General features: G+C 41.8%; 5 protein-coding genes across 9 annotated transcripts; 2 read left to right on the forward strand and 3 right to left on the reverse strand.

Moving 5' to 3' along the window:
• Positions 1-5,409: 5,409 nt before the first annotated feature.
• hspe1 (heat shock 10 protein 1) lies at positions 5,410-8,132 on the reverse strand. The gene is made up of 4 exons (XM_089003235.1): positions 7,919-8,132; positions 5,905-6,060; positions 5,721-5,810; positions 5,410-5,639 (listed from the first exon to the last, which is right to left on the reverse strand). Exons 1-4 carry the CDS (start codon positions 7,919-7,921, stop codon positions 5,589-5,591), a joined length of 300 nt encoding a protein of 99 aa, XP_088859361.1. The 5' UTR covers positions 7,922-8,132; the 3' UTR covers positions 5,410-5,588.
• A 376-nt stretch (positions 8,133-8,508) lies between these two features.
• On the forward strand, positions 8,509-14,574 carry hspd1 (heat shock 60 protein 1). Its single transcript, XM_089002144.1, has 11 exons — positions 8,509-8,634; positions 9,435-9,610; positions 9,737-10,072; positions 10,166-10,261; positions 10,447-10,540; positions 10,638-10,806; positions 10,890-10,989; positions 12,146-12,391; positions 12,453-12,627; positions 13,548-13,726; positions 13,801-14,574. Exons 2-11 carry the CDS (start codon positions 9,437-9,439, stop codon positions 13,960-13,962), a joined length of 1,731 nt encoding a protein of 576 aa, XP_088858270.1. The 5' UTR covers positions 8,509-8,634; positions 9,435-9,436; the 3' UTR covers positions 13,963-14,574.
• Positions 14,575-14,928: 354 nt separating this feature from the next.
• On the reverse strand, positions 14,929-28,797 carry coq10b (coenzyme Q10B). Of its 2 annotated transcripts, none has more exons than XM_089002145.1 (5): positions 28,638-28,797; positions 24,278-24,436; positions 22,061-22,253; positions 18,179-18,280; positions 14,929-16,932 (listed from the first exon to the last, which is right to left on the reverse strand). In XM_089002145.1, the coding sequence occupies exons 1-5, from the start codon at positions 28,733-28,735 to the stop codon at positions 16,765-16,767; spliced, it is 720 nt and encodes a 239-aa protein (XP_088858271.1). In that variant the 5' UTR covers positions 28,736-28,797; the 3' UTR covers positions 14,929-16,764. The 2 variants fall into 2 exon arrangements, with proteins under 2 accessions (XP_088858271.1, XP_088858272.1); XM_089002146.1 differs by having other exon boundaries at positions 24,278-24,433; positions 28,638-28,795.
• A 571-nt stretch (positions 28,798-29,368) lies between these two features.
• rpl8 (ribosomal protein L8) lies at positions 29,369-33,074 on the forward strand. The gene is made up of 6 exons (XM_089003247.1): positions 29,369-29,496; positions 29,927-30,070; positions 30,134-30,275; positions 32,386-32,604; positions 32,683-32,798; positions 32,884-33,074. Exons 2-6 carry the CDS (start codon positions 29,933-29,935, stop codon positions 33,040-33,042), a joined length of 774 nt encoding a protein of 257 aa, XP_088859373.1. The 5' UTR covers positions 29,369-29,496; positions 29,927-29,932; the 3' UTR covers positions 33,043-33,074.
• A 2,759-nt stretch (positions 33,075-35,833) lies between these two features.
• usp9 (ubiquitin specific peptidase 9) lies at positions 35,834-91,398 on the reverse strand. Of its 4 annotated transcripts, none has more exons than XM_089003244.1 (47): positions 90,880-91,398; positions 84,764-85,027; positions 74,999-75,144; positions 74,406-74,485; positions 70,479-70,591; positions 68,843-69,061; positions 68,625-68,740; positions 68,296-68,547; positions 68,080-68,215; positions 67,850-68,002; positions 66,984-67,088; positions 66,603-66,809; positions 66,304-66,440; positions 63,558-63,691; positions 63,393-63,483; positions 63,187-63,300; positions 62,878-63,106; positions 61,729-61,824; positions 61,439-61,650; positions 61,114-61,354; positions 60,296-60,445; positions 60,068-60,188; positions 59,833-59,963; positions 58,772-59,050; positions 58,555-58,680; positions 57,787-57,924; positions 57,538-57,704; positions 57,318-57,426; positions 57,103-57,249; positions 56,859-57,005; positions 56,441-56,648; positions 55,735-55,955; positions 55,468-55,655; positions 55,217-55,390; positions 54,748-54,889; positions 53,910-54,666; positions 51,929-52,052; positions 51,634-51,859; positions 51,413-51,542; positions 51,102-51,287; positions 50,446-50,666; positions 50,271-50,359; positions 48,151-48,307; positions 45,421-45,633; positions 42,520-42,549; positions 42,126-42,224; positions 35,834-38,358 (listed from the first exon to the last, which is right to left on the reverse strand). In XM_089003244.1, exons 2-47 carry the CDS (start codon positions 84,857-84,859, stop codon positions 38,113-38,115), a joined length of 7,803 nt encoding a protein of 2,600 aa, XP_088859370.1. In that variant the 5' UTR covers positions 84,860-85,027; positions 90,880-91,398; the 3' UTR covers positions 35,834-38,112. The 4 variants fall into 4 exon arrangements, with proteins under 4 accessions (XP_088859370.1, XP_088859369.1, XP_088859372.1 ...); XM_089003243.1 differs by having other exon boundaries at positions 57,079-57,249; XM_089003246.1 differs by lacking the exon at positions 42,520-42,549 and having other exon boundaries at positions 90,880-91,397.
• Between the last annotated feature and the right edge of the window lie 11,957 nt (positions 91,399-103,355).

The following is a 103,355-nucleotide window of genomic DNA, read 5'->3' on the forward strand; positions in this document are numbered from 1 at the left end:
TGAAACTGCCAAACAAAGGCTCCAGGCCTTGGCCAGTCGCCTAAAGAGGTACACGAAAGAGAATGAGGCCAGAAGAATAAACAGGCTGTTCGCAACACAACCTGCGAAAGTGTACGCTCAGTGGCAGGGTTCTAACAGCAGAGCAGACCCCCCAAGGCTGGAAACTGAAAGGAGGGAGAAGGAGGTCGCACATAACAGCAGTGCACAGTGCACAGCAGTGCATAACAGCAGTGCACAATGGCTGGTGACTCTGAAAGAGGAGCACAGCAACCTCCCTGAACAGAACCCAGTTACCATCACAGCGGCAGATATACAAGGAAGAGTCTCAGGTATGAAAAACTGGACGGCACCAGGCCCGGATATGGTCCACACCTACTGGCTAAAGAAACTCACAGCTCTCCACGAGCGCCTAGCAGCACAAATGAACCAGCTGCTGATGGATGGGACTCACCCAGGATGGCTAACCGAAGGGCGAACAATCCTGATCATGAAGGATTCCTCAAAGGGTGCAGTTCCTTCCAACTATCGGCCAATAACCTGTCTCTCCACAACATGGAAGCTCATGTCAGGCATCATTGCGGCTAAGATAAGTGGACACATGGATCAATACATGAGCAAAGCACAGAAAGGCATTAGTAGAGATACTAGAGGTGCCAAACATCAGCTGCTGGTTGACAGAACAGTCGCTCAAGACTGCAGGTCCCGACATACCAACCTGTGCACAGCCTGGATTGATTACAAGAAAGCATATGACTCGATGCCACACACATGGATCAATGAATGCTTGGAGTTGTATAAGGTCAACAGGACCCTGAGAGCCTTCGTTGCAAACTCGATGAGGATGTGGAAAACCACACTTGAAGCCAATGGCAAGCCACTAACGCAAGTGTCCATCAAATGTGGCATATACCAAGGTGATGCACTCTCCCCACTGCTGTTCTGCATAGGACTGAACCCCCTCAGCCAGATAATCGCCAAGACAGGCTATGGATACCGCCTCAGACATGGAGCTACGATCAGTCACCTCCTCTACATGGATGACATCAAGCTGTATGCTAAGAGCGAAAGGGACATAGACTCCCTGATCCACACAACCAGGATCTACAGCAGTGATATCGGAATGTCATTCGGGCTGGAGAAATGTAGTCGGATGGTGACTAAGAGGGGCAAGGTAGTCCACACTGAAGGGGTCTGAAGGTACAATAGCAGACATTGAAAACAGCTACAAGTACCTCGGTATACCACAGGCCGATGGCAACCTCGAATTAGCAACAAGGAAAGCGGCTACGACCAAATACCTCCAGCGGGTGAGGCAAGTCCTCAGAAGCCAGCTCAATGGCAAGAACAAGACCCAGGCAATAAACAGCTATGCCCTGCCAGTGATCAGATACCCTGCAGGAATAATAAGGTGGCCAAAGGAAGAGATTCAGACCACGGATGTTAAGACCCGAAAACTCCTCACCATGCACGGAGGGTTCCATCCCAAGTCCAGCACCCTGAGACTGTACACAAGCCGTAAGGAAGGAGGCCGGGGACTAGTGAGTGTGAGAGCCACTGTCCAGGATGAAACATCCAAGCTCCATGAATACATCAAAGAGAAGGCTCCAACGGATGATGTACTCAGAGAATGTCTCAGTCAATGGGGAACAGAGGATGAGGTGCTGGAAGAGGGACAATCATGGGAGGAAAAGCCCCTACACGGGATGTACCACCGAACCATAGCAGAAGTGGCTGATCTCAAGAAGTCCTATCAGTGGCTAGAGAGGGCTGGCCTAAAGGACAGCACAGAGGCACTCATCCTGGCTGCCCAAGAGCAGGCCCTGAACACCAGAGCCATAGAGGCAGGGATATACCACACCAGACAAGACCCAAGGTGTAGGTTGTGCAAAGAGGCACCTGAGACAATCCAACACATAACTGCAGGGTGTAAGATGCTGGCAGGGAAAGCCTACATGGAGCGCCATAACCAGGTGGCTGGCATAGTCTACCGAAACATCTGTGCGGAGTATGGACTGGAAACCCCAAGGTCAAAATGGGAAACACCTCCCAAGGTGGTGGAGAATGACCGAGCAAAAATCCTGTGGGACTTCCAGATACAGACTGACAAGATGGTAATGGCCAACCAACCAGATATCGTGGTCATAGATAAAGGGGAAAGGAAAGCCGTTGTCGTGGATGTAGCGGTCCCGAGTGATGGGAACATCAGAAAGAAGGAACATGAGAAAATCGAGAAATACCAAGGGCTCAGAGAGGAGCTGGAGAGAGCCTGGAAGGTAAAGGTGACAGTCGTGCCTGTGGTGGTCGGAGCACTTGGGGCAGTGACCCCCAAACTCGACGAGTGGTTGCAACAGATCCCGGGAACAACATCGGATATCTCGGTCCAGAAAAGCGCAGTGCTGGGAACAGCACGGATACTGCGCAGAACCCTCAAGCTTCCTGGCCTCTGGTAGAGGACCCGAGCTGAAATGGGGACAGACACCACCCATGGTGGGTGAGACGAGGATTTTATATATATATATATATATATATATATATATATATATATATATATATATATATATATATATATATATATATAGGGCCTAAACTACCAGTTAGACTTTAGTTTGCTGACGAAGTTTCTTGGATAAAAAGCGAAACGTCCGACACCTTCAAGGAAGTACAGATGACGGCTGAAGAAACCTTTTCATCGATGGATGCTTTTGGCAACACTTAAGTGGCCCAATTAAAATATTGACAGACATCAGTGACACAGAAAGCCACTTTGCCCAACACATCCCCAGATCTTGATACCCTATTTGTCCCCCAGAGTCAGCAATGACCGAAATCAATCTCGAGACAGAGGGTAGCCCTGGGATTGGCTGGCAACCGGTTCAGGGTGGCCCCGGCCTACTGCTCAAAAACGACTGGGATAGGCTCCAGCACCCACCACGACTTTAGTGAGGATAAATCGGCTTGGAAAATGAATGAATGAATGAATGAATATCTCGAGACGTCACATCACAAACTGCGAGGAGCTTGGTTTCCATCTCCAAGTAGGCTCTCAAACTGAACATCTGTACTAACCCCACATTCCTAGAACCTGCTCTATCTCTTTGTGTCTTAGGTTTGCTGACTCACCTTGTTTTGGCACATGCTAATTTGTTCTTCAGTTTCCTGTAACGTTTCATCACTTACAAACTGTTTGAAATATAGATATGGTGTGCAGTCACACGTGTCCGCCATCCCTTCATCACATCCAACAAATTTGACAGCTCTACCTTGATATTGTGATTTTTTTTCCCATCTCTATTCTCTCCTTTTTGCATTGCCGTGCACTGACTCCTTTCTGATGGTGTCTTATGTTGTTGTTGGAACTTCAAAATCTGTGCTTGTTGGGGAAACACATTCATTTGATTCTTTCTCGTCAGTGCTGTCTGAACTCTCATGCATGTCCTGAGGAGTCCATTCCGCTTCCTCATCATCTTCTGACAACTACTCTATCACCTGTATTGCCATCCATTATCCTGCTGATGACAGTTTCAACATACTTTCTTTCTCTGCCTTTTTGACATCCAAAAATAGACATATGGCTCAATTCGGCATATACATTATTTTAGAGGAATTTTTATTGTGGAGGCGCCCCGGTAATCCATCAGTTAGCAGGTCGACGTCGCGGTGCAGATGCCTTGGGTTCAATACCCACTTCGGCCCCCCTGTGTGGAGTTTGCATGTTCTCCCTGGGCCTGTGTGAGTATTACGGTTTCCTCCCACCTTTCAAAAATATGCACATCAGACTGATTGAACATTCTAAATTGTCCCTGGGTGTGAGTGTGAGCATGGATGGTTGTTGATTTCTGTGTGTCCTGCGATTGGCTCGCAACCGGTTCAGGGTGTACCCCGCCTGTTGCCCAAAGACGGCCGGGTTGGGCTCCAGCAACCCCTGCGACCCTAGTGAGGATAAAGCGGTCCAGAAAATGATAAATTATTGTGGAAATACTCAAAATGTGTTTGAAGGTGGAATTTCTGTGATTAATTAGAAGAATTAAATCATCAAAAATAGTGTGTGTTTGTATTTTAGTCAGCATTATGTAGATTACATGAGAAATGACAATTTTAGGGAAATCTTATTTTAAACCTGGAGTATCAATTTTGACAGACATTTTAACACGGTATAATTGTAATATACAATGAATGAGTGACTTAATAAATACGCATTCTTTCAATGAAGATAACACTTATCTTTAAAAATGACTTTGTACAGTAAAGTCTCGTTATATCGATATCGGATATATCGATGGTCCCGGTTATATCGATACTATTTCTATGCACGCACGCAGAAAATTACATGCAAACAGGGTCGGATATATCGATAGTCCCGGTTATATCGATATTTTTTCGGACTCCCTTGAATATCGATATAACGAGACTTTACTGTATTTTGATGATATTCGCATCGTAACTTTCCAAAAATTAGCAATGATTTTCTTGAAAAAAAAAAAAAAAAAAAAAAAAAAGCATGATACACTGCGAGCACCCATGTTGGAAATGACCAAACCCAACCTTGAGCTTCCTGTGTAGAGGCATGGTCATTCACCAGAGGGCAGAATACATGTATCCAATTATATACAACGTATTTTTTTATAAAATAATTCATCATGTTGGGAAGAAAGAGGTCTCAGAAGCACATGTATCAAATATGAGAACCTAATCCTACCACTATGCATGTCATACCTTGAAGAAAAGTGTATCAGAGATGTTCTGCATCTACCGAACCAATTGTTGCGTCAGTCGCTGCTTATGAACTGTTTCTTTCACATGATGAAGACCATACAAGGATTGAGAAAATAATACCAAATAAATGGTGAAGAGGCTTAACGGGCAGATTGCTGACGAGTGGGATATAACTCCCGGTGTAGCATCATCCCTGGGTAAAGTAATCAATATTCTCAACTCAACACTGGACAACAACAGTATTTATAGAGCACTTTCAAACAGCCATGGCTGCATATAAAGTGCTGTACATGGAGCAACTATCAAAACAACAATATTATTCATTGTAAACATTGTACTATTGATGCTCCTCATATAAAAGAGATACAGTACAAATATTGAAGTATTTTTAAATTGTATTTCATTTAAAAAATTTGTCAAATTGAGCATTAACCAGCTAGGTGATTGGGCGGCACCCTTAACCACATATCGACGAGCCGCCACTGCAACATAACTATAAAATAGGAACAAACTCTCAGAGGTTCTAAATAACAAAACACTCAACATATAATTTGTTTGACTTTAAGTCATATACTCCTCATGTCAGTCTTGTCTCACTCAAACATTTTACAAAACAGCAACAAGTTTTGCTACATTTAAATGCGTCAGGAATTTGTTTTTCTCAGTTGGCACCAAAAGTAATAATTGAAAACAGTGTATGTTGAGAGAGAAGCCATTAGCCATATTTATTATTGTAACAAAATGTGATTAGAATTATTTACAGTTGGCATAAACAAAACAAACAAACAAAAAAAGACATGTTTTCTTCTTCTCAAAAAAAAGACATGATTTCTTCTTCTCATGCTTTCTCTTTCTTCATTCCAGTACATCTTGTCTTAATCCACATATTTGCCCAGAATGTCTCCATCACGGAACAGGAAGTACTCCTACACGGCAAAATGAGATCATGAAGTTTGAAATGCAAGACAACTACAGAAAGCTTGATTAGACAAAAAAAGCTACCATACCTTATCATCTAAAGTGACTTTAGTTCCACCATACTCTGGTAGGAGGACCTTCTCACCGACCTTCACACTGACTGGCTGTAAATTTCCTTTCTGCCAAGAAAAAAATCAACCATTGTATCGGTCATATTACTACAAAGATGAAAAAACATACTTCAGACCCTCAAATACTTGATGATGTTCCGACCTGGTTGACAGATCCGGGCCCGACTGCCAACACTGTGGCCTGCAGCACTTTTCCTTGAGACTTCTCAGGCAGCATGATGCCACCCTTGGTTACCGTCTCTGCTGTGAAACGTTCCACCAGCACGCGGTCAAACAGCGGCAAGAATTTTCTGAAGGCCTGCAAGAAGTTAATAAAGTGAAAATTGAGTTATAATTACAGAAAATAATTACAATTTAAATAAATAACATAAATCCACCCCAGTAACCAAGCAAAGATAATCAGGAGATCTTAATTTAAACTTGGGTAAAAATTTACAAACCAATAATAAATTGATGTAAAAAAACATTCCTACAGTTTTAACATTGACTGATGTACACACTAAAATGCATATTTTTAAATATAAAGGTATAACTGTTTGGATAATAATGTGTTGACCAGAATGTGCATGTTAAACCTATTATTTTTACCACTTCTTTTATTAGAGGATATTGTGACTTAATTGAATTATAGCTGGTAAAAAAAACACACTTTTTTGTTCTGCTTTCTTACTAGTATAACATTACTACCATTTGCTTCCTATGAAAACAATGGTCTTTGATTTTGCAACTACATCACTTTATTCTTTAGTGTGTGTATATGTGCGTTTTCTGTCCTGGCCCAGAAGAACTTAGGACAAAAAAAAACAACTTTTAAGCTACATCAACTCACCACGAGGTTGTTAAATGTTTTCCCTATTGATCAAGGGCATTTTTTTCAAATTTTACTGTCAACCTGCAAAGTGAACTTTGTGCCAAATGAATTACATTTACCTTTGTTGTATACAAACTTTATATACAAACTTTTGGTTAAACGTCATCAAATCTTGCCACGAGGAATTACGAACATGATGGAATGGTTGGGTGGAAGTGGAAGGCACATGACCAAAGTTAATCAAATTAGTGCAATGGAAGTCAGCCGGTCTTCATTTTGGATTTGCCTGGCCAGTTGAACAGACATTCGTGAGCTGTCAAAATGATGAACTAGGCAAGGCAGAAGTTTACGTGACATTGACTCAAGGTCGTTTGTGGGTGGGGAGGGGGAGCTGGTTGAAGGCTATGGCGGTCATTTCACTTGAATTCCAAACATGAAACTAAGGAATGCGTTTCGCAGTATAATCCCATGGACGTTTGACTATAATGTTGTTTTGTTTTTAGGAGAAACTGTTCTTGATACAACAATAGGATAATTAAATTGCCTACGAGGTAAAATCGATGAGAAGGTTTCTTCAGCCGTCATCTGTACACAGACGTACGAGGTAAAATGTATCCCCATTTGCCCATCTTCTTCAAATCAACAGTACTAATGTGTGCCAATCCAAATTTCCCCAAAAACACTATATAGTAAAACGAGAATAAAGTAAAAGTGAATATACCACGAAAACACCTAACTGGAGAGGAAACAATTGTCGATCATGTTTCATTTTACTCTTCCCACGGATGGATAAAAACATTTATGAGGTTTCACGAACAAATCTAATATCTTGCGCAGCCAAATACTTTTTTTGTCACAATAATTTCTTTTTCGAAATTATGCTCACATTTTCAACCTTCTTTGCCATCAGTTGCACACTTGTGATGGGGAAGTACACAAAACAACCAAATGGAAAAAATGCTTCAGGTTATCTTCATGCTTGGTTTATATCGGTGAATTATTGTGAAAACGAATAACACTATTAACACGTGGTTGAAGCTCAGTCTTGACAATAAAATCACATCCAAAATAGCACATGGTGTTCATTCATTACCTCGCTGGTTAATCTGCCTACACATTATGCCCCAATACGGTCATGTTTATTAGAAAATTTAACAACTGTTATGAGTAAATTGTTTCCTTATTTGCATGACCTTGTCAATGACTGATTATGGAAGGCTAACATTACATGCTAAACGGTGCTAGCCGAGAAATATGTTAGCAAGATAGCTAGGAGGTTTCAGAACTGAAGAAGTAACATTTATGCAATCACTACAAATAGATAAACGGCTGCGTGCAATCTTACCATGACTTAATTTGTGACGTCTGTAGGTCGACAGCGTGCGGAACGCACTCGATGTGGTTCTAGGTGAGGGTGGATGCGATAACCTGATCAAGGAGAGTCGCTCCACGTGAGGAAACGTCCAGAAATGTTTGTGCGCATGCGCCTTTCGTTCGACTGAGTTTGCTCTTGTAAGAGCAAGACATTATAAGAAGTTTCCTGGTAGAACAAAAAATGTTTATTTTGACAAAAATCGCTTATTATTAGAATAATCTTGATAAGTTATACAATTGACACGCCATGATTTAGCTTTTGATTAACTTCCGCATTAAGCAACATTGCACAAGGTCAACTTTGACCTCTTTTTTACCCTCCAATGGGGCCAAGAGAATTTTCTGGAAAGTTCGCCCCAGAACGAGTATTAATGTATTTTGATCTAAGTATTTTTAATGTTACACCGCCAATTTTTATCGTTGTTGCCATTCATTCATATATATATATATATATGAACCAATTATTACATTTTAAATATGGTGATTATATCTTTTAAAAGCGACAAAAAAGATTTTTTTGTGACAGTAATGACGTTATTCATGATCTGGGGCTTGCCGGCGAAGTACCCGGATGTGTGATAGGCCATGTGCGTCTCCATTCAGTCAGCCTTCACCTCTAGTAGTTATATCACATCGTCTGTCAGACGTGCTTCTTCTGCAGCCGCTCTAACAACATACACCTTGCAAGTAAGTGCTAATATTATTACAAATATCTCATGTAATCAGCCACAAATAACAGTCGTTGTAGCTACGCTGGCTCATAACAAAACAATGTGCTTAGAGGAGAAGATAAAAAAAATGTGAGGCGCTAGCTAGCTAGCTTCATTGCTTCTTGCTAACATATTTTACCACTTTTTTGTGAGGTCACTATCTTCACTTGATTTTACACAGATTTTACCACTTTTTGATAAGGCACACATACGTTTTTCCACGTTTAAATACGTATCCTTAACGTTGTTGTTACAGCGGACTGTTCAGGAATAACAGTCATATAATTTCATGGTGGGTAACTTCTGCAGAGAGTGTGACTTTAATTTGGCGACTGAATTGACGCGCTTTCCACAGAGGAATGGTCGTAGTACTGCAGTAGTGATTCTTCAGGCAGGCGTGCAGAGATGGAGAGGCACTTCTCGCGCATGCGTGTTTTCTGTTTGACCTTGTGTCGCACGACCCTCCACCAGGACACGTGGTTTAGTAAATTAGCAATGTCACGTTCATCAAATAGTTCATTCGAGTTTACACAAAAGGCACAAGAGGGTGGTTTGGGTAAAATTTAATTACGTTGGGGCAATGGTACAAATATATTTTTATAGTATATGAATTGAAGAACAAGTTTTCGTTTCAACTTATTCAAATGTATAAAAAATGCTAATAAACAAATACATTGTTTTGTTGCTCATTTGGAAATTCCTTTATTTTTAGTAAACGCACCACTATCAGCCAGCGGCATTTAATAATAACATCATATTTCTTTTTTGATTCCACAGACATGTTTCATCTCCCCACAATTATGAAGCAGGTGAGGCCCGTGTGCCGGAAACTCGCACCTCACCTCACCCGTGCCTACGCCAAGGATGTCAAATTCGGCGCAGACGCCCGTGCCCTCATGCTACAAGGGGTTGACCTATTGGCTGATACTGTTGCCGTGACTATGGGCCCAAAGGTACAAAATGACAGCGAATGCAACAGTCAAACATAATTTGTTTCTTTACTTAGTGCTGTTAAAAAAAATCACCCACCTAATAATAATAATAATAATTCAAAGAAATCATGATTTTGTCAATTGCAGGGCCGCACGGTCATCATCGAGCAGAGCTGGGGCAGCCCGAAGGTAACCAAGGATGGCGTGACAGTGGCCAAGAGCATTGATTTGAAGGACAAGTACAAGAACATCGGTGCCAAGCTGGTGCAGGACGTAGCCAACAACACCAATGAGGAGGCAGGCGACGGCACCACCACCGCTACCGTGCTGGCACGCGCTATCGCCAAGGAGGGCTTTGACACCATCAGCAAGGGTGCCAACCCTGTTGAGATCCGCCGTGGCGTCATGATGGCCGTCGAAACCGTCATCAGTGAGCTCAAGCGCCTTTCTAAGCCAGTCACCACGCCTGAGGAGATTGCACAGGTGTGCACGTTCATTAGTATGAATAATATAAAATTGCTTAACAGTGGTTGAATATAGCGGTAGCTTCAATGAAATTTTGGTCGTGTCTTTTAGGTTGCCACCATATCAGCCAATGGTGACACAGAGATTGGAAATGTCATTTCCAATGCCATGAAGAAAGTCGGTCGCAAGGGTGTCATCACTGTGAAGGTCAGTGACCTTTTAAATAAAAAAATAGGTGTCTGACATTAATTGTCACCGACCATTGTACATGTATTTAATTTTGGGAGGCCAGGCGTGGGTAGAAATTGCTAACGACTTTCGATTCCACAGTACAATGTATTTTATTGTCACAATATTTTAGACTAAAAATGATAGCCATTATGCTCCTCCAGGATGGGAAAACCCTTCACGATGAGTTGGAAGTCATTGAGGGTATGAAGTTTGACCGTGGTTACATCTCCCCATACTTCATCAACACAGCCAAAGGTAAGTCGCCTGCTTTTTGACCATCACAACTGCCAAACAAACTGCTGTGTGATTGCCTTGAATGATGAAACATTGCTCGGATTTGCCAACTGCCCAGGTCAGAAATGTGAATTCCAGGATGCTTACCTGCTGCTCAGTGAGAAGAAAATCTCTAGCGTGCAGAGCATCGTTCCCGCCCTGGAGATTGCCAACCAGCACCGCAAGCCTTTGGTAATTGTGGCCGAGGATGTCGATGGAGAGGCCCTCAGTACCCTGGTCCTTAACAGGTCAGATTACAAATAAATAAATTATAAAATAATGATTCATTCAACTGATATAATCTGACATGTATATGATTGTAATTTTGCAGGCTGAAGGTTGGCCTGCAAGTGGTAGCAGTAAAAGCTCCCGGCTTTGGAGACAACAGGAAGAATCAGCTGAAGGATATGGCCATCGCCACCGGGGGCACTGTAGGTCCAGTTTTGTCCATTGTGCAGCCAATTCTGAAGAGAAAAAGCCAAACGTTGTGAAGTCAAATTTCCCACTACTCATAAAAACGTTCATGCATTTCAAGGAACATCCCAGTTTTCAAACAAGAGCAAAATAATGTGACCGATTGGTAATACAGTGATACCTCAGTTTACAAACTTAATTGGTTCCCAGAAAGTGTGTGTAAGGCGAAAAGTTCATCTGTCCAAACATTTCTCATAAGAAACGATTAAAAATAAGAATAATCCGTTACCAGGTCCCTATAAAACATAATTTTCTACTAAATAAGCCTTAAAACTACCTTACTTTATGTATAATAAATGTGCTGTTGTATTGTAATTAAAGAAATAAACTGTACTGTATAATAAAGTAGTTTTATTTACCTTTGTGATGGTAGTTGTCAATGGATGGTCGCAATCGTCGACTTAGCGTAATGGTACTGGGACAGCTAAATCAAACAAATGCACACCGTGTTCGTATTTTTCGATGATCTTCTTCTGCTCAACCGTAATTTTCTTTTGTTTCCTCTTCGGCTTAACACTAGCCTGTGGTGGGGTCTTTTTCGGTCCCATAGTAGCAAAAGTACTCCGCTCGATAACAAACTACGTCCGCACTCAAAGGAGGGTGACGAAAACTAATCCGCCAGCCACCGTGGCGCTGTTCGACCATGTGGTTTGGTTCGTCCGCCAAAAACTAGTTCATATGCCAAGATTATATTCTCGCAAATTTAATGTTCGTAAGACGAGGTATCACTGTATGAGCATTGTTGGCCAGACCACAGATCGGCAATGGGCCTCAAAAGAAATTTGTCCGCAAGCAGCGACACTCGCTGGGTGGCGTAAGCAGAACTGAAAAATATCCTATGTAAAATGTTTTTTTTTAATCTATGAACTCGCAAGGAAATGTCCACATCCCAAAAGCAAGGTTTCTAGGTCTATTAAAGATTGGACTTGTAGGTCCGGGTTGATGGGTGAGAGTTTGAAAACACGAAGAAAAAGTCAGACTTGTGTTTGTAACCCTTTCAATCATTCATACTCACACAGCCGAATTCTTCTACGATCAGCCGGCATCGCGAGTCTTGTCTTTTGAATCACATGCTCCCTATTCGTCTGACTTCGTAAGGTTTGCATTACTCAGGTGTTTGGCGACGATGCTGTCGGTGTGGCTTTGGAGGACATCCAGGCGCACGACTTTGGCAAGGTTGGCGAGGTCCAGATCACCAAGGACGACACGCTGCTCTTAAAGGGCGCCGGCGCGCCAGCCGACGTGGAAAGGCGAGCTGCCGAAATCGTGGAACAGCTGGAGAACACCACCAGCGACTACGAGAAGGAGAAACTCAACGAGCGCCTGGCCAAGCTCTCAGACGGCGTGGCTGTGCTTAAGGTGTGTGTGTGCCAATCTAACGGTCCTGAACAGCACAGTAACGTCAGCCTGGCTCATGTAGATCGGAGGGACCAGTGATGTGGAGGTGAACGAGAAGAAGGACCGTGTGACGGATGCCTTGAACGCCACGCGGGCCGCAGTGGAGGAAGGCATTGTACCTGGCGGCGGCTGCGCTCTGCTGCGCTGCATTCCTTCCCTGGACACGATCAAACCTGCCAATGCTGACCAGAAGATTGGTGAGTGAAGATGTTTTTATACTTTGCACTATGTACAGTTCTTTTTATGAAACTTTTTTTGTGCAGTTGTATATTTCAGTCTCCGGACGTTTTCCTTTGTGCGTAGAATTCTTTATATTTTGACCACCCCTTCAATGTTCCCTCTAAGCTGCGCGCTTGCGCAATCGCGCACAAGAACATCTATGCAGCGCACATTTTGCAATGTAACTCAATGAGTGACAGGTGTCCAGCCAATAATGCCGAACAATTTACGTACGTGACGCAGCCAATCGGAGCAGAACGGTGCGAATGTGCCCCGTCCATATGCACCGTGATACTTGCGTGAAACTGTTGTGTAGCCACACCGTACTCATTAGTGATGGGAATTCCGGCTCTTTTCAGAGAGCCCGTTCTTTTGGCTTGCCTCACTCTTTTGGCTCCCAAATGGCTCCTCAGTTAGGAACCGGCTCTCTTTGTTCACTTCAGAGATCCGGCTCGCTCGCGAACGACACATCACTAGTACACATCTGATGTTGCTCACCGTGGTCCTCAGTGTGCTCGGGGAGCTTGCGTGTCTGCTCAGACACATGAAAAATTAGAGGGAACATTGCCCCCCATCCTTTCAATGTTGCCGTAGATTGCAAATTTCCCCATTGTGAAACGAGTAAAGGCTTTCTCATCTTACTCATGGATGCACTCTTTGAATAACTGACTCCTGTGTGGGATTTTTGAACGTTTTCTTACTGTGTTTGTTTAATTTTAGATGGCAAGAAATGCAGTCAACCCCTGCACAGTTGCAGTTGGTCATTCAGCTGTTTGCCACTTAAGCATGAATTTGGTGCCATTTTCTGACGTTGCGATGCCATTCATATCAAATTAAGGTTGTCGCGCACTTTCTGAACCAAATCTTGTGTGTCTAACCATTTCTCCCTCCTTATCAGGTGTGGACATCATCAAGCGGGCGCTGCGTATCCCAGCAATGACCATCGCCAAGAACGCTGGCGTGGAGGGATCACTCGTGGTGGAGAAGATTTTGCAGGGGCCCTCCGAGGTGGGCTATGACGCCATGCTAGGCGAGTACGTCAACATGGTGGAGAAGGGCATCATCGACCCCACCAAGGTATGATCTCCTTGCGGCATTGTAGCTTATCCCGCTGAAACATTTTGAGGTACAAATGGCCTCTCCCTGTGCAGGTGGTGCGGACGGCCCTGCTGGATGCTGCAGGCGTGGCCTCGCTACTCTCCACTGCCGAGGCAGTGGTCACCGAGATCCCCAAGGAGGAAAAGGAAATGCCGGCTGGCGGAATGGGTGGCATGGGCGGTATGGGTGGCATGGGTGGTGGCATGGGTTTTTAAGAGGACATCTCCGCCTGACCTCATCGTTCCTTTGACCCGCCATGACTCTATAGTCTAAACAAAATGACGCCTCTAAGACTCAGCAGTCAAAAATTCACTGAAGCCAACTAACGGGAAGTTGGCACTGCAGGTGGTCAACCCTTCCATTTTGCCTACATGGTAGCGCCAGCTTCTAGGAGATCATCTTATTTTCCACATCATGCTGTAAAATGCAGACGACCATTTAGTAGATGGCCATGTTCTTCCTCTGCAGGAATTTGGGAGCCAAGTTTACAGGAGCAATGCCCTCTTTGGATTGTTTGAATGTTGACCATGATAAAGTAGATCCCGTTCCAACAGTTGAAGATTCATAACCATCAATAATGTTTTTCTATTTGGCATTACATTGACTGCCTGCAGTGGAAATCTCTCAACTTCCTGTAAGGTTCATATCTTAAAAACCAACCCAAAAAAAGTAATGTTTCAAAACGGTGTGAAGTGAAGCCAGGAATGTGATGCTGTCATTTGTCATTAATTTTTTTTATATATACTGTATATTGTGTAATGGTTTTTGCCCGGCTAATTAACCAGGTGAATGCTAATTTGATTTAATTAAACTCATTTTTCAAATGACTTAGGTTTCACTGTGATTTGATCTCATACCTCCAATTTGATACGGGTACCACAGATGAGGTCAGACCCCTCCAACTCTTGATTCAGAAAAAGCATTCATGATCTATTAAGTTATAAAAACATCACTATATATATTTTATATGAAAATGGCACAGTCACAGTCAATACTGTGTAGGCAATAATGGCGATTATTTTTGTTTCCTCTCTGTATCGGTAATCGGATTATTCCTGTTCAGGTTTTTGACACTTAATTCCGGTTTTTATATAGTTTGAGTTGTTTTGGCCAACTTTCTATAATTTATGCTAAATGTGTGTCATTCAATGAGATGAAAAAGATTCGAGGTTCCTCAGGGATATCTTCAAGTCTTGAACTTTACTCTACTTTATGATGACCGCAAAAACTTCTTACCATCGCGGCAGATTTATTCTCACCGCTCACTCAATGCAGCTATTTTTGTCCTGCTGCCAATTGAAGAGGGGGGGGGGAGACAACAGTTTTAGGAAAAAAACTTTATATGTATATACATATATCATGCAGTTAGTACTTTTTTTTTTGGTGGAAATGCCATTTTTGAAAACAATCAGTCCTTTAATCCAAAATAAAAATCACACTTCCCTTATTGAAAGCAACCTGATGTGGTATTTACAGTTGAATAAATATGTGAGCAGGTTTAAAAAAACAAAACAAATATGTGCCTTGGCATATGTACTGGCTTGCTTTGCTATGATTCTTAAAAAAATAAATACAATAAAGGCTTCTTGATATTGCACATAAAATAGTTGATACTGTACAATTGCGCAGATCTTGAGTCCAGCATCGAAAATAGCTTTGCTCTGTGTAGGTAACAGCATCAACAAATGGCTACAGTGAGTGAATAGCAACACAAGAGCACCCCATCTTCCTACATTTTGCTGTCTATCCAAAAACATGACAATTGTAGCAAAGTAAGTGGGCAATGTGGACTTCTTTGTTACAGCAGTCCAAACATTTGATCCAGCCCATGAAGCAATTCTAAAATACAAATGGAGGTCAAAGTCTTCAAGGCGGTGCATAAGATGTTTGGTTCAGCACATTGCGAGTTGTTACATGTCATCACCGTGCTGCACCCAAACAAAGTCATGAAAATTCATTACAAATTTGGTATCAATCTGAATCGCTAAAATGGACACTTCAAGCCAAAATGGACAACCGCTTGTGTTATATCAGTCGCTCCTTCTTGAGTCTTGTGGGGCTGTCGACTGTGCAGCACTGTTCCCAATTCAAAAAAGGTTCACCATTGCCTATAGAAGGCATCAAAATACTACTTTTGTCCGAATTAAGCTCCACTCATTTGAATATAGTTCCATGGCATACAGTTAGCTCAAAGCACTTACTTTGTTAAAATGAAGTCCCTCAACATTATCACTTGGCACCAAGATAGCGACAAACCATCAGATTATAGCTTGGGCCAGATCACAAAATCAGCTGAGAAGAAATAAGTCAAAAACAAATTTGTGAATGCTTCACTGAAGACATGCTGGGGTAACACCTGAGTTAAGATTGATTTGATTGCACAAATGTCACTGAGTGAATCTGGCGTCGGGGTGTATTTCCATATTTTTTTTTGTTTGGTTTTTGGTTTGGAGCACGGAAAAGCCTTAATATTTATTCATTTGACCTAAAAATATAAACAACAAAAGAAACACCTTCTGATGAAGTCATAAAATGCCTCAAAACACGAAACCCACTCTGAGCATATAATTTCCCCCCTAAACCAATCTTATTTTTTTACCTGAACTGGCTCCAGCAGGAAAAAGTTCCCCCGCCTTTGTTGTAGGTTTTTGTTAACTTAAGCAAATTAAACCAACCCAATGAAATGGAGGATGATATGTTTGTCGCTGGTTATCCGTTTCCAATAAAATATTTTGCTGCTCAAACAACAACCTGTAATCTCCAGTAGAGGAGCTTGCAACAAGATGCTGGTGAGAGGTGAAAAAGGAGGTCAAACAAGGATCCTAATGGAACATAGTGGTGCCAAACTTGCTTGCTCTGGTAATAAATCAGCTCAGAAACAAATAGACACATTCAAAGAATCACACGCACAAAAATAAAATGAAAAAAAAAAGACAAAGGCACTGGTGTTTTCAGGTAAAACATGAGTCGTTGCTTTCGTTTTCTTTGTTGTTTCCACTCGTTTTGTTGAAGCGTCGCTACGTGTGGTGAACCTCATGGAACATGAGCTCACGTGGGATGGCCGTCTCGGGACCGTGGATGGAGGTGGCACGGCGCTCGAACGCCGACACCATCTGCTTCACCACCTCGTCAAAGAACACGTGCGCCAGCTGCGAATGGATGAGCGAGCGGAACTCGAAGGAGATCTGAGGAACAGGGCCAATTCATTTTGAAATGGGAAATGCAAACCAAGAACGCGAAACACAATCAAGACATGAGGAATTTTATGTTGATATATAAAAACCCATAAGCAGTTGAATGTTTAAACAGGATATGTTTTGTTAGGAATCAAATTAACATCTCAGGGTTTTGTTCAAATGATTAGAAACAAAAACATTGTCATGATGTGCGCAAAAACAAAACTTATTGAAATCAGATGCCATGTAATCAGATACCATGTATACCATGAAATCAGATCATCATGTGTCTGTTTCAATCATACCCCGAAATATTTTAGGAGTGAAGGGAAATGACAGCTTTCCTATACAGGTACCATCCGACTTACAACGGTTCAACTTACGACCACCAGACCCTATTTTTATTTATTTTTAATTGTACGCCTGGCACCGCAACGCGCAAGCAACCCGGCAACGTGTACGGCAATTTTGGCCAGCCAGCCAGATACTCACTCTTGCACAGCAATCGACCGTGTGATGGAACCGACGCCAGCTACTGCGCGGCCAGGACTAAAGCCGAGGCTGGCCGCGATGAGAACGCTGCCACGAGAACGCCGCCACGGGCCCACGGCTGCCGCCACCTCTTTGGGACAGTTCGTTCGGCTTCGGGGCGAAGTGGGGGGTCAAGGTGCGTCTGCGCTGGAGACGGCCGCAAAATCGGGCCGTGTGGTCGGGCGGCGTGTTGGTGCAGAGAGCGGGGGAAGGAAGGGAAGAGGGTGACCGGTAGAACACCGGTGACCCAGACCCATGCCCACACGCCCCCGTGGCGTCCAATCAGGTCATTTGCAAGTCATTTAGCACCGAGTCTCTATTCAACATTTTGAATGGATTTTGACTTACGACCATTTTGACGTACAACTGGTTGGTTGGAACGGAACCCGGTCGTAAGTTGGATGTTACCTTTAATATACTGTACTGTCAATTTGAAAGGCAATGTAAATCCATTTTAAATGTTATGTGATTCTAGTGTTTACCATTTCCCCACCAAGAGTATATCTAGCAATTTGTTACCTTTCACACTGAAGTTGTCTTGTTGTAAATCTCACATGTAAAAACATTTACAGGTAGGTTTAAAAGCAACAATAATTCCAAATGCATTACGTGCGGATGTCTAAATTACAAATGTGCACTCAGTACACACGTTTCATAGACAAAATCAGATGCCAAACTGCATCACGTAGGTATCTTTTTGATGATTATTTCAAAATGTACTTACGTCAAAGTCCACAGTGCAGGTCCGAGGGTAGCCAGGCAGGCCAGGGCTGAAGCGCCAAATCGTCTCCAGGTGGTTAAACATTTTGCCGTCTGAGCAGGATGCCTGACGGGCAGCAGAAGTTGGACAGTTTCATTTTGTCAGTTAGTCCTATAAACAGTGCCACATCTAATTATGATTTCATTTTGTTGCGTGACCAAGATCAGAACTCAATCTATGCATTTATCAAATCAAATTTCCTATTGAAAGAAAGTGAAATGGCATTAATCAGTTCCACCCTCAAAACAACAAGATTTTGTTCCATGCTTGGAATAAAATGAAGTGGCACATGGCACAGTATTAGAAAATAACACGAAAAACATAAAGATGATTAAAAGCAAAGCAATTGACTGTTTTTGATCCAGACCTGTGTTTGCTTTAGTGGGAAAGGATTAGCGAGCATAAACGCTGTTAGTTTGGGTTTATTCATTATCTTTTATTCATTTTTGTGGACAATTTATATTTAAGATTTAGGAGTGATTTTTGAGGAAACTTGGGGGAGTTATAAAAGACAAAAGAATCCAATGCAGTTCAACAATATATAGAGATTTGTGTTAGATGGTAGACATTGCTTACATACACCTTCCACCAGGACTTTCAGTGCCTTAAAGGACAACCGACGTCACTTTTTTGTTTCTTAACTGACATCAGAAAAACGTTTTATAGCATCTAAAATACCCAAAACACGCAGTATGATATTTTCATTCAAATGCAAAACACCAATAAAAATGACTTTGTGTCCAAAATCTGCAAAAAATGGAGCTGCGAATTGTCCATTTTCAGAAAGTCCCGCCCCCAGTTTGTGACATCACGCCAAGACGTCTTGCATTGCTTGAGAATCAAAACAATGGCTTCAGATTCGTAGAATACGCTTTCTTGTTACACCTCCAGTTATGAATATGATTCAAATAGTTCTGAAGAGGAAAGCATAAATGTTTGCAATCGATTAAAGAAGGTTTTCTGGGTCGTTTTGATGGCTCAAGACTGAGCTGTAGGGTCACAGAAAATACAGAAGATGGCGGCAGAGCTCCGTTGGAAATAGTTTAATGTTTCAGCTTGGAATTTTTTTCAACGAATATCAAAGAGTTGTCTCGGTGTAACATACAACAATTCACCATTGCGTTATTTATGTGTTAACCTTCTAATTTAGCCATCAACACGGATCAACACCAAGTTGTCAGACCAAACAAAGTACCGCGAAATGCGTGATGGTGATGCAAGGTATGTTCCTTCAGTGACGTAGGGTGAGGACTCGTCACCAACTCAAATACAAGACTTCCGGAATATTCAGCGCAAGCCTTAAAACGTAAAAATAGCTATATGCGGTGGAATCTTTGTAAAATACGCTCACGTCATTTGAAGTGATTTTACAAATTATGGACACAACTTGTCCGGAGAAGTCGTTTGTCCTTTAAACTCAGGGTTCCACATAATTGGTGTGTATGAGATATGTGTGACGTAAAATAGTCAATCTTGGGGTTGCGTAGTGCAATTATGTTGTTGGAATTAGGAAATTAAAACTGAAAACTAAAGGGGAAAAATGAGAAAGCGGATTCAGTTATATTAAAATCACATACCTACACGTCTAGGAGATAAAACTAGCCCAAGTGTGGCATACATCTATATTAACACACTCAAGCCATGATAGGCTCAATGCATGTTTTTGTGGATTTCGAATGACAAGCAAGACAAACACAGTACCTGAATATTATTTACATTCCGAACGAGCAGATTTTTGTGAGAAAAATAATGTACAAAATGAGTTGTTTGACTTCATTTTGGTTTGCTGTTTGGCAGTATTGTGCCACATTTAAATGGTCATTTGTATGCACTGGGACGGAAAAAAATGAGGTTGCTTTTGGTTTGTTCAAATCCTTTATAATTGAGGGCTGGATCTTTGAGGTGTACTTTGGGGAATGTATGATAAAAAATGACAAATATTAACACTATGGATATGGATATCAATTAAAAAAGCAGACATGCACAGGTTACGTCCATAGGACATCTTAATTCTGTCCACATTCGCCTAGAACGGCTTCAAACAACAAAGCATCTGCGGGAAAAGTGGTAAAGATTGCACAACCGTCCACATTTCAATGTTATATGTTGTGTTAATTATTTTCTTTATGGTAATAGTTTTGCAAAGCACTTGGTTACAGCAGCAGTTGTTGTGAAAGTGTTAGAAAGCTTTTAGATGCACATCCTTAAGCATACAATGTTACCAGTCGATCGCGGAGGTAGTACTGGTCGATCGCAGCGTGACAGTAAAAAAACATCAGCCTATCAAACGTCCCGTCACTTGATTGACATACAGGGCAACCATTCAGAACTGAATTTTTACCTTTAGGTCGCCGTGCATGCGTAAACAACGGCGCTAAACGCAGCAAAATTTACACACTAGTCAGCGAATTACCTCAGATCTTAAGCCTTTGCTAAAACATATGGTGATCAAAATGAGTGAGAAAGCGGGACCAAGTAAGGGGGCAAAACATATTACTTTCATACGGAATGGGAAAATGTGGAGCGGCATTTTCGGATTGTTCATGGAAAATACGACATTGACTTCCCGTCGAAAAGCCAGCTAAGAAAGAGAACGGTGGACGAACTAAAATCCTAGTTGTCCGGACAGCAGTCATTTTTCACTCAACATACTTCAAAAGCAAAAGCCGCCACCGAAGCATCGTTCCGGGTGAGTCACGCCATCGTTAAAAACAATAAGTCCTTCCAAGACGGAGAGATGGTAAAAGAAGCATTCGTTGAAGCAGCTGACTCCTTGTTCAGAGACTTTAAAAATAAGGCTGAGGTATTATCTTCAAACAAAGCTCTGCAGCTGTCAAGACATACAGTTACACGGCGCTGTGAAGCCATGGCTGAGGATTTAACCCAGCAAATGTGGAAAGACATCGGAGATTGTGACTGTTCTCACTGCTGAAGTCCAGGGCTCATGGACAGTTCTGTAACTTACTCACACAGGAAAAGTACCCCAACATGAGGAAATGGGCTACCTCCTTGACTGCATTATTCGGCTCCACTTATTTATGTGAGTCAGCCTTTTCCTACATGAAGATCATTAAGTCCAAATACCGTTCCACCATGAATGATGAACATTTGGACATGTGCTTGAGGCTGGCTGTCAGAAGCTACTGTCCGGACTATGCATCCCTGGCTGATTCAATTCAGTGCAAGTCATCAAAGTAAACTCAGGTAATTACAAAAAAATGTTAATAGTTATTTATTATGTTATGTATATGTAGTTATTATTATGTATGTTGTGCAATATTGGCTTATTCAGTTATGCAAGGTACATCAACATACATTGTACATACAAAGAATCCTTAAAACATTTGAAAATAATTATGTTTTGCAGTTTTGTCGTGGGTAGATCATTTTGACTTGGTAGTTTTTATAAGTAGCTCGTATGCTGAAAAAGTGTGAGCACCCCTGGTGTAGAGCCATGAACCAGAGAGAATTCATCCTTTTTAACCCATCAGAAAGTGTGATATAAATCACAATGTATTATATTGCATTGTATATTATATATTAAAATTGCATTTTTGTTATTTATCTTATTAGAAAATGCATGGTCAGTAGCACCCTCCACCGTTTGACTTCCCCATCCCTGCCTCATCAAAGTGTTTACACCTTATGCAATGGGAAAAAAACGTCCAGGTCCCACCACCTTGCCCATGTTAAAATACAATTGCATAGTACATTTCATGTTGTACATCAGAGTAATGTTATGGACACTTTGAATAAAACAATTTGAAAATGGAATAGGAATTGCTGCCTTAGATTATGCAGATATACTTAACAAAAAAATGAAATAAAATTAATAATGTAACGCACCTTGACTAGGTGGGGTCGCACAGTTGTAACGAGTGAAGTGTAGTTTTCAGTCACTGGCGGGAAGCCCACTGTGAGTTTGGCCTTACAGTACCCGGTCCGCTTAAATACGACATCGGACTTCTTGCACCAAGGTACAAAGAGGCGGTAATTCTCCACGCCGGCCACCACCTCGTACATCTCTTGCATGGAATATCTGCACACAAAAGAATACAAATGTTTATGTTTGAATTGACATTAAATGGGAATTGCCTTACTTTTATACTTGTGTGAAGATTTATTAATTTAAGAAATCATTTTAATTGAAGGCTGGATATTTGGAATATACCTTGAGGAATCGATGAGAAGGTTTCTTCAGCCGTCATCTGTACAAATTTGAAGGTTTCGGATGTTTGGCCTCCTATCCAAGAGGCTTCGTCAGCGAACTAAAGTCGGACTGGTCGTATCGGCCCTATTTATATATCCCATATATATGTAGATATACCTTGAGGAATGTATTATGAACTATTAAGAAATCATTGAGTTAATGATTTCTTAACCTTCTTCATTCATCATTAATTCACTGCAAGCCATTTTCATAGCTGTGACCATACTGTTAGCTGTTTCAGAGGATTTTCAGTGAGCTTTCAACAAGTGAAACAGTAGACATTCCACCCTTTGCTTTTCCATTGAGTAATAATCAGTATACAAAAAAAACGCTTGAAAAAAACACCAAAGAAATGACACCGACCCACCACACAACTCATGTGAGACTTTTTTACATGGCTTTTGCCATTCACTCAACAGTCACAAAACAACGCTTTCTACGAACTACCATGACACGTATTCTTTTTATATCATACTTACCATGAAAGGGTATCAGGTGCCTCCACTTGAGTGACTGCCAATGTTATGGCATTTCTTTCCCTCATAATCAATGAGATGAGATTCAGGCTCATATCTTTATTATCGCTAAAAAGCTGCATTGATCTGGAAGCTAATGTTAGTTCATAGTGGTATTGTTTCAAAACCCAAAATTTCACTGACAAGCTGGTCAAGATCCACTTCCATGCCGTGCCATTGAAAAATGTCCTTGACAAAATGCCCTGCATACATTAGTGGTAGAAAAGACCTGTATTACAGTTGACAAATATTAAAGCACACATCGGAGAATGAGTAAAAAGATTGAATCCCATTTAAATATTTGATCATTTTTCTCATATTAATAAAAATGGGACTTAAAAATATAGGTACAGTAAATAAATGTTTTAGAATTGAGACAGCTCAAACTGGAACAAATAATAGAAATAAATAGAAGTGAATTCAATGGGGAAATGTTAATTTGATTGTTGTGCCCCAAAGGAAGTAACCACTGCCTTAGATTTCAAAATGATGTAAGAGTAACAGACGCACAAAACATTTGAACCGTAGGTCAGAAACGCAAGACTGCGACACTGCCTCACCCCCTTCAAATATATATTTGTCGTTATTACATAACAGCAAGCATGACCCTGTTCATGGAGCTTGTGTTAAAGGACAAAATGGCTTCTTGTATGCACACAAATGTAAGTAAGCACTTAATACATACCCCCCCCAAAACACATTCACACTTAAAAAATAAGACAAAGGAAGAGAGAGAGAGAAAAAAGTAAGGAGTGTGTATTTACCAAGTCAAACTTTGCAATCTGTCTCATTTACTTTAACATAGCATTTTCTAACAAGGCCGTAGGTAGTAAACCCATTAAAAGCCTAGAATAACTGGGTCCTGACAATTGAGCAGTACTATCAAAGTTGGACTAATGATTGGATTAGCCTTTATCTGTCCGGCAGTGGAGGAATTTACAATGATGTGACTAGAAGTGCCACAAATCTTGTCATTTTATGTTAATTATTCTTTTGATGGTGGCACGGGCAACCACATTGGTTTCTCTCTCTCCCAAGGAAAGAAATGCATCTGTTGCACATGTGACAATAAAGTTGAGATCAACATGAACAAGTGAATAACTCCTGAAATAAAATTTAGCGGTTTAAACCTCCCTCAAAACTAACCTGCACTCTTTAGCATTTGACTCAACATGATTCAGACTTGATCTTAGTCTTGCTTTCTATTATCTGTGACTGCTTAATATCCTGTATATGATAGTTGTCCATGTTAAGCGCTTTGTTACAGCTTCAATTGTTGTTAAAGTGCTACATAAATCCATATGTATTGTATTGTATTTAGTGATTAGCTCTACATACCCGATGATGCGTCTTTCAGCATATTCCCTTCTCTTGGAGAAAGTATTGGCAATGTTGAAGAAAGTGCGAGCAGGAAGGACAACGCTGCGGCCAGGCATGGCGGAAGACAGCAACGGAGGCAGGCGTGTCATCAGGATGCCATACGATGGTAGGTACCTGCTGGATACACAGCAGACACAATGCCGCCTTGGCTCACTTAAAATGCTCAAATAAAACCAGGAAAGCAAAACCTTGAAGTCTTGACCTGCCTTTAGACATGGCTTTGCAGAGGAAATTTCTTCATGGATGAGAAAATTAATGGTCACTTTCTCAACAAGGAAGGCAAAAAAGCAATCATAATTTCCAGGGAGCCCATTTCATGCAGTGATACAAATGATTTGACTTCAGAGGTAATGTTAGGCGCCCTAACAAATTTGGGATGCACCTGTATGTAAGGAAATGATGCACACATAATTCTAGTTATATTTTCAGTCCAATTTGACTCTGACATCATGATTTGATTTTAGAATTTGGTATAATATAGCGTTGTTGCTGGGTTCTGTACAAAAGGCTCAGACAAATACACGTCTTGGCAAACAAACAATGTGTAGACTATGGATTCTCGTTGATAAATGTGACACGTGAAAGCAGTATAATGGAAAATATCAATCCGACACCTCGGCAAATCACTCCCAAGGGGCAAACATAGTAGGAATGCAGACATATTGACTTGCTATCCCTCCGACACTCGATGTCCAACAGTAATGTAAAATACTATGGCCCGAACAAAACTCTCTGGTCGTTGTCATGAAGGCGTTTTTTCCTTTACACAGGACTGTTTTTAATAAAAACAGATTTAAAAACCGGGTCACTGTAGCTGCCTGTGAGTGTCAATCATTTAAAAAACGTGTATGTATATCCATGGGGGAAAATACAGTAAAGTCTCGTTATATCGATATTCAAGGGAGTCCGAAAAAATATCGATATAACCGGGACTATCGATATATCCGACCCTGGTTGCATGTAATTTTCTCCGTGCGTGCATAGAAATAGTATCGATATAACCGGGACTATCGATATATCCGATATCGATATAACGAGACTTTACTGTAAATAGATAAAAATAAGAGATCACCCCGTGTCTACGTACCATTATTTGACTTGAATCAAAATCTGCTGTGGCCCATCACAGCAGCATCTTGTGGTTGTCTCTACATAAACTTGTCAATAAAGGCAACTAAAATTCCACATTAACTCAAAAGAAAGAAGAATAAAAATGCTGATGGATTTATAACTGTTATCCCAATCGCGCTGCTATGGATTGAAAGGTGCTATGGGGAAGCTGTCATTCGCCAAAGTATGTCACAGCATTCCATGTAAAAAAGGTCAGGGACGCAGACACTATGAGTGTTAATGATGTCAATGCAATTATTATTTCTGTTCTGTAAATGATAAAAAAGATCAGGCTCTTCCATAAGTCAGAAAACCTTACGTCCTCACGGATAAGTTTACAATCTGTGTCATTGAAAAGAAAAAATAAGAATAAAATTGTCTCTGTGCAAATTAGATTGAGGCACTTGCCTATTCCTGATGAGTTGAAATGTGATACATTCACCGTGTGACCAACTCCGACGACGGTCGATGCAAGTGCAACCTCAGAATAGAAGACGGCCATCAAAGTAGAGGAAGAAAAACCAAGTGCACAGTAGTGAAATTAACACTTCATACCACGAGCTCTCAGTGGTGTTTGCGGTAGTGTGAGAGCCATTGCTGTGTAAACTTGCTGGGGACATTTACTGACATTTGGTGTATTGCATCTAAACAATTTCTCGCCTTCAACTTTGCGTCACCGGAGGCAACTTTGCATTCCATCCTGGCCTTGTCTCACTCCACTCACCACTGTCAGCTAGTGTGACCGCTTCCATTACATATACAATCACTTGAATTCAATGACAAAATAAAACAGGCCTAATTTCAAATTGTTTGACAATTACAACAATAACTTTAAAATTCATTTTCTCACAACAAATAATGGAATACTATATGACCACAACATTAGTTATAAGCTTTCCTGTGTCTTTCTTAACATTGCTTCTGTGAATTTGACATTTCTCCAATGTGGGACAAACAAATCTTATTGCAAAAGTAGCATTTTAAAAGATTACCAATGTAGAAATAAGTAACCACCTGTATTAAATTATATGCGCATTTTAATAAAATATTTTAAATATTCAACAGTTGACATTAATAAATCAACAAAAAATATTCTGTTTGGGATGAATGTGCAACAACAAAACATTCACTGAACACAATATGAATTATCATACTCTCTGAACATGATCATGCTACTTTTAGTCCAACACTTTGAATTCCGCAGGGTCTTTCTTTCTTTCTTTCTTTCTTTTCCGTTTCAAGCACCAGGTTATCTCTAAAGTGGTTTAGATTGTTTTGGCAGGCAGGAGTTTTAATGTGAGCCTTGGTTGCCAAGAGTCCTGCTCTGCCCCTCAGGTGTTCCACAGGGATTTATTTTGGTGCCTCTCCTGTTTTAATTGCATTTGATGCCCTTGCATGTGAAAACTGCCATTCACATGACAGTGAGAACTATATCCTGCTAAGGAAAAAGTATGCTTTCTCTGTAAGGCCACTTTTGGCTGCTCAAGAGGAAATCAAAGCTGATATGGGCATTGAATTTTTGAAGAAAAAAAGTCATGGTTTTTAGTCTTAGTGGCCCTTTTTACATCACACCCGGTTGACTTGCTCCTGCTGGCGTTTTAGCTAAACCCAAACGTGACTTTTAAATTGGACAGTTATTTTAAATTGGACAGGCAAATTAATGTTGTTCAAACCAGCTTATTTCACTTAAGGCTGGTTATGGTAGTAACCCCCTGCTTTGTACAAGCCCTCAGTAAACATGTTTCAAAATTAAGGCCCCAGGACGAAATCTGGCCCGCCACATTTTATTCGGCCCACGAAAGCAAATCAAACGAGTGAAATTCCATGATGCTTGCGAAAGTCTAAACCACAATTTTAAATTGTCCCACAGTCATTATTTTTTACTTCAAATTTGAAAACTAGTATTTCATTAATATTTCTCTCTATATAATATGTGACGGGAATTAAGCATTCTAATGACTTCCCCAAATTCATACCCCCCCCTCCCCCCCAGGAAACCATGACAACGTGGCCCGCAGCAAAAAATGAGATTGACAGCCTTGCCTTAGGAACACCGAATCGATGCCCTAGTTACAACTCTGCGGGATGACTATTATGCACTTTATTTTGGAATCAGACTGTCTTTCCTCAGCCTCCCTCAGCTGGACTGTTTGTAGCTTGTTAGACCACCATGAAAACAAAACAAATCCATGCTAGTCTATTCTGTTATTTTTAAGAAGAATATGTTGTATAACTCCATATTTTTATTATTCTCAATGCGTCGTGTCACACTATGGGCTTTAGTGGAAAATGAGATTGACAAGGTCAAATTAAGGCATGTTGGCCAGTACGTTTGGGTCAGCAACCCAGCCTCTCTGTTCAAGTTTATGCAGATCCAAATCACATATCAAACACATTTTTCATAAGTCACACTTGTCTGTCTGACCAGAGACTGTGCATATGATTTTGAACCCCCACCAAAACCTTGCGTAAATTAAAATTTAGTGTTGACGTTTGCACAGAAAAAAAAACATAGCTGGCTGACAGTCTGGTCGACACCATTGTATTTTGGACTGTGCTACTATTTTAGCACAAATATTATGACAGTATATAGAACGATCGCCTGGGACAAAGTGGCCCAGCAGTGATCCCCGACCTTGTTTTGGGGAACCCCAGGTACCCAGTCAAAGGAATACTATGAGTGTATGGTATTAATTTATGAAGCAACCTAGAGATATGCTTCTGCAGAGCGCTAAATTAATTAATTGCTTAACAATTACAACGCTGGTAAATAACCATTTTCAGCAGCCACAATATACTGTGCAAAAATGTCAATTTTTCTTTTTCTGAGATCATGACAACTGACTTTCTGTGCAGGATCTCGCCTTTGATTAAACTGTCTAACATCGCTGATCCAAAACAAAGTAGAAATCAATGATAGAAATGGCGTAAAGCAAGTTTCGGTTGGCAAACGTATCACGCTGTGTTTTCTGGACTCAATCCAGATATTGTGTAATTCATTAATGCTTATAGTTCCCACAAAATTACACTAAAGTAATGCAAAACATTTGGATGAATCCCACTACACTTCAGGGAAGTTTGGGTTACGTTTTTCGAGATGACAAAATCGCGTCAACGAGAGAAACGCCAGTGTTTTGTTCGTAGTCCAACTCGCTTGCAGCCATTTCCAACCAGTTATGCTGTACGTCTACCCAAAACACACGTTTACCTGACATTGCTTCTGGAGCGAACGTCCCGGGTGGTCGAGGACGGTAACGGCTTCACATAAGCGGCAATTTTTCGCAAACTTCGTGCTCCTCTAGCCATCTTTACCTCAAAGGTTTACTTTTCTCCACCTGGTAGCTACGAAACTGGGAGACTCATATTAGCCTCGCCTTTTCCTCCGATTCGGATTCTCTATTGGCCAATTAACGCACGTCGGTGGATTTTAATTGGTTACTTGTGATGTACGTCACGAAGGCAAAAAATAATACACTCCACTGTCACGAGATGTTGGCTCGGGTTTTTCCTTGGAACATGATACACTCAGTCAAGTGCACTGGACTTTTAACCTTTTTGGCCTCACCATTAATGTGATCGATACAATGTTTGGATACATATATCAGTGAAACACTGGTGACACGACGAAATCATATTCGCTGAAGATTGAGATGCATTGTTTCAACCCTCGTCTTGATTATATACACAGTGTTTAACATAATTCCTTTGGATTCATTCTTGCAAATAGTAAAAGATATAGTTTAGCTTAGATCTCAGATGGATCTTGTTGTACAACCATTAACACGGCTGTTATTTTACTGATATTCCAACTGTTAACTGAGGTGTTGTTTAATATTCACTGAAACATTAATAAACACAATTTTGAGCCTGGTTAGCTTTTGTATGTTATTAATGTTATGTATGTGGATGTTCTCCATAAAAAAAACATCTATTCAGCACCGCGGTTGTATTGCGATTGGTGCTCAAAGCTCAATTTGCCTACATTTCCCATAAACCCCATCGCTGTTTCTCCGGAAGAAAACCTTGACACTTGACTTCAACTTCCTCTTTCCGTCAACGGAGTTTGGGTAGGTTCACTTCCATTCAATAGTAGTTGTCTAATCTGCGGTAAATATCGTTTTAATTCAGTCATCCACTATAAATAAACATTTAGGAAGATGCCAAACACGTTAGTTTACGGCATATATGAATTATTTTGGAATAATAGTCCCCAAAAGTGCTGCTTTCATATCATGCGAGTAGCTCAGGGGTGAGATGGCGCAACTGTAGTCTGAGCAACCTTGATTGCAATATATCAATAGATGAATTTTTGTTAAGAGTGGCACGCCCCCCCCCCCAAAAAAAAACATATTTACCCCCAATGTAGATTTTTTTTGGGTCAAATTAATGTGTATCAAAGTACCGGTAGTGTCTTGCTAACTTTCGCTAGCCGTCATTTCAATCCGAATCGTTGTCGCGTTTCGACCGACAGTTAATTTGTTTTATACTGTTGTCCAGTTCACGATGGGACGTGTGATCAGGGGACAGAGAAAAGGAGCGGGCTCCGTGTTTAAAGCCCACGTCAAGCACAGGAAAGGCGCTGCTAAACTCCGCCACATTGATTTCGCTGAACGCCATGGCTACATCAAGGGAATCGTCAAGGTATGTTAACAGATCCAATTTTGGTTGGACAAATTTTGACGTGAGGTTGGCGTCCTCTCCAAGGATATCATCCACGATCCCGGCCGTGGTGCCCCCTTGGCCAAAGTCGCTTTCCGTGATCCGTACCGCTTCAAGAAGAGGACCGAGCTCTTCATCGCCGCCGAGGGAATCCATACGGGACAGTTCATCTATTGTGGCAAGAAGGGTAAGAGGAATCTTTTCACATTGACAGATGCGGCAAGGCGTTTATGAAATTCTTATCACAGCAATAGTACATACAACGTTAAAATAATTTCTGAATACATTAACTATATATTCACTCGACGAGCTAAAGTTAATAACCCTCAAAAAATACAATATTTTGGATATTTATTGTAATTAAATGTGAATGATCGACTCCATGGAGGACAATAACTAACCTTTCTCCAAAACCTTACTATTTGAAGTTTGCAAAGTTTGGAGAAATGTGAAAAACAAGTTTGAATAGTACTACTTGGAGAGAGAGTCAGAACGGAGAATCATGAAACACTGGACGTGATGTTATTCTGTCCATTTGTGCCAATGGATGGTCCTCACATGAGATTAGCCTTGATGTTGAGAGTGGTGTGGGAGCTGTGCCTCAGGGATGGGAGGTTGTGAATTTGGGACATCGTAGATGACACACATTGTCTGTAGTGTGCCATCGTCAGTCGTGAGAGAGATATAGAGAGAGATGTAAAGATAGATAGAGATCTAGAGATAGAGATCTAGAGGTAGAGATAGAGAGGGTAGAGGTAGAGAGAGATAGGCAGATAGAGAGAGAGATATATAGAGAGATAGAGATTTAGAGGTAGAGAGATAGAGAGGGTAGAGATAGACAGATAGAAAGTTAGATAGACATAGATAGACAGATAGATAGATATAGACATAGAGAGAGAGACAGATAGATAGATAGATAGATAATAGATGTCAAACGTGAAAATTAACATTTGGCACACAAGACAAATTATGTTGCTGATAGATTGGTTGTGATAGTTAAAACATGGGAAATATGTCATGATTATTGTTCGTGCAAACATTTTCTTGGACCAACTATTTTTTATTTCCTGCTCCTCCAATGCTGCTGTGAAACAAATTTCTTCAATGCAGAATTAATAAGGGTTATCACTTGAAGCATTTATTATATTTTTTACCTATATGGAACATCACTGGCTATCTGCTATTCTGTATTTTCTGGACCGTAGTTCCCATATGACCTATATGACAGGTGGAGTACACCACATTCTTTTAAAGGACAACCGACATCACTTTTTTGTTTTTTAACTGACATCAGAAAAACGTTTTATGGCATCTAAAATACCAAAAACATGCAGTATGATATTTTTATTCAAATGCAAAACACCAATAAAAATGACTTAAACTGTCCAAAATCTGCAAAAAAAAATTGAGCTGTGAATTGGGCGTTTTCAGAAAGTCCAGTCCCCAGTTCGTGACGTCACAACAAGACATCTTACATTGCTGGAGAATCAAAACAATGGTTTCAGATTTGGAGAATATGCTTTGTTGTTACACATCCAGTTATGAATATGATTTAAATAGTTCTGAAGAGGAGGGCATGCATGTTTGCAATCGATTAAAGGATTTATTCCGTGCCATTTTGAGGGGGAAATGGATCACCAAAAAAGAGGCAGAAAATGGCGACCAACCTCCTGTGAGGAATTAATCAGCCCGTTTCCACAGGCCGATAAATTCCTTCCGTGGAGCTGGGTCGCCCTCTTCTGGCGTTTTTTTTGTGCAACACGAGGTTTTCAGACCAAACAAGTACAGCAAAATACATTATTCAGTGCGAGTCTTAAAATGTAAAATATAGCTATATGCGGTGGAATCTTTGTAAAATACGATCAGTAGAAGTCATTTGAAGCCATTTTACAAATTATGGACACAACTTGTCCGGAGACATTGGTTGTCCTTTAAGTTCTAGTAGTCTCAAATGGCCTATTTAAAAACTCATGTGTGAGGTCCATGATACAATCCTCTTATAATGTGTACTTCAGATGGCCTATACACCAGTAAAAAGCCAAACTAGGACTAACTTTTGTCAGGTGACGACACTGAAATTGCATTGTGGTCAGTGATTTGTGCAAAATCTTTTATGAGTCAGTCCTTTGTGAGTCCGGCAAATTCGTTCTAAATTAATTGGCTGTCATTCAGGTTAATGCCAGAGTTGCAGAATTCGGTGCTGATGTATTCATTATTTGGACACTAAGGTGGATGAGGTGTCCATCCACTCTTAAATCCGTAAACTCACCAGTGAATCATTGTGTTCCATCTCACAGCCCAGCTGAACATTGGCAACGTCCTTCCTGTGGGCACGATGCCTGAGGGCACCATCGTCTGCTGCCTGGAGGAGAAGCCTGGTGACAGGGGAAAGCTAGCGCGGGCGTCCGGAAACTATGCCACCGTCATCTCACACAACCCAGAGACCAAGAAATCCAGAGTCAAGCTGCCATCTGGCTCCAAGAAGGTCATCTCCTCAGCCAACAGAGCCGTCGTCGGTGAGGATTGGTCCAAGTGGATAATTATGTCCATCTATGTGTTTGTTTGAATGCTTATTTAAGCTTTTGTGTATGTAGGTGTGGTTGCTGGTGGTGGTCGTATTGACAAGCCCATCCTTAAGGCTGGTCGCGCCTATCACAAGTACAAGGCCAAGAGGAACTGCTGGCCTCGTGTCCGTGGTGTGGCCATGAACGTAAGTGTCTTTGCACCCGACCCCCATGATGCTCCTTCTTGTACTCACATTCATTTTATCCTTCCACACACACACACACACACAGCCTGTTGAGCATCCCTTCGGCGGTGGTAATCATCAGCATATTGGCAAGCCCTCCACCATCAGGAGGGACGCACCCGCCGGTCGCAAGGTTGGTCTCATTGCTGCCCGTCGTACCGGCAGGCTGCGCGGAACAAAGACCGTCCAAGAGAAGGAGAACTGAGTTTGCTCAAAATAAAAAACTGTTCCGAAGTATTGTTGTTTCATTGGTTTTTGTTGCCTGATGAAGTCTGTGTACAAACGTTCTGACATCTTGATTCATGTAAAACTGCTTGGTGCATTATATGAACTCAACGGGTTAAAAATAATCATAATGAACTACAGTATTATGAGTTCATGATGGTAGAGGGGTCGATGAAGTCATGTAAAATGTATTTAAAAACTTGTATTTCATTTTCATAGCTTTTCACAGGCATGTTCAAGTTCAGAATGGTTGTCTGAGAATCCAACTGACTAGATGGACACTAAAACACAATTTCATTATAGCAGGCAGCAGATACCTTGTGCTTTAATGACTCGTCCTTGATTATTGAAAAGGTAAATGGTTCGTACAAAGGCCTATGGCTGGTTAGAAGTGTTTGGAATATACAATGCATATGTTGACATGCAGTTCCAAACCACAGTACATTTTATTTAAGCTAAGATTAATGTAAAATTTCCCAAGAGTTCAGTGTGCATTTAAATACCAATTAAAACGCTTAAAAATATATTTGTGGGCAGGGTCGTACTGGCCACCTGCCTTGAGGGCATACGCACACCCACAACATGTAAAAAGAAATAAAACATTGTGTACACGTGTCTATATGCCGCAGATGCACGCATGAGATGTTTATAAAGAAACACGGTACACAGAAAAAATTCTCAGTTTTAATAACATACCATAACTTATCTTTCCAAACAGTGCTCGAAACCCGCCAGGACAGCACCACGATGTTAAAAAAACATTGAAGTAATTGTTTGCTGTTGAGTAATCTTTTTTTTCTCCATGAAAATATCCACCACTACCGCAACACTCGGTCAACCATGCCTTCATTAGGCTTTCTATCACTCACACGTTCGTCTCATCTTTTGTGATTTTTTTTTGAGGGAGTGGGGGGTATTGTCATCCTTGGTGGGTGCCGCGCAGCCCAAAACAGCGGAAATGCACTCACTCGAGGCCGCCCGGCAGTTTTCAGTGTCACAGACGATGGAGTCTTCCTCGACACGTACATGAATACTGCAGCTGTCTCACTCTTACCTTGAGCGCTCCCTGTCGGCCGCTAGAAAGATCTCTATCACAGGGGTCGGGACCTACGGCTCGCGAGCCATATATGGCTCTTTTGATGATTGCATATGGCTCGCCGATAAAACTAAATACATATTCTCGTTTTTCTTTTTTCGCCGTTCATTTCCCGTTGGGGCTGCAGTTGGCGGAAAGTGCAATTTTGATTGGATGACACTGATCCTAGGTATTCCGAAAGCGCCATTTGGATTGGATGATACTGGCCGTCATGTTGAAACAGGTGAACACCCCTTTAAATGAGCCCAACGAGTGCACTTCAGCTTGAATGCACCGGAGGATTCATTTGCCTTTGTGCAGAGAAAAGGTTCTGATTTTAATTTGCAATGAAACAGTCGAATGTCAGTGACATTTTAACAAGCCCCATGTTAACGTTAGCATTAACATACTTCTGCGAGAAGTAGATTGCAGATGTTGAAGCTTATGAGCCGTGTGCAGGCTAGCTTGCAGTAACTTTGCCTCTGGACCGGTGTTTGCACGTGTGCGCGCGCGTGTGCGTGCGTGTGGCTCTCACTGAAAAACATTTCTAAACATTTTACTTTTATGACTCTAGTCAAAAAGGTTCCCGACCCCTGCTATATCATAAAGTATTTATTTATTTATTTATTTATTATTCAAAGTGCAGAGTTGAAACCGCGTGACAATCCTCAAAATACAGAAATTACTCTAATTCAAACCAAATTGAACCTGCTTGTATAATGAGTGGGTTGAGCGAGGGTTACATATTGTGTGCATTTTGCTTCATGTAACCCTGACTGGATGGTATGGCAAATGTGCGAGACTAATTAAAGGACAACCGACGGCACTTTTTTGTTTCTTCACTGACATCAGAAAAATGTTTAATAGCATCTAAAATACCCAAAACACGCAGTATGATATTTTTATTCAAATGCAAAACACCAATAAAAATGACTTAAAAAAAGACGTCTTGCATTGCTTGAGAATCAAAACAATGGCTTCAGATTCGGAGAATATGCTTTCTTGTTACACATCCAGTTATGAATATGATTCAAATAGTTCTGAAGAGGTAAGCATACATGTTTGCAATCGATTAAAGAATTTATTCCATGCCATTTTGAGGCAACATTGGGGAGAAATGATCACCAGAAAAGAGGCACAATATGGCGACCTCCTGTGGCCACCTCCGTTTCCACAGGCTGATAAATTCCTTATATGGAGCTTGGACACCCTCTTCTAGCAGCTTTTGGGTGCAACACAAGGTTTTCAGACCAAACACTACGGCAAAATACATTGTGATGGAAGGACTGCTACAATGTCTTTTTTCGGTCAAGGGACGTTCCTTTAGTGACGTCACATACGGACTTGTCACCAACTCAAAAACAAGAGTTCCTGAATATTCAGCGCGAGTCTTAAAACGTAAACTATAGCTATATGCGGTGGAATCTTTTTAAAATACGCTCAGTAGAAGCCATTTTACAAATTATGGACACAACTTGTTCGGAGACGTCGGTTGTCCTTTAAGGTAAATCAAATCCAAAACAAATGCCTTCTAAGTGAAGGGATTCAAGCGAGATCACACTTGTAGATGGGGAAAAAAAAAGTCTGCTTGAAAATCAGTACTTGGGATCGATGTACCAAAGGATCATGAAATGTAAATGTACACATTCTGTTTGTAGGCAGCATTGGTAATTAGATAAAAGCGTTTGACAATACACAGCAGTAAATTGTTTAATAAAAATGAGGGTTTTCATTTTGATCAAGCTTTTTTAACGGATATGACTGCAAAAGCAAGTTCTAGTATATAGAAACTCTTCATACATAAGGAAGTTCTAGTCTCTGTGAACCTAGCATACATGGTTTATGAACGCTGGAGGAAGCTTGAATTCAGTGCCTCGCAAAAATTATTTGCTCCCAAATTTTAGGTTTCTGACAAAAGAAAATATATGTTGAGGCAGTGGTGCCCAAACCTTTTTAATCTGAGGGCCGCATAAAGAAAAAAGGACAAAAGGACCCCTTCTTCAAGTTTTTGAAACATACTGAAGTGAGTCAAGAAAGCAAAATGCGTTAAATTCACTAGTTTTCAGTTAAATGCATTAGGGAAAATAGATGAGGATTTTTTTTTTTTGGGGGGGGGGGGGGGTGGACACTGCTAGTGGGCCTATCTCCACATGATAACCAAAAGGAACAAGAAAAACCTCGTTAGTTTCTTTCTTCTTGTCATTTTGCAAGCTGCTGAAAAATAGCTGGCGGGCCACAAACGACACTGGGGCCGTAGTTTGGCCATATATGGTTTAAGGTGTAAAAATATATTCTACCTCTTTTTAGGTTAGAGGACTAAACATGACCGAGACAAAGATTCCATGTTCTTTATTTGCTAAGGGCACAATGCTTTTTTTCTCGTTATATTTCTGTGCACAAAAAAAAAAAAAAAAAAACCTCACAAAGTGAAAGTCCACATCGCGACTGGAGCTCCAGAATTCAACATCACACCATGGCCAAAACAAAAGTCGGCAAAAAACAGGGTGCAGATTAGAACTCTGTACAGTCAATATCTTCTTTAAAAATAACAAAAGGACAAAAATGTTCCTTTTAAATCAAATTCTATTTTTTTAGTGAAATACAACAAAATAAATTCTATAAAATAAGAGCAAAATATTTAAATATAATACGGTGGGCAGAATATTTTCATTTGCAGGAGTATTTGGTATGCTTTAGACAAAAAAAACCACATATTCAAGTTACCAATTAAATACAGTATTTACTGAAGTTTACCTTTGAACTACAGAATCACAAGTTAGTTGCAATGTGTCTAACCAGCTGCTATGGTTACTCATCGCCTCCCATGGCGCCACTTATGTCCACCGAGTGAGATGGTGAGCGACTGGTCTGTGAACCCCAACGGGATGCAGGTTTTGTGTAAAAACGAGGGCATGGGGATGGGTGCTCCACAGAAGAGATGGAAGGTAAACCACACCGTCTATGATACACCACAAAGATGTCCGCCAGAGCAGCGATTCTGTTGCATATGTGTTATTTATTTTTTTAACTGGGGGCAGAGCAGGATCTTTTATTTTAATTTAATTAAACTGTCTATCCCACTGGCAAATGTGAAAGATTATATGTGCAATTCAAAAGCCACTTAGTCATACATTGGTTCAAAAATATTGCCCTCATTGTAGATGAGTAAAAAATAAAAACAAAACCCAAAGAGTAACACAACCCCTGTGGAGGTGTGGAGCAAGAACAGCTGTAGGTTGTCATCGTTTTCCTCTTGGCTACACTATTCTGGTGAGAAGCCATGCTAAATGTTAATTCATAATATCTGACTGAGCTTTACCCCCCCCCCAAAAAAAAAAAAACAAAACAAAACAAAAAAAGGCAATGATTTCTCTTACCAAATGTTGCATGAACTGCCCTTTCATTTCAAACAGCGTAAAAGCCCCCCCAACCGCCAAACAAATTTGACATGCGGGGAGCTAACGAATAACAACCTTGGTGAGAATAACAAACGCATTCTTCTTCGGCATTTTCTTCTTCTACAGTTGAATGACTGTTAAACCATCCCATTACTGGAACAAACTCTTACTGCGAAAAATGGGCGATGAAAACAAAGTCTTTTGTTTTGGATGGGTATTCTTTTTCCATATAAGGTCCATTTATATCATCAGTATGATCTGCAACCTTTTTCCCAACAGCGAAGCACCGCGAGTGATGCTACTGGGCGATCCCAACAGTCACAAACATGAACATTATGTACACCTTTCATCATCATCATCGCCAGTTCCGGGTTAATTGTTTTTTTTGTGTCTTTGCTTCCTTTATTTAGAACTCTCAAATAAACTCCCTCCGCTCTCCTATGGCATCCCCCCTGGCCACCACGCTGTAAGAACCAAAGAGAGCAGAGGAGGAGTAAGGAGAGCGGGTCGATAGAGGCTCCAGGCACAGCAGAGCAAGGAAGGAGGCAGTAAATGGGGGCTTTGGGGGAAGGCGGTGTTACTCCATAGGCAGGGCAGGAGCCGAAGTGGAGGTGGGGGCCGGGGCCATTTCTTCTGTGCTCTCCCAGTTCTCTTGTGATCTTGGGCCGGGAGCGGGGCCACCGGGGCTTGGGACACCTGCCGGGCCCATAGTTGGGGCTTGTGTGGGGCCTGGAGTCTGCGCCGAGCCCGTACCGGGGCGCTGAGGATTGTTCATGTGCTGCGCGGCGGGGCCGGTGTATGGCTGCCCATGTGGGTGGTTGTTCTGGAGTAGAGGGCAAGAAAGAAAGTAGTTAAAAGTATGCATGAAGGAGGATGTTTATGAAAGAGGATGTCGTACTTAGTACAGATAACATCTGACTTACGATCGGGTTCCCTGCATTACCCCGCTCTCCGCGCCAACGGGCGACCCGACGCCGCGGCCGTCTGGGGCGCCGAAGCGCCTGACCCGCCACCTCGCCCCGAAGCAGAACGAACTGTCTCAAAGAGGCGGCAGCGCCAACCGTGGGCCCGCCGCGGCGTTCTCGTCGTGGGGATCCCACGCGCAAACGCCCAGACACCTCTGCTCTAGTCCTGGCTGGCGTCGCAGGACACCCCCCCCCTCCCCCATCACGGCGGTCCCGCGCACCCGAGCGCCGACGCCCACCCGCCTCGGCTCTCGGCCTGGCCGGCATCAGTGGACACTCCCCCCTCCGGTGCCATCTCACAGTTGATTGCTGTGCGAAACCGAGATGCTGGCTGGCTAAAACTGTCGAACGCGTTGCGGTGTCCGGCATAGAATTAAAAAAAGGGTCTGGCGGCCGTGGTCATAAGTACGGGTGGTCGTAAGTCGCGTCGGTCGTAAGTCGGATGTTACCTGTACAGAGAAGGATCCATAAATTCAAGGGTCCGTTTGAATATGCAGTTTTTCTTTTACACTTTTTGCACCCCGCATGCACAAGATATTTCACAAAGACAGAAAGAGAAATGGAGTTGGGGTTATCTTAAAAGAGGAGTTTGTTAGGAATGTCTTAGAAGTAAAAAGAGTATCAGATAGAATGATGAGTCTGAAGCTAGAAATTGAAGGCGTGATGTTCAATGTTGTTTGTGGGTATGCCCCACAAGTAGGATGTGAGCTGGCGGAGAAGGAGAAATTTTGGTTGGACTTTGATGAAGTCATACAGAACATCCCGAGAAGTGAGAGGGTTGTAATTGGTGGAGACTTCAATGGACATGTTGGCGCAGGAAACAAAGATGATGAGGAGGTGATGGGCAGGTTTGGAATCCAGATGAGGAACGCCGAAGGATGGTGGTTGACTTTGCTAAGAGAATGGAAATGGCTATTGTGAATACTTTCTTTCAGAAGAGACAGGAACATAGGGTGACCTACAAGAGTGGAGGCAGAAGTACACAGGTAGACTACATTTTGTGTCAACGGCGCCATCTAAAGGAAATCAGTGACTGCAAAGTAGTGGTTGGTGAGAGTGTAGCCAGACAGCATAGGTTGGTGGTGTGTAGGATGACGCTGGCAGTGAGGAAGATGACGAAACCAAAGGCTGAAGTGAGGACAAAATGGTGGAAGTTGAAAAAGGAAGAGTGTTGCATGATATTTAGGAAGGAGGTAAGACAAGCACTGGGTGGGCAAGCGGTCCTTCCAGATGACTGGCAAACTACAGCAAACATAATCAGAGACACGGGTCGGAAAGTACTTGGTGTATCAAGTGGAAGAAAGGTAGATAAGGAGACTTGGTGGTGGAATGGGGAGGTGCAGGAGTGTATACAGAGAAAGAGGTTAGCAAAGAAGACGTGGGACACTGAGAGGACGGACGAGAGTAGACAGCAGTACAAGGAGATGCAGCGCACGGTTAAAGTAAAGGTGGCAAAGGCCAAACAAGAGGCCTATGATGACTTGTATGCTCGGCTAGACAGCAAGGAAGGTGAGACAGATCTTTACAGGCTGGCGAGACAGAGAGACAAAGACGCCAAGGACCTGCAACAGGTTCGGGTGATTAAGGATAGAGATGGCAATGTATTAACAGGTACCAGTAGTGTGATGGCAAGATGGAAAGAGTACTTTGAAGAATTGATGAATGAGGAAAATGAGAAGGAACAAAGAGTAGAAGACGTGACTGTTGTGGACCAAGACGTAGCAAGCATTAGCAAGGATGAAGTGAGGAGGGCGCTGAAGAGGATGAAGGGGGGAAAGGCACTCGGGCCTGATGATTTACCAATCGAGGTATGGAAGTGTCTTGGAGAGGTGGCGGTGGTGTTCCTGACTGGGTTATTCAACAATATCTTAGATGGTGAACATATGCCTGAAGAATGGAGACGAAGTGTACTCGTGCCCATTTTTAAGAACAAAGGAGATGTGCAGAGTTGTACTAACTACAGAGGAATGAAGTTGATGAGCCATACAATGAAACTCTGGGAAAGAGTAGTTGAAGCTAGATTAAGAGCAGAAGTGAACATTTGTGAGCAGCAGTATGGCTTCATGCCAAAAAAGAGTACGACAGATGCAGTGTTTGCTTTAAGAATGCTGATAGAGAAGTACAGAGAAGGTCAGAAGGAATTGCATTGTGTCTTTGTAGATCTGGAGAAAGCGTATGACAGGGTGCCCAGAGAAGAGCTGTGGTATTGCATGAGGAAGTCTGGAGTGACGGAAAAGTATGTCAGAGCGGTGCAAGACATGTATCATGACTGTAAGACAGTTGTGAGGTGCGCTGTCGGTATGACTGAGGAATTCAAGGTGGAGGTGGGACTCCACCAGGGGTCAGCTCTGAGCCCCTTCTTGTTTGCTATGGTGATGGACAGGCTGACAGACGATGTTAGACAAGAATCTCTTTGGACCATGATGTTTGCAGATGACATTGTGATCTGTAGCGAGAACAGGGAACAGGTGGCGGAGAAACTAGAGATGTGGAGATATGCCCTGGAAAGGAGAGGAATGAAGATCAGTCGCAGCAAGACGGAATATATGTGTGTGAATGAGAGGGATTCAAGTGCAAGAGTGACGCTACAGGGAGAAGAGATAAAGAAGGTGGAGGATTTTAAGTACTTGGGGTCAACTGTCCAGAGCACTGGAGAGTGTGGAAAAGAGGTGAAGAAGCGTGTCCAGGCAGGCTGGAGCGGCTGGAGAAAAATGTCAGGTGTGATGTGCGATAGAAGGGTTTCAGCTAGGATGAAAGGAAAAGTGTATAAAACAGTGGTCAGACTAGCCATGATGTTTGGACTGGAGACAGTGCCACTGAAGAAAAGACAGGAAGCAGAGCTGGAGGTAGCAGAGCTGAAGATGTTGAGGTTTTCTTTGGGAGTGACCAGGTTGGATAGGATCAGGAATGAGTACATTAGGGGGACAACTCATATTAGAGGCGTTGGAGAGAAAGTCAGAGAGGCCAGACTGAGATGGTTTGGACATGTCCTGAGGAGAGAGAGCGACTATATCGGGAAAAGGATGCTGAGCCTTGAACTGCCAGGCAGGAGACCGAGAGGAAGACCAAAGAGGAGGTTTATGGATGTGGTCAAAGAGGACATGTAGGTAGCTGGTGTGAGGGAAGAGGATGCACAAAACCAGGATGGAGGACATTGATTCGCTGTGGCGACCCCTGAGGGGGAAAGCCGAAAGGAAAAGAAGAAGAAGATGCACAAGATATTTCACGACATTTTAGAACTTCATCGAAAGACTTAGATTTGGAATGTAAGAAAAACAATTATCTTCGTAAAATAACCGATAAGCATTTTTGGAACTAGCCAAGTGTGCTCTTTTTTCCACAATATCTCAGACTCAACCTCAGAGTGTCGTTTTTTTTTTTTTAACTGTTTCAACCTAACTACACAGAAGACATCGTGGATTTTTCACACACAACGTACATTGAACTGAAACTAAAATCATGACAACAATGGTGGTGGATTCTGTAAACCATTTCATTTCACACACATATATTAATGTTAATGTGCATTTGGATTTTTATACCACAAACATTTTACTTGTACTACAGAATTTGTATGGCTGACCATGATCATATGGACATAAAGGAAAACGGCAAGGATGACTACCTGCTGAAACTGTGTGGTTCCAGGAGCGTGAGGGTACAAAGAGGTGTCCTCAGGCAGGGAAGAGTCTTGATCGTCAGGGGCTTCCTGTTCATCTGGCTCCTGAAAATAGGACAGGCAAACGCATCTATTGACTGTATCCGCTTGCGTGTTGTTTGTTGCACACGAGATCAACTTCAAACTATGGGAATGGTCTATCAGTTTCAAAACTGACATACATATATACCCAATTCATCTGTACAGATCATTCTACATCTAGCTTTGCCCACCATTGACTAATCAAGTTTTAAGAAAAAAAACAAAAAACAGAGCATGGGAGGTCAGTGAATTACCCGAGTAACCAACCCTTAAAATACCACCAGTAATTCCTTTATGTTGTGATACCTGGAATACTGACCTTCCCTGGGTTTCCCTGAGTACACTTGAGCTGTGTATGAAATATTACAAGAAGCATGTCACTCCAAAGGAATTCTTTTAAAATCAACATCAACAAATGCAACTAATTACAAACACAAATTCTACATTGGGGGAAATGGGGTTTGGTAGACCATTTGGCGTAGCGACTAAAGACTCTAACGCAATTCATCGACCCAACATTTACCAACATGCATTTCACCCCACACCGACTAATTGAATTCATTTAATATTTGGGGAGGTATTTATGCTACACAGCAGAACCTACAAAGTTCAGCCCCCCAACAGTGGTAGAGTTTGGTTCAAATGAAATTTAACTGAGTGTCAATCTGTCATCACAATGTGATCATGCAACTTAAGATCAGGTGTTGTTACACCACATATGTTTACCAGAAATAGTGTGACAGTAAATAAAAAACAGCAAATGAAACCTAGGGCTCAGACGTAGTTTGAGAATCTATGTAATTGTTTTTATCACATTATACTCAATTTCGATTTCGAACAAGTCGCTGTTCAAACAGCCTTCTGGAACAGATTATAGTCGAAAACCGAGGTACGACTGCTTATAGATTCCAACTGCTTTTCCCAACATAATTTTTTAAGGATAGACGACATATTGAAGAGCTTGTCTTTGCGTCATCTCCCTTAAAGGACAACCGACATCTCTGGACAAGTTATGTTCATAATTTGTAAAATGGCTTCAAATGACTTCTACTGAGCGTATTTTAATAAGATTCCACCGCATATAGCTATATTTTACGTTTTAAGACTCGCGCTGAATATTCAGGAAGTTTTGTTTTTGAGTTGGTGACGAGTCCGTGCGTGATGTCACTAAAGGAACGCCCCTGACCGAAAAAAGACGCATTGTAGCGGTCCTTCCATCACGCTAATGTATTTTGCTGTACCTGTTTGGTCTGGGGACCTCGTGTTGTACCCAAAAGCCGCCATAAGAGGGCGTCCAAGCTCCATATAAGGAATTTATCAGCCTGTAGAAACGGAGGTGGCCACAGGAGGCCGCCATTTTGTGCCTCTTTTTCGGTGAGACATTTTCCCTCAATGTTGCCTCATAATGGCACGGAATAAATTCTTTAAACGATTGCAAACATGTATGCTTTCCTCTTCAGAACTATTTGAATCATATTCATAACTGGATGTGTAACAAGAAAGCATATTCTCTGAATCTGAAGCCATTGTTTTAATTCACTAGCAATGCAAGACGTCTTGGCGTGACGTCACAAACTGGGGGCAGTACTTTCTGAAAATGCCCAATTCGCAGCTCAATTTTTTTGCAGATTTTGGACACTAAGTCATTTTTATTGGTGTTTTGCATTTGAATAAAAATATCATACTGCGTGTTTTGGGTATTTTAGATACTATAAAACATTTTTCTGATGTCAGTTAAGAAATAAAGTGACGTTGGTTGTCCTTTAAGTATTGGTCTTGTCTCTGCTTCATATTGACTTGGACTTCATCTCAATTTTCTGTCCAAGTGATAGAGACTCTAATAAGTATAATAATGTGATAATAAGAAACTTGGTAAAAGAACAAATATGGTCTGAACCTCCCACCATCCCCATGATGACCAAAGGACACAAAGATATTCATTCTAATTGTTAACAAAATTCTTGGAACATTTTGTTTGAATATGTGTTTTATCTCAAATCAAAACTGTCCACCTTTTCCGTGATTGGTTTGTCATTTATTAAAGGATATTTTACTTTAAAATACCCTAAATTCAGACCATTTTCCACTAAATGAAAATAGCAATCCATATTTTTAAGATGTATGCCCCAGCCCTGGAATGAGATTAAACAGTTCTACCTTGTCACATGTTATGTTAGAAAGTGAATTATAACAAAATATTTTTCGCCCCCAAAAATTAAAAAATTGATTTCTTTTAATTTAAAAAAATATTTTCATTTCCATCACATTCAAGGGTATAAATAATCATGAGATTCATGAGCAAAAATATGATCGTGCAAAAATAAAAACAATGCTCCCATGGTAAAGGGGCCCCGAACACGAAGTTAGAGAATTTCATATTAATGTGACGTCACACACGTGTGCTACAAGTTTGAGAGCAAGTAAGACGCTGCATCAACCAATGACAAATTGGCTTAATTCACCTGTCCAATATTATAATGCATGTTTTACATTGTGTTCTTTTGCGTTATTTTCTGTTAAAACTTCTGGAAAGCGAATGTGGTTAAATTGCTACATAAAGATGTGTTTTCTTGTATGAATACACTCACAGGGGCTTAAATCAACAACATGACAATGTTTCCTCAAGTCTGAATGATGACATCTTGAATAACCATTGTTTTTCTCAGACATCTGTGATTTACCTTTATTCTTCTAAATGAGTCGTTGCGACCATAATTTTTCCTCAAGATTTTTTTTCTTTATCAAAAGTCCTCAAGGGGCAGGAGTTTTACTTTTTGTTTTCTCGTCAAACGGCAGGTATCTTATCCTTTACAGCAGCTCCTATATATTTTTTCTTCTCATTCTTTTTCCTTTTCTCTGTTTTTCATAACTTTGCTGCTGTGAATTGGGAATTTCTCCAATCTGAGACAAGTCATGATAATCTCATCTCATTGTCTTCACATTTAAAGATGTCATAATGGCAACAGTTTGGAAACTTTTAGACAATATGTAATTATTTCCTGAAACTTTAACAAAGTCTAACCGCCATATGACTTTGGAGGTTCCACTGTATGGTACAATAAACACACATTGTGTGTGCTGGTTGTTTGGTTAAAAACAACAACACAGTGGAGGATACATATGGCTTGTCTATGTTGAATATGGTTAATGTTGTCTCATCATCCAAGCATCTACATGCATAGCAAATTGAAAGTCGGTTTTGGTGAGCCCAGACCATTACCTCCTCAGGACAAAGTTCACAGGCCTTGGCAAGGGTCATGCGTGCACTGTGCGACCGCTCCAGGAAGTAGCCATTGGATGTTTCATTGCTCTGGACTGGAGGCGACCAGTTGTTGTAGGTATACTGCGGGTTGCCAGAGTACGGCCTCCTTTCTAGCTCGTCGCCGAGCCACTCTACTGCCCATGTCCACTTTCGTTTCAGGTCACCGTTGCTCTGTTTGCATAAACAACTCATTAGTATTAAAAGCATAATGACTGTTTGGAGTAATAATTATGCTTGTGAGATCCTCCTTTTCTTTTCCATTCGGCTTTTCCCCTCAGGGGTCGCCACAGCGAATCAATGTCCTCCATCTATCCCGGTTTTGTGCATCCTCTTCTCTCACACTAGCTACCTTCATGTCCTCTTTGACCACATCCATAAACCTCCTCTTCGGTCTTCCTCTCGGTCTCCTGCCTGGCAGTTCAAGGCTCAGCATCCTTCTCCCTATATAGTCACTCTCTCTCCTCTGGACATGTCCAAACCATCTCAGTCTGGCCTCTCTGACTTTCTCTCCAAAGCCTCTAATATGAGTTGTCCCGCTAATGTACTCATTCCTGATCCTATCCAACCTGATCACTCCCAAAGAAAACCTCAACATCTTCAGCTCTGCTACCTCCAGCTCTGCTTCCTGTCTTTTCTTGAGCGTCACCGTCTCCAGTCCAAACATCATGGCTGGTCTGACCACGGTTTTATACACTTTTCCTTTCATCCTAGCTGAAACCCTTCTATCACACATCACACCTGACATTTTTCTCCAGCCGCTCCAGCCTGCCTGGACACGCTTCTTCACCTCTTTTCCACACTCTCCATTGCTCTGGACAGTTGACCCCAAGTACTTAAAATCCTCCACCTTCTTTATCTCTTCTCCCTGTAGCATCACTCTTGCACTTGGATCCCTCTCATTCACACACATATATTCTGTCTTGCTGCGACTGATCTTCATTCCTCTCCTTTCCAGGGCATATCTCCACATCTCTAGTTTCTCCGCCACCTGTTCCCTGTTCTCGCTACAGATCACAATGTCATCTGCAAACATCATGGTCCAAGGAGATTCTTGTCTAACATCGTCTGTCAGCCTGTCCATCACCATAGCAAACAAGAAGGGGCTCAGAGCTGACCCTTGGTGGAGTCCCACCTCCACCTTGAATTCCTCAGTCACACCGACAGCACACCTCACAACTGTCTTACAGTCGTGATACATGTCTTGTACCGCTCTGACATACTTTTCTGTCACTCCAGACTTCCTCATGCAATACCACAGCTCTTCTCTGGGCACCCTGCCATACGCTTTCTCCAGATCTACAAAGACACAATGCAATTCCTTCTGACCTTCTCTGTACTTCTCTATCAGCATTCTTAAAGCAAACACTGCATCTGTCGTACTCTTTTTTGGCATGAAGCCATGCTGCTGCTCACAAATGTTCACTTCTGCTCTTAGTCTTGCTTCAACTACTCTTTCCCAGAGTTTCATTGTATGGCTCATCAACTTTATTCTTCTGTAATTAGTACAACTCTGCACATCTCCTTTGTTCTTAAAAATGGGCACGAGTACACTTCGTCTCCATTCTTCAGGCATCTGTTCACCATCTAAGATCTTGTTGAATAACCCAGTCAGGAACACCACCGCCACCTCTCCAAGACATTTCCATACCTCGATTGGTAAATCATCAGGCCCGAGTGCCTTTCCCCCCTTCATCCTCTTCAGCGCCCTCCTCACTTCATCCTTGCTAATGCTTGCGACGTCTTGGTCCACAACAGTCATGTCTTCTACTCTTTGTACCTTCTCATTTTCCTCATTCTTCAAAGTACTCTTTCCATCTTGTCATCACACTACCGGCACCTGTCAATACATTGCCATCTCTATCCTCAATTACCCGAACCTGCTGCAGGTCCTTACCATCTTTGTCTCTCTGTCTCGCCAGCCTGTAAAGATCAGTCTCACCTTCCTTGCTGTCCAGCCGAGCATACAAGTCATCATAGGCCTCTTGTTTGGCCTTTGCCACCTTTACTTTAACCGTGCGCTGCATCTCCTTGTACTGCTGTCTACTCTCGTCCGTCCTCTCAGTGTCCCACTTCTACTTTGCTAACCTCTTTCTCTGTATACACTGCTGCACCTCCCCATTCCACCACCAAGTCTCCTTATCTACCTTTCTTCCACTCGATACACCAAGTACTTTCCGACCTGTGTCTCTGATTATGTTCGCTGTAGTTTGCCAGTCATCTGGAAGGACCTCTTGCCCACCCAGTGCTTGTCTTACCTCCTTCCTAAATGTCATGCAACACTCTTCCTTTTTCAACTTCCACCATTTTGTTCTCACTTCAGCCTTTGGTTTCTTCATCTTCCTCACTGCCAGCGTCATCCTACACACCACCAACCTATGCCGTCTGGCTACACTCTCACCAACCACTACTTTGCAGTCACTGATTTCCTTTAGATGGCGCCGTTGACACAAAATGTAGTCTACCTGTGTACTTCTGCCTCCACTCTTATAGGACAGAAAAAAAACTAAAATAAAAAGCTCCTCAGCTACACAAAGTGAAAATGATAGTTGTAAAATAAGCTCACATTTTAATTTTACACATTTATGTAACTTTCAGAAAACAGAAATCAATGACAGGAATTAATTCTAATTTATCCATTATCCACAGTTTTTTTTATTAGGAATTGGGTTTGTATGTTATCAGGTATACCTGGAGGATCTGGTAAGCCACAGAGCAGTTGCTGAAGAGGGCCACCATGCACTTGATGCACTGGTAGGCCCGTTTCTGATAGTGGTTCTTGGAACGCTGGATGATGTCAAAAAGACCATCCCTGTCATCGGGAATTCCCTTCAGCACATTATGGATCCTATAACCCCCAAAAAACATGGACATTACTCATAAACATTCCTATTTTTGGTAATGAGGAACAAATAAAATGGCATCCTTTCACCTAGCCTTAAGAAATTCAATGAGTTTGCACTCAGTAAACAAAATAGCAATCCCCAGTCAATACAGAGGTAGTAGCTGCACTATCTTTTTACAACCGATTGAACTATCAATCAAGGAGTTTCGACCCAATTAACTTGTTGACTGACAAGAGGTCTATCTGCAATGCATCTCAAATGACAACTACTAAAGAATAACTAGTGGGCTTGTGTGTGTCCCAACATCGATAATAAAAGAGTTGAATTTGTCTCTCACTAATGGTTCATCTATTAATCTAGCAAGCCTTAGATGAGAGGCAAAACATGTACGGTAACCGGAGCAGTCCATTTGCAATGAATTCAATGCCCAAGAATGAAATTAATGTATGAGAAAACCTACAAGGATGTGAGCGAGGATCCAAACGAGGGGTGCTCACACTTTTTCAGCATGGGAGCTACTTTTAAATTGACCAAGTCAAAATGATCTACCCATTATATTTATTGAGAAATATATTGAGGATTCTTGCAACTTATGTTAATGTATAACCGCATATGGTGCACAACACAACTTAATTATGTACATTTTAACTGGCAGACTAGACAAACGCACTTGGAAAATGTCATTGTGAAAAAAAGTCCTAATCCCATTCTGTATGAAAATGATACTTTTTTTTCTTCTTACTTGGTTCAGATCCCCCACTCATTTTTATGAGTGGGGGATCTGAACATGAGTTTTTTGAGAATGCACAGTGTACCTTATACGGAAGCTCCCCACCTTACATAAGAGATACATTCCGAGCGGTCGTTTGTCAGGTGAATTTGGTTGTAAATTGCTTCAGTGCTATATCTTGTACGGAATCTATGTTTATGTCAAACATTGAACAGGGAAGTATAAAACAGACGCTCTAACAGTCATAAAATAAATTCACACCTACTGCAGTACAAGAACATATATCCTTGGGTCTTCAGTAAGCCATTACTGAACCTGCTGGCATGTAATTACTGAATTATGTGCCAGCAGCCATTACTTAAGCATTGCCACCTCCTGGAGCGTCAACTGAGAAGAGGGATTTCCTCCTCGCCCACATATTCTACACAGCCAAAAGTAAGCGAGCTCGGCGGATGGGGGTATGAACTCGTCTGCAACACTTCAGCATACCTGGGAGTCTGATTGGTCAGCCTTGGTGTATGTCACGTAAACATCCAGCCCTTGAAACATCCAATGTGTTTTTTTTCTCGGCCAGAAAAAGGCGCGCAATACAACATCTAACTTTCAGCGTCTCTGTCTTAACATTTTTCGACATACAGTACCCGCAAAAATGTTCGTATGTACCGTTCTTTCGTAACTCGAATGTTTGTAAGCTGGGGAGCGTCTGTATTCACAGATGTCATCTGATTTGTTGTCCGGTCTATTAATCAACAGAAGGGATGACTGATAGGCTGATGTCTTTCAAAACTCAACTTCATATGTATGGCGTCAGTTCATGACAATGTCACATCACCTTGTCATGCGACCAATAGTACCTTGGAGATCGACTGGTCGATCGTGTTCGACGTATTGAGCACCACTGGTCCAAACTAGGCAAGCACCAATTGGCTAACCTTTTACTGCCATCACTTAACTAGATATGGTAATTTTATCACATGTTGGATTGCTTAGATTAGCATGCCAATTGAAGTTCAACGCAAGGACCAACCACTTCCCATACATAACAAATCCAGTATTTGTCCAATCACAGATGTTTAACCGGGGCATCAGAGTGCATACAAAAAATGTCAGATGATTCCTTGCCATCAGAGAGTTGTAGTTAGTGTCTGGAATGTAGTGCAAGACAGAGTGGAAAATTCATAAATAAGAAGTCAGACAGTGAATATCTGTTTGTCATCTTTGAAAGTAAGTCTTACCTGTGTGTCTGCCAGGAGTCTTCAATGAGAAGGATCTGTAGCAGCAAGTCCAAGTGAGGCCTCAACTCATAGTTGTAGGAGTATGACACCTGTGCATACCCAAACACCTCAATCATTCAAGAGTAAAAGCAACCCATGGAAAAATCCTGGTAGTAGTGGTGATTTTAAGTTTTACCTGCCACAGGAGGTCACTCAGGACGGTGGAGGAAAATTGAGGGTTCTCCCAACAGCTGAAGCGCAGCAGTTTCACTGTCTCTTCAGAGTTGCTACAGTCCTCAATGATCTTCTTCACATAGCTGGTCTTCACAAACAGGATCTCTGCCACAAGCTGCTGCACCAGCATTACGGGGGCTGTCAGGTTGGTGTCTCCATAAGGGTTAGGCAGAGGGGGGTTACCTGTATCGATGAATGATCAAATATGAAAATTTGGAGGAAAATATGATTTTCTTTCGTTGTTTCACTTGAGGAGCCCTCAGCTCAAAGCTCTGGCAACACAGCACAGAAGCTCAGAGTGGCTGGTTTGTCAGTCACCACATCCTGAGCAAGGATAATGATCCTCATAGGTCACTCTAAATAGGGTACTCTCCCCCTTAATATTAACTTTCTGATGTGAAATCACTTGATAGCTTAAATGGCTTGAAAAATCACTTGATGGCTTAAAAGAAACATAAGAATCCAAGCCTTTTCAATAAATGTACTTCTTCTTTTCATAAGCATGTAATTGGGAATTAGGTTGGTTGAACTTTTTAGATGACGGTTTAGGAGGAAAAACAACAAATGTTCAAGTCGACTGTGTCCAAATACGAGAAGCTCAAATTGTGAGACATTCACCGTTGATGGAAGACTGCATGCGCGAGGATACGTCACAGCAGCGGACCAGTTGGGAGACCACCGAGTAGAGCTTGCCCAGTTCGGCATATTGATACTTGATGGGAGGGCCGGGGCCTTCGTCCAGCGCCACCAGCATGAATGTGGCAGGCACATTCAGTTTTAGCAGCTGGGTCTTTTCTGCCAAACCTATATGGGGAGAAGGAAGGAGACAATGAGATAAAAAAGGAATGAATGCATTAGAATGAGACAATTGCAGTAAATCGACTAAGTCACAGCAGGTGTACATGACAAGTCGGCCGTTTCCCCCTTACCTAGATTGGCATACATGACAAAAAGGTTGAAGTACTGTTGCAGGTGACGGCCATGTTCAGAAACCTCTCGTCTGAGCAAGTTGAGGACAGCTCTTAAAAGGTGGTCACTTAGACTGAGGTTATCACAGCCCTAATCAACAAGAAATATAACATGTTCCTTCAAGTGCATAAAGCAGGACAACACCACAGATCATCTTAAGAACCGTAACAAAAAGATGAACCTGAGTGGAGGTTCCGGGTGAGGCTGTGGGTGAGGGGCAGGGGCCGTCTTGTAGCGAAAAGTGAGCGATGAATACTATGAGCTTGGCAAAGGCGCCGCGAACCTCGGCACTTGGGCACTCCAGCAGGTACTCAGAGAAGCGGTTGGGGTAAGCAAATAGGACGTTGTGTGCAAACCAGTAGCGTACATTCTTACTGTGTCTCAGCAGGATGCAGAGTGCGTCATACCTTATAATAGAAAAGGCTTGTTTAGAGGAGAGCTAATGGAGTGGGGGAAACAATGAAGACAATGTTTACCAATCACTGGCAGGACCCCTGACTACTTTCTTGGTGTGGAAGCCTGTGCTAAACAGGAAACGAGCAGCTAGCTGAGCACTGATCATAGCAATCTCCTCAGCCTCTGGCAAAAGATGATCTTGTCCTGAAAAGAGAAAGTGGAAAGCTTGGAACAGCTGTACATATTGACTTCAAGCATTTGAAAATACATCTTAACAAACCCCATTTAAAGAATATCCATTTGTGTTTATTAAAATTTACGCAGTAGGACATGATTGCTGTTTACGTTTGAAATGTTTGGCTCCTCAGTTAATTCAGTTTTCAATTAAAATTTCAATTTACAGAGGCAATGCCAGTGTGTGGTACAGTAAAGAAGTTTACAACAACACATGGTAACATATGTCAGTAGTCATTTATGTCAGCCATCATGTTTTTATCCAGGTGGTATCTGTGTGTGCTAAAGAACCAGGAAATTGATTTGAAGGCTTATGGAAGAAATATCTTTAAATGTAGTGATCATCATCAGTATGACAAGTTGATTGTTATGAGCAAATGCTTGCCTTCAAATATTAAATGTTCTGTATAGCAGTGACAATATGTCGTAACGTGAATGTGGTTCTCAGTATTATTATTACTAGTCAAAAATACATCTTTCACTAAGATCAAATGTTCATTTAAGTATCATGAACATACACACAACATAGTGCAGTGATCCCATAAGGGGCTGGTAACTTCGCTGACGAAGCCTCTTGGATAAGAACCGAAACGTCCGACACCTTCAAAGAAGTACAGATGACGGCTGAAAAAAACCTTTTCATCGATGGACTACTCCTGTACGACTGAGAGCTTACGCAGACGTTACTGTAGGTAATACACTAAGACATCATGCATGGCACGAAAGGTTTCCCTGCTTAACCCAGCACATATCAAGGCCAGTCTCAAGTTTGCATATGACCATTTGGATAATACAGAGGAGTCATGGGAGAAAGTTTTTTGGTGAGACGAGACCAAAATAGAACTTTTTGGTCAGTAAGTGTGTTTGGAGGAAGAAGAATGAAGAGTACAATACGAAGAACACCAACCCTACTGTGAAGGATGGGGGTGATAACATCATGCTATGGGGGTGTTTTTGGCACTTGGGACAGGACGAGTGCACTGCATTAAAGAGAGCATGACAGGGGCCGTGTATTGTGAGGTTTTGGAGAACAACCTCCTTCCCTCAGTCAGAGCATTGAAGATGGGTCGTGGCTGGGTCTTCCAACACGACAACGACCCAAAGCACACAGCCAGGAGAACCAAGGAGTGGCTTCGTAAGAAGCATATCAAGGTTCCAGCCACTCTCCAGACCTGAACCCAATCGAAAATCTTTGGAGGGAGCTCAAACTCTGTGTTTCTCAGCAACAGCCCAGAAACCTGACTGATCTGGAGAAGATCTGTGCGGAGGAGTGGGCCAAAATCCCTATTGCAGTGTGTGCAAACCTGATGAAAAACTACAGGAAACGTTTGACCTCTGTAATAGCAAACAAAGGCTACTGTACCAAATATTAACACTAATTTTCTCAGGTGTTCAAATACTTATTTGAAGCAATATCACACAAATAAACCGCTAAAAAAATCATGCATTGTGATTTCTGGATTTTTCTTTTTAGTTTATCTCTCATAGTGGACATGCACCTACGATGAAAAGTGGGAGATATAGCAAAATAGCAGGGTGTTCAAATACTTATTTTCTTCACTGTATATAAATGTCACAGTATGCACAATTACAATTATGAACTGAGGCAACTCCGCCTATGAATGTTGTGTTCCTGATGAGGGGAAAGGAGGCATCTATTTGACTGAGATGCTTGTCCTAAGCGGATGAACATGATGTCCAGTAAATAAATAGCTGGTGTTTATGGTAATACGTCATTTATAATGAAGCCACAGAAAGGGTTTATATGGTTTAAGTGACTGCTGGTGGTGCTGTGGTGATTTAGCAGGGCTCAGACAGATCACATACCTGAAGGAGGGTTTAAATAAACACTGTTACAGGTCAGAAGTTTCTTAATGAATTGGAAATATTCCAGGCTGTATTGCATTCGGTTGTGCATAAATTGGACATTCTGCTTGCGGACGCTGCACTCAATTAGGCCAGGCATCTTGACCTGATGTGGCTTGCTGGTGGAGATGGTCAACTCTGAGATGTACTTGACAAGATCACTGTCCTTGTCTAGCGAGTCCATACGCTCATAGAAAAGGATGTAGGCATTCCACCATCTTTTCTGTCTGCGGTATGACATCCTTTTTATCATGTGATCAAACACCTCGCCCATATATTCGCCGCCGAAACACTGGTTCTTCATTTCCTCTTCGTCGTCCATCTTGCACTCAGTTACATCACCGTCGTCGAATTTATACCAGCGGTTCTTCTCGCCATCGCCGCCATTCCTTTGTATTATGTATGAGTAGTAATGTCCACCGCTGGCCTGACCTGAGTGAACCAGCACCCCCACCAAACGGTACTTGGAGCTGCCCACAGGCGTGGGTTCTGAGGGCTCGTTCTGCTGGATCACTTGGGCCTCCGGGTTGACGTCATCACCTTCAATCTTGGCCACGCCGGCGACTGTATATGGCTCCATATCCAACTCCCTCGGAAATTCAAAGTAGTCATTGAACTTGATGGCACATTCCCGCTCCCAATCGTAGTCAAAACGCTTTAGTTGGATGGCGAGGACAGGCGGCAGCTTCTTAATCAGAAGTCGCTTGACAGTGTCCACCTGAAATGGAAATTTTGGTGAATTATGCATTTTACACTAACCCTTCAAAATAAAAATAAAACAGTTGCTCTCCGATCTTACCTTCTTATTACACTTCTCACAGTGGTATGCGTTTGCTCCCTCCAGTAGATCTCCTTTAACATACTGCTCCATGGAGTCCAAAAGGTTTTGATGGTTTCTTATGTCTACATTAAGTGTTGTGAAAGACTCCTCACACTCATATCTAAGGGCAAAGGTTACAATTTTTTAATGTGGTAAAAAGAACCCAGAGTTTGCAGCACAAACTATCCCACAGCATGTGCTTGTTTATGATTAAAAAAACAGTAGCAGCAGTTTCCAACAGTGCCTTAGATCTGCCTTAGATATATGTAGATTAACACATCTATGATCTCAATCAGTGATTCGTAACTGGTCAGTAAGTGTAAATGATTCCCGTAGATCACAAGGAAAAAATATATGTGGCAATCTTTGTCACGCATTTGTTTTGTTTTTTTGTAAAGCATTGTGTTATTGTAAAAAGCATAGTCACTGTCTTGAAAAAAATGCTCACCTGTGTGGGCATCCCTGACAGATCTTTTGATCAGCAAACGACCCCCCCAGCACTTTGCTTAGCATAGCAGGATGACCCAAGGCTTTCAGTGCTTCATCCAGACTATCCACCAAAGAGTTGAAAAACTCTAAAGCGTCATGCTGCTCTCTTAGATTCACTGGCTCGCCCCATAACCTGCAGGACCATAAATATAACACTTAAAAACTTAACTAGACCAGTGAACCAGTGAAAATGAGTGAATTATCACAAACCTGAATTGTTTCCAGAAGCCCCTGGGGACGTAGTATTGAAGTCTGGAAGCAGCAAGGTGGCCAAAGATGACCTGCAGGTGACGCAACACTCCAATGTTGTACTCCTTCCTGTCTTCTGCTTTACTGGCAGGCTTATCGTCAAACTGGTGGTGATAGCTAAACACTTCATCACGAGGATCCACATTCGTCTATTGGAACAAAAGCTCATGATAATTACACAATTCTGGATTTAGCCATAAATTATAAGATATAATGAAATGACTTTACCTCATTCTCCTGCTTCTCATCGCCTGACATGTCATCATCCACATCGGTGCCTGTGCCTTCGATAGCCAAGATGCCATTACGAATGGGAGGAATCATGTAAAGCTGCTGAATTACAGAGTTCATGTAACAAGTGGCCCCAGCATTCTTCAAACCAACAAAGCCTTTATTGGGCCGAGGTCCTACAGGAGGTAAATACTCCCACTCTGTCAAGGTTTCACAGCCTGGAAAGAGAAATACGTGCTCAAACCTTCCTAAAGTGGGAGATATTTTTAAAGACTAGGAATAGCAATAGGGATGGTACCCAAAATGTCATGGCAGTTTGTACTGGGTCACAGATTGTTATGTCAAAACACCCAAATACAAATTCAGTGCTCGTTATAATTAGTTTGTAGATATGCAATACGCGACTTATTGTAATTAAAGATTGAATCTCGAGCAGATGCATTTTTTATTAGACTTAAACTCAAAGAAATGTAGGTAACCCTGCTTTAAGATATAGGCCGCATTCAAATTCACAGGGCGCATTAAGTCACTTCGGGTGCAACTTGATCCTTCAACGCCTTCAAAGGCATTTGAATTAAGTACGCATTACGTAACCTCTGTGAACTGCATAACCCGTGGCAAATTTGGAGTGGTGCTGGAATTGACATCATGTGGCCTTTGGAGGACGCGTAGCCTGTGAATTTGGCCACAACCAATGACTTACCCAAATAGTACATGTCAGTGAGCGTGTCAACGATCTGTTTGAGGTTGCGAAAACAACCGACAGCAAGCGCCATCAGGAGCTCAAAGCCAGCATTGATTGAGGCTGGGGTGCTGCACACTGGAATGGCCTGCACTGTGGGGAACTCGCCACTTTTCATGTACTGGAGGTAAACGTTTGACGCCGGGAAGATGAAGTCGTCAATCAGTTCCTGTTGAGGGGAAAAAAAAATCATTTGATTAACTCTAAAACACTGATTGGATATCAACCATTATAATCACAAGAATAAACGAGTGTAGTCTCTCGTATATAAGAGATGCAACCCCTCTTTGAAAAAAAAGATTAGAATTATGACTTTTGTGTAAAAATTCCCTGAAACTCATGAGTACAAAAAGCAAATGTGATGCCATCTATTAAGTACCTTTATGAGGTTAGCTCCTCCCTTCTCACAGCCAATGTAATACTTCTTCTCAGGAGTCTGGAAGGCTAAAAGCTCCTTGGTGACTCCAAGGTGGCCTTCCAAGATGGTCTCCTCCACCCCTGTCTCCCCAGTCCTCTTGACTTCATCCTAGTAGATGTAAGATCATCAACACCAGCTTACATCAAAATGGCAACACAGTAAAAACAAATCAAATTCTAACCTGAGAAAAGACAGGATAGCCTACCCTTATCCTTTTGAGCCAGTCAATTTCATTGTTGAGCAGCACCTCAGCATTTGGCAGGTTGATGTTGCTGTTGTAGGCATAGTTCAGGAGATGCCGGAGCAAAGTGAAATAGTCCCCAGCATGTTTAGCTCGCTCCTTAGCAGTGGTCTGAGAAAAGTTAAGATGAAATCAGCAGCTGGCAAAGGAGCGCTTCATATTATATTTGTGTCACTCACCCCTAAAACAGTAAAAAGTAGAGTAATGACGAAGAGGAGGGGTCGGTGGCCCATGCAGCACCTGGTTGCCATCAGGAAAAACTGCTCCTGGGCCATCTGACGTACAGATCTGTCAAAAGCACAGAGAACCACGCTATAGAAACAAACGCCAATGTCAACCTATTGTGTCACTTTTTGATCATTAATGTTGAACATACCCAACACACAATGGTGCACTTACTTGCTGTGGCAGTGTAGCAGCAAGTCTATAATGAATGTTTGCCAAGCCCTCTCCTTACTTAGAGTATCAAGGGCTGTGGGCATCAAGGCAAAACACAAAGTCATCACTTCCAAAGCCTCGCAACACACCTGCTCGTCTTCACCATCTGGTTCCTTCGCTGCATTTGTCTGAAAATACATTTATTTTTAAATGCAACTGGCATTGAAAAGTAAATTGAAAAGTTGTAACTCAGGCTAACATCATATTTACCTTCTCGTATATCTTGCTGATATCTTCATTGGAGCTGAAGACAAGCTGCACCGTGCCACAGCCTGATGCCCAAATTATTTTCTGTACCGCTCGGATGACACAGATGTCAGGAATAGACTTTGATGTCTGAAAAAAATTCTGAAAGAAGTGGCACAAGGAAATTCATTGATATAGATATATGGACAAATTATCATGGACAAATCTATACAGTCAGTCGGTGTATAAGACGGTGAGAAGTACCGGTAATCATTGTGAAGTATCACGACATACTTGGTTTGTATCACAGTGAACATGCACTACAGAATGTGAAGACAGTTGGCTCAGGTAATAAAGATAATTGATGACATATAGAAAATTAAAGATAAGGCTATTAAGGTCATTTATAAGAAGTGTGATGGTCATTTGAATAAAGTAGCACATATTCAGAAATTTACTGTGGTGGAGCCAACCTCCCTGGAGGTGGCCGTAGGAGGAAAATTAATGAGTCCAATACATGTAAATACAACTCGTAACAAAACATGTCCAAAATAAGCTCCAAAGTCAGTCAGGTGAACTGCTGGATGCATCAGTGTCAGATTTCAACATTCGTCATTGCTTCAGCCTAAGTAAACTTCATGGCCTATACCAAAGTCGCTATCAATAACCACTTAAAATTAATAGTGTAGCTTTTACGTGATGAAAACGGTTGTTTATATAAACCATTGTAATTTTTGCTCTGAAAAATGATGCAAATTCAGTAAATGCACTCAATTGATTATTTGCAGTTACCTCATCAGAAATCTGCTGTGCCAAGCGGATGGCGACATTGCGCAGCATACATTCTGAGGCAGGATTTGGGATGCTTTGCAGGGCACTTTGCAAAACTAGAGCCTGATCATGAGTGGCCTGATTAATCTGTTGAGGATCAGAGAGTGGGGAAAGATTACGATCTGAAGTTGGAATCAACCATTTGGGCACCAATCATGTCTTGTATCTGTAGCCTAACCGGGGAAATGGGGATGTTCCCCTCAGCGTTGGGCTGGCATGCCTCCGCCACAGCTTTCACATGGCCAAATCCGACAGCCGTGAGGAGGAGTTTGGCGATTTTCAACGCATTAAGGTAAGCCCCGCGCCGCGTCTCCATGTCGGCTGATGGCAGGAAGTTGTTCCTGGTCAGCATGCTCAACACGAGCGGCAAGCCACCACTCTTGAGGAAGTTATACTGGAAGTCACTCGCATCCTCGCCTAGAGTGGCGCTCGCCGGCATCAGCAAAGCATAAACAACCTAGAATATAGACATGAACACTGAAAACGTGAACTGTTATGAAAATAGCATATGCAAAATGTAGTGCAATTCTGAAAACAAACATTTAAATCACAAATGCTCAAAATTTAATCAGACATTTCATTATTTCAACAATTGCTCTGTATTTTTTTCATATATCTAGGATGTAATCAGAGGACAGTTGGCCAAAAGGGATCTCCAACTTTGCTCCAAACTGCTTGCAAACTGAAGATTTAGGACAATTGACAGAAAAATATGCCGCTTTTCTTTTGCCAACTACTGGCTCAGGAAGAGTAGTTTATTACTTAAAATAATATAAATGAAAACTATTAAAAATGTTGCATTGAATGTATAAGCACAACATTTTTATGCTAATATGGTCTGATATTAATAAGCCTTTTAGAGAGGGGGCTCAAACCAAGTTGTGATGCCCCTGACAGAACCAACAGTACGGCTTCATCCTCCTCCTCTTCTTTTGGCTTTCCCCTTCAGGGGTCGCCACAGCGAATTGTGTCCTCCATCTAACCCTGTTTTGTACATCCACATTCACTCCACTCTCACCAGCTACCTTCATGTCCGCTTTGACAACTTCCATACACCTCCTCTTAGGCCTTCCTTTCGGTCTCCTGTCTGGCAGTTCAAGGCTAAGCATCCTTCTCCCAATATATTCACTAACAGTACAGCATCTTTCTCATCTTAAATTACCAAGAATAGTTCACATGTTTTGTTCTTATACTCTACAATTACTGTAATCATTGCCACTGTACACATTTCAGTTGTACCTCAATGAGGTAGAGCACTTGTGAGGGTGATGGGCCAAAGAAGCGAGAGTCCAGTGATGGGCTGAGGCTGTTTTCCCCGAGCTTGGCATGGTCTAAACACATAGCCCGTAGGTTCTCCACAGTGGTGTTATCTACAATAAAACACACACGCACACATTGTGACAGTTAAGTTTTGCGCTTCCCTCAACTCAACTAAAAACACAGCCTCATAAAGAAAGCACAGTGAAATGATTACCTGGGGGCATGAGTTTCATGAGAACTCTGGCTCCATCTCTAAGTAGGGGCATGTTGAGTTGGCAGCCTAGGTCAGCAACCTGCCACAGGAAGGAGATGTAGCGTAGGTGCAACGACATGATCTGCAAAACAGGAAAAGATTCTTTGAGAGATGCTTTTTTTTTGAAAGATGACATTCAAACATCAACATGTAATGCAGCACTTGAAAAGTGACCATGTACAAACTCACCACACCAGGAAGGCAGCTTTCTACTTCCGGGTTAGGCCCATCGCCATAGTGGTTGCCATGGTTACCAGGTGAACCGGTGGAAGAGTCGGATGAACTGTCCGGGCTGGAGGGCATGTTGGTGCTGACCTGAGTTAGCTTGGCTGTGATCAGCTAAACGAACATGACAAAATTACATCACAAAAACATGGTTTCTGGGGTCGCTCAGGTTGTATGTTAAAAATAAATAAATAAAAGCAATCAATGATCGCAAATCATGTTCAGTGAGTACGTACACGTCTATCTATCTATCCATTGCTCTCAGGCTCCCATAGACTCGGCATAGATCAACACCGGAGAGGTTGATTGCTGTCATGTCCGTCTTATTTCGGGGATTCGATCAATTACATCATTGATGGATCGCGCAAATTACGATTCTTCAATTGAGCATTCCTTTTGCATAAGAATACAAATGAGACAGATTTCGATCCAATCGAACGGCTCGTTGTAAAGTCCAACAATTATGAACAACAGAACATTGTTACTCATCTTGCAAATGACCTCCCTTATTGAAAACTCCCCTTTTCCATTCAAAGCAGTACACACATTTTTACTAATTTCTTTAATTTATAGATAGAATTGCTCATACATGGATATTAAAAGTTACATGCTGAGCGACGGTTGTGAATGGAAAAAAAAAAAAAAAAAAAAAAAAATCAGCGCACAATTTTGGGAAGGTCTCGACTGTCTCATCTCTTAAACTTCGAGACAAAATCGATTATATTAAAGTCCCTCCTCAAGAGGCGACGTAAGACAAAATGACATTAAAATGAGAAAGTTACCGTTTTGTCTTTCAAGTTGAGCTGTCCAATCAGCTTCCTGTCATCAGCAGGGTCGACCACTTCCCCTCCGATGAAAAGCTCTATCTTTGTGTGTGCAGCGTTCGCTTTGATGCGGTTGAGGATGCCACGACGTACTGAACCAATTGTGTCGTTGGTATGTGACCAGATGTCCAGGTCATCCACCTGCCGGCCCTGGTTTGGGAAGCGCACGATTAACGTGATATGCTTTCCCCGGAAGGCCCTGAAAGAAATCAGAAAACAATTAAAGATGGAGTCTCTGACAAATAAGGCATAAGTTTGTAAGAGCAAAGGCTTGTCATTCCACCTCGACATAGGCAGGATGGTTCTTTCTTCATGGTAATCACTGTCACATTCATTGATGTACTCCTTAAGCACAGTGAGGACTCGCACCATGCGGATTGCCTCCTGGCGCGCACAGTTTATACTATCTTTGTCTCCATCCAACACACATAGCGTATCGTAGGACGCCTTCAGACGATCAAAACATGACTGGATAAAATCTTCATGAATTTCCACCTGGAAGTGAATCATAACGTACCTCGTCAAGTGCCTCTAACTTGAAAATTACAGGTTTGGATTAAGTTCTATGTGTACCTGGTTGACTTGTAATTTTGGTCCAAGATTGGTGTAGATCTCCTTCAATAGGTCTATAGCTCTGCTGGCAATGTCATCACTTCCTTGAATTACCACCTGAAAAAACATCAAAAATATCGTAAATATGATGCATGTCTATTTCATAGGAGGGTTAACTTCTCTCCCAAAAGAAAGGTACACATGTGAAAGAGAGGAATAAGCTTCCTTGGTTGTTGCTTAATGAATTATATTAATCTCTCAAATGGCTGACACAATGGCGTGTCCGCAACAAAGATCCGACCCATTTTTGGCGGTGTTGACACAAACACATTTAAATGTGTATTGTCGGAAATAAATCTGAATCGCTTCGATTGAGGGTTGGACTCTGCCAAGGCAGCCCTTAGTCATTGATTCTAACCTTTATGGACAGAGTTTCGAGGCACAGTCAAAGTGTTGAGGGGGTTTGGTTTGATGGCCTCTTTATTGGTTCGCCGGTTTTGGCGGAAGGTGCTGATGGCTTCTTCGTGCCGGGATCTTCAACTCCCACCGGAGCAGTTCAAAGATCAGTGTGAAATGGTTAGGAGGAATATCAGCACCTCCAAATCTGTAATAATGGGCCTCAGTCGGAATAGGGTGGGAGTTCCCTCTCCAGGTTGGGGATGAAATTGTGCTCAAGTGGATGATTTTCAGGATCTTAGGGGCTTGTTCATAAATGAGGGTCAAATTGGTATGTCTACTATTATGAAGACTTTGTTTCAATCTGTTGTCGTGATGGAGGGGCTTAGCCAAAAGGCAAAGCTCAAAATATTCCTCCACAAGTGTCTGGTCTCTCACTTAGAGACGAAATGAGAAGCATGGTCATTTTGGAGGGGCTCAGAGCTAATGCACTGATCCTCCACAATGAGAGGAGCCAAATGAGGTGATTTGGGCATTATAATTATTATTCCGCCCCGGTGAGTGGTTCTGGGCATGTCCCACCGTCAGGAGGCCTTGGGGATGACCCAGGTCATGCCGGATAGACTGGAATGACTGTCCCAGCTGGCTTAGGAACACCTTTGGATCCCCGAAGCAAGCTTGACGAGCTAGCTCAGAAGATGGAAGTCCGAGCTTCCTTATTAGATCTGTGAGCTAATCCCCAGGCAAGAAAAACACAAAATGAGCACTTCTTACCCTCCAAAGGTAGTCTAGGCCTATGAGTTCCAGGTCATCCATCATATAGGCCCTACGTTTGGCCACCAGTTTTCCCTCTCTGCAGTTCACAGCCTTAAAGAACCTCTCGAAACACTTCATGCCATTCTCCGTCAACAAGGATGGGTCCAACTGCAGGACATTATTCTCAAAAAAGTCCTTGTTGATGTCTGGGTCGAGGTCAGGTTCATCGCCCATAAGTTTGGAGTACCTGCAATGTGGTATTAGGGATGTTGTTTGACACATTTGTGTGCGGATGAGCCGATAATCCACGATCAAATTGAATAATACCATTTGAAGCAGGCCTCACGGTCACAGAGGAAGACCGCAGTCTCTGCCAGACAATTCCAAATCTGTTTGGCCTGAGGAGCACAGAGCCACAATTGGCCATCTTTAAGAAGGAACCTGGCAAAAACAGAAAAAAATGATTGTTACTAGGATATGGAAGTTCCATTAACTTTCCTTTCATTTGACTGTATCTCAGTGTCCTAAGATACCTGAGGAAGTTAAGTCGTTCTTGCACTTCCTGGACATGGCTGTAGCGACTTCCCGGTCGGACAATCTGAGGGTCAAACTCTGCCTGTTCTTCTGCAATCATTCAAAAAAATCCACCAGATTACTTCCACTTTCAGTGTTTATTTATTGAGCTCTACAATATATACCTTTGGAGAACTGCCGCATAGTCTCCATGTAGGCAGACAGATTCTCAGCCACCAGCGTAACAAGGGCATCGTTGTTTTGCAGCTGGTTGATAAGGTCATGGCGGTAAAACACATGTGGATTCCTCTGGGTCTGACTAAAAAGTTAACAAAAACAGTAACAGGAAAAAAGTGAGGAATATGGAAGAGAACAAAGGTAGGGCAAAAACATCAAGCTATGAAGCAAGAAAGACTGCAAATTCGATGGCGAGGAGGATGGCAAATGGCTCATTTGGCATTTGGTATTGAGATGCAGCATAGAAATTTTGGAGGACGTGTATGTAACAATACACAGTGAAGAAAATACGTATTTCAACACCCTGCTATTTTGCTATTTCTCCCACTTAGAAATCATGGGGGGTATGAAATTTTCTTTGTGGGTGCATGGCCACTGTGAGAGATATAAACTAAAAAGATAAATCCAGAAATCACAATGCATGATTTTTTTTAGCTTTTAGATTTTTGTGTGATATAGCTTCAAATAAGTATTTGAACACCTGAGAAAATTAATGTTAATATTTGGTACATTAGCCTTTGTTTGCTATTACAGAGGTCAAACGTTTCCTGTAGTTTTTCACCAGGTTTGTACACAATGCAGGAGGGGATCTTGGCCCACTCCTCCACACAGCTTTTCTCTAGAACAGTCAGGTTTCTGGGCTGTCACTGAGAAACACTTAGTTTGAGCTCCCTCCAAAGATTTTCGATTGGGTTTAGGTCTGGAGACTGGCTGGGTCGTGTTGGAAGACCCAGCCACGACCCATCTTCAATGCTCTGATTGAAGGAAGGCGATAGTTCCCCAAAATCTCACAATACACGGCCCCAGTCATCCTCTCTTTAATGCAGTGGACAAGTCCTGTCCCATGTGCAGAAAAACACCCCCATAGCATGATGCTACCACCCCCCATGCAGTAGGGATGGTGTTCTTCGGCTTGTACTCTTCATTCTTCTTCATCATGTTTAGCTTCTTCCATTTTCTAATGATTCCTCCAACAGTGGGCCTTTTTTCACCAAGCTGCTTGGCAATTGCTCTGCAGCCCATTCCAGCCTTGTGGAGGTGTACAATTTTGTCTGTAATGTCTTTGGACAGCTCTTTGGTCTTCGCCATGTTACAAGTTAAAGTCTTTCTGATTGTATGGGGTGGACAGGTGTCTTTATGCAGCTAACGTCCTCAAACAGCTGCATCTGATTGAGGATGATACATGGAGTGCAGGTGGACTTCTAACGGGCGGACTAACAGGTTTTTCTGGGTCAGAATTCTAGATTATACACAGGTATTTAAATACTTATTTGCAGCTGTATCACACAAATACATTGTTTAAAAACATAATGCATTATGATTTCTAGAATTTTCTTTTTAGTCTATCTCTCTCACCGTGGGCATGCACCTACGATGACAATTTCAGACCCCTCCATGATTTCTAAGTGGGAGAAATAGCAAAATAGCAGGATGTTCCAATACATATTTTCTTCGCTGTAGCAGAAAAATACCAGTTGTCATTTTGTGATGTGCACCCATGAAATAACAATAATATACAGTGATACCTTGGCTTACGAAACTTAATTAGTTCCCAGGCAGTGTGGAAGGCGAAAAGTGTGTATCCCAAAAATTAATTTCCCATAGGAAACCATCAAAATGAGAATAATCCGTTCCTAGGTCCCCATAAAACATAATTTTCTACTTTCTAATTTTCTAAGCCTTAAAACTACACAAAATGTACCTTATTTTATGTATAATAAATGTGCTATGGTATTATAATTAAAGAAATAAATTGTAGTGTATAATAAAGTCATTTTATTTACCTTTGTGATCGTCGTTGATGGCTTGATGGAATAGAGTGGCCGGTTTTATCAGCATTAAACACTTGATGAGGAACGTAGCCTTCTTGCACCATCTTGAGGAATCCCTTGTAGATGCTTTCTTTGCGATAATTTTACCTAGTTCCTCATCAATTGGGTTCTGTTTAGCTGGGTTGATAGCTTTTGGCATCAAGTGTACAGATGGCTTGTGCGGGTTATTTGTAGAGCCTGATTGATGGGATATTTTAACCTTGCAGCCTATACTCTGCCTTTTAACTATCAAAGTTGAAACAAGTCCAAATTTCACTGTTTTCTATCCATTTTGTCACACTCTCTCAGTCGTCTGATTGTGTCTTTAATGTTTAAACCACCTCCCCTCACTGCTGCGTTCTTGACCAATGACGCGGCTTTAACCGAAGACTTGGGGCGGGAAATAGAGGACAAAAAAAATGTTGCCTGCCATTTTCTTTTTTGGAGAATGGCTTCACTCTCTCTCTGTCTGTAAACCCCCTTCTGTGTTTTTTTTGTCCCCCACTTTACATCAGACAGATACTGTCAAGAGTTTTGCCACATTACCCGGATGTCGAGGCATCCACTTTTAGAATTGAGATTGAAAGAAGCACACACGTAACCGAAAACTCCGCTGCACACACAAGAGCTTTCTATTTGCTGCATGTGGTGACAATGAGTTTGAAGTCTTGCTGGGACCATTAACAGCCAATAGAATCCTTCAGGTCAATCTAAGGCAACTATTGGAATGAGTTGCGCACAAAGATAATTATGTTAAATTGTGTCAGAAACACAGCACATACTGCAACTAAATGACAACTATTACAGCTCGGAATCTTGTGAAATAGACTTGTAGCCAAGTTTGCTCATTTGTGCTTGTAATGAATGTCGGCCATGAGCTCACCTCAAGTTCTGTGGAGCTTCTCCAAAAAGACTACAGATTTCTCTGATTTGCTTCAAGGCAGGAATCACCCATTTGTCATTAGTTCGCAACTCCTCTATAAAACGATCAATCCACTGAATCTTTTGAGTGTCTCTGTCCTATTAAAATAAAATTAACATTGTTAGTACACACACACACACACACACACACACACACACACACACACACACACGCGCGCGCACACGCGCACACACACGCACACACGCACACACACACATACATGCCGTGATATCAAGAAAAAACGAATCTTAAAAACTTACCTGTGAACAGCTATAATCTAATATTTTGATGTGAGCACTAAGAGCCTGGTCCATTATATCTACAGGCACGTCGTCACTGTGGGCCAGGTTCCACAGCAGATTGAGGACCTTGTGGGCCATCACACCATCTTTGTCATCCTCGGCCAGACGCCGGATGAGCTCCAGCAGTTTCTCACGCTGCTTCTTGCTGGCATTCGTCCAGCTTGCCTGCACGAGAAACAGTTAGTGATGTCTGCTAGTGGTACCTTACTGGCATTAAAGTTAAACAGCAGAATGTTTTCACTTTTTTAATGGCAACAATGCAACATTATTTGATTGCAATACATACTACTACACCCAACAATTTCTGAACAGAAAATTATTATTAAGACTCCAACTCACTTTGAAACAGTCAAATAGATGATCAAGCTGCTCAGGTGAGAAATCCCATGCTAGCTTGGCCAGGAGGTCGTGGACATTTTTCACAATCGCCTCATGTTTCCCAGCCTGCTAGCAGAGGGAGATGAAAACAAATACCATTATATATACACATAGTACACAGATTTATCAGTGTATACTTTGGGGGAGTCTGAACGCTATTGTTATTGGTCTCTTTCTGCAAAATACATTTCTATTTCAATCCGGCTTGACATTTTTTTGACTGGTAAGATATACTGTGGTATGACATATGAACCAAAAACTATAATATATCCATTTGAAAACACCCCGAAAAAAAATTGTGTTCAAAATAGCTGGAGAACAGAGAATGTCCATATTCATCATTGTTTAGATTAAATATCCTTTGTCGTTTATGCAAATGATTACATGTTGAAAAAAGATTTGCAAAACATATCCATTGTTGCTTTAGACACCTGTCCAACTTGATTCGAATTTGTACAATTTGGGGAGATTGCAGCGCTTATGTAATGGTATTTATTCATGCAAAAGCCACTACGCTCTACAAAATACAATGACTTAATTGCCTGAAGATAGTTGGGCGTAACTGGACAACTGATGCATGTGTGTATGTGGCATTTTTAAGAATTTTGAGGGGTATATTTATGGATGATCTTTGAAGATAATAGGGACTTCATTGCGAAAAACTTCACATATGACTAATAGAAACATACTGAGACACTGCTATTCAGAACAAAACGTAGGTATGTTAGCAACTAACATTGCATTTTAATTAAAAAAAGGAAGTTCCAGTATATTAAATTAGCAATTTTATCATAAAGATATCATTAGGACAATACTGGGATGCCCACCTGTGCGGCCCAGATGTTGTCAAGATCCTGCATAGTAAGAGCTTTCTCTTTGATTACGAAGCGAAGGATCTTCTCCAATTTCTCAACATACTGAGGCTGGTGTAAGCTGTCCCTTAGGACGATGGACAAGATGTGGTTCTGCTGGATCCACTCCTGAGCCACAAAAATAAATATAGTGAAGTAAAGTCACCAAAATTGAAAATTCAGAAGTACTGAGCAACTGAGCTCACCGCCATGCGCTCTGCAGTCAGCCATTCATCCTCCTCAGGGTTGTGCCGATGAGTGTAGTAGGACACACTTGAGATCACCTTGTTGACTTCATTTAGTGCATTCATTTTGCCATTAAAAGAAGAAATTTGCAATAACCTGGAGAAAGAAAACAGTGTTTATAGCAGATCATTTCAGCATTAATGTATTAATTTTCCATTCGAATACATTATCCTTACCTAAGAATCATTTTTAACCTAAAAATCTCTAAATTCTTCACAGTCTCCTCTTGCCCTGGTACACGTGATCCAAGACTCTTTAGAGACTTGATTATCATGGACAGTGCATCGTTTTTGGCTTCATTCTTGGCCTCTTTCTTAAGCTCATCATCTGTGAGGTTCTCCAGGAATTGGGGGACCATTTCAATGACAGGGAGAAAGTACTTCTTCACGGTGTGCAGGGTGAGGAACTCATAACACTGGCCAAAGGGCCTGCAATGGAAATAAGTGAGAAACATGACTACTCAGGACTGCAAATGAAATTGGGGCAAGCTTGTCAACTCGCTTACTTGATAAGTGCAGCGATGATCTGGACGTTCAGTGCTTCGCCACTCATGAAGCGATCATGCAACATTTGAAACCCGTTTAACGTGCCAAACTTATTTATTAAGTCCACCAACCAGCCCTGCAATTGACAGAAGAGAAATGAGACAACGTAATCAACTTCGAATACAACTAAAAGCAAGACGTTTTGATTCCATAATGAATAGCAAGAGCAGTGATATACCTTAGGCGAGCGTGGGTCTGGTGGTCTGGCAAAGAGGTCATCGTCAGCTAACTGCGCTCCCGTGGGTACTGTTTCAGAGGGCCGTGTGCCATTATAATTGTGGAATTTGCAGAGAGGGTTGGTGGCCATGGCCAGCAGCTCCAGTAGTGGGAACCAGTCCTGAGAAAGCTTGGCCACACAAAGCTCGACCAAGCGGTGCGTGTTATTGATGATACACCGCTGGAAACACAGATTGTAGAAATAGTCAAGGAAAGAAAAGAAAAACTATTCAATTAATAAACAATGCGAATCAAACACAAGTTCCTTCTCGACAGCAACAAGGATTGCAAAAAAACGTCATGTGTCTCTAGTAAGACCCTTTCCCACTATAGGAAAATTACACAGAGACTATGGACTTCAGCGGGTTCACACACCAGATTTGTCAAAGGATGGTAGGGTTTTTAAGATGGCCATGGAACCACCCAGGAAATATTTTACGAAGAAAGAGGTCTGCAATACAAATGAATCACTGTGCTGTCTGTGGCTGTTACCACGACAGTCTGACAAATTTCAATGTTCTAGGCATGCCAAATGAAAACTGGTATAATTGTAATTTCTGTGGGCGGCCTGGGAGTCGAGTGGTTAGCACACCGGCTTAACAGTGCAGAGGTCGCCGGTTCGCGTCCCGCTCTGGCCCCTTTTCTCCGGGTCCTCCGGTTCCCACATTCCAAAAACATGCATGTCAGGATGAAGACTCCAAATTGTCCCTTGATGTGAGTGTGACTGTTGTTTGTCTTTGTGTGCCCTGTGATGGGCTGGCAACCAATTCAGGGTGTCCCGCGCCGAAGACGGTTGGGATCGGCTCCAGCAACCTGAATGAGCGGTACGGATAATGGATGAATGGACATTTTCTCCCTTTGGGATTTTATGCTATCATTGTTTTGGAATGATTTAGTCCTTTGTCCACATGGTAGGGTAGAGCAGCGACAGCCGTGTCTTCAACATGATTTAAAGAAATATTTTTATTTACGTGGGTCAGCCAGGGAATATCAGCGAAAAACTTTCGGGCCCAAGAACTAATGTAAAAATATCAAAATATTCTTGTAATTGTAGTGTTAATTGCCAGATGATGTGCAAAAATGTGTAGACTCCAGTGGCAGGGATTTTGGCGTTTTCACTCAAATTGCAGGACCCACAGTGACTGAAAAGTGTCCTTGAGTGGTTTGAAAGGCGTTTATAAATGAAATGTAATATTATTATTAAGATTGAGTTTTTAGACTCTCTTCATTCATCAGAAAGAGTTAATTTCTAAGTTATATGAGTCTGGAGTTATCTGAGCATGAAAAGATGGCGGCTGTACAATAAGCAAATGCTCCCTCCTTGTGGCAGGAAAAAAACATTGGCAGAGGTCCGAGAAGCAGTATATCGGCATCCCGGCAAGAAAAACCACAACCCGAACAAATTCAGGAATGCCACTCCATGTCAAGCTTTTCAATTCCCGAATGGCAGTGAATGAGTTGATAACCGTAAATTGATGAATACTGCAATGAGAACCTTAAAAGCTAGCTTTTGCAGGTAGTGTAAGATGCTTAGAGACTTATCACGGGACCTACATATCACAATCATTCTTTCAAGAAGTGACATCAAAGATACTCACATGAATCTCAAACTTCCACCCACTGACTGCCTCATCAGTCAGGATCTTTGTAAATGAGATAGTCAGGCCATCTCGGAAAAACCTCTGGCAAGCCTCACACTTCACATCCAGTCCTATAGGAAACAAACATGATTTCTGACACAGCACACATACAGCTGTCAACAAACTTCATGACTTTTTACCCATTTTCAAAGAGCAACAAGGACAGTTCGACATCGTGTCAAAACGTTATGTGCCCTCTTCTCTTTTTACTTGAGTAACACAACATTAATATTTAAACTAATGTTAAGCAGATTCTTTACTTACAGACAGTGTCAGAGTGTCACGGACCCGTGACACTCTGACGAAGGCGGAAGTAGTCGCCGAAACATGTCAGGTATTTGAACACCTACAATACACTGTCTGTAAGTAAGGAATCTGCTTAACATTAGTTATCAAGTAGACAGGATGAATTTAGTACAACGATTAATATTTAAAATCAAATAAATGTAAAACATCAGGATAAGTCAAGTAACCATAAAATATGGATTTTCAATGTTGATTTTGTTTAGTAATGAAAAAAAAGCACTTCAAATGTGCCTATCAGTGTAAAGAGTACAATTGGAAAGAAGCATTTTCTCCAAATGCAAATGACACTTGCACATCTCTGTGGAGATATTTTGGCGAACTCTGTATTTCAAAATTGTGAAATATTTAATTACTGTATATTTTCATATTTTGGGGAGGGGCTGAGTTCATTTCAACTGACCACACAAAGGAAAATAAAACTGCTGTTTTTAAAAAGTGAGTGTGAAATAAGCAATGGGGGTCAATACAGAACAATATAATAATTGCAAATGATCTGAACAAGAGGTCCTGCAACGCAGTGAGGTTCTAATACGGTAAAGAACAGAACCAAAAGGGAGTGGGCTCAAAACAGCACACCTGAAGTTCCACTTGGATCAAAAAGCATGAGACACATGGAGAAACATGTTCTGACTGAACTTTGCATTAGGAGTCCAGCAAAACACAGTGATCGCCCCAATGAAAAAATTGGGAAGCAGCAGTCGTGAAAAGCCACTTGACAAAAATCCGAGATGAATTTGGACTTTCTTGATTTTTTTTTTTAATGGGTGATGTCCATCCTCCATTCAGACTCAGGTCCTTACCAGAGGCCAGGAAGCTTGAGGGCGCTCCGCAGAATCCTTGCTGATACCACCACTGCGCTTTTCGGGACCGAGGTATCCGATGCTGCTCCACCGATCTGTTGCAACCACTCATGTAGTTTGGGGGTCACTGCCCAGAGTGCTCCGACCACCACAGACACGACTGTCACGTTTATCTTCTAGGCTTTCCTTAGCTCCTATCTGAGCCATTACTATTTCTCTCATTCCTCATGTTCCTTCTTTCTGACGTTTCCATCACTTGAGACTGTTAACTCCACTACAACACTTTTGCTCTGCCTTATATATGATCATAATATCTGTTTGGTTCGCATCTTGTCAGTCTGTATCTGCAAGTCTCACAGGCTTTCACTCAGTCATTCTCCACCACCTTTGTAGGTATTTCTTATTTTGACCTTGGGGTCCATACAGATGTTTTGGTAGCTATACCAGCCATCTGGTTGTGACGGTCCATTTAGGTTTTCCCTGACAGCATCTTACACAAAGGAGTTATGTGTTGGACCGTCTCAAGCGCCTCTTTGCACCTTGAACACCTTGAGTATTGTCTGGTGTAGTATATCTGGGCACCTATGGCTCTGGTCCTCAAGATTGCTCCTGAACAGCCAGGATAAGAGCATCTGTGGGGTCCTTCAGGCCAGCCCCCTCTAGCCACTGATACGACTTATTGAGATCAGCCACTTCAGTTATGTTCTGGTGGTACATCCCATGTAGGGGTTTGTTCTACCATGATGGTCCCTCTTCCAGCACCTCAACCTCTGTTGTCTGAGACATGCTCTGAGTACGTCATCAGTTAGGGTCTTCTCCTTGATGTATTCATGGAGCTTAGGTGTTTCATCCTGGAAAGTGGCTCTCAGATTCACTAGCCTTCCTCACATCTTGCATACAGTCTCAGGGTGTTGGATTTGGTATGGAACCCTCCATGCATGGTTAGGAACTTTTGGATCTTAACATCTGTGGGAATCTCTTCCTTTGGCTTTTTACTGTATTATTCATATAGGTTATCTGATCACTAGCAGGGCATAGGTTTTTATTGTCTCTGTCCTTTACTTTCCATTGAGCTTTATTCTTGGGATTTGCCTCACCCGCTGGAGGTATTTGGCCGGAGCCCCTTTCCTTGTTGCCAATTTGAGTCTACCATTAGCTTGTGGCTTTCCTCAATGTCGCTATCTCGCTCGTAATCTCGCTATTGTTTCTTCAGGGAGTTAGACTCTAACGTCAACTACTTTGCCGCTCAGTCATCATCCAACCACATTTCTCAATCCCGAATGACACCCCAATGTTATGGATCAGGGAGTCTCTGTCCCTTTTGCTCTTAGAATACAGCTTTATGTCATCCATGCACATCAGTTGGCAGGGTGCATGGCCTTAGTATATGCCACATTTGATGGACAATTACGCAAGTGGGTTGCCATTGGCTTCAAGTGTGGTTTTCGACATCTTCGTCAAATTCGCAACAAAGGCTTTCTAGCTCCTGTTCACTTACAAGTCTAAGCATTCAGTGATCCATGGAATTCGTGCCTGGATTGCAATCAATCCAGGCTATGCATTGGTTGGTATGTCGGGACCTGCAGTCTTGTGTGACTGTTCTCTCTTCCAGTAATAATAATAATAATAATAATAATAATACATTTCATTTATAAAAGTGCCTTTAAAAACTCTCAAGGACACTTTACAGTCACAGCATATTTTTTCTGCGGCTGAACAGCGGCAGCCACACGCGCCAGCGTTCACTCAACCCGGAAGTAACAAAGTAAGAAAAAAAAAATCGGTTTCTAGGTTGCCCAGCCTTCATTCTTGCCATGATCTTATCTTTCAGGTCAGTTGTAGCCTCGCTCAGCATTTCATTCATTGGGGCTGGCCTCCCAAGCTCATCATTTGCATTAATTGGGGCTTGCCTCCCAATCTTTGGTCTAACCTCCTCCTCGGATCTGGCAGCCCGGGGTCCTTCACCATGGACTCTGTGTTGGACCTCATCATTGTCAAGTGGTGATAGCAAATGCCGTTTGTGGCTGTTGAAACACTGCTAATAGTTGTTTGGTGGTCAACCATGACTGTGGGTTTTAAAGTCACAATTTATCCCGCCTTCTCTGCATGTCACTCCTCAGGTGATCAGCCCATCAACCAGCTCAGAAGCAGCAGTAGAATGGTCCTGTTTATTTGAATCTGGTGTGTTTCTCCTGGGAGAGCTGGGATACAGACAGGACAGAGGCCCTTGAGGACCGATGTTGGAGACCCCAGTTTTAGAGTGACTCAGTCAAGATCTGGAGAAGTCCAGAATTCCACTGAAATGCACTGCAGGCAGAATTTTAGAAGGGTAGTTCTTGCAAAAAAAATCTAATAAAATAATTCTCAATGGAAGAGTGGTCCAAAAAATATTTCCGAAAAGATGTGAAAGACTAATTGCCAATTGTCTAAATTGCACATGAAGAGTTGCTGCTGCTGCTGAGGGTGGCCCAACCAATTATTATTGGCTGAGGTCAGTAGCTATTCCACGATTGGCCAGGTATCTTTCACAGTTTTCCCCCAACAATTAAATCATCAACATAAAAATGCATTTTATGTTTACTTGGGTTAACTTTGTCTGATATTTGCATCTGTTTGATGACAAAACGGGCAAAGTATGGAATAATAAATTAATCTAGAAAAAGGGCAAATGTTTTTTATTCACTGTAATTCTTTGCACTGGTTGTGGAATTATATTGACAATGTAATTGTTAGTACATGTCAGCAGACTTCAAACATCTTTTGTGGTACACATTCCTACCTTTTTTACTAAGGTCAATAGCAGCCTCCAAAAGGACTTCCAACTCTCCTTTTGGCAAAACTGGAACTACCCAACGAGGCCTGGGAGGAAAGACCACAGCAATCATCAAAAAATTCCAAAATATGCATCGAGAACCGCACAATGAATGGATCAACATTTAATTTGTGTGATGGTTAGAGCTCTAGCTTACAATCCTGTGATAAAAAAAAAATTCACCCAGGTTTATCTACCAAATTCAACAGTTAACACCTGAAGCTGTTTTATTTTGCACTTCAATTTCAATTTATTTTTTATAAAGAAAAAAAAATCAGAATGGGTCACTATTTATTACAAATTAATTCTAAATTCTAAATATCTTTAGTGTTTTATTTCTGACTTCAATTGTCCACTGAAAAGCAACTGTTCTTTCTTTCACCAGAAATAAACAAAAAACTTTTGATTAACTGAAATAACATGTTCATTTAATCTTGCTGTTTTTTATAGAAACTATCAGTGTCAGTCAGTACTCCTGAGTAGAGCACTCATGTGCTGATCTAGGAACCGGTAGCAGTTTGAAGAAAAAAAAGTGGTATTGAACAACCCTAATGAGGTACCTGTTGATCATGTCATCTAGCTTGGCTAGGTCAGTGTGGGGGAAAGCGGGCTCCTCCTCCTCTAGCTGGGGCGGTCCATCCCCTTGACCGTGCTCACCCGGTGGGCTCACTGGAGAGTTCTCATTAGATGAGTTCGGAGATGAAGTCTAAAATATAAGAAACATAAAATCTGGGAAAAAAATTTGTCATATACCCAGAACCCCAGCAACAGAGGGCAATGATTGTGAACTGTAGCCACCTTCATTTGCCAATCGTAGCAAGGTTGCGATCCATGTTTTATTGAAATTAAAAAATAAAGATTGTGTTTTTTTTAAACCTACCGCTGGATGAAGGAAATTAAACAATTACTTGGTAGAAATAACTGACCTACCTACCCATAAAAGGCCCACAAACGATTGTGGGTCCTGACACACCAGACTTGGCCTAAATACGAGCATCTAGTTACAAAAACTCAAGGAAATTGCATGAGTACTAATTTCCACACCAATAAGTATTGATTGTATGCCATCAGATATTGATACTGTCTCTGGCCAATGCAAGTGCAGTTGCAGAACCAGAATTTGTGCCATCCATTCATAATCGTGCCAATTGCGAATTGAAACAGAGATTGGCAGGGGATTTCTGCTCATCGTTTGTCAAAATTGTCATGGGGTGACCTAGCATCCATGCTCAGTTAAGTCAGAAATAAGGGAGATTCTTATTCACTGTTTGAATCTAGGATGCAAGGCAGAAAAAGATGTGAATGTGGCAGAATTAAAAGGCAACAGGCTTGGACTTCACATAAAATGGTCTGAAGAAAGATGTTTGACAATTAAGTTGGACTTCTCTTTAAAAGGTGACAGGCATTTTTGAGACAAATATATATTTCGACGCATACTTTTTTTATTCAATCGGATACTTTATTTTAATTTCTGAAGCCACACAGAGCCATACAATAAGGATGAAAGAGCCACATACGGCTCCGGAGCTGCAGGTTGCTGAACCCTGGCATAGACATAAGATATCTATTTTATTTGATGCTGCAGACAGGTGTCAAACACGCCAGACAAAGTGAACACGATGGGTGGATGAATGTGAAAGTGAGAAATATGAAATGTGGGGGTGTGTGGGGAAGGCTCCTCCTGCTTGCTGCTTGGCTGACCTACATATACAGCTTGCTTCTCACGTATCACCACAGCTCATCAACACATACTTGCTGTGTGTGTGCCCGTGTGCACACACTCACGCATGCACGCACACTCACCTCTTGTCTATCGCTCAGGATGGCTCTGTTCATTGATGCCTCGCCTTCACCCACCCCTCTTTCCGTTTTCACACACCCCTCTCTTTTCATCCCCTTGTGCATCTGTGAGTATTCGTGCATGTGTGCACGTGTTCGTGTGTGTCTGGTAATACCCAACATTAAAAATCTGTTAAAGACTTAAGATGTAGTGTCTGTAATTGGGGAAGAAGATAAGATTAAATAAGAAAACCTTCATTTCTCTCAAAATGGAGAAATTCTCAATTCACAGAAGCAAAAGAATACAACATAGGATCTGCAGTCAAGGAAGCCACTCGCGCTGCGCCATCTTGAAGTCAAAATAACAACAAGGGCACTTGAAACGTTCCTAAATTGTTGATAAAAAATCAATAGTATTGTTACTAAATTAACCACAACCACAAGGCCCCAGTACTAGGTCTTTTGAGTCACAGAATGCTTCCTTCCGTGGCCTTTTAAATTGACTGACCTGTCCTTGTAAGAGCAAAATTGTCATCGGTAGAACTATTTATATATATCTCCCCAAAATACATCATACTTTCACAAGGTAAAGGGCTTGATACAGCTTTGGGCTAATCTACACTATGCATCTGTATGATCAATTTAAGGCTTCATGAATCAATAACATATTTTCTGTCAAGAAGGTCACAAGGAAAAGAACAGTGATTCCAAATGCATGAAATGTGAACCGAGAATGTACAATTCAAAAATCAAGCCAAATCTTGCCTTTCAGATAAAGCAACAAAACAAAGGAACCAAGGGTTAGACTCCATTCCCACACCCCATCTAAATGTGTTACAAAACCAAACAATATTTGTGATATCACATATGGAGTCCAGAAAACTTGAGATTTCATATCAGTGAACATCTTCATCATTAACCCACAGATGTTTGACTACCCTATAAAATTGGATTGGATTGGATTGATTGGATTTGCCTTTATTAGTCTCGCAGTGGAGAAATTTACATTTCACAGCAGCAAAGTCATGAAAGAAATGAAAGTAGAAAAAGCAAAACACAGGAGCTGCTGGAAAGGCAGCCACTCTCGCGGCGCCATCTTGAAGTCAAAAGAACAAAAAAAACTAAATAACAAATAACATGACAACACAAAGCCACAGAGAGTCATTCATTCTTAAGCACTTTCTGTACCCTCTTTGTTACATAAAACCCTCTTTGTTACATAAAGCAGTTCCAAATGAAAGAGGAGAGGATCAAAGCGTCTCTTCACCAGTGGATCAGGGACATCATGGGGGCCACATGTTGAAAATATTACTCCGAAAGTATACAAGGAACAAAAGTATTTGAACACCTTGCTATTTTACTATTTCGCCCACTTAGAAATCATGGAGGGGTCTGAAATTTTGATTGTAGGTGAATGTCCACTGTGAGAGATAAACTAAAAAGAAAAATCCAGAAAACACGATGCATGATTTTTTAAACAATTCATTTGTGTGAGAAAATCAATGTTAATTTGTGGTACAGAGCATTTGTAAACGTTTCCTGTAGTTTTTCACGGGTTTGCATACACTGCAGGAGGGATCTTGTCCCACTCATCCACACAGATCGTTTCCAGAAACAATCGTCACCTGCACCATTGAACATCCAGGGTTCGGACATTGAGAGGGTGACCTCCTACAAGTACCTGGGTGTTACTCTCAACAATAAACTGGACTGGACAACAAACACGGATGCCCTAATCAAAAAGGGACAGAGTCGCCTCTTCCTCCTCAGGAAACTGAGGTCTTTTGGAGTTCAGGGGTCACTCCTAAAGACTTTCTATGACTCTGTGGTGGCATCAGCCATCCACTATGGCATTGTCTGCTGGTCAGGCAGCATCACCACCCGGGACAGAAAAAGACTGGGGCGCTTTGTCAAGCGGGCCAGTTCTGTCGTGGGCTGCTCGCTGGACTCTCTAGAGGAGGTGGGCAACAGACGGACGCTAGCTAAACTAAAAGCTATGACGGACAGCCCCTCCCACCCCCTCCTGACAGCTCTGGGTAGCTCCTTTAGCCAGAGACTATTACACCCGCGCTGCAAGAAGGAGAGGTACCGCCGCTCATTCCTACCGACTGCTGTCAGGCTTCACAATTCCCAATGATCACATGTGAAAAAAACAAAAAAAAACTGGACACTTGTAAATATGGGTTGTTGCAATATATCTAAATGCATCTCTTGATTCTGCACTATGTACAGTCTTGTTTATAGAACGGTTTTTGCACATCTACATTTGCACAGTATACAGTTGACATTTTTATTTTGTTATGCTTAGAATATCTTGTTTTCTATCCTTTCACTCCCACCCCAACCCCATCCCTCTTCAATTGCTGCTGTGGACTGCAAATTTCCCCATTGCGGGACGAATAAAGGTATTCTGATTCTGATTCTGATTTGTCAGGTTTCTGGGCTCTCGCTGAGAAACACTTAGTTTGAGCTCCCTGCAAAGATTTTCGATTGGGTTCATGTCTGGAGACTGGCTGGGCCATGCTAGAGCCTTGATATGTTTCTTACGAAGCCACTCCTTGGTTTTCCTGGCTGTCTGCTTTGGGTCGTTGTCGTGTTGGAAGACCCAGCCACGACCCATCTTGAATGCGCTGACTGAGAGAAGGTTGTTCCCCAAAATCTCACAATATATGGCCCCAGTCATGCTCTTTAATGCAGTGGGCACGTCCTGTCCCATGTGCAGAAAAAAATTCCCCAAAGAATGATGCGACCACCCCCATGCTTCACAGTTGGGATGGGGTTCTTTGGATTGTACTCTTTATTCTTCTTCCTCCAAACATGCTTAGTGGAATTATGACCAAAAAGCTCTAATTTGGTCCCATCTGACCACAAAACTTTCTCCCATGACTCCTTTGTATGATCCAAATGGTCATATGCAAACTTAAGACGGACGGGCCTTGACATGTGCTGGTTTAAGCGGGGGAACCTTTTGTGCCATGCATGATTTCAAATCATGACGTCTTAGTGTATTACCAACAGTAACCTTGGAAACGGTGGTCCTAGCTCAGACATGGGCAAACTACGGCCTGCGGGCCACATACGGCCCGTTAGGCTTTTTAATCCGGCCCGCCGAATTTGCCCAAATTATAGTAAAAACAGTGTCTGAAATTCATGACAAAAAGTTAGCGGACAACAGGGCAGATAACTGAAAAGTTGCCTGCCCCATTTTTCACAACTTGAAGCACAATGAGACAACTAATCACATTAAAAAACATTGGCACAAAGTATAAAGTTTTTTTTAAATCAAGAATGTACCTACTACAAATGCTACCTTGCTTAATTTACGGTAAATGTGCATGGCTGTAGATTTTGCTGCAGTAGTGGATTGTCATTGTGGTGCACAATGCAACGTTTGCATTGCTTCCTATGAGCCACTAAGCCCCTTTCATAAGTCTCACGTACACTTTACAGTCACGGTTTAATGTAAATTTACATTTTGTAGCGTCACATATGTTGTTAGCTTCTTTTGAATCTTTTTTCTGGGCTGAGGTTCTGTGCATCTATTTTGGAAAATGACATGCAATTGCACGACTTTATAACGCTTGCGAAAGTCCGGAAGAAAGAAGCAGGCTTCTGATTGGCTGCCATGCATGCAAATTTCAACTGCAGGTAGCCTATGTCTGTGTGCTCGGCGACGGTACACGTGTATTGTTTGCGCGTGAAGGCGAGGGCGTCAGTGAAGAGTTTGTTGAGCGCGCGGTCAGGACAAACCATCTATGATTTGGCGGAATTTAACACAAGTAGGTATGATTGAGCTTGAATATTTCGTTGTGTAATAATATGTTTTGAATGTTGAAAGTGATTCCATTTTTCAATAAATGTTGATTTCTTTAACTTTGCCCCTTCAATGAAAAAAACAGACACAATCTTGATAAATCACAGTCTTCTTCTTTTCCTTTCGGCTTTTCCCTTCAAGGGGTTGCCACAGCAAATCAGTGTCCTCCATCTTTAGAGGTTGCATATGTTATTTTAATCTATTTCCATTTCTTCCTCCAAGTATCTGCGAAATAGTATGTAAACACCATATTCCTTGAGACAAATTTATTAACTGATCAGGGATATTTTTCACATTTGAAAAAAATGAGTTGTAGTGTTCTTACTGTGCTATGAGGTTTGTACACACTACATTTAAAGGACAACCGGCACCATTTTTTTGGTTTCCTACTGACATCAGAAAAACGTTTTATAGCATCTAAAATACCCAAATCAGGCAGGCTGATATTTTTAGTTAAATGAAAAACACCAATAAAAATGACTTCAAAATGAATCCAGAAATGGCCAGTTTCAGAAGGTCCCATTCCCTTGTTCGTGACGTCACGCCAAGACGTCTTGCCTTGTTCGAGAATTAAAACAATGGCTTCAGATTCGGAGAAGATGCTTTCTCTTGACTCATCCAGTTATGAATATGATTCAAATAGTTCTGAAGAGGAAAGCATAAATGTTTGCAATTGATTCAAGGAGTCCTCCCATATCAATTCGAGCCGTCAATGACAGCAATGTAGCACCCAGAAAATGCAGAAGATTGCGCCCAAGCTCCGTTGGAAATGGGCTGATTTGTCAGCTGGGAATTTGTGTCAGCGAATATCAAATACAGTGAGACCTCAACTTACAAACTTTTTGTATTACAAACGTCAAATTTATGAAAATTAAACCTTATAATAAACACTATTTTCATAATACACACCCACCACGGCTGGCGGAGTGATCTTCGGCGGAAGCACACGACCGAACGGCACCACAGGTTAAGTTACCAACAGTCCTTATGGAAGGTGACTCTCCTTCCATAAGCCATCAACGACCATCAAAAAGGTCAATAAAACTTTACTTTACAGCACAGTTTATTTCTTTAATTACATTCGTCATGTAATGCGCCTCTCTTTCCAAACGACAATTCCCTTTGACCTTCGACCTCCAACGCCATTCCATCAAGCCATAAATGACCATCACAAATGTAAATAAAGTGACTTTATGATACAATTCAGTGTATTTCTTTCATTACAATACAACAGTACATTTATTATACATAGAATAAGGTATGTCGTGTGTAGTTTTAAGGCTTAGTTAGTTGAAAAGTATATTTTATGGAAACCCGGGAACGGATTATTCCCATTTTAATGGTTTCCTATGGGAATTTTTTTTTTTAGATACACACTTTTCGCCTTACACACTCTGTCTGGGAACCAATTAAGTTCGTAAATTGAGGTCTCACTGTAGTTGTCTTGGTGCAACACACAACGATTCACCATCGCGTTATTCATGTGTTTTCCTTCTAATTTCGCCATCAACACGGATCAACACGAAGTTTTCAGACCAAACAAAGTACCCAAAATGCATTGTGTGTCGCTTTCTCGGTCAGGGGCGGTCCAAACGTGACGTCACATGGGGATCGTCATCAACTCGAAAATAAGACAGCATGAATATTCAGCGCAAGTCTAAAAATGGAAACTATAGCTATATGCTGTGGAATCTTTGTAAAATACGCTCAGTCGAAGTCATTCGAAGTGATTTTATAAATTATGGACATAACTTGTCCGGTGGCGTCGGTTGTCCTTTAATGCTTTAGGTTTAGTATTTCCGGCCCAAACACTCCCTCCAAATGCTCCTGGCCTGGCCCCTCTGTCAAATTTTAGAACCCAATGCGGCCCGCGAGTCAAAAAGTTTGCCCACCCCTGTCCTAGCTCTTTTCAGCTCATTGACCAACTCCTGTTGTGTAGTTCCGGGCCGCACTCCGATTGAGCTTGACCGTCATGTTTATCTTCTGCCATTTTCTAATGATTGCTCCAGAGTGGACATTTTTTCACCAGGCTGCATGGCAATTGCTCTGTAGCCCTTTCCAGCCTTTGTGGAGGTGTACAATTTGGTCTCTAATGTCTTTGGACAGGTCTTTGGTCTTCGCCATGTTACAAGTAAGTCATTCTGGTTGTATGGAGTGGACAGATGTCTTTAAGCAGCTAACGACCTCAAACGGGTGCATCTGATTCAAGATTATACATGGAGTGCAGGTGGACTTCTCATGGGAGTACTAACGGGTCTTTCAGGGTCAGAATTCTAGATGATACACAGGTGTTAAAATACTTATTTGCAGCTGTATCACACAAATACATTGTTAAACAAAATCATGCATTGTGATTTCTGTATGGTTCTTTTTAGTTAATCTCTCTCACAGTGCACATGCACCTATGATGAAAATTTCAGACACCCTCCATGATTTCTAAGTGGGAGAAATAGCAAAATAGCAGGGTGTTCAAATACAGTAAAGTCTCGTTATATCGATATTCTCGGGATCGTTGTACTAAGTTCATACTGTTTACTTGATATCTAATATTAAGCCGACGAAGGCGGAAGTAGTCGCCGAAACATGTCAGCTATTTGAACACCTACACTGTCTGTAAGTAAAGAATCTGCTTAATATTAGATATTCTCGGGAGTCTGAAAAAATATCGATATAACCAGACTATCGATATATCCGATCCCGCGGCATGTAAATTTTCTCCTTGCGTTCATAGAAATAGTATCGTAATAAGCAGTACTATCGATATAACCGATATCGATATAACGAGACTTTACTGTACTTATTTTTTTCACTGTATGTCAGGACTCATCATAGAATGTGTATTGGTTTTGAGTTTTATAAAGTTATGTTATTACAGTCAGGTTATTTGTGAACCATTGGTAGTGTAGTTAGTCTTTGAAATGTCAGCTATGTCGTGGATTTTTAAACCATGTCTGTTTCATGGCTTAGTACAGCAACTCCGACTGTAGAGTTTCAGTACGTCAGTGTAGTACCCCAACATGCCATAGCGAATGTTCCCCTCATTTGCAGTGATAGTCCCTGAGCCAAACAGCAGATAATATATGAATGTTAGTAAAATTCTGGCTTGAGCCAAAACTAATTCTTTTGTTGTATTTGATGTGACAAGTAGTTCATTTGTGTAAGGCCATCTATTGCATTTGGCATTATAGTTTTACATTAAGTAACTCAATGTTTAGATTAAAACTTAAAAGTAAGACACTTTTATTATCGAGTTTCTTAAACATTTGGGTGTTTATATATACGTGTTGAAATTATTTTGTTTTCAAGACTCAGTATGACAGTAATACCTTGAACGATACATAGCCTCTTATTTGAGCATGAGCAACTCTGCGAGCGAGTGTTTCCTCAAAGTTATATTAGATAAAAGTCTGAGTGTACAAGGTTTTTCCTGCATTCAAAATTCTGTGGCAGCTATCAACAAATAATTTTGTGCCACCCACAGCCAGACCGATTGATACTGCTCAACACAGCATAAAGCTCCAGCTGTGCTGATTGAGGGATTGATGTACCACTGCGGCAGTTGTGTATTTTAACTGAAGTTGCAGCGTTACGGCACTATGGAGGTGCTATATCAACACCTGGGCACAGGAAAGACGTGAAGCCATTATCAAAGAAACCGTTCAAATTATGTTTTTTCCCCGGTAGTCAGTGCTATTGGTGTCCTGATTTTATCAAGTGCTTTCCAGAAGCATCCAAACATCTTGTGTTTATTAAAATAAAAGTTTCCTTCGCGTGAGGACAAGACAGCAAGGCGACATGAATCTGTGTCAATTAACAGGAAGTTAATGCGAACATCATTGAAACTTTTTTTAATTTGTCTTTCCATATCACCTTCAAAACAACATGAGCCAGGGACTTTGATAAACAGTGGCTAAATGAATTAACCTGGCTTGGGCATACTGAGGAAGGCATGCACTGTTATTTATTCCAAAAGCACTGCACCCAAACACAGCAGGCAATTGCTGCCTGACCTACGAGAGAGCCATCAACCAACTGAAGCAGCCAAAGGGAAGTATTATGAAACATGGTGCTACCTACAAAACACACAAATAACAAAGCTATAAAAAAAATACATAGTTTGGATAGATTAAGATAGTTTTCCCTGTGTTTTTTTACAGAGGACAGGACACCCTGCTTATTGGAGCACATATGTACATGGACCAGGGCACAAAACAAAAGTGATCCCACCACACAAGCTATGAGTCCATCATTGTCCAATGCAAGTTTTAATACACAAATAATTTAACATAAGTCATATTCTTATTGGAAGTCTTAATTCAAACTCTTCCTGTAAAAGTGAGCGAGTTGAATTTACAGAATACATGCACATAATGGAGCATGGTGAGGAGGGAACCACCGCTGGCTTAATTTGAGCCAGGAAAAAACATGGTGCATTAGTACCAATACATTGTTTGACTAAGGAATTATTTAAGTGTACTTAAATAAATTGAGGTGCATTTTAAAAGGTGCCTAGAGGTGTATCAAGTGTAAAATACATCTATGGTGGGGTAAAATTATCAGGGATTTTTTTTAATGACATGTCAATCTGGAATGTATCATTGTGATCAGAAGGTTCAGTGTACAGTGGTTTACGCTTTGAATGCACTAATGTACTAAAGATATGACAGAGGTTTTATGATGACAAAACTTTGAGCCTGAATTAATGCATTTACTATTTATTTAAAATGCTGACCTGGTTTTGTGGCAACGGAGGTTGGCTCTGAGCATCAGGTGCCTGGCCCTGGCTGTCATTGCCCCCCACCGGAGAGCCACGCGTGGTGGCCGTCATGCTCGCCACAGGGCAGATCTTGGCAATCTTGGCCTCTTTAAGCAGCGCTGACCAGGAGGGAAATCAGAGCCACCTCAGCTGTGGAGCGGAGGGAAGAGAGGCAGAATACGCAAGAGAGGGACACAAGCACCTGAAGATCTGGATGTGCCGCTGAGACCATTGCATTACCTGCAGTGATGAAGGAGAAAGAGGTATGGGTTAAAGGTCGGAATTAATCCACAGGCTAGGGCAAGTCACTTAGAATACACGTGCAAAGCAGTTTGAGTGTGTTATGGGGATAAAAAAATGATTTTAGGACCACCAAGCGCTCTCGTTTCATTAAATCTCAAGATGCGCCATCAAAACTTATTACAATAATTGTCTGAAAAGGAAAAGGGAATTGTTCTTTACCGTTTTAAATTTAGACACCAAATTACTCCTTATCGGACAAATTAATATAAGAAACTCTTCACTATAAATATTATGATGCTATAAAAGGGCCAAAGCCTGTTTCAAACTGACACATCGTGTCCTTTTGCCTTAAAATTGAGTGCCCGAGTTGATCAAATAAGTTTAAAGGTTTATTGTAAAGAACTGATGAATTCTCACACTTTTTGTAATGTTGGTACAAACACAACACAGGGTCTTTACAGATGAAGATTCTCAAATTTGCAGGGTTATCAGAGCCATTACAGAGGATGGTCTTGTGGGTAAAGGTAGAAGGGGTATTTGGTTTAAAGGACAACCGACATCAGTTTTTTGTTTCCTAACTGACATCAGAAAAACGTTTTATAGCATCTAAAATACCCAAAACACGCAGTATATTTTTATTCAAATGCAAAACACCAATAAAAATGACTTAAAATGTCCAAAATCTGCAAAAAATTGAGCTGCAAATTGGGTATTTTCAGAAAGTCCAGCCCCCAGTTCGTGACGTGACGCGAAGACGTCTTACATTGCTGGAGAATCAAAACAATGGCTTCAGATTCAGAGAATATGCTTTCTTGTTACACATCCAGTTATGAATATTGACTGCAAAGTAGTGGTTGGTGAGAGTGTAGCCAGACGGCATAGGTTGGTGGTGTGTAGGATGACGCTGGCAGTGAGGAAGATGAAGAAACCAAAGGCTGAAGTGAGGACAAAATGGTGGAAGTTGAAAAAGGAAGAGTGTTGCATGACATTTAGGAAGGAGGTAAGACAAGCACTGGGTGGGCAAGAGGTCCTTCCAGATGACTGGCAAACTACAGCGAACATAATCAGAGACACAGGTCGGAAAGTACTTGGTGTATCGAGTGGAAGAAAAGTAGATAAGGAGACTTGGTGGTGGAATGGGGAGGTGCAGCAGTGTATACAGAGAAAGAGGTTAGTAAAGTAGAAGTGGGACACTGAGAGGATCGACGAGAGTAGATAGCAGTACAAGGAGATGCAGCACACGGTTAAAGTAAAGGTGGCAAAGGCCAAACAAGAGGCTTATGACTTGTATGCTAGGCTGGACAGCAAGGAAGGCGAGACTGATCTTTACAGGCTGGCGAGACAGAGAGACAAAGATGGTAAGGACCTGCAGCAGGTTCGGGTGATTAAGGATAGAGATGGCAATGTATTAACAGGTGCCAGTAGTGTGATGGCAAGATGGAAAGAGTACTTTGAAGAATTGATGAATGAGGAAAATGAGAAGGAACAAAGAGTAGAAGACGTGAGTGTTGTGGACCCAGACGTAGCAAACATTAGCGAGGATGAAGTGAGGAGGGCGCTGAAGAGGATGAAGGGGGGGAAGGCACTCGGGCCTGATGATTTACCAATTGAGGTATAGAAGTGTCTTGGAGAGGTGGCGGTGGTGTTCCTGACTGGGTTATTCAACAAGATCTTAGATGGTGAACAGATGCCTGAAGAATGGAGACGAAGTGTACTCGTGCCAATTTTTAAGAACATAGGAGATGTGCAGAGTTGTACTAACGACAGAGGAATAAAGTTGATGAGCCATACAATGAAACTCTGGGAAAGAGTAGTTGAAGCTAGACTAAGAGCAGAAGTGAACATTTCTGAGCGGCAGTATGGCTTCATGCCAAAAAATGACTACGACAGGGTTCCCAGAGAAGAGCTGTGGTATTGCATGAGGAAGTCTGGAGTGACAGAAAAGTATGTCAGAGCGGTGCAAGACATGTATCATGACTGTAAGACAGTTGTGAGGTGTGCTGTCGGTGTGACAGAGGAATTCAAGGTGAAGGTGGGACTCCACCAGGGGTCAGCTCTGAGCCCCTTCTTATTTGCTATGGTGATGGACAGGCTGACAGACGATGTTAGACAAGAATCTCCTTGGACCATGATGTTTGCAGATGACATTGTGATCTGTAGCGAGAACAGGGAACAGGTGGCGGAGAAACTAGAGATGTGGAGATATGCCCTGGAAAGGAGAGGAATGAAGATCAGTCGCAGCAAGACGGAATATTTGTGTGTGAATGAGAGGGATCCAAGTGCAAGAGTGATGCTACAGGGGGAAGAGATAAAGAAGGTGGAGGATTTTAAGTACTTGGGGTCAACTGTCCAGAGCAATGGAGGGTGTGGAAAAGAGGTGAAGAAGCGTGTCTAGGCAGGCTAGAGCGGCTGGAGAAAAATGTCAGGTGTGATGTGTGATAGAAGGGTTTCAGCTAGGATGAAAGGAAAAGTGTATAAAACGGTGGTGAGACCAGCCATGATGTTTGGACTGGAGACAGTGCCACTGAAGAAAAGGAAGCAGAGCTGGAGGTAGTAGAGCTGAAGATGTTGAAGTTTTCTTTGGGAGTGACCAGATTGGATAGGATCAGGAATGAGTAGATTAGAGGGACAACTCATATTAGAGGCTTTGGAGAGAAAGTCAGAGAGGCCAGACTGAGACGGTTTGGACATGTCCAGAGGAGAGAGAGTGACTATATCGGGAGAAGGATGCTGAGCCTTGAACTGCCAGGCAGGAGACCGAGAGGAAGAGCGAAGATGAGGTTTATGGATGTTGTCAAAGAGGACATGAAGGCAGCTTAATTCCTGTGAGGAATTAATCAGCCTGTTTCCACAGGCTCATAAATTCCTTCCATGCAGCTTGGTCGCCCTCTTCTGGCGGTTTTTTGGTCCCATACGAGGTTTTCAGACCAAACAAATACAGCAAAATACATTTACGTGATGGAAGGACTGCTACAATGTGTCCTTTTTTCGGTCAGAGGCGTTCCTTTAGTGACATCACGTACGGACTTGTCACCAACTCAAAAACAAGACTTCCTGAATATTCAGTACGAGTCTTAAAACGTAAAATATAGCTGTATGCAGTGGAATCTTTGTAAAATACGCTCAGTAGAAGTCATTTGAAGCCATTTTACAAATTATGGACACAACTTCTCTGGAGACGTCGGTTGTCCTTTAAGTTAGATATTTAATCTTCATTAGGTTCTGTGTAAAAAGCAAAAGAGGTTACAGTTTTACTGAAAACATTTTGTGGGATTGTCAAACGTTGAGTTCAACATACCATACCATGAACATTTCAGTCCATAATGGGCAAACAAAGGATCTAATCCCACATATCTGTCCACGGCAAAATTGAAACACACATGTCACAAAGGAGATATTAATGATGATTTTTGGACTTTTGTTTAAACCATCAAAGCACAAAATGTCATTAAATGTCAAACAGGCAATATCATTTCTCTGAATTTGGTCTATATGAAGAATCCAATAATTGTGAAACGGGAATAAAACATTTAAGGAACTTCATATTTATATGAGAGCGAGCATACATGGTGTCGTTATGCATGTTTTAAGCCTGGCTCAGTCAATCATTGCTCCCCATCCCAGTTTTTCTTTAAACCAGTTTCACATTTCTCCTATAGTGAAGGAGGAGTTAGTGGTTCCTCCCAATCAAATTAATTTTTGCTTTTAGAGAAATTTGATCAGCTGTGAAAGTGACCTTGTACATGACTACCTTTTACAGGTATGACAACCCATCACTCTCCATCCATTTTCTGATCCATTTAATCCTCACAAGGGCCACATACGTGCTGGGGCCTATCTCTGCCGTTTATGGGCAGTAGGTGGCGGACACCTGAACTGCTTGCTAGCCAATCATAGGGCACACAGACAAACAACCAACATTGACGCTCACACCCACGCTTGAGGACAATTTATATGTTTTAGAATGTGGGAGGAAACCAGAGTACCCGAAGAAAAGTCATGCAGATCCGGGACAACATACAAACTCCACACAGGGAGGCTTGAACTGGGATTGGTATGTGTCAACATTTTTTTACATCTAGACTAAATCAACCATAGAGCGTAGTAACCAACTTGTGAAAAACACATTTCCATTTTACAAAAAAATTATTAATGGGAAATGACAAAAAAAATATTGACAATTGTGTTTTCCAAAAGACGGCAGTGCTATATTAAAAACAGTATGTCTAGTCCTGTTTTGCTGCCGGTTCAATTAGGTTCTGTGTACCATAATGGTGCACACTAGGTGTTGAAAAACAACATTCTCACTTAACCTAGAATCCACCAGAATGAACTAAAAGCAGTTGGAGGGCATTAGAAAGAAAAAAAGACGGATGTGTCATTTTAAACTGATAGGGTTGACACCAAAGTGTACATCTTATTTCGGACATTGGTAGTGGTTATACCCATCGTTTTGCTTGGTTATACCCTGGCCTCACCAACTACAGGCCACACAAGAACCGATGCAAAGGAAAACATGGTTGATGTATCCACCCCCCACCCCCTTCTAACCATCCACGGTGTTGCTAAACCACCTGCCATGACAATTAGCACACTCAGAGGCCTTTCTGGAATAAACTTAATTTCGACCGGCCTTTTGGACTGAACCGGCTTTACCACATTCGTGAATTCAGTGCTAAGTACGAACCGATAACGAATGATTAGAGTCCGTGGCAGAAAGAAGTAGACAGTGGCAATCATGGAAGGAAAATTGGCCTTTTATTCAATTGCAGCAAATGGCTGTCATATTTTACGTCTGCTTTTCAGAGTGGAGACGAGGGAACGTCCAAGGCGGCCCCCCAAACAGCCGACCGCCCGTGAAGGCCTTATCGTCAAAAGCGAATTGCGTTGAGACGTGCAGGCCTCATCACCACTCGGCCAGGCCTGGTATTACGTTAGCCGCTCTCCTAGCATAGGCATTGAAAGGCGAATGACAAGTGGGGAAATATGATTATCGCCCCACACTACTACCGACGGACGCTGGGTGTAATTATGAGGCGTTCCCCGTAGCCCAAGTTGTGCTCCCGAGTCGCCATTCGAGGTTTCCTTAAGACATGCTAACGATGGTTTACCCGTCGGCGCTAATGTCCCCGAGTTGATGCAGTTAGCTAACCTTATTCTATTTTGATAAGTACCAGGTTCATCTGACACAACGTTTTAGCATTTTATTCAACCTGTGTGTAAACAAACTATAGTGAGCAAAGACAAAACCATTGTTTTGTGAGTTGGAGAAGCTGGCGCTGCTCATAAATAACACAAGAGCCTCCAACCGAACACAGGAGTAGTCTATTTCCTGAAATTGACTAGAGTTCGAACTAGCGTCCAAGTTTTCAACTTCGATTATCGGTATACTTTCATTTATACCGAAACGACAGGCATTTAATATAAGGTACAATGTAACAGGTATATTCAACGTATAGGTTGAGGAAAATTGTTAAATTCGTCATACAGTTAAAGACTACTATACAAAATATATTATCGAAACTGTCCAGCTAGTAGACAGCGTCATCAATGTACTGGTCGCTAGCAGTAGCCCGGGTCCAGTCATAAACCCGGGCGAGTTTCTGGAAACGGACGTGATGTTTAGACAATGAGTTGCATTTTAACCACAGTAACACATGGTTACACAATGAAAAGACGATAGTTGTGTGTGGGAAACCTCCCAATACATGAAAAGCACATATGACACAAATACTACAATTGGTTATCTGCCGGGCACCAAAGCAGCTGACGCTAGTAACTTCCTTGCGGTGCGGCTAACAATCACACCTCTAGGGTTAGCCTACGGAGCTAGTTAGCGAACAACTCACCAGGAATTTGATAGGACTTCTCTATTCACCGGCTACATCCAACCTTGCGCGGCGGTGTCGTCGTATATTATATAAACGTGGCCTGCCTGATGTTGGTGACGGTTTTTATTGCAGGAGACACCGACCCGCTGTTAGAAATATATTTGTAATTCCGACGTTTCACCACTCTTCTGGGTGTTTTTCCCTGCGTCACCGGCCGGCGCAGTCACAGCCCTAGACTCTCGACCGATTTCTGGGGCTTGTCACTTCGGTCCCAGCAGTAGTCACTCACACACAACTTGAATCAGTTCAACATGGCGAAACGCAGTCTGGTGCAAGCGGCGTTCCGGTTAAAAAAAGGCCAGATCAGCGAGTCCCAACTCCAAAAGCGCTAGACTCCGTCAGTCAGGAGAGGTTGCGCCGCGGCCGAGTACCAGCCCAGTCAACACAACATCAGATGAACGGAAAGTGCATTGAACTGCTCCTCAGTCTGATAGCTAGAAGTCCGACTCCGACAAGCTCCATATCCGTGGTTTTGCTAAAACTGGCCGATGAGCTCAGCCCGAAAGACCATAGTCGTCAACCATTTACTCATGCTGCGTTCCAGATACGCACGAAAAGTCAACTATTTCGACTTTTTAGCAGGTGCACACATTAGGACATTCGGAAAAACGACAGACCTTAAACCCTATTTGCAAAATGGCTGCCTAGACTGTCAAAAAGAAATTAATTCATCCAGATTGTTTTTAGCACCCTCCGTCCGTGGAGGGGGTTGTCTCATTCCTACTTTGTAATAGTTTATATGTTTCCACTGCGATATTCATAGTTGATGTTGCTTACCTATTAGTCGCCGCAATCCAGCGTTGAGTCGAACGGAAAACTGCTACCTTAGATGTCTAAATTACACAGATGACTATAATCGCACGAATACTTTTCAAACTAAGAGCGTGTTGATGTCGGTTAACTCTGAAACATGTCGTTTGTTCGCATACCCTCGTGTGGTTCGGCGACTACAGCAACGATTTATATAAAGATGCCGTTGCAGAATTCTTTGAAGTCTGTGATGTTCATGCGCGTATCCCCTTTATGTGTATTCGGTCGAGAACATGGACGTACTTGTGGTCTCACCCTCATGTTTTTTTTCTCCAACTGTTTGATTTTAGATTGCTGTATGTATCCGCACAGGGCATTGTAGGGTTTTAATTGTGTGCTTTTCTTCGACAACATATAGGATTTTTTAGATGCCTATTTGTATACGTACGTGGTATTGTGTGGTTTTAATGGTGTGATTTTCTTCTCCAACTGATTATAGATGCCTGTTTGTATACACGCGTAGATATTGTAGTGTTTCAATCGTGCGTGATTAATACAGAAGGGGGTCATTAATTATACCACTAAGTTAGTTTTTCACGAGGCTGTAGCCGTTGAGGAATGAGCACACACGACTAAATGTGGAGACGTGTTTATTCCAACGGCTAACAAGTGGATCTGAACTGAACAGCAAAAGCAGTGCAATACATGCAACATGAACTCCCCCCTCCCCTGCACCTGCTGGGTGAGATGCCTGGTCCTAGTGCCCGCTACAAGGCAACCATTTGGACTTCAACCATTTGTTTCTTTCGTCCGAGTGTAAGGGCACGAGTGAATTACTCTTCTTCTTTTCCTTTCGGCTTTTCCCTTCAAGGGGTCGCCACAGCGAATCAGTAACCTCCATCTTCAGAGGTATGCTACGCATGTTTGTTTTGGCCCAGCTTTTACGTCGGATGCCCTTCCTGACACAACCCTCTGTATTTATCCGGGCTTGTGACCGGCACAAGAAGACTTATGTCCCTTTGTGGCTACAGAACAAGCAACTCGCTCAGTAAAAGGCTCCCAAACACAAAATGGTCATACTATAAATAAATTATATATATATATATATACACTATATTTTATATATATATATATATATATATATATATATATATATATATATATATATATATATATATATATATACACTTTTTCGCCTTACACTCTGGGAACCAATTAAGTTCGTAAGCCAATTAAGTTCGTAAGCCAAGGTACTGTACTTTATTTTGTCTTGCGTTTTATATATATATATATATATATATATATATATATATATATATATAAAAACTTTATTTTGTCTTGCGTTTTATATATATATATATATATATATATATATATATATATATATATATATATATATATAAAACGCAAGACAAAATAAAGTTATATATATATATATACGCATATATATATATATAAAGTATATATATATATATATATAAAACGCAAGACAAAATAAAGTACAGTACCTTGGCTTACGAACTTAATTGGTTCCCAGAGTGTAAGGCGAAAAGTGTGTATCCCAAAAAATAATTTCTCATAGGAAACCATTAACATAAGAATAATCCGTTCCCAGGTCCCCATAAGACATAATGTTCTACTTTCTAATTTTGTAAGCCTTAAAACTACACCAAATATACCTTATTTTATGTATAATAAATGTGCTGTGGTCTTATAATTAAAGAAATAAACTGTACTGTATAATAAGGTTGTTTTATTTACCTTTGTGATGGTCGTTGATGGCTTGATGGAGTGTTTCATCAGCATTAAATACTTGATGAGGAACGTAACCTTCTTTAACCATCTTGAGTAATGATCCCTTGTAGGTGGTTTATCTGTGATAGTTGTATCTAGTTCCTTATCAATTGTGTTCTGTTTATCCGGGTTGATAGCTTTTTGCATCAAGTGTACAGATAGCTTGTGCGGGTTGTTTGTGGAGCCTGATTGATGTGATATTTTAACCTTGCAGTCTACACTGTCCCTTTGAACTATCAAAGTTGAAACTCACTGTCGCCTGCCTGTCCCTTTAATGTTTAAACCACCCCCCCCCCCTCACTGCTGCGTTCTTGACCAATCACGTGGCTTTAACCGAAGAGTGGGGGCAGGGAATAGAGGACACACATCACTCATTGAGGCAGTTCCGTGTACGAAAAAAGTTCGGATGCCAAGGTAAAGTTTGTATGCCAAGGTAAAATTTTCATAAATGTAAAAGGTCATCAGCCAAGGGGTTCATAAACCGAGGTATCACTGTATTGGAAATCGGTTTCGTCCCACATTCCAAAAAACATGCCCGTCAGGTTAATGGAACATTCAAAATTGTCCCGAGGTGTGATTGTCAGCGTAGATACCGCGATTTTCTGGTGCATCAGTTCAGGGTATGCCCACCGAGTGCCCGATGACAGCTGGAGGAGGCGCAAGCATACCCTGCGACCCTTTGACGGAATACATATCAAAACCATCAGAAGATACTATGCAGATGTGAGTAGTACCAGAGAAATCAAGGTTGGATAACATGAGAGTTTTGAAAGGTGCTTAGAAATCAAATGTATTACAGTAAAGTCTCGTTATATCGATATTCAAGGGAGTCCGAAAAAATATCGATATAACCGGGACTATCGATATATCCGACCCCGTTTGCATGTAATTTTCTCCGTGCGTGCATAGAAATAGTATCGATATAACCGGGACTATCGATATATCCGATATCGATATAACGAGACTTTACTGTATTATTATCTCATCTCATCTCATCTCATTTTCCGTACCGCTTATTCCTCATTAGGGTCGCGGGGGATGCTGGAGCCTATCTCAGCTGTCTTCGGGCACGAGGCGGGGGACACCCTGAATTGGTTGCCAGCCAATCGCAGGGCACACAAAGACATACAACAGTCACTCTCACACTCACACCTCGGGACAATTTGGAGTGGTCAATCTGCCTGCCATGCATGTTTTTGGAGTGTGGGAGGAAACCGGAGGACCCGGAGAAAACCCACGCGGGTCCGGGGAGAACATGCAAACTCCATTATTATTATTATTATTATTATTATTATTATTATTATTATTATTATTATTATTATTATTGCTATTATTATGGTAATTGCAACATTGGAAGAAGACTATGTGGTCAAACTGCAACCGAAGAAGTGGAAATGTTTCAGACGATGCTAAGTCTATATTGACGGAAACACAGGGGAAATAAAACATTATTGTTAGATTATATTGTAATCAGCTCTCTTAAAAGTCAATTCTCTTCCCACCTTCAAGTCCCATCTCAAATCCCACCTATTTACAACTGCATTTAGCTCTCTCTTGTTTCTATTTATAATTATATTTTATTTATTGCATTCTATTCGTGATTGTATTTTATTTATTATAGTACCTATGCTTGTCTGTGACTGTGAAGTGTCCCTGAGAGCTTCGAAAGGCGCTTAAAATGTAATGTAGCATGGCCTGCCACAGGAGGTGCTGCAACATTTCTACACGGCTGTCATCGAATCCATCCTGTGTTCTTCCATCACCGTTTGGTTCGGGGCCGCCACAAAAATGGACAAAATCCGACTTCAACGGACAGTTAGGACGGCGGAAAAAATCATTGGCACCGCCCTACCCACTCTCGAGGACTTGCACACTGCAAGAATCCAAACTAGGGCGCGGAAAATCCTACTGGACCCTCCGCACCCTGCCCACCACCTTTTCCAGCTACTCCCCTCAGGCAGGCGCTACCGATCCATGCGCACCAAATCCAGCAGACATTTAAACAGCTTCTTCCCCCAAGCCATTAACTCTTTGAACTCTTTCAACAGTAGCCAAAATGGAACTGTATAGTGCCACTTAGCAGTTTTTTTGACAACGATACTAGTGCAGCGTGTTCTACCGGAAACAAATTCCTTGTGTGTTCTACATACTTGGCAATAAAGATGATTCTGATTCTGATTCTGATTCTTCTGATTCTGATTCTGATGTATTATTATTATTCTTCTTCTTTTCCTTTCGGCTTTTCCCTTCAAGGGGTCGCCACAGTGAATCAGTAACCTCCATCTTCAGCGGTATGATACGCATGTTTGTTTTGGCCCAGCTTTTACGTCGGATGCCCTTCCTGACACAACCCTCTGTATTTCTCCGGGCTTGGGACCGACACAAGAAGACTTATGTCCCTTTGTGGCTACAGAACAAGCAACACGCTCAGTAAAAGGCTCCCAAACACAAAAAGGTCATGAGCACAGCAACAATCAAAAAAGCAAAACTATACTCACCATTTGATGACAATGCTCTGATCTTACCATGAAATGGGCATGTCTTTCCCTTACCATGAAATGGGCATGTCTTTCCCTTCCTCCATCATGTATTAAAGGTGTATTATTATTATTATTATTATATTTATTGTCATGAGACAGCAGCAAAATGGACATTTGATGTTGGTGATTTATAATGTATTATCATTCCTAGTGTTGTTTGCATACTAGCCCAAAACATTTGAATTTGATAAGAGTTGATAATGATATGCTACACTGCAAAAACAAGATTTTGTCTCATCCATCTTGGTTTAGGACTATGTTGTGTCTGTCCCATGACATCGTCGCTTTTTTATATGTGATGTCACTTTTGATCTTTCTCAATTAATCAAAGTGATGACCATAATTAAAATAAAAGTTTGACCATTGCAAAGGCACATGTATTCTTTTACCATACTGGTGTCAAATTTAAGGTCTGGAGGCGTTAAAGCAAATCATGCGCATCAACTTCATGTAAATTTTCCACCATTAATAACACTGAGAAACACAAGCATGTTTTTACCAGTTCTCATTATCTTGTAGTTTCAAAACTACAAACTAAATTCCACTGATTTTGGGATGATGTGTAAAACATAAATTACAAAAAAAAAAACACACATTTTCTGAGCTGCTTCTTGTTATGGGGGTTGCAGACCTGCCAGAGCCATTCCTAAGTCTTCTTCTTTTCCTTTCGGCTTTTCCCCTCAGGGGTCGCCACAGCGAATCAATGTCCTCCATCTATCCCGGTTTTGTGCATCCTCTTCTCTCACACCAGCTACCTTCATGTCCTCTTTGACCACATCCATAAAACTCCTCTTCGGTCCTCCTCTCGGTCTCCTGCCTGGCAGTTCAAGGCTCAGCATCCTTCTCCCGATATAGTCACTCTCTCTCCTTTGGACATGTCCAAACCATCTCAGTCTGGCCTCTCTGACTTTCTCTGCAAAGCCTCTAATATGAGTTGGCCCTCTAATGTACTCATTCCTGATCCTATCCCACCTGGTCACTCCCAAAGAAAACCTCAACATCTTCAGCTCTGCTACCTCCAGCTCTGCTTCCTGTCTTTTCTTCAGTGGCACTGTCTCCAGTCCAAACATCATGGCTGGTCTGATCACGGTTTTATACACTTTTCCTTTCATCCTAGCTGAAACCCTTCTATCACACATCACACCTGACATTTTTCTCCAGCCGCTCCAGCCTGCCTGGACATGCTTCTTCACCTCTTTTCCACACTCTCCATTGCTCTGGACAGTTGACCCCAAGTACTTAAAATCCTCCACCTTCTTTATCTCTTCTCTCCTGCAAACATCATGGTCCAAGGAGATTCTTGTCTAACATCGTCTGTCAGCCTGAGCCTGGAGTCCCACCTTCACCTGGAATTCCTCAGTCACACCGACAGCGCACCTCACAACTGTCTTACAGTCATGATACATGTCTTGCACCGCTCTGACATACTTTTCCGTCACTCCAGACTTCCTCATGCAATACCACAGCTCTTCTCTGGGCACCCTGTCATACGCTTTCCCCAGATCTAGAAAGACACAATGCAATTCCTTCTGACCTTCTCTGTACTTCTCTATCAGCATTCTTAAAGCAAACACTGCATCTGTCGTACTCTTTTTTGGCATGAAGCCATACTGCTGCTCACAAATGTTCACTTCTGCTCTTAGTCTAGCTTCAACTACTCTTTCCCAGAGTTTCATTGTATGGCTCATCAACTTTATTCTGTAATTAGTACAACTTTGCACATCTCCTTTGTTCTTAAAAATGGGCACGAGTACACTTCGTCTCCATTCTTCAGGCATCTGTTCACCATCTAAGATATTGTTGAATAACCCAGTCAGGAACACCACCGCCACCTCTCCAAGACACTTCCATACCTCGATTGGTAAATAATCAGGCCCGAGTGCCTTTCCCCCCTTCATCCTCTTCAACGCCCTCCTCACTTCATGCTCCTCCTTGCTAATGTTTGCTACGTCTTGGTCCACAACAGTCACGTCTTCTACTCTTTGTTCCTTCTCATTTTCCTCATTCATCAATTCCTCAAAGTACTCTTTCCATCTTGCCATCACACTCCTGGCACCTGTTAATACATTGCCATCTCTATCCATAATTACCCGAACCTGCTGCAGGTCCTTACCATCTTTGTCTCTCTGTCTCGCCAGCCTGTAAAGATCAGGCTCACCTTCCTTGCTTTCCAGCCGAGCATACAAGTCATCATCTGCCTCTTGTTTGGCCTTTGCCACCTTTACTTTAACCGTGCGCTGCATCTCCTTGTACTGCTGTCTACTCTCGTCCGTCCTGTCAGTGTCCCACTTCTTCTTTGCTAACATCTTTCTCTGTATACACTCCTGCACCTCCCCATTCCACCACCAAGTCTCCTTATCTACCTTTCTTCCACTCGATACACGAAGTACTTTCCGACCTGTATCTCTGATTATGTTCGCTGTAGTTTGCCAGTCATCTGGAAGGACCTCTTGCCCACCCAGTGCTTGTCTTACCTCCTTCCTAAATGTCATGCAACACTCTTCCTTTTTTAAATTCCACCATTTTGTCCTCACTTCAGCCTTTGGTTTCTTCATCTTCCTCACTGCCAGCGTCATCCTACATACCACCAACCTATGCTGTCTGGCTACACTCTCACCAACCACTACTTTGCAGTCACTGATTTCCTTTAGATGGCGCCGTTGACACAAAATGTAGTCTACCCGTGTACTCTGCCTCCACTCTTATAGGTCACCCTATGTTCCTGTCTCTTCTGAAAGAAAGTATTCACAATAGCCATTTGCATTCTCTTAGCAAAGTCAACCACCATCTGTCCTTCAGCGTTCCTCATCTGCAGTCCAAACCTGCCCATCACCTCCTCATCATCTTTGTTTCCTGCGCCAACATGTCCATTGAAGTCTCCACCAATTACAACCCTCTCACTTCTCGGGATGTTCTGTATGACTTCATCAAAGTCCAACCAAAATTTCTCCTTCTCCGCCAGCTCACATCCTACTTGTGGGGCATACCCACAAACAACATTGAACATCACACCTTCAATTTCTAGCTTCAGACTCATCATTCTATCTGATACTCGTTTTACTTCTAAGACATTCCTAACAAACTCCTCTTTTAAGATAACCCCAACTCCATTTCTCTTTCTGTCTTCACCATGATAGAACAACTTAAACCCTGACCCTAAGCTTCGAGCCTTGCTCCCTTTCCACCTGGTCTCCTGGACACACAGTATGTCTACCTTCCTTCTCTGCATCATGTCAACCAGCTCTCTACCTTTATCTGTCATTGTTCCTACATTCAAAGTTCCTACTGTTAGTTGTATACTCTTGGCGTTCCATTTCTCTCTTTTCCTCCGGGCACACCTCCCTCCTCTCCTTCTTCGACCAACAGTAGTCCATTTTCCACTGGCACCCTGAAGGTCAACAGTACCAATGGCGGCCGTTGTTAACCTGGGCCTCGACCGATCCGGTATGGGATTCATAGGTTTGATTCGCATATTTGTTTTGGCAAATTTTTTACGTCGGATGCCCTTCCTGACACAACCTTCTGTATTTATCCGTGCTTGGGACCGGCACAATAAGACACTGGCTTGTGCCCCTTTGTGGCTACATTGCCAGAGCCATTCCCAAGTGTCTTTCGGTAATAGGGGTGGTACATCCTGAACTGGTTGCCCTCCAATAGCTGAGGAGAATAATCTTTGTTGGTCAAGTGTGAGGAACACACGAGGAATTTGTCTCCGATAGAACACACTGCACTAGTATCATCATAAACAAAGACATGACAAATAAGTATGGAAGGGCATTCCTGAATGTAACTTGTACCTACAACTTTGAGACAATCTGCAAAGTATCAAGCAGAGCTTAAGTGATCATTGGGATACTAAAATACAATAACAGTGATCAGTGGTAGAAAACCATAAAAATCAATAAAAATTGGGGGGCGGGGGGTCGAAAAAAAACGGGTAAAACTACAAGGCTTCCTGATTTGCTGGTTGTGATGTAGTCTAGTCTAGTGTTGGGACCAAAAAATGCATAATTTTACTCTACACTTTCTAAATTACCAAAAAATAAACACAACAAATTAAAAAATAATAATAATTACGTGTCAAAAGGGGCGCTGCCACAACTTGGGTAAATTTGAACTTTTGTGTCATTCATTCAAATCCAAAAGTCGGGTCAATTGAATAACCAACAGAGCAGCCCTAATAATGTGAAATGTAATAAACACAAACAGGCAAATTAATCACTGACATTACAAAATTACACACAAAAAATCACAATATTTTAGGAAATACCAATTAATAGTAAACAAATTAGAATAAAATACATCATAATTTCCTACCGACAGCTGTCAGGCTTCTTAATAAACACACATGGAAAAAAACCTGGACTCACACAGCCACCTTATGTTGAGTCAATGCAGTTACATACTGTATATCAAATATGCTTTATATAATTGGAATATCTACCGTTATGCCATTTCACGGTAAGATCAGAGTATTGTCATCAAATGGTGAGTATAGTTTTGCTTTTTTGAATGTTGCTGTGCCGATGACCATTTTGTGTTTGGGAGTCTTTTACCTTGCATCTTCATCTTTATTAAGTTCATAGAGTTGCCGGTGTCTTATTGTGCTGGTCCCAAGGCCGGAAAAATACATATGGTTGTGTCAGGAACGGCGTCCGACGTAAAAGCCTGGCCAAAACAAACAGGTGAATCAAACCTTTGAAGATGGAGGACACTGATTCGCTGTGGCGACCCCGTGAAGGGAAAAGCCGAAAGGAAAAAAAGAAGCGGTGGCTCACTTGACTTCAATTTTACGAGTGAAGGCTGGCTTGCAGTCGCCGCTGTTAAAAATGAGACTTCCGGCAATTCAGGTAGACTGAAGGCAGCCATGATGTACTGTATTTTGATTGGAGATTAATTTGACTCGGTGTTGTAATTGTCTTATTATTCTCTCATGTTTGTTTTTTGTCTTATATGTTTTGCGTCTTTTATCGTGCTTGCTTTGTGACTTTTTAAAAGAATTATCTGATGTCCTCACACACCTCTCCTCTGTCACCAAATGTAACTATTCTAGGGGACTTCAACATACACATGGACAATTCCGCCCTTCCTCTCACAAAGACTTCACCTCCTCACTCGACAGTTTTGGTCTCCATCTATTCTTTGACTTTCGCACACACATAAAAGGACACACACTGGATCTCATTTGCTGTTCTGGTCTTACCCCCTCCAGGTGTACAGCAAATGAACTTCCTATAACGGACCATTTCCTTGTCTCATTTAACGTCTCCATCACCCTCTCTCTCCCCAAACCACCCCGCATCATCACTTATCATAACATCAAAGACATCAACACTGTCACCCTCGCTGCAATGATTGCCACCCTGAATCCGGACTCCAACTACTCTCCTGATGAACTTGTTTCCCGTTACAACGCAAACCTCACAAACGTGCTCAACGCCCTTGCTCCTGTAAAGACCCGCTCTGTCCAATTTACCCGGTCCACGCCCTGGTTCACCGCTCATCTCCACTCCATCAAAGCTAAAACTTGGCTATTTGGTCTCACTGCTCACAAGGACATTTATACAGCTCACCTCACCCATTACAAGGACTCTATCTCACGTGCAAAATCACAATACTACTCTGGACTCATTGACTCGAATGCTGGAAACACACGGGCTCTCCTTTACCTCTATAACAAAATCATTCAACCTCCTATCTCTCTCCCCTCACACTTTTATTCCTCAGATACTTGCAACGCCCTTCTTCTGGTTTTTTATGAAAAGATCAACAAAGTCCACCAACACTCCGGATCCTCTGTACCTTTCCCCTCCCCTAACATTCTTACTCCTTATCAACTGTTATCCTCTTTTGAACTCCCCCATCCCTCAATAATTTCCGACGTCATCACGAAATCCAAGAATTCCTCCTGTCAGCTCGACCCCATCCCTACAATCATGATCAAATCCTGCTTACCCTCTCTCGTCCCTTTTATTTCAGCCATTATTCACTCATCAATATCCACTGGAATTGTTCCTGTCCCACTCAAAACTGCTCAACCGACTTTCCATTCTAGGCATCACGCACACCCCACTTCGCTGGTTTCACTCCTATCTCACTGGCCGCTCACAGTTTATCCAAATTAACGCCTTCACCTCACGGTCCTCTCCTGTGTCTTCTGGTGTGGCCCAAGGGTCTGTCCTGGGACCCCTTCTCTTTATTACCTCCTTTCTTCCTCTTGGAAATATTTTCCGCAATTTTGGCATTCACTTCCATTGCTTTGCGGATGACACCCACCTCTAGCTCTCCATCAAACCCGACGCCTCTCTTCCACCTTCATCCCTTTCACTTTGCGTCTCAGGAATTAAATCCTGGTTTTCCCTTAACTTTCTCAAGCTTAACAGCGAAAAAACTGAACTTGTCGGTACCATATCCACCCTACACAAAGCAAAGTTTCTCTCTCACCATTGACAGTTCAACCGTGTCCCCCTCTCTTCAGGTCAAGAGCCTGGGTGTCATCCTCGATAGCTCACTGTCTTTCCACTCCCATATAAATAACATAGCTCGGTCTGCATATTTCCACCTCCGTAATATCAATCGTCTCTATCCCTCTCTCATCCCTCACACCACCACTATCCTTATCCACAGTCTCGACACCTCCCGTATCGACTTTTGCAACTCACTTCTTTTTGGTGTCTGTCAAAAATTTCTCCATAAACTCCAACTAGTCCAAAATTCCTCAGCCCGGATCATCACTAAAAGCCCCTCCTTTCACCACATAATCCCTGTCCTCCAGCAGCTCTTCTGGCTCCCTGTTAAACTTTGGATTGACTTCAAAATACTTCTGTTTACACTTTACATTCAAAGCCATCCATAACCTTGCCCCACTTATCTGTCTGACCTGCTTAAAATTTCTGTTCCCTCTCAGTTTCTAAGATCCTCATCCTCCCTTTACCTCTAGGTGCCTTCTGCCCGTCTCACCACGATGGGGTACAGAGCTTTCAGCCGCTCTGCTCCCAAACTCTGGAACTCACTGGTTTGTGATTGTCCTTGAGAACTTTGAAATGCGCTTATAAATTGTCCAATCCAATCCAAAATGAAATGTATGATTAATTGAAAAAATTGATAATAATAATAATAATAATAATAATAATAATTGGATTGGATTGGATATGCCTATATTAGTCTCACAGTGGAGAAATTTAATAATAATAATAATAATAATAATAATAATAATAATAATAATAATTAATAATATTATTTATTATTATTATTATTGAGAGCGTAGTGGTTGTTTGTGTTTCTTTTTCTGTCCTGTGATTCGTTGGCACTGTTAACAGAGATGCACCAAATACAGCAAAACATAACATA

Source organism: Hippocampus bargibanti, linkage group LG08, assembly GCF_051943395.1.
Source record: "Hippocampus bargibanti isolate YZ-2025 linkage group LG08, ASM5194339v1, whole genome shotgun sequence".
NCBI classification, from domain to species: Eukaryota; Metazoa; Chordata; class Actinopteri; order Syngnathiformes; family Syngnathidae; genus Hippocampus; species Hippocampus bargibanti.

Coding starts and splice junctions, on each gene's coding strand:
- coq10b (XM_089002145.1), bottom strand. CDS start 28,735: ATGGCTAGAGGAGCACGAAGTTTGCGAAAAATTGCCGCTTATGTGAAG. Junction 24,437..28,637: donor CGCTCCAGAAGCAATGTCAG/GTAAACGTGTGT, acceptor CTGTGTATCCAG/CAGGTACCTACCATCGTATG. Junction 18,281..22,060: donor TGCGACCCCACCTAGTCAAG/GTGCGTTACATT, acceptor GCTGCCCGTCAG/GCATCCTGCTCAGACGGCAA.
- rpl8 (XM_089003247.1), top strand. CDS start 29,933: ATGGGACGTGTGATCAGGGGACAGAGAAAAGGAGCGGGCTCCGTGTTT. Junction 30,071..30,133: donor ACATCAAGGGAATCGTCAAG/GTATGTTAACAG, acceptor GTCCTCTCCAAG/GATATCATCCACGATCCCGG. Junction 32,605..32,682: donor AGCCAACAGAGCCGTCGTCG/GTGAGGATTGGT, acceptor TTGTGTATGTAG/GTGTGGTTGCTGGTGGTGGT.
- hspd1 (XM_089002144.1), top strand. CDS start 9,437: ATGTTTCATCTCCCCACAATTATGAAGCAGGTGAGGCCCGTGTGCCGG. Junction 9,611..9,736: donor CCGTGACTATGGGCCCAAAG/GTACAAAATGAC, acceptor TGTCAATTGCAG/GGCCGCACGGTCATCATCGA. Junction 10,807..10,889: donor AGTACCCTGGTCCTTAACAG/GTCAGATTACAA, acceptor GTAATTTTGCAG/GCTGAAGGTTGGCCTGCAAG.
- usp9 (XM_089003243.1), bottom strand. CDS start 84,859: ATGACGGCCACCACGCGTGGCTCTCCGGTGGGGGGCAATGACAGCCAG. Junction 63,692..66,303: donor GAAGCTCCACAGAACTTGAG/GTGAGCTCATGG, acceptor TTAACTTTTTAG/TCAGACCCAGAGGAATCCAC. Junction 59,964..60,067: donor CATGAAACTCATGCCCCCAG/GTAATCATTTCA, acceptor GTTTTATTGTAG/ATAACACCACTGTGGAGAAC.
- hspe1 (XM_089003235.1), bottom strand. Junction 5,811..5,904: donor GGCCCGGATCTGTCAACCAG/GTCGGAACATCA, acceptor TTTTCTTGGCAG/AAAGGAAATTTACAGCCAGT. Junction 5,640..5,720: donor AAGTCACTTTAGATGATAAG/GTATGGTAGCTT, acceptor TTTGCCGTGTAG/GAGTACTTCCTGTTCCGTGA.